At 45.5% G+C, this 144179-nt stretch overlaps 1 protein-coding gene and 1 non-coding gene across 7 annotated transcripts; one reads left to right on the forward strand and one right to left on the reverse strand.

The window, feature by feature from the left end:
• Positions 1-1063: 1063 nt before the first annotated feature.
• Positions 1064-109196, forward strand: LOC136625752 (complement component receptor 1-like protein). Of its 6 annotated transcripts, none has more exons than XM_066600219.1 (16): positions 1064-1174; positions 15228-15317; positions 24699-24884; positions 28836-29027; positions 41496-41595; positions 51647-51726; positions 53659-53838; positions 63199-63381; positions 69189-69285; positions 71515-71594; positions 75463-75639; positions 87827-88012; positions 91409-91444; positions 94470-94542; positions 95959-96022; positions 101274-109196. In XM_066600219.1, exons 2-15 carry the CDS (start codon positions 15239-15241, stop codon positions 95978-95980), a joined length of 1671 nt encoding a protein of 556 aa, XP_066456316.1. In that variant the 5' UTR covers positions 1064-1174; positions 15228-15238; the 3' UTR covers positions 95981-96022; positions 101274-109196. The 6 variants fall into 6 exon arrangements, with proteins under 6 accessions (XP_066456316.1, XP_066456315.1, XP_066456312.1 ...); XM_066600218.1 differs by having other exon boundaries at positions 95959-95980; XM_066600215.1 differs by lacking the exon at positions 95959-96022 and adding an exon at positions 97611-97691.
• LOC136626812 (U6 spliceosomal RNA) lies at positions 46040-46146 on the reverse strand. Its single transcript, XR_010792666.1, has one exon. It is a non-coding gene; the product is annotated as a U6 spliceosomal RNA (small nuclear RNA).
• Positions 109197-144179: the final 34983 nt, after the last annotated feature.

Consider the following 144179-nt stretch of genomic DNA (forward strand, 5'->3'; position numbering starts at 1 on the left):
GATGTTACTATTACTACTGGGGGCCGCTGTGGGGTGTCACTATTACTAGTGGGGCCACTGTGGGATGTTACTATTACTACTGGGGGCCGCTGTGGGGTGTCACTATTACCACTGGGACCGCTGTGGGATGTCACTATTACCACTGGGGCCTCTGTGGGATATCACTATTACTACAGCGGCGCTGTGGGGTGTCACTATTACTACAGGGGCCGATGTGGGGTGTCACTGTTACCACTGGGGCCACTGTGGAATATCATTATTACTACTGGGGCCACTGTGGGATGTCACTATTACTAAAGGGGCTGATGTGGGGTGTCACTATTACTACTGGGGCCTCTGTGGGATGTTACTATTACTAGTGGGGCTGCTGTGGGATGTTACTATTACTAGTGGGGCTGCTGTGGGGTGTCACTATTACCACTGGGGCCTCTGTGGGATGTCACTTTTACTACAGGGGCCGATGTGGGATGTCACTATTACCGCTGTGGGCTGTTACAGTTACCACTGGGGCTGCTGTGGAGGGGGGGGGGGGGGGGGGGTCACTGTTACCGCTGAAGCCGCTATGAGGGGGGGGGGGGTTACTGTTACCGCTGGGGCTGCCGTGGTGGGGTCACTACTACCGTTGGGGCCGCTGTGGAAAAGGGGTCACTGTTATCGCTCGGGCCGCTGTGGAAGGGGGTCACTATTACCGCTGGGGTATGTTTACATGTGGCAGACATGCTGCAGAATGTCCTCAGCAAAAATTTTCGAGGCAAATTCTGCAGCATTTCTGCATCCAAAAGCAGTCACAATCTGCTTGCTGCCTATTTTGAAGCGTCCGTGTCCTTTTATAACGACAGAGGTAAAAGCATGTTGTGATAAGCCCCGCCCCCTGACGTGTTGGCACCTTGTGATAAATAAGTGGTTTTAGGTTGCAGTTTGGCACTCAGTCTCTGCATCCACCACACAGTGCTGTACACCAGCATCCCCTCACCATCTCTTCCCGCCAGTAACGGCTCTGCACACTCCTCCGTCTTGGAGTTTTCTCAGTGTTTCCTGTCAGGCTCGTCAGCCAATCCGGTGTGAGAAGGAGCAGTGGGCGGGGCCGGGCGGTGTGAGGCAGTGACAGCGGTGTTCAGCGCAGCTCCGGTCACAGCGGTACAGACGGCGGGTGGACGGTAGTTGGCTCCGGGTGGTGAGTCGGGTAGTGTTAGCGGAGCTATTACCGGAGCCGGTAGTAGTATCCAGGACTGTATGTAGAGCAGACGGCCGCTGTGTGCTGCGGGCACGCCCTTCTATCATGCAGGACGTTGTGTGGAGATAAAGCGCCGCTGTGTTAGGGAGCAGTGTCCTGCAGGTTACACCGCACCCGGGTCTCCGGGCAGTAGGGGTCCGTCAGGGGGTCCCGCGGCCGGCGGCTGTCGGCTGTCAGTGATCAGGATGCCGATGTCTGATGCAGAATATTTGCAATACAAATTAGTGTGTCTTCAGCGGGTCCTTCCTGGTTCTCCGTCGCCAACCAGCAGGGGGCGGTTTGTGCACCTGCTGTAGCAGTATGGGGGGGGGGCAGGCAGACAGACAGACGCCCCCATGTCACCAGGTGGGGGAACTACTTATCTGTCACTTTCTTTCCTTGTTGCTGTGAGTCCTGCCGAGGGAGGTAGGTGGCGCCACTCGCTGTTTCCAGCCAGCTGTGGGCTCATTCATACGACAGTGATTTCGTCACATATTACGCCCGCAGTGCACCACGGGTGGCAGCACGGGCCGCGTCCTGGTCAGTGTTGGCGTCGCCGGGCGCCAGCACGTGCCGCGTCCTGGGCACAGAGGGCTCATTCACACGGCTGGGATTTCACCGCATGTTATGTGCTGTGCGCCCGCGTAGTAGGAGATGGAGTCACTAAAAGTACATGGATTTTCACGGATCCATTCACATTAGCGTACATAAGTGTAACTGTGCATGACAAAGATGGCAGCAGGTTTTGTTTCACCGCGTTTTGCGCATGAACAGCTCTATTGTTCTCTATGTGTAGTTTATGCAACACCGCTATGGGACTGAGCTGGGAATATAAAAACACCACCATACTGCGTGCAGGAGATACGCTGCTATACACAGCAATATCCGGCTCACTGCCGTCTCCCTGGTGGTAAAGCACTGCGTGACCCACACAGGGGCCCTTTAGGCCGCCACAGCTTAGTAAATAAGGGGAGGGGAGGGGGTCTGTGGCTGCTGGTCGCCAAGTTGTTCAGTGGGACTGGCAAACTGCTGGGTGTTGGAAGAGGAAGGGAGCAAAGCAGGTGTGCGGGCAGGGACCCCCGTCACCCACCCCCGTAATGTACAAGCTCCGGTTACCTTGGTCTGCCCCGTGGCATGGATATTGGGTCTCCCTAGTGAGAGATGGTCTAGAACGGATGGGCCGGCCTGGTAACGTATTAACCCCCGACAAACCGACTGTCCATACAGACCCCGGGGATCTTTGCTTCGTCACTTTTTTGTTTCTTGGCAGAAGTTCCTATAGACAAATGTACAAATGTGAACTTGATCCGGGTCATAAGACAGTGCAAGATCACCGTATAATGCACATCAACTCCCGCCCTGCCGAGGGCACTACCCCAGGCCTGCCATCTGAACCAGCACAGGCCCACTTTCTGCGTGTTCAATGTGAAATATGTTAACTCTTTGATAATCTGCCGTCTTTTCCCAGTTTTGTTCTAAGAAGTAAAATGTGTGTAGGAAAAGCAGTTTTCAACAGCATGTTATAGGCCAGGGGTCCCCAACTCCAGTCCTCAGGGACCACCAACAGGTCATGTTTTCAGTGTATCCTATAGTAAGAACACCTGTGGCAATGTCTGAGGCACCAATGATAATTACATCACCTGTGTAACACTGAGGAAATCCTGAAAACATGACCTGCTGGCGGTCCCTGAGGAGTGGAGTTGGGGCACACTGGTGTAGGCGGTATTAGCTGTGGAATCTGGGGGCGGACGCCTGCTCCTGATTCTGCAATGCAAGTATACCCGTGTGCAGCCGGCCTAACTCTTAGGCCTCATGTCCACGGGCAAAAGAAGAATTAAAATCCGCAGCGGATTTTAACTCTTCTCCTGCACGCGGATCCGCACCCCATAGGGATGCATTGACCACCCGCAAGTAGATAAATACCCGCGGATGGTCAATAAAAGTGATTTAAAAAAAAAAAGTAGCATGAAAAATCTGGACCATGCTCCATTTTCGTGCGGGGCTCCCGCGGGCTTCTATGGAAGCCTATGGAAGCCGTCCGGATCCGCGGGAGACAAAAATCGGGATTTACTCGGAGCGGGCCTGATTTTCCTCGTGGACATGAGGCCTTAGTCCGGCTGCACACGGGCATATTTGCATTGCGGAATCCGGAGTGGGCGTCCGCCTCTGGATTCCACAGAAAGTACTGCCCATAGACATGCTATGGAAAGTTGCTTTTCCATGTCCACCAGCGGTATAATTGAGATTTTCTACTCGTGAAGGGAAAATCGCAGCATGTCCTATTCCAGTGCGTATTCCACGTGGACGACTTCTGTTGAAGTCAATGGAAGCTGCCCTGACAATGACATTGTGAAAGGGTCATGGATTCCGCGTCATTGATGAGCGACGGCACAGCATTTTCTGTACTGCGCATGTGCACTTCCCAGAACATCTGCAATACACAAAAGACGACTGTGGACAGGTACGCAGGGGTCACCAGCCAAACACGGGGTCGGATTCCACTGCGGGGGTCCAACATGCGGAATCAGACCTGGCCGTGTGCTTTCAGGGCTCATGCCCACGACCGTTGCGGAATACGCCCGCAGGTTTACGCCACAGGAGTACTGCAGTGATAAACAAAACGCGCCCTCTGGTGAGCGTGGAAAAACGTGCGTTTTTCCACGCTCTCCATTAATATATTAATGAAGACCTCCCGCGGCATAAATCTGCAGAAAATAGAACATGCCACAATTTATTTCCTGCTGCGGAAATCCGCAGTAAAATTCTGCATGTCGACATTGGCTGTCCTTCAATAGAACCTAATAGCTGCGGAATTCCGCCGCGGGAACCACGGTACAAATCCATTCGTGGGCAATTGGCCTTATGCGGAATACACACGGGCAGAGATTTTGTGCAGAATTTCTGCCGTGGTGCGTTACCATATATACTCAAGTATAAGCCTAGTTTTTCAGCACATTTTTTTTGTGCTGAAAAAGCCCCCCTCGGCTTATACTCAAGTCAGGGAAGGGTTAAAAAAAAAACCCAAAACCTCCATACTCACCTCCCAGCCGTCTGTGTCCTCGGCAGTGAAGCGGCAAGCTGCTTGAATTCCTGCGTTTCCGACAGCAGTGCGGCAAGCTGCTGGAAATCTCCCCACTGTCATCCCCCACCGTCCTCTCTGCTCGGCTCTGTCATCCCCCCACCATCAATGCTGTGATTGGATCGAGCGCCAGCCAATCACATCCAGAACTCGATCATTCACAGCCAATCGCAAGTTGCTTTAGAATTCTTCCCTCTGTCATCCCCCTGCTCGGCTTTCAAATCCCCCGCTGTCAGCGCTGTGTAAGTAAGCGCTGTGATTGGATCGAGTTCCGGCTGTGATTGGCTGGCACTTAAAGGGGTTCTCCCGCGAAAGCAAGTGGGGGTAAGCACTTCCGTATGGCCATATTAATGCACTTTGTAATATACATTGTGCATTAAATATGAGCCATACAGAAGTTATTCAATTACTTACCTCCGTCCTCGCGCTGTCACTGTGTCCCTGTTGCCATGGTGCCGTCTAATTTCTGCCACACCAGTCCATTTTAGACGCGCTTGCGCAGTCTCTTCTCTTCCCTCTGTGTACGAGCCTCTCCAGCGTGCCCGCGCGATACAGCTAGTCTGCGCATGCGCAGACGAGCTATCACTGCAGGGGAGCGCGCAGGGGCGGCTATTCAGCTCCCGGCGTCCCTTTAAACGGGTGAAGGAGCAGTCTTGCCTTTCACCCCGAATCAGCAGCAGCCAGCCGGGACCATCCAGGAGCAGCCAGCCGGGACAACCGACCAGCAGCCAGCCGGGACGATCAGCAGCCGGGAGCTACACGGGACCAGCAGCCGCCAGGGTAAGTGAGGTGTCTGTGGTGCTGTGGGCGCTGGGGGGGGGGGGGGGTGAGGTGTCTGTGGTGCTGGGGGGGGGGTGAGGTGTCTGTGGTGCTGGGGGGGGGGTGAGGTGTCTGTGGTGCTGGGGGGGGGTGAGATGTCTGTGGTGCTGGGGGGGGGGTGAGATGTCTGTGGTGCTGGGGGGGGTGAGATGTCTGTGGTGCTGGGGGGGGGTGAGATGTCTGTGGTGCTGGGGGGGGGTGAGATGTCTGTGGTGCTGGGGGGGGGTGAGATGTCTGTGGTGCTGGGGGGGGGGTGAGATGTCTGTGGTGCTGGGGGGGGGTGAGATGTCTGTGGTGCTGGGGGGGGGTGAGATGTCTGTGGTGCTGGGGGGGGGTGAGATGTCTGTGGTGCTGGGGGGGGGGTGAGATGTCTGTGGTGCTGGGGGGGGGTGAGATGTCTGTGGTGCTGGGGGGGGGTGAGATGTCTGTGGTGCTGGGGGGGGGTGAGATGTCTGTGGTGCTGGGGGGGGGTGAGATGTCTGTGGTGCTGGGGGGGGGTGAGATGTCTGTGGTGCTGGGGGGGGGTGAGATGTCTGTGGTGCTGGGGGGGGGTGAGATGTCTGTGGTGCTGGGGGGGGGTGAGATGTCTGTGGTGCTGGGGGGGGGTGAGATGTCTGTGGTGCTGGGGGGGGGTGAGATGTCTGTGGTGCTGGGGGGGGTGAGATGTCTGTGGTGCTGGGGGGGGTGAGATGTCTGTGGTGCTGGGGGGGGTGAGATGTCTGTGGTGCTGGGGGGGGGTGAGATGTCTGGGGGGGGGAGATGTCTGGGGGGGGGGGAGATGTCGGGGGGGGGGGAGATGTCTGGGGGGGGGGGAGATGTCTGGGGGGGGGGAGATGTCTGGGGGGGGGGAGATGTCTGGGGGGGGGGAGATGTCTGGGGGGGGGGAGATGTCTGGGGGGGGGGAGATGTCTGGGGGGGGGGAGATGTCTGGGGGGGGGGAGATGTCTGGGGGGGGGGGAGATGTCTGGGGGGGGGGAGATGTCTGGGGGGGGGGAGATGTCTGGGGGGGGGGGAGATGTCTGGGGGGGGGGAGATGTCTGGGGGGGGGGAGATGTCTGGGGGGGGGGGAGATGTCTGGGGGGGGGGGAGATGTCTGGGGGGGGGGGAGATGTCTGGGGGGGGGGAGATGTCTGGGGGGGGGGAGATGTCTGGGGGGGGGGGAGATGTCTGGGGGGGGGGGAGATGTCTGGGGGGGGGGAGATGTCTGGGGGGGGGGAGATGTCTGGGGGGGGGGAGATGTCTGGGGGGGGGGAGATGTCTGGGGGGGGGGAGATGTCTGGGGGGGGGGAGATGTCTGGGGGGGGGGAGATGTCTGGGGGGGGGGAGATGTCTGGGGGGGGGAGATGTCTGGGGGGGGGGGGAGATGTCTGGGGGGGGGGGGAGATGTCTGTGGTGCTGGGGGGGGGGGTGGTGAGGTACCGCATAAACGTGCACTTACCTGCGCTTCTGTGTGGTCAAGAGATGGGAGAAACAGCTGTTTGCTGTTTTCTCCGGTAGACTCCACCTCCCGCTGTGACGCTTTCTGCCGACCAGCCAATGAGGCGGCTGGATCGGCGTTCCATTCATTTGCAAGTGCACGCCTCCACCGATGACGTCAGTCACCTGCTCACGTGACCGGCGTCTCGGGAGCGCGCATGAAGGCCTCCAGGAAGCGAGCGGTGCACCGTGGAACGCATCCAGGGAAACCGCAGGCGCCATCTTAGAGGGAGAAGTTTTAAAAGTCATTATTTCTGCGAACCGGTAAGTACAATGCGGTTTATAACCGCTCAAAAGGGCTGGTTTATGACGGGGGTGACAGGGGGAATGGGCTAATATAAAATTTTGCGTTTCTGCCTCGGGACAACCCCTTTAATATAATCACAGCGCTTACTTACACAGCGCTGACAGAACTGCACAGACACAGATGCCGGCTGGGAGGGGAGTATGGAGGTTTTTTTTTACCTAGTATATACTCGAGTCAATACGTTTTCCCAGTTTTCTGTGGTAAAACATATTGACTCGGCTTATACTCGGGTCGGCTAATACTCCAGTATATACGGTAGTTCATCTTGCGATATAAATGACATGTTAGTAGGGTTATCCACATCCTAACCATTGATGGCCCATACGCAGGTTAGGTCACCAATAGTTGATTGGTGAGGGTCCTCCACTTGGGACCCTTGACATTTAGCTGTTTGCTGGACTGCTGTCAGTGTGTACAGGGCTGGAAGCTGATGGCTCCATACACAACACAGTGGTCCGGTTTGGTATTGCAGCCACTCTTACTCTTCCCATTGAATTCGGTGGCTTCAATATGAGTCCGGGCTGCTGCAGTCTGTACAGAGCCGGAACTCTTCACGAATGATCATGAATACAAAGATATAAACTTCAAGAAAACTGCAATGCAAGTTACCTGAAGACAACCCGTCACTAAGAGTGGCTGCACATGGGCGGATTTGAGCACGCAAAATCTGTGCGCGGAATACGCAGCGAATGGAACGCAGGGATTTCAATGGGTTCCTTGATACAGGCTTTTGTTTGTGCAAGCGAAAACAAGCGGCATGCTCTATTTCGGTGCGCAATTGCGCACCAAATGGCCCTGCCTGCTACCACGCACTGAACTGTGCTATTTTGCACACAAAATCTATAACACCTCGGACTAAGTAGGCTGAACAGCTTACTCAAACATGGCGCTGCCGGGACCATGCCAATGTGAGCGGGCCTGGCAGCGCCAAAAAGTATATTAAAAAGTACTGATAGCGCTGCGCTAGCAGGTGATGGCGCTCCCTGCACATCACATATACGTCACACTATAGCGAACGTACATGCGTTTTCAGAGCGTCCCGATCATACTATTGTAGAATGATTTAGCATCGGCGCTCTTCAATCGGCCTGTAGATGAGCAGGAAGTGGCTGCCGTTATGAAATGCGTCCCTTTCAGATGATTAGTAATGTTGTTGGGAAATGTCTACAATGTGTTTCACAGATTATGAAATGTTTGTGTTTGGTAATACAATGGTATAGTTGCTATGTGCTGACAGAAGGGCAGCCGGGCATGTAAAGCTTCCTGAGTGACTCCCCATCTGATGGCTGTCTGAAGACATTCTGCACTTTGTTTAACCCTTTACAGGACGTCGCCCGCTGCAAAATGTAGTCATTAAATTGATGCCTTTGTATGTGGTTCATGTATTACAGTGAATGTTACATAGGTTTGCTTGTCTTTTCCTAGGGGCACAGATTAGGCTTACTTTTGGTTCTGTATATTATTACATATGTTTTAACCTCTTGTTTTTCTAGCTAAAAAGAAATCTAGAAAAACTGTTTGGACAGAAAAGTCTGACTGCTGTTATAGCGACTATCGCTGCTCTGCTCTTACAGAAGTTAGTTATTGGAGGCGTAGTGATCAGAGATCTCTTCTGGCCACCTGCCTCTATTCACAGTAAGGCCCCTTGCACACAGGCAGAAATTTTGCGGCGGGATTTCCCGCAGAATTTCCGCCCGTGCCCGCTGCATTAGATAACGCAATCCTAGGCAGACGGCCGTGATGTGTCTGCGTAAAAACACATTGCGGCGTGTCCTATTTCTGTGCGGTCTCGCAGACGGCCACACAGAAATGTCAATGGTGATAAGCCAGCTCCTCTCTGCGCATGTGCCGGCTGGGCGGCAGCCAGCAAGCAGCACAGAGAGGAGACGCTGGGAGCTGGTGAGCCGCAGGGCTGTGCAGGGGCACGGGACCGCATCCCGCTACGAGAATTCTCGCAGCGGGATCCGACCCGGCCGTCTGCAGGCCACCTAAACCGGAGTCATTCAAAGATTGAGCAAGTCCTACTGACACGAGCCAGAAGCTGCGCAATAGTCATTATCTTTCAGTGAGCCGATACGGAATGGCTAGCGACGTCTCGCTGAGTGCCCTGTTGTTGGATGATTATTCGGGCAACTATCGGCCCATGTAGGGATGGTTTTATTTATAGCTTTGTGTATCATATTTTACCTTATTTGATAATAGTAAATCCCACAGCATTTCCGCATGAAAATCCGCACCTTGTTGTGGATTTTGACCAGGAATCGGCTGCATATTGATTTTAGTAGCTATATTGCTCAGCCGCCAGTGACTGCTGAGCTGCTTTTCAGGTGATGCGGAAGTGGAAACACCTGACTAGCGGCTCGGCACTCGCTAGAGACTGCCGGGGAACCTGTGCTCGGGTGCGCTGACGGCACCATGTATTCCAAGGGGAGGAGGAGCGATATTGCTACTAAACTAGGCTGCTGGTTTGTAGCTGATTCCTATTCTAAATCCACAACTGCGGTGCGGAGTTTGACGTGGGTCTTTATGCTGATTTGCTGCGGTGTTTCTGCCCCGTGTGATTATATCCTGAAGGTGTATCTCATGCATATTTGCAGGCAAACCCTTCAGTAGCCAAGGACATGGGCAACACTTCCATGGTACTAAAGCATCCACTCAGGCTAGATCAGGTAATTTGTAGTTACAAATTAAGATCACAGATCAAATTTTAGGCTAATTTAACACACCGAATAAAGTTGCTAGTATATTTACCCGGACAGCAATATATGTGTTATACAATATTGGTATATTTACCTCAACAGCTATTGTATGTGCAGCACTGTAGGTGGCATGCTTCAGGTATAGTTGTGACAGAGCTGTGTTGGAGGATGATGACGTAACCTAAATGTATATTCTTTAACTGTGTACTTTGGTATTTGTAACAGCTACTGTCATGGCCCGTGCAGGGAATGCCCTGCAACCGGTCATGTGCTAGGGGGAGCCTGTGCATGTTTGATTCAATCAAATGACACGTTGCTCAACACGTAGCGGGGATGTAAGACGTGTAAAAGATGGCGTATTGCATGCATGTTGTTATTGATCATTGTGGCAGCAGAGTTGAAGGGGTTTTCCAGGTTAATAGTAGTGATGACCTATCATCGGGATAGGTCATCAATAGTTGATCGGCTGGGGTCCGTCACTCAGGACCCTGACTGTTCAGCTGAGCGGGTGCATGCTGTCACCGCCGCAAATACAGAGTTCAGAGCGGAAGCCTTTGCACTGACCTTCGTTTAGTGGCCTGTGCTTGTAACTGCAGGCACAGCTGGCGCAGATTTTAATAAGAGCCATGCCTGCAGTTACAAGTGTCGGTCACTACAAGGAGGTTGGCGCAGAGGCTTCCTCTTCAACCTCAGTGTTATTGTGGCGCTGACAACTTGCGCCCGCTCAGCTGATCGGTTGGGGATCCGAGCGACAGTCCCCAGCTGATCAACTATTGATGACCTATCCTGAGTATAGGTAATCAGTGGTATTTCCCTGGAAAACCCTTTTAACCCCTTAATGACATGGCCTATTTTGGCGTTGAGGACCAAAGAATTTTTGGTATTTTTTCATCTCCATATTTCAATATCCATAACTTTTATTATTTTTTCGTCGCTGCGGACGTATAAGGGCTTGTTTTTTGCGTGGCGAACTGTAGTTTTTATTGGTACCATTTTGGGGTACATAGGCTATATTGCAAACCTTTTATAATTTTTTTTATGATCGTAGGGAGAGAAAACGCACCAATTCTGCCCTAGAGTTTTGTATTTTTTTTTTTTTAGAGCGTTAATTATGCAGCATAAATGACACTACATTTTTTCTGCGGGCCGGTATGGTTACAACGACACCAAAATTGTTATTTTTTTTAGGTTTTTCCACAATAAAAGGCCTTTTTTTGGAAATTATTTTTTCTAAAATCAACTGCATTCAAAGTCCTGTAACTTTTTTATTTTTCCATGGACAACGCTCTGTGAGGGCTTATTTTTTGTGAGACGAGCTGTAGTTTTTATTGGTACCATTTTGAGGTACATACGGCTTTTTATCACTTTTATTGCGTTTTTTGTGATGCAAAATGCTAAAAATTAGCATTGTGCCTCAGCTTTTTAGTGTTTTTTTTTTAAACGCTTTTTGCAGTGCAGGATAAAAAGCATGTTCATTGTATTGTACGCGTCGTTACCAATTATGTGTTGTTTTTTTTTAAACTGATAAAAAAAAAGCATTAAAAAAAGGGTTTAACCTCTTTTTTTTTTTTTACATTTTTATTTTTTGAACTTTATTTTTCTTTTTTTTTTTTAAATTTTTTTTACACCATCTATGTCCCTCTGAGGAACATATACTTCAGCACTGCAGATCGCTACGATAAGGCATGGCAGGACTTCTCCCCTGCCATGCCATATCGCTTACTATAGCGATCTTAGGCTATGGCAATACAGGACTCCGGTACCTGGCATCCTGTTGCCACAGCAACCAGCCGGGCTTTCGCGATGTTATCGTGAGAGACAGCTGGAGTCACAGAGGGAGCGCGCTCCCTCTGTGAACCCTTTCCCTGCCGTGATCTACTTAGATCGGGGCAGGGAAGGGGTTAACGGCAGGTGAACGCAACTCTGATGCCCCCCCACTGTCGTAGCGGGACGCCGGCTATCACTGACAGCCGGCTCCCGCTGCGGGATAGCGCGAGATCTGCTATGATCTGGCGCTATCCCTATGACGTAAGGGTACGTCATTTTGCGGGAAGTACCCCGCTCCCATGACGTACCCTTACCTCATGGGGCGGGAAGGGGTTAATGTTGTGCTGCTACTGTAGTCAAGCGCACAAGGAAGTGTTTGCAGGCATGTTGACCGGTATGAGAGGTGGAGAGCACAGTTGGTGAGCTGTGAAAGAGTCCCTGCATCCTCCTATTCAGACTGGGGTTCTGGACAATCGGCTGAGGGGCTCTAGTCTTCTGCTGCTACATTATATACAGAGCGAGAGAAATATCCATCACAAAGACTGAGTCGTGAAAACACAGAGCATTGTGTTGACTGGCGATGGGGCCGTAAGTGTGCTGGCAGTAGAGAGGCTGTGCCTGAAGAAGTTTGCAGCATAACTGACTAAGATTTTTAGATACACTTTAACACATTAGATGAGGTTTGGGAATTTTTAAATTTACAATTTTTATTGGGTTTTCCATCAATTCCCAATTTGGGAATGCAATTACAGAATAAACACTTACTGCAGTGGTGAAACTCAAAGGGATTATTTTATTAAAGCCAGATGGATAAACCTTTTCCATATTTCTAGTCTGTTTTTATTTTCTGATTTGTATAAAAATTTTTTTGTATATACAGGACTCTGGGGGCGGCCATCTTTCCTGAGCTACATTTAACAGCATTTAGAGATGGGCTTTACAGCAGCTTCATGGGCCATTCACACAATGCACAAGAGGGGACCCATGGACTTGTATGTAAAACCATTCTAGGCATATTTTGTGATCTGTGGAGGTAATTGTGCAGGAATGGGAGTAGATCACCAGTTATCACCTATAATGAATGGTGGATCCTGTGTTATCTACAGGGCATGTAGTGTTATCTACATATAGGTGTCACCTCTGTCTAATCCTGCCTGTGATATTAGTGAGAGGACGGCTGTAAAGCTTCCTCTGCCGAACAGGAATTATCAGACTATTATTGGGCTCTGTGGTCAGGGTGACAAATGCAGAATTTTAGGATTTAAAAAAAAATATAGATTGTGACTGAAAATTTAAAAACCTACAATTCCAGCACTGCAAGGCAGCAGACCTAATGGGCGGTACTGTTATATCTTGTCTCCACCGGATGTGATGGGTGGAGGCAAGGGTTAGGCTGCTTGACAGCCAGGTGACGCCCCCCAGTTCCTGATTGGCTGCAGGAGGTTCTCACTGTAGCCAATGGGTTGCCATGCAGCTGCACTACGTACTCCTCACTCACTCCTTTGCCGCTGTGCTTTCCATTGTGGCCCCGATCCTCCTGCCCCTCGCGGCTTCTGTTAGTCACCTCGACGGTCTTCTAGTCTCCTCTCACGGCTCCTGGCACTTTTGGACCCTTGCTATAGCATTACGTCATACTGTAGGAGCGATCAAAGCATCCCATGTTGTAGCTCCCCCAGGGGGACTTAAAAGAAAAGTGAAAACTAGATCAATACAATTTTAATAATAGTGTAAAAAAATAAATAATAAAAGTTTAAATCATCCCCTTTAGCCATATCTGTAATAAAAAAAATCAATCCTAAAAGAAAAATTCATATTTGATATCATCCGTAAAAGTCCGATCTATTAAAGTAGTGTATTATTTACCCCACACAGGGAACGTCGTCCGAAAAAAAAAATTAAGAACACCTGAAATGCACTTTTTTAGTTACCCTGTCTCCCAGAAAAAGCGCAATAAAAAGCAATCAAAAAGTAGTATGTATTCCGAATTGGTACTTGTGTAAACTACAGGACAAAAAATGAGCCCTCGCACAACTACGTTCACAGAAAAGTAAAATAGTTATTGCTTAAAGAAGATAGCGGCAGAAAATAATTTAAAAAAATTAAATGTCTTTGAAAAAAAATAGTGCAGTAAAAAAAAACTATATAAGTTTGGCATCGTAGTAATCGTACTGACCCATAGAATAAAGTTATCATGTCATTTTTGTTGCAGTTTGTGCGCCGTAGAGAGAAGACGCACTGAAAGATGGTGAAATGTCTTTTTTTTGTCACATTACTTCACTTCGAATTTTTAAAAATTTTATAGTACATTATATGGTACATTAAATAGCACCATTGAGAAATACAACTCGTCCCGTAAGAAACAAGCCCTCATACAGCGACGTCGATGGATAAATAAAGGAGTTACGATTTTTTTTAAAGGGGGGATGAAAAACGAAAATGGAAATAAAAAAGCGGCTGTGTCATGAAGGGGTTAAAGCAAGAAGCAGCGTACTGAGCTAATCTAAATGTATACAATGTTCCCTCATTATACAATATTATTTGGTTTTGGGGCTATAATATTGTATGATCAAACCATAACTCAGTGGAAAACTAGTAATTGCCCCAAAGCCCACAAAATGTTAACCAAAAGCAATGTAGATTAAAGATAATTAAGCACAAATCTAATACATAAGTCCTTTCATATAAAAGTCAGAGCTGCTTTTAAAGCGATTCTCTGGTTTTGGGCGAAGGTTTGCCTTTGTAGGGGATGTATTACCTACAGATGGGCTTCTCCGTCATCTGTCTGTTCAGTCTAGGGCAGTTTTTGCACAGCCAGGATGTTCAGTCTGGGGCCGTTTTCTAGCTATACTGTGCACTGCTCTTTGATTGGCTGGTGATGATGACTTAGGTAGCACTGACCAATGACAGAACAGGTATAGAATGCATTGCTAGTCCAAACACTCCCAATGTCCTGTGTTTGATTAGGTAGTCTAAAGATGGCGGCAGACCTCTCGGCCGCCCAAAAACATCACCTGAACCAGTGGAATGGCGAGACCACTGAAAAGATGATCTACAGGTACATTTTGGCCTGAAATTGAAGGGCCACCTCAAGATGTAAACATGTTTAGGAGAGAAGTATCTTCAGGGTTATTGTATACCGGTATTACAGTGTGCAGAATAACAGGAGCCGGCCTCACCTGGTGTCAGAGAGACACAGGTAAGGAGCGTTGCAGGGCATGTAGTTCCACACTGTACTGTAGGGAGGCGCTACTAGACAGACTATCAGTGCAGGCCCTTCAGTAATACAGGGGATGTACTGACTATGGTGATTGGCTGGACTCTCCAGTAAAGCGCACGTGCCGACAAGTGGTACTCTGAGACTTTGAATCCAATTTAAAGAAACCAATGTGTGTGACAATACTGTACATAATACATGGGAGGGAATAACAACCTAGTCCTAAGTGGAGTGGCTGTAGAGCACTTCTGGGTGAGGGGCTGACTCCAGCGCAGTTTTTGGAGTGGCGAATGCTGGAAGCAAAGTGTTTTTCTTTATTTAGTTTTTTGTTTCCTTCTTCCACTGGTGCTGTCACTACACGTACCGAAAATGTATGCTCATAACACAGCCCGCTGCACCTACCTAGTGCTGCCTGCAGTTTTGCAGGGTCAATAACTGCTTTAGGTAATTTCTTTTGGAAACATTGTTTTTTAATGTGTAAAATGTGTTTATTTAGGAAGAAAGTTTTATTGAATATAAATAATTGTGTGTACGTTACACAATGTGCAGGGGTTTTTTTGTTTTCGTTTTATGTCTTTCTTTTTTTGGCAGATGTGCAGCATTCTCATATAAAGTAAAAAAAAATAGTTATTAACGTGTATTTCCCTTTCCAGGCTTCGTTACAATGTCACCTGTATGCAGTACAATCAGAAAATCCTGGCTACTCCTCCTGATTTTCCAGTCTCAGCTGCTTTGCATTAGAGGTAGGTTATGTTTTCTTTTCACCATGATTTGGTTTTGATATAAATATTTTTTCCTTACTTTTATACACCTCTTTGATTTATACCTGTTGTTTTATACTTTTTGTTTGTATACAATTTTATCTTTTGTAAACATGTGTGTGTGTGTGTGTATATATATATATATGTGTGTGTGTATATTAATATATATATATATGTGTGTGTGTATATTAATATATATATATATGTGTGTGTGTGTGTGTATATATATATATATATATATATATATATATATATATATATATATATATATATATATACTGTTTCCCCAAAAATAAGACACTGTATATATATTTATTTTTGCCCCAAAAGAGGCAGTGTCTTATTTTCTCGGGGGGTGTTATACTCACCTGGTCCGCAGCGTCCTGATGGTCCCCAGCGGCAAACTTCAGAGTCCTCCCCATCTGCCATTTCAGCTTTGCTGGTGATGGGGCTTTGAATACCCTGCCTCCAGCAAAGCAAGCGCTGTGATTGGCTAATAAAGCGCCAGCAGGCAATCACAGCCGGCGCTCGATGAGCCAATCACAGCCACTCAGTGGAAATGAGAATGACATCTGAAAGTCTGTCCTTGCAAAAACCCTCCAAATTTTGAAGAAGGGAAATAAATCTGAAAGGATTCCTCCTTGTTGGATTTTTTTAACATGGCTAAAACCTGGCCTTGTGTGGGAGATATCCTGTATGTATTTTCTGTATTTTTGTCAACTGTGAAGATGCTATGTTGTGTTTCCGGTCTGAACCTCTGGGGGAAGGGAACATCGCCCCCCCCACCTCCACAAGAATTTAAGGAGCAGTGCCTATTGTCCCAATACTGGTCAAACCGGTTCTAACTGGCAAAAACCTATCTAGGATTGTCTTTATCTTGGTCAAGCAGAGAGGAGAAACAGGATGTTCTTCTCATGAGACCGAATTCAAGAATGAACTGAGCGTGCTCACCGAAGTTCCTCCCAGATGGATGACATCACAAGCTACCTCACAAATACCTCCCTCTGAAAACGACCAATCAGCACACTAAATGATGTAACTGTATACTTCCTGTGTTGAAACTTATTTAAGTTTTACCCGCGCTTAATAAAGCTAGAGATTCTTTTGGGACACATGATGTAAGCCGTGTGGTCTTTAACCCCTTAATGACACGGCCTATTTTGGCGTTGAGGACCAAGCGATTTTTTTGGTATTTTTCCATCTCCATTTTTCAAAAGCCGTAACTTTTTTATTTTTCCGTGGACGCGGCCGTATAAGGGCTTGTTTTTTGCGTGGCGATCTGTAGTTTTTATCGGTGCCACTTTTGGGTACATAGACAATATCGTAAAATTTATAATTTTTTTTTTTTTAAATAACAGGGAGAGAAAACACATCAATTCTGCCATAGATTTTTTTTTTTTTTTTTTTTTTTTTTTTTTACAGCGTTAATCATGCAGCATAAATGACACACACAATTTTTTCTGCGGGTCGATACGGTAACAACGATACCAAAATTGTTATATTTTCTTTTTAGGTTTTTACACTTTTTTGCAATAAAACCCCCTTTTTTTTGGAAATCTTTTTTTTTTTTCTCTATAGCTGCATTCAAAGTCCTGTAACTTTTTTATTTTTCTATGTACGGAGCTCTTTAAGGGCTTATTTTTTGCGAGACGAGCTGTAGTTTTTATTGGTACCATTTTGGGAAATGTACGGCTTTTTTGATCACTTTTATTGCATTTTTTGTGAGGCAAAATGCTAAAAATTAACATTTTGCCTCTGTTTTTTAGCGTTTTTTTTTTTAACGCTTTCTGTCGTACAAAATAAAAAGCATGTTCAACTTTTTGTACACGTCGTTACGGACGCGTCAATATCCAATATTTGGGGTTTTAGTTTTTTTTTCCCTTTTTTTTATGCTAATATTAGAAAAAGCATAAAGGGTTTTTTTTACATTTTTCTTTTTTTTACACTTTTCTTTTTTTTATACTATTTGAGTCCCTCTGAGGGACTTACATCACTTTGCCTATGATCGCTGTCATAAGGCATGGCAGAGCTACTGCTCTCCCATGCCTTATCGCTTGTACAGCGATTATAGGCACAGGCAATACAGGACGCCAGTGTCTGGCGTCCTGTTGCCATGGTGACAGGCCGGGCTCTCGCGATGTCATCGCGAGAGCCGGCCGGAGACACGGGGGATCGCGATCCCTCTGTGAACTCTTTCCCTGCCACGATCTACTTAGTGAGATCCGGCTGACAGCCGGCTCCCGCTGCGGGATTTCGCGGGATCATATGTCATCCCCGGGAAGTACCGGGCTCCTGAGACGTACCGGTACGTCCTGGAGCGGGAAGGGGTTAAAGGCTCTCCAGGTCTGTACACACATTATTTAAAGGAGATGTCCCGCGCCGAAACGGGTTTTTTTTTTTTAAACCCCCCCCCCCCCGTTCGGCGCGAGACAACCCCGATGCAGGGGTTAAAAAACCCACCCGCACAGCGCTTACCTGAATCCCGGCGGTCCGGCGTCTTCATACTCACCTGCTGAAGATGGCCGCCGGGATCCTCTGTCTTCATGGACCGCAGGGCTTCTGTGCGGTCCATTGCCGATTCCAGCCTCCTGATTGGCTGGAATCGGCACGTGACGGGGCGGAGCTACACGGAGCTACACGGAGCCCCATAGAGAAGAGGAGAAGACCCGGACTGCGCAAGCGCGGCTAATTTGGCCATCGGAGGGCGAAAATTAGTCGGCACCATGGAGATGAGGACGCCAGCAACGGAGCAGGTAAGTATAAAACTTTTTATAACTTCTGTATGGCTCATAATTAATGCACAATGTACATTACAAAGTGCATTAATATGGCCATACAGAAGTGTATAGACCCACTTGCTGCCTCGGGACAACCCCTTTAATTTGGAACCGCACAGTATATCGAATAGCGAATTTTGCGCTAACAAAATTTGGAGGCACCGCTGGGATAATGAAGATACAGACATATGAAGATATTTCATCGTTATCCGGACACAAGGGGACTTCGAAGCAGAGACGGACAGATAATGAGCTCAAACAAGGTAATAAGCTATTCTTATACCTATACCATCTCTCCCTCTCTGCTATGATCTGCCCCAGGCCGGGTGAGTTGAAATATGATAAGTCTGTATCAAAAGAACAATGAAATAGATATACTGTGTGGTTTTTATGTTTGTGAAGTAATGTCCTGAGTGTAAGAAGGTGTGAGCTATGGGGGTTTATATTGTCTCTGTAGTAGTGAATGGTGTGAACAGACTGTGCAGGTTAATAAGGAACAAAGAAAGTAAAGAGGAAAGTTGATGTAAGCAATTTTAGCTGAAGGTTATAGTGATTAAAGTTGCGGGCTATAAACAGAGTAGTGTGTCCATGTGGTGAACAACATGTGGCTGAAGAGGTCTCCCTTTGTTATGTGGGGGGAGGGGTGCACATGGAATGCTTTCGTTTGCCATGTTGGCATACATCAACTCAAAGGATTTTGGTTTGGAATAATTGGTACCAGACAGCAGAGAGGCCTGTCTGATGGAAGAGTGAGCCGGCCGAGATACCTATCCAATTGTAGTGGGCCCAACGAATTTTTTGAGGACTAGTGCCAAAAGTAAAAGTTTGTGCTACGAGTTGTGGGATGAGAGAATCTCAATAATAGGATTTTTCTAATTACGACATAAAAGAGCAGGGTCGAAACTGTAAGTGCTTATTAGTGAGATAAGCCAAACCTGCGTCGTGAGGTGTGGGGAAAAATCAAGCAAATTCAATGAGATGATGTTTGTAAACACAACTGGACACACAAAAGTGGGTGAAGGAAAAAGCAAGTCAATGAGTTAAGGAAAGGTAGAAGGTTTAACAATGAACGGTGATAATAGTTGCTATCTGGAGTGGTGAATATAAGTATGTGGGTGGAAATGGGCATAAGTTGTATTGTGTTTGTCATTGGATAGCCTATTCTGAACAAAATATGTAAAAACCGCGGTACATAAGAGTTTTTCTTATATATATATATATATATATATATATATATATATATATATATATATATATATATATATATACTTCAATATGGGAAGTTCTATGTACAGTAAATACAATCCCAGTTTCTACTTCACATGAGATACTTATCAGTCTGTATATGAGTGAGTGAAAACCCCAGTGTGTGTGAATTTGTGTGTATAAATGAAGGGCCCGTATGAGAGTTAGATTGTGTTATATGGTGTGTATAATGTCCCGTGGCTAGAAACTAAATGAGGCAAGAATGAGCAAACGCTGAGCCAGACCACATGGGGTGGAGCTAGGTGATGTAAGGAGATGGGAGGGAAGAACAATAGGAAGAGGTCTTGCTCCACCCTCAACACAGACCAGCCTAGGAGAGAAGTGTGTCTCCATTTAAGTGAATGTTGGTATATATATATATATGTATATTGTGGTAATGTATAGAAGGAAGGTCACTCTTAGACTCCATGTTAAGTCTCTCACTTGAACAAATGTAGGTGACCAAAGGAGGGGCATCTAATTTTATTCCTGAGGGTAGTTGTGTGAGAAAAATAATCCAGGATTGCCACTGTGTGTGTGTGTGTGTGTGTGTGTGTGTGTGTGTGTGTGTGTGTGTGTGTGTGTGTGTGTGTGTGTGTGTGTGTGTGTGTGTGTGTGTATCTATATATATAATATATATAATGTTCTTGGAGTATGTGGAGAATTAAAAAATATTGAGTTGTGTTAATTTGAATATTATTGAATTGAGATACTAAAATGAGATAATTGTGTACTTGAGACATCTGATAAGTACTTTAGTCAAATTAGTAACAAAAGTTCTATTCTAGAGTGTATCTCATTTTCAATTAACAGTATTTTACGTGAAGATTGTTACATTTGGAAAAAAAAAGTACATTTTTGATACCAGTAATTGAGTATATCCCAAATGGTATCAGGGATACCAGTCCCTTAGTAAACCAGTAGTTAACCATCATTTATGCAGTTGTTATGGTTGTAGTTTGTAATAACAATATTTCCCCTCCTGTTTGCAGTATGTTTTCGTACAGGTACCAGAGATGGTGTGGGGCCCCATAACGTCATGCTCCCTTAAGGGGCCATAAAATACTGCATAGAGCGCAAATTAAACATCTTTCAGCTTCCAGACTAGCTAAGTATGAGACTGCCCTGCTAGCACCCTCACATATCGCAATCAAGTCAGAAGGTTAAGAGGAAGGGGCAGCAGGCGCAGACCATGACATTAAATAGCAAGCACATGATTGTAAGATTGTAGAAACACAAATGAAAAGAGAAACTAGGGGTCCTAACAATAATGTTGTAACTGCCATGGTTAATGTAAATCTTGAGTTTTACCCATAGATGGTTCCAAATATCGGCGAAATGGACAAGCAAAACAGGCTAGGTAACCGACAGGAAGAGGTAATTGTACAAAAACCACTCTTTTCCTCCTGAGACACTCAGTTACTTAGGAAATAGAGATGATGGCGCTCACTGAAATATGTAAGCTGGCTGCAGTAAGACTGTTAATGTCTGCACCAACTTAAGGTACACATTGGGAATCGTACACGATTTCACATCCTTCGTGGCACAGTGGAAGTTTCATGGGGTCCTTGAGTAAGCCAATCCAGAATGCAGAAGCAGTGTTTTTGTTCTACAAGGTTTCAGCTCTTTCCGCACAGGTGACTTATCATCAGAGTCCAGGCTTATGCCAAAGAGACAACTACTGAGGCTGGAAGGAACCAGACAGCAGGCATCGCAGTAGCCTGGCTTCCCTTAAATGAGGTAACGGCTGGTAACCTGCTTGCACCTGAAACAGGTGTAGATATTTCTCTGTTGCTTGAATTACAGGAACAGGCCTCAAAAGAAGAAAAAGGAGGAGTGGAAAAGCGAGCGGAATGCTACTGGGGTCTGGCAGAAAGGTAAATGCCTGTGCCTCCCCTGCACGCTGTACTCCATGATGTCACACCTGATCCCTGAGCTAACCCATTCATCCAAGGAGGTAACGTGTGGTATGGTGTCTTCTGCTTGGCTTACCCCAGGGTTCAACACTGCTGCAATAGGGTTTGTACAGGGGTGCATGATATGCGCCCATTACAATCCAGGCCAATTGGTCAAGGTACCTTCTCGGTGCGAGCCAGACTATCTGTATCAGTGACTGCAGAATGATAGCATACATCTACCAAAGGTAGGTGTTTGGAGTTGTTGGTTTGCATAGACCTTTTTTTTCATGTTATTTGGAGGCGTGGCTTGAGAAATAAAATTATTTTTATTTTATTTTTTTTTTAACACGCTAAAAATATGACCTAAGAATATGTTTTATGAAAGTAATTTTGAATATTTGGATACACCAGAAGTAGTAATAAATAATGGAGGTAAACATTTTAATAGTCATCTACTCGGTTAGAACCACGCCTAAATGTAAGACTAAGTTGAGTCCCTATGAAGGTTTTGTTTGGTAATGCTGCTGTAATAGGCCTACGCTTATTCCAGGCCAAAAAGGAGGGCCTCACCTCCCATGTGAGTGCCTTATATCAGGAGTTATATCAACTGTCACTTATAAATGTGTATTTCCCTTGTTTCCAGATCAAGAGTCGTATAGTTTGCTTTCAGGTGGTTGGGTTGTCCTAAAAAGACGCAAAGAGCAGCTTGAAATCAAGATACAATGAACCCTTTCAAGTGCTGTTAACCACTTGAAGAAAGCTAATTTGGGTTCATGTCAGACATTGAATAAAAATTATCAAGGGAGGAGACAAATATGGCCCATATCCTTCGTTATATGTAGGACCCTTGCGGTCATTGGGCTGTCATTTCTCTTCTTCCTCATAGGGGTAACAGGAGACGTACATCCTATGAAGAGGGTTATACTGTTTCATATGTAATGTGTAGAGGCGTAACTTGAAGCTCCCGGGCTCCGATGAAAAACTTGGAACCGGACCCTGAACTATAATGCTTTACTCATAGTACTGGGTTCCCTATATGAAGAAGAGAGGCCTTATGGGCTCCTAAAAGGCTCCTGAGCCCGGGTGCAACCGCATCCTCTGTATCCTCTATAGTTACACCCCTGGTAATGTGTCAAAGATCAGAAAAATGTCAACAGATGCAATAAGGTAGCAGTAAGTGTACCAATGTTTCAGCCATATTGTGTAATCAGACCAATGTTAACATGTAACAAACAATATAACCTGAAATCACACCTTGGAAAGCCAGTCACATTCAACATGTTGTATCATCTAAACTATGAACAAGGTGGCTTATGCAGAAAACGTGAAATAAAGATCAATCTTTCAGGAGCCATCTACCTAGAATACCGTTGGGAAACTGTAACGTGTTGTGTGGTATTTTCCTTATCCTGGATATCACCCAGCAGTAGGAAGGGATAAGGCAGGAGGCATTTCCCATGGCGGAGGTGACAGCTAGGGTCCCCTGTAGGCGGTAGGGAAAGAGAACACAAATAGGAAGGAAAAACCATCCAGGAGAATGAAAATACGCACAACAAAGGAGGGAATTGTGGGAGATATCCTATATGTATTTTCTGTATTTTTGTCAACTGTGAAGATGCTATGTTGTGTTTCCGGTCTGAACCTCTGGGGGAAGGGAACATCGCCCCCCCACCTCCACAAGAATTTAAGGAGCAGTGCCTCTTGTCCCAATACTGGTCAAACCGGTTCTAACTGGCAAAAACCTATCTAGGATTGTCTTTATCTTGGTCAAGCAGAGGGGAGAAACAGGATGTTCTTCTCATGAGACCAAATTCAAGAATGAACTGAGCGTGCTCACCGAAGTTCCTCCCAGATGGATGACATCACAAGCTACCTCACAAATACCTCCCTCTGAAAACGACCAATCAGCACACTAAATGATGTAACTGTATACTTCCTGTGTTGAAACTTATTTAAGTTTTACCCGCGCTTAATAAAGCTAGAGATTCTTTTGGGACACATGATGTAAGCCGTGTGGTCTTTAAAGGCTCTCCAGGCCTGTACACATATTATTTAATTTGAAACCGCACAGTGTATCGAATAGCGAATTTTGCGCTAACACTTGTAATAGGGGTGTGTAGGCTTTTTATGTTCACTGTAGCCCCCGTTCATCGTTCTGGAGTCGGGAAGGAATTTGTTCCCCCGAAATGGGGTAAATTGGCTTCTGCCTCATTGGTTTTTTTTTTTTTTTGCCTTCCTCTGGATCAACCGTGCGGAGGAAGGAACAGGCTGAACTGGATGGACTTTTGTCTCTTTTTCAGCCTTGCATACTATGTTAAGTTTATGAAAACTGGATGACTGGTCATGTAAACAGGCAGTTGTTCACTTATGAAAGACTGCCTGTTTGTTTGTTAATAGAGGTGGGCGTCCAGAATGATCCCCGGCCCACTCCATCTCTATTCACTGAGCGATGCTTGTTCCTAGACTATGGGCTATCTCGTGCATAATACGTCACAATTCCTACACATAATCAGAACTACATAAGGCAATGTGTTTGATTGCGAATTATTGCTTATCACATTCAGCGCACGTGTAATACGCGATAATCTTGCAATCGAGTGAGCCCGGCTGAAATCTCATCCACTTTGCTGCAACTACATCGTGCTGTGAATTGTCTCCCCACAAACCTGCAATGCTTCAGTTATACGTAGACAAAGCACTTATCCTGACAAAGTTTCTACGCGATGTGAATACCATAATAGTAAGTCCAATAATGGAAGCGCTCTCCCATAGCTGATCGTCTCTAACGTCACAACGTGCTTTGCTTTTTTTTTTTTCATCTTTAAGGGTCCATTTACACGGGACGACTGTCGGGCAAACGATGCCTGACACTCATTCCTGTGTTTCTGCGCTCCTGTGCGGCCAGCAGGGAAGCATTGCAGTGCAGGAAATTTCTCTCCCCTCGCTCCCTCGCCCCTCTCCAATGACCTAACACAGCGGGCGTTCACTACTGAACAGCCGCTATTTAAACTGAACGATGAGCAATGAGCTCATGGTCCATTGTTTATGCAGCATAAATGATGAGCTTATCGCTCATTGTTCAGTTTAAATAGCGGCCATTCAGTAGTGAACGCCCGCTGTGTTATGTCAATGGAGAGGGGCGGGGGAGCAAGAGGAGAGAAATCTCCTGCACTGCCCTGCCCCCCTGCTGGCCGCTCCGGGAGCGAGCCAGCTCTGCTAGCTCTCGTGTGACAGCACGGCAGCGTGGACACTGAGGGACGAATGTTGAGCATCATTTGCCCGACAGGCGTCCCGTGTAAATGGACCTTAAAGGACTGGTAACAATAAGTTTATTAGCAATAGAAAAACAAAAAATAGTCTTCCTTTCAGGTACCTTCAATTATGACAGTAAATTATCAGTCAGATCAGTTCTTTGGGATGATTGTATAATTTGTTATTTGCAGGTGCTTGTGGGCCCCCTCCAGTGATGGCGAACACTCTGCAGCCTGAAGAGACCTCGGGAGTCGCAGGTGATACTGTTGTATATAGGTGTAATCGTACTGCTGGCTATTATGAGAGTCCTGGCAAAAGCAATACCATCACATGTCAAGGTGACGACACGTGGTCAACCCTACCGGAGTTCTGTGAAAGTGAGTGATGGAACAAGTTCATCTAATGTCTGTGCCCAATTCAAATGGGCTTCTAGAATATAATGACTTTCTTGTGCTGGAAATGGCTAACTAATTTACATGTTGGTAAAGGTGTGGGCCGTATTACTGCTGGTCTCACAACTATCTTTGTAGTAGGATGGTGAGCTGCTAATCACCAAGCCGGTGGAAATGCTGTAGCTGGTCAACCCACAGTCTATATAAACTCTATAGGGAACTTGTACTCAATCATTTTTATTTCAACAACCACAAATAGTATTTGGCTTCTAAATTTTTATGCTTGAAAAACAAAGATAATGTTATATTTCTGTTATTTAACCTGCAGTCCTGGATTGGAGGACGGTAGGCTATGCAAAAACAATATAAAGAGTAATGGGTAGCTCTGGGCGCCGAAACGTCTCTTCTCATTATACAATCAGTAGGAGATAAAACTGAAGTTAAAGGGAATGTATTTTTTTAACTAATTGAATCCAAATGTTGCCAGTTTCTATTTTTCTAGGGTTTTTTATTTTCTGATTTGTAGTATTTTTTTTTCTGTTGTCTGTACATAACTATGGGGACGGTCATCTTGCCTGTGTTGCATTTAACCGCTTTTTGAGAGAATCTTCACATCAGCCTCAGGGGCTATTCACAGAATGAACAGGAGGGGACCCAACATTGATGCTGACGTCTTTTGGTGGGGGAATAGAATAGAAGTGTTCAGCTTTCATTGTAAATCCTGTCTTGTTGATGAGATAAGTGCTGCAAAGTTTTCTGTACAGATCAGGAAGTATCAAACTATTAACTCTTTCCAATCCACTGTCTGATGTCTAAAGATATTCCGATTGAAGGCTGTACAGTTCCAATGTCGGAAGACGTCCGGCAGGGTATTCTTACTGTATATTACTGGCTGCTCTGTTGTCTGGGGCCTCTCCTGCATGTCCCATACTGCAGTACTGGCTCTAGCCAGCAGATGGCGCTATTGTATAATGGCAGAAACACCCTAGAAACCCTGAATCCAAAATTGGATTGCAAAGGGTTCAACTTTCCAATAGCACAAAATAACAAACGAGCTCATGCTCACCTCTCCCGACTCTATAACTGCAGCAACTAGTGCTGTCCTGTACACGGGCTGCTGCAGCCTGTAAACAATGTATCAGAGCTGAGTCCTGGGGCTGTTGGCGGGGAGCCGGGAGAGGGAGAGTATGAGCTCATTTGTTGTTTTGTGCCATGGTGAAGTTGATTTTATGGGGAAAAATAGAAGTTGCACAACCCCTTTATCTATAGACAATACATTGCGTGGACAATCCCCTTTTACACATGAGTGACTGGTATGTTTGCACGTTAATGACTAAGCATTGTTTTGTTTGTTTTTCTTTTTTGCCCCTTTGTCACATTCCAAGCAGCTCAGTTCTCCTCTGCTTTGTTGCTGCTGGCACCCAGTTTAAGCGCTATCCTTTCAGTTTCCCATGCTGCATAGCCCTGCTCCAATCAGTTGCAAGGCAGCATCTGAATGCCTGCTCCTCTGTGGCATGTAGTGACCAGCAATGTCCCCATGTCCCTTTCTTACTAGATAAGCGGAATGACTGGCAGTTGTATGGAAATGTTCTGAAAGAGACCCCTAGTGGCCAGAACTTTAAACTTTGATTTTCAGTGGTAAAACAGAACTGAGGATACACACAGGCTGTTTGAGCATATTATTATTTTTTTTACGTCTGCCATTATACACACCCTTCTTCAGTATGCTTGTGTACACACACCCCTATGTCTCATATATGGGTTTGTCCACATAAGTGGTCGAGTTCAGAACCTCCGTCACTGATTTCCGTTAGACAAAAGCAGTTTTATCTCGTCCTGTAAATTCCAGCAGAATGCCGGACAGAAATCGAACAGACCCACATGATAGTCAATGAAGAGCCGTTTGGATTTTGTCATAGGACTGAACTATTCGGAATCCCCTAATGCTGATGTGAATGAGCCCCATACGGTACACATGCTTACAGTGCATATACACACAATACTGCAGAATGTACAGTGGATACACAGAGCGCTGCTGCACACAGCTTTGCTAAAGACATCTTATTGATTTTCCTAGTAAGTATAATATACCTGCACATTAGAGTTCGGTATAAAAACGGTTCCGCTGGAAGACCTTCCTCTCCTTTAGCGTTTATTCTGCCAGTGAGTACAATTGCAGCCCTAAAAAAATGTACGTATTGTGTTTTACACTTGTTTTGCACAATAGCACAGAATTATTTTCTTCTTTATTTGTCACATTGCAGGACTTGTAAAAAAAAAAAATTTCAGCTGACTGAGCTGTGTTTGGGTTTTCTGTAGTTTGTAATATCATTTTGGGGGTACATCTGATTCATTTTTTTTCTTCCCCTTTTTATTTATTTATTGCGTTTTCTGGATGTGAATGAATAAAAAACAGCAATTCTGGCGTTTTTTGTTTTTTTTTCAGTCTTGTACGTTCTCTAGGCTGGGTTCACACGGGGCGTAATTGCCGCTTAATTTCTGTGTAGACTTTCTGCACGGAAATTCCGCCTGCATCTTTTTATCCTGGGATTAGCCAGCAAAGTGGACAAGATTTGGAAAAGCCACTTGCAGCCAAGCCACACTGAAATTGACATGCCACGTGGAATTCTATGGGGATAGCCGGCCCCTCGGAATGCAGGCGGAAACCCACAGCCTTGCATTTTTCTGGCGGAAATCTCACAGTATTTCTGTGCGGTCATTCCACGAGACTTCCGTGGGTTTTCAGTCCCATATGAACCCAGCCTTACTGTGCAGGATAAATAATGTGTCTATAGTCTGGGTTGTTGGAGGACTATTACTGTATTTTTTACTTTATAAGGCCTCATGTCCACGGGCATAGTTTATTTAGCAAATCCGCACGTGAAATCTACCCATCAATTTTTCCATAGGGAATCATTGACCATCCGAGGTTAATTTAACAGCATCGGATGTGATTGATTTTGATTTGCAGATTTTACGCAGGAAAAAAAAGCTGCATACACACTCTCTCTCTCTTTGGGGGGAAAAATATGGTATATATATTTTGTAGTAATAATTTATAATATATTCTGCAAGCAAAGGAAAAATCACAACATGCACCATTTTTGTGCGGATTCCGCACTGACCTCTTCCATTGAAATCAATGGAAGCTGTCCGATCCTTGGCCCTTCTGCTATCGCGTTGTGGAGAGGTCTTGGATTCTGCGGCATCATTAGGTGATGGCGCGGGAAAAGCAAGACCTCAAAGACAAAATCTGTACTGCACAAGTTCGACAGCTCGCTGTGCGGACCATCTGCAGCACAGATCAAAATTAAAGCGATCAGGTACACGCGGACACCACTGCTGGCAGAGCCACATTCTGCATGCAGAATCTGTCTCTGCCGTGTCCAGGGTACCGAAGGCCTGGGTCACACGAGCGTAAGTTTACCACATTATGCGCAATGTATGCGCGTGTGATGTGTGGTAATTTGCAGCCAATCAAATACATTGCCTTATGCTGTTTCGCTCACATTTGCGTGTGTAGGCATTGTGTAATATGCGAACGCAAAAAAAAAAAATCAGAGCATGTTCTATTTTGCCTCGTATTACGCACGAGAGCCCATTGCTCTCTATGGGCACGTGATCAATGCTGCTCATATGCAATTACATTGCGAAGCAACAGCGCCGGAAATTTAAACAAAAAAGAAAACAGGAAGACTGAACAGGACAGCCTGCATGAGATACGTTGTCATGCGCCGTAGAATATCGCTGTGATAGGCCGGCTGCACAGCGATAAAAGCCTGCGTGACTCTCACAGGGTTTTACGCATACATTCGTATGACCATGGCCTAAGGTTTTATAATGTTTCCAGGAGATTTATTTTCCTAAAATGTTGTTTTTTTTCAGTTAAGTGTTTGATTGATTAATTTGTATTTTCCTGTGTGTATTTGTTACAAGGAGCTTGTGGTGTTCCGGAAGGACTGCCTTTCGCAACGGTGAAACCCGAGGATCTCGAAAAAGATATTTTTCTTCCTGGTACAAATGTCAGCTATAATTGTAGACTGGGTTACATCCGTGCGCCCGGTACAAGCATTAGAATCACCTGCCTTGCCGACTATACATGGTCTACACCAAGTCAATTCTGCGTCCGTAAGTAACTACTTTTGCTTTATTTGGTTGTTGTCATTTGATTGTTTAAAAGGTTAACCCTTGGTGTGCTGCTATTTCTTGCTGCACAACATAAGATATTGGAAATGGGGAAAACCTGGGTCACATGGACATATCGCAGCAAATGTGAAATCAGGAACCCCCACCCCTCCCCAAAACCACTTACCACTTTGGGCTTATAAACACTCAATGGCCGTCCTTGTATGTACAGCTTTATATTTGCTCATTACCTTCCAACCACAACAGTGATGTTAAAATTGGAAAAACCTCCCAAAAACTTCACTTTTTGTAAATTTTAAATTTGTCTTATGTAAATTATATTTGGTGCTAAACTTAGTCACCTTAAGTGCATTTTTAACCCCTTAGTGACATAACTAATTTTAGTCTTAGACAGTAAATAGTGTCCCCTTTTGTGTTCCAACGGTCATAATTTTTAATTTTTTTTTCATCAGTGAAGCTGCATGACAACTTGTATTTTGTGGGACAAGTTCTAGTTTTTATAGAAACCAATATTGGGTACATGTAATGCAAATTTCTCGCTCGTGTCATTGGGGTGCACAGCAAAGACCGTGGGATATAGCCTCTGCCACTAGGAGGCGACATTAAGCACAAAAAAGTTAGCTCCGCCCTCTGGCTATATCCCTCCTGCCGACAGCAGGCTAATTAGTTTTTAGCTTAGTGTCTCGTAGGAGGATGGTCGTGCCCGTTAGGCTGGTTTAAGGGCCACGGTTAGACGGGGAGGCAGGATGCTCCCCATCAAACCTGAACGGAGAGGAGGGCGAACAACCTCGGGTTTGTCCAGGTTGCTTCTTGCCCGGCCCGCCTCAGAAGAAAAGGTGGCACATCCGGATCATATATATCTGCATGTGGCCCGCCAACGAGAGCCCCCACCCCCCATGTTTGGTGCAGAGGTTCGCATCCCCTTCCCATGGGGTATAGGGGTAGGCTGCTCGAACTGGGGAGCCGCTTTTTCTTCCAGCAAGGACGCAGGAGGTAAGTATGCGCTTGCGACCCCCCCCCCCCCCCTCCCTCCCCCCTTCCTGGCTCTCCCAGTATGTCGCTTTTTGCATGCGTACCTTGTGGGCTGCAGCGAGGCGCGGGGATAGGCGCAGGCGGACAGGCTCCTTTTCGTCGGGAGTAGTATACGCTATGTATGGCTGTGGCAGAGGAGGGCATTATTCACTGGGGCATTCCTGCATTTTGCTCCCCTTGAGTTCGCAGGCGGGGTGGGGGAGGGTAGATGAGTTCACCATGGAGGTATGGGCTCACCAGACATTCAGGGCGCTGGTTCCAGGCACAAGCCGGTGGGGGTGGGGGGTGGGGGGGGGTGGCCTCAGTGGTACCTCAGGCGGCGGCAGCAACAACTTTCAGTATGCCCTGGTCTTCTGGCTCCCAGCAGGAGTTCCTGCGATGTGGGGGCTCAATTGAGGGGGCTGGAATCGGAGGGGCGTGGCCTCGGCGTGTTACCACGCCCCTGTGTGGTGTGGGGGCGTGGCTTCGCGGCAATACCTCTGTGGATGGGTGTGGCCACGCCCTCTGCCCTCATTGACTCCATGCAGGGGGCGTGGCCTCATCGGCAATGCATGCCGCCCTGCCCCTCCCCCTTCCTCCCTCAGCACAGGTGAAGGGGGATGACATCAGAGAAGCAGCCTATTGGGGACAGCGCGGCAGGACTTGAAAACCGCCCTGCTGCTCCACTCCTTGCTGCCCTTTTCTGCTCAGCTTATACGCTGTACAGCTCAAGCTCCAGGAAAGAAAGCCCTTCAGCACCTGCAGTCTCCTGACCCAGCGGCTTCCCGGACCTCTTCGGACCTCGTCAAGGACCTGGGTAAGCTCTGCCTGGCGGCTAGCTCCCCTCTTTCGCTGCGTATCCCTCCTGCCGGCGGTTGGCATGGCAGAGGATAGCTCGCAGTTTTCTTTGCCGGTGAAATCCCAGCACCATGTCTGACCCAGGAGCCCTGGAGGCAGGAGCAGGGACAGCAAGAGTAACGCACTTTGCTTGCTCACGTTGTAACCTAAAGTTCGCATGCGGACAGGCTGAGCCCTTTTGTAGCGATTGTTCCCCTGCGAAACAGGCGGCTGTGCAGGGCACCCATCCCCCCGTTCAGCCCCCAGCTATGGCCGAGCCGGAGTGGGCCGGCTCCTTGTCACTGGCGGTGTCTGACCTCTCTCGGGCATCTGGCGCAATTTTGGAAAAATTAGCGCAGGACGCCTCCGGTTCACGTGAGGAGCGCGGCCGTAGACGAAAATGGGTCAGGCCTTCGGACTCCCGGCGGCCCTCCCGGTCACCATCCTCCTTGTCGCTTTTGCGCTCTTCTGGTACTAGGTCGCGGCGCTTGTTGGCAGAAGAGGATGGTTCGGACAAGGAATGGTCTGAATCCTCCTCAGACTCTGTCGTGGAGGAGGATCAGGTCCCAAAATTTTCGGCAATGGTGGAGAGCTTATTGGTTGTGGTGCGTGACACTTTTCAGCTCACTGAACAGGAACCACAGGCATCTGGGATATCGTTTTCTTTCAGGCAGCCTAGACGCTCTCCGAAAACCTTTCCTCATAAGGACTTTGACAAGGTCCTATCTAAGGAGTGGAAGGCACCGAATAAGCGTTTTTCCAAGATGGGTTACTTGATGGGAAATACCCCTTCCCGCAGGACTTAGTGGAGAAGTGGACGGTCCCACCGCTAGTGGATCCACCCATTTCGCGCCTGGCTAAGCATACCGTGCTACCCACGGCAGAGTCCTCCTCCCTCAGGGATCCCAAGGATCGAGGAGTCGAGGCCTTGGCAAAGACCGTTTTTGAGGCGGCAGGGTCAGCTTTTAGGCCTGTGTTTGCCTCGTCCTGGGTCAGTAAGGCTGTTACTGACTGGGCAAAGCGGTTACGGGAAGGAATCCTCGAAGGGGCGGCGACCAAGGATCTGGTGGGCATTACACACCAGAGTGAACAAGCAGGTAGGTTTCTCTGTGAGGCCTCTATGGATACAGGCAGACTGGCGGCCCGAGCCTCCGTGGCATCGGTGGTGACTTGCCGGACCCTATGGTTAAAATCGTGGGATGCGGATGCTTCCTCCAAGGGGTCGTTAATCAGTATGCCCTTTGTAGGATCTCGTCTGTTCGGCGCCAAGCTAGACGAGCTCATCTCAGAGGCTATGGGTGGAAAGAACTCGCTTTTGCCACAGAACCGTCCAAAGCGGTCACCTCCGCAGCACAGACGTTTTCGTTCCTATCGCCAGACGAGTCCTCATAGGGTGGAGAGAGAGGGTCCACAGGAGCGGGAACAAAAGAAGGTTCCTTCCTTTAAACCAAGCTCCTCTTGGCGGGGGCCCCTGCCCACAAAGGATACCGAAGGCAAGCCCCCCGCATGAGGGACTGCCCCCACCTGTTTCGGACAAGGTGGGGGGATGGCTTCTCCAATTCAGCCAGGTCTGGTCGTCTCAGGTCACAGACACCTGGGTACAGGAGGTCATGTCCAGGGGCTATGCGATGGAGTTCCACTCACAACCGCACGACCGCTTCGTTCGGTCCAGAACCCCAAAAAAGGACGGCTCCGTCCGTCCGGTTCTGGACCTAAAGAAGCTGAACAAGTTCGTAGCGGTCCATCATTTTCGCTTGGAGTCGGTACGAGCGGTCATCTCATCCTTGGAGGCTGGGGAGTTCCTGTCCTCGATAGACATCCAGGATACATATTTACATATCCCCATTTGTCAGGCGCACCAGCGCTTCCTCCGGTTCGCGGGGGTGATACTCTCAAGGTGGGACAGGTTAGCGCGATCCCTCGAGGGGAAGATAAGGTTTCCACCAGGAGTTCAGCTGTCACTCCAGTGGAGGTTGGACTCGCCACGCATCCAGCAGGGCAGATCGTTCCTGCCCCTGCAGTGGCAGGTGCTGGCTACAGTCGCCAGCATGACGGGCTGGGGGTGCACCAATTCCTCTCTTTCCTCGGATGCTCAGGAGGATCAGGAAGGAAGGGCTACCAATGATTCTCATAGCCCAGATTGGCCGCGAAGAACGTGGAACGCTGAGCTCATGGACATGGTAGCAGACGCGCCCTGACGATTACCCCTACGAAAGGATCTACTCTCTCAGGGTCCCCTCTACCACCAAAGTTTGGCTGCACTGCGTTTGACGGCATGGCAGTTGAGACCGCGGTACTAAGAGCAAAGGGCTTCTCAGACCCTATTTATCCAGACAATGATTAGGGCTAGGAAGCCGTCGTCATTGAAAGTATGTCCCCGGGTGTAGAGAACATTCGTTGGTGCGAACAGAAAGGGACACACCCGATGCTTTTTTCGTTGGCACGTCTCCTGTCGTTTCTCCAAGACGGGTTGGACTTGGGCCTGAACCTCAGCTCCCTTAAGGGACAGGTTTCGGCTTTGTCAGTTTTGTTTCAGCGACCTTTGGCTTCAAGGTCGGTGGTGCGCACCTTTTTACAGGGAGTTGCTCATACGGCACCCCCTTTCCGGTCTCCGGTGCCACCTTGGGACCTTAACGTGGTTCTGGACGCCTTGCAGGCCCATCCGTTTGAACCATTAGCGGAAGTACTGTGGTGCTTGCTGTTCTGGAAGGTCGCTTTCCTGGTGGCGCTGTCGGCAAAACCACCCTTTACGGTTTTTTCACCAGGATAAGGTGGTGTTGCGACCGGTGCGGTCTTTTCTCCCAAAGGTGGTGTCTACCTTCCACATTTATGAGGACATTGTACTGCCATCATTTTGTCCAAGGGCGGTTCAACCTAGGGAACGGGCTCTGCACACCTTAGACCAAGTCCGCTGAGGACATATTTGGACCAGACCGCGTCTTTCCGGCGCTCGGATTCCCTATTCGTGATACCGGATGGTCCGAGACGTGGCCTTGCGGCATCAAAGGTGACAATTGCTCGCTGGATCCGTTCAGCAGTGGTGGAGGCCTACTGGGCTAAGGGTGAGACACCGCCGTTCCAGGTGAAGGCACATTCCGCTAGAACGGTGGTGGCTTCATGGGTGGACAATCACAGTGCCTCAGTATCACAGTTGTGTAGAGCGGCTACCTGGGCATCCCTGCACATCTTTTCTAAATCTTATCAGATATATATACGTTTGCGTCAGCCGACGCTGCGCTGGGTCGAAAGGTTTTACAGACGGCTGTAAACTGACCACATGCGCTTATGATTTATTTGTACCCACCCTCGGGGACGGCTGTGGGACGTCCCACGGTCTTTGCTGTGTACCCCAATGACACGAGCGAGAAAAGAGGATTTTTTACTCACCGTAAAATCTCGTTCTCGTCTCGTCATTGGGGGACACAGCACCCACCCCTCTTTCTTTATATGACACAGTGGTGGTCCTGGTCGGACTCCGGATTCTGTAAGTCGCACATGGTGCTGCGTGTTTTTTCATTACAGTGAAATTTTTTGTTAACGTGTCATATAACTAACTATTGTCTCTGTTCCCGCATGGCTACTCCAACTCCTGGCATGACAAACTAATTAGCCTGCTGTTGGCAGGAGGGATATAGACAGAGGGCGGAGCTAACTTTTTTTGTGCTTAGTGTCGCCTCCTAGTGGCAGAAGCTATATCCCACGGTCTTTGCTGTGTCCCCCAATGACGAGACGAGAAAGATTTCACGGTGAGTAAAAAATCCTCTTTTTTGTACTGGGGGCAATGGGAAAAAAGCAGTTTTACCATTTGTTTTTTTGCGATTTATTTTTATGGAGTTTTTACCATGTGGTATAAATATTATGTTACCTTTATTATACAGGTCATTGCAACACCAAATGTTTCACCACTTTTGTACAATACAAACCTTTTGCTGTGGGGCAATCAGTAATTTGTATTGATACCAATTTGGGGAACACATGGCCTTATTGATTTTATTCATTTTTTTTTTCTTGGACACTAAGTGATCAAAGAAGCGCAATTCTGCCATTGCTTTTTTTTTTTTCAACTAGTGTGCTGGACGGCTGCACTGACTGCTGAGCATCTACTGGGCTGTTTGGACTCGGCCCCACGGGGTGATATTGCTGGTCCCTAATCTTTGATTCTGGCTCAGATTTGCCCAAACCCAACAAACCATTTCTCAGTGGTACTAGAAAAGCTACTTGGTGAGAAAGTTCTCCTGGACAAACTAAATGAAAATACGGAGATGTAGGCAAACCAATATCTCAACACCTACTGGAGGAAGTGTTATTAATGCTGTAGCTGTCAAAAGCCCTCATCGACCCATCCCGTCAGCAGTAAGACCACAAAGAGGCCAGATTTTTTTTTTTATTTTTTTAATTCTTTAACATTTTCATTTTGGTTTCCACACATAAAGCAATCTGTCAAGTGATTCCTTCTGAATACAAGAATATTTAGATAACTTTGATACATATTACTTGTAATTACTCTAACCGGTCAGAATTATGTCTGTTTGATGTTCCTGAAAGTTTTGGTTTTCTTGGACCGTACCTGTCAGAACTGTTGGATTTCAAATAAACTATGCTGTATATAACTTCTTAGGGTGTAACCTTAATGAGAACTTACATTTATTAGGGAGGAAGGTGGGGCGGAAAGATTGGGAAGGAGCAAATGGGGTACCACACATGTCTGTGTATAGTCTCAAAGTTGAGTGAACTCTTCCGTGTTCTGGATACCAAGTCTTCCTAAATTTGTTTTGCGTACCTCTCAATGTGGCCGTGAGGTCCTCCATCTCCATCGTCCAGTTTACAGAATTTAACCACATCCTTATAGTGGGGGGGGTTCTGTCTGTCTCCATAGTCTGGGGACGCAGGATCTCGCTGCGTTAATCAGGTGGCGGACCACTGAATTCTTGTAAGTAGAGATGGGGACGTCGCAGTGGTGCAGGAGGAAGAGGGCTGGTGTTTTGTTTAGGGTATATGTAGTGAACTTGGATGTGATTCTCCACACTTTCGACCAGTAGCTCATTAACACCGGGCAGTCCCAGAAGATATTTAGTAGCGTCCCCTGTTCTGATCCGCATCTTCAGCATAATGGGAAGACCGAGGGGAACATCTTATGTAGATGGGAGGGCACCCTGTACCAGTGTGATAGGATCTTATATCCTGATTCCTGTATCTGACTTGATAGGGAGGTTGTGTGCGTCAGTGTGAATATTCTCTCCCTTTCCTCTGAACTGAATGTTGTGTTAAGGTCCTTCTCCCACTGCTGTATATATCTTGGGGGTGAATTTTCCTCTTGTCTGGTTAGGATGCTATACATCCTTGACAGTGTGTCTGGAGGGGCCTTCTTCGCTACACGCAGTCTCGAATTGTGTCTTGGGGCGTGAGTATAGATTGGGGTGGGGGAGGGATCGGAGGAAATGTCTTAGTTGAATACTTTGCCAGAATGTGAGCCTACCCTGGTCCGTCTCGTTTCCCGGGACCTCACCCGTCCACCCCTGGCCCTCTCTGAGGAAGTGGCTTGCCCTGAATTTCCCTCCCGTGAGCCTTTCTTGGTATATTTTACTCTCGTTGCCCGGTGGAAAATCCGGGTTGCCAAGTATCGGGTACATGGGGGAGGGTCTAGAGAAAACTCCCGCTTCCTCCGTGATCTGTGCTAGACTTGTCAGCGTGGGGCCGATAGTTGGGTGATTTGTCAGCTCTGTTGTGGCCTGGTTTTTAATCCATGAGAGTACTACCAGAGGTACCGGTGTAGCCGTCTGTTCTAGGTCAATCCATTGTTTGGCTCCCCTGTGTCTATGCCAGTCTATTATACGTGCGGGATGGACCGATTGGTAATATCGGGGGAAGTTCCGTAGACCCATCCCACATTTCTTTTTTGTTCTAGTCAAGATGTTACGGGATACTCGGGTTGGTTTAGATGCCCAGATAAATTTAGACATGAGGGAGAGTAATTGCTGGAAGAATTGCTTAGGTGCGTGTATCGGTAATGCCTGGAATAGGTATAGCACTCTTGGTAAGATGTTCATCTTGAATATGGCCCCCCTCCCAAACCACGAGAAGAGTCCCTTTGTCAATGAGTTTAGGTCTAGGCGGATCTTGTTTATTAAATTAGGATAGTTTGCGAGAAACAGCTCTGTGACCTTGGGCGTAAGGTAAATCCCTAGATAGAGGATTTTGTCCCTCCTCCAGGGAAATGGGAATGCTTCTTTGAGCTCTTCCGAGAGGGTCTGTGGGAGTGAAATATTCATTGCCGCGGATTTCTGGTAATTGATCTTAAAATTTGACAATTTCGTGTATCTGTCGATTACTGCTACTAGGTTGGGTAGGGATATTCGAGGTTTAGTAATGAAGAATAGAAGGTCATCCGCGTAGGCTGCAATTTTATATTCTGTGTCTTTTAGGACTAGCCCCCCTATGTCTTGGTTGGACGGGATGTGACTTAGGAGAGGTTCAAGGCATATGACGAAGATCAGTGGCGATAGTGGACAGCCCTGTCTTGCTTGTGATGGGGAAGGATGACGAGAGCTGGCCATTTACTCTGATCTCTGCTGTTGGGCTAGAATACAGACTCGCTAGGCACTGTGTCATGTGGGGTCCCGTCCCGAGTTGTGACAGGGTGGCAAATAGGAAGTCCCAGTCCACCCCATCAAATGCTTTTTCTGCATCTGTTGACAGTATGCACATTGGGTTAGATAGTTTTCCCGCGTAATGGATCAGATTTATGGCTTTTATGGTGTTATCTCTGGCTTCTCTCTGTGGGACGAAGCCCACTTGGTCTTTGTGTATCAATTGCTGTAGGTATGGGGATATTCGGTTTGCTAGTATCTTGGAGAAAAAATTTTAAATCTACATTTAAAAGGGAGATGGGCCTATAGCTCTGACATTGTGCAGGGTCTTTCCCCTCCTTTGGGATCACAGTTATGTGGGCCCTTAATGAATCTCTGGGCATATTGTGCCCTAGTGTCAATGAGTTATATGCCCTTAAGAAATGGGGTGATAGGATTCCCATGAATTTTTTGTAATATGGTAGGGTTAGTCTGTCTGGACCTGCTGCTTTCCCAGAGGGAGCTTCTGATAGGACTTTGGATAATTCGTTCTGCGTTATTGGGGCGTCCATTACTTCTATTGCTCCCTGTGTGAATTTACCTAATTGCGCTTGTTGGATGTACTCCCATATCCGTTTTTTGCGTGATTCTCTGTCCTGCTCTCATTGGGGGGGGGGGGGGGGGGGGGAGATTGTATAACGTTTGATAATCCCTAAATGCCTCCGAGATCTGTTTAGGTATGTGCAGAGTCTTCCCTTTAGAGTTTGTGATTTGTGGGACGTATGTTCTCTCTCTGGCGTTGCGTAATGCCCGCGCCAGCGTCCGGCTAGGTTTATTGCCAAATTCAAAGAAGTGTCTTCTGCACTTTAATAGGTTCATATTTGCCTGGTCTAGACTTATTTTACGCACTTTGTCCCTCAGTTGTGCTAGTTCCGTGCCCTGTGTTCTATCTAAGGAGGATAAAATTTATGGGCCAATTCTAGGGTTTGTATGCATTTTAGCAGCTCTTGGAGCTGCGCTCCTCTTTGTTTTTTGATATGAGCCCCTAAGCTGATGAGACCCCCGTATAACGCACTTATGTGCTTCCCATACCGTCAGGGGGTTTACTTCTGGGGTATTGTTTTGTTCAAAGTAATTTTGTAAAGTTAGGCTTAACTTCTCTAGTGCTGTCGGGTCTTTGAGCAGAGATTCGTTTAGTCTCCAATTCCACTCTCTTTTATGTATAGTGGGGAGTGATAGTGTGAGGGTGATTAGAGCATGATCCGAGAATGTGATGCTGTCTATTTCAGCCGATATGAGCTGAGCCAAGGAGGAGTGATGTACCAGAAAAAAATCGATTCTGGAGTACACGTTGTGTGGTGGGGAGAAGAAGGTATAATCTTTAGTGGTCGGGTGTAAGATTCTCCATGCATCAATCAGCTGGTGTTTGTGTAGGATCTTTTTGAACCTGCGGTGTGCGGATGTCGGTAGGGAGCTGCTTCCTCTTGAAGTATCTACCTGTGGGTCTAGTGGCATGTTGAAATCCCCCCGAAGTATCAGGGTGCCCTCCTTGAATTCACCCAGGGCCCTTTCCAGGAAGGTCGCCTGGTTGGAGTTGGGGAGATACAAGGACGCCAGTGTGACTTGTGTGTTTGCGAGCTTACCCTTGACGTATAAAAATCTTCCTCCTGGATCGCTGCGCGTCTCCCCATGCTCCCACAGGATGGTATTGGAGATTAGGATTGACACTCCCTTCGCTTTGACCTCCGCGTTTGTGCTGTGGTATGCTTTCGGGAATCTCGCGTTCCCAAACCTCGGGACAGCGTCTGTGCGGAAGTGGGTTTCTTGTATGAAGGCTATATTTGCCCTTTTCTTCCAGAGGAGATGGAGGATGGAGGACCTCTTTTCAGGAATGTTGAGCCCCTGCGCGTTAATAGAAATAACCGAGAGGTAAGCGTGGTCTGTAGACATGATCAATTGCCTAGAAACCTTGAAAGTCAGACACAGTTGTTAATGGCTTGTGGTTAGAAACTTGGGTAGGTATGTGGTGGGGCAGAGGGGGAGGGGAAAGGGGGTGTGTAGTGGACGTAAGGCTTGACAAACACCGGAAAAATAGAATAATAATCACTCTATACTTCAAGTTTATTCGGAGGCCTGGGCCCCTGCCAAAGGGAAGGCTGAGCCGAGGTCTCCGGAACCCTATTTGGGGGTACGAAGAAAGACTCTGGTCGAGACAAAGGCCGCTGGTCCGCTCTCCGTGATATGTCTCAGAGGTGTGGTCTTCACGGACTCACGTTAACGAAAGGTGGATAATTCGTTCTGTTATGGGTGTGAGCTGCTCCGCCGCAGCTTGTCTGTCCGTGTCTGTATGGGACCGACCGTTTAAATAGAAAGTCACTTAGTTCGCAGGTGGTGGGGCTTGAGATGATGGGGATTCCTTCTGTGGGGCCGTTTTGTGTCCTTTGAGGGGCTATAAGGGTGGGTTTTGTTGTAGCTTCTCTCTTTGCGCCCGCTCGGAGATAGAGCAGGATCCTGCGCTTCGGTGTGAGTTAACCATGTTAAAGTTCTTTTTCTTAGGGTTTTTGCGTTGAGGGCAGTGATGGTACTCGGACGTTGTGGCTGGTATCGGCTTTGACGTTGTGTTTTTCTTTTCCTGATAGTGGAAGGGACCACCTCCTTAATTGGATGTCATGGGGGGGTCTATAGGTAGTGTCCAGTCTGGGATAGGGACTGGGGGCTCTTCCAGGAATGCGAACGCCCCTTCTAGGTCAGATGGTGTTTTGACCGTGTATAAGCGGCCTCTTTTGCGCAGGATCAGGTGGAAGGGGTGTCCCCATTTGTAGGTTGCGTCCGCTCTACGTGCTGCGTCTAATAGGGGACAGATCAATCTCCGGCTGTTTAAAGTTAATCTGGATACGTCTGGTAGGATGGTGATCTCATTTCCCCTGAATCTGACCGAGCCTTGTTCCCATGCCAGGCGTAATATCTTCTCTTTCTGTCGATAAAAATGTACCCGGCATATGACATCTCTGGGGGAATTCGCGTTTCGTGCTCTCCCTCCAAGTAGACAGTGGACCCTGTCGAGCTCTATTGCCCTGTCTTCTGGTCAGTGTAGGAGTTTGTTGAAGACTGCCGTGACGCAGTCGTGTAGCGCTTCTGAGTGTGGGGCTGCTGTGAGGATGGAGGGGGTAGTGGTTGCTTCATTTACATTCCCCTCTATAAGTGTCAGTTGTTGTGAGCACTCTGGGGCTTCTTGGCTGGACTGTCCTCTGCAGCTGAGTCCCTGTCTCTGCTGCTCTTGGGTAAGTACCTCTGCTTGCTGGGCTGCTGCCTTCATAGGGGTGCTCTGAATGCCCTCCTTCTGCTGTGTTGGGCTGCCCCTGGGAGACCCTCCCGGTACCTGTGAGGTTGTGGAGCTTCCTCTGCCTGGCGATGGTGACCGGCTCTCCCTAATGTCTTCTCCCGCCATTCGTTGGGCGCCCTCATGTGTGGGGATGCCTGGGGGGACCTCCGCTGTCAGCGCTCCGCTTTTTTTTTTTACTGTCCCCTCTCTGGGTCTGCGGCGCGGTCCGCGCCGGCGGCAGGGCTTTCTCAGCAGAGCACGGGGAGTGCAGCTCCACGTGTCTGCCCAGTGCCATGTTCCCTGTCTTGTGGCCGGTCTCTGCGGCTCCCGCTCCTTGCAGGTACCTGCTCAGCGGCATGCTTGTGGTTGGTGGAGGGTCTCCCCTGCATCTTCCTCCTCTCATTTGCCCTGAATTCGCCTGTATGGTGTCAGGATTTCGTTTTTCTGTTGTCCGCGGCAGAGGAGCTCTTTCCCTTGCGGCCTCACTCCTTCATGCCTAAGCAACGCCCCCCAAGGGGCATGATTTTAACTTGACATTAATTTTGTGGCAGAAGTTATAGATGAACTGGGATTTTAGCCTTTTAGGAATATCTGTCACCAAGCTGTTCTTTTGGACCATTCGTTATTGAATTGCGATAAATTATGTTCTGCACTATATGTTTGTCATTTTCTTTCATTAATTTACACTATAGTTTTTTTCCCTTTTGCTTCCAGTCAGACCTTGCCCGCATCCTGGAGAGCCGGTAAATGGAGAAATTGATGAGGCAAAAGACTTTTTGTTTGGTTCCCAAGTGACCTATAAGTGTAATGATGGGTGAGTTTAAAATGCTTGAATTTGGATAAAGTGTGGTGTGGTGCATCTGTATGATGCTAGTCTTCACACAGATGCTGCATTTTGCCCTAAACATTATAAAAACTTATTTATCAAAACTAAGAAAAAAAACTGCCTTTGTTGCCCCAATTAAACTAATCAGAGAGCAGCTTTCTGTCCTAAACTGCTCTGGTAAAATCAAAGCTGCTGTTTTCTTTTAGGTTGTCTTGACAAAGGTCCCCATAGAAGTCAATGGTGGATTGTGCAAATGCACGCACAATACTCGATGAGATGTGATATGCTGCGTAATTCTGCTGGAAAAAGAACACATCTAGAACTCATTTGACTAATTAGCTATTTCAAATTAGCATTCTTGGCCAATTCAAAAAGTACAGTAACCTACACCAATGAGTTCGCACAAAAACATCGGTCATTCTGCGCGCTAAATGCCGTGCTCATGCGCGTGCAAAAACGTGTACGCTCGTGTGAGGGAGGCCTTACACTTGATCCTCCTAGAGATACAAACTAATGCAGGATGTTTGTGCGCACGAACCCCTCTGCTAGCCGGTCACTTCCCTATGTGAACAGCAGAGTACAATCCCCTCCACAGACTTGCACAGGATGTGCTGCTCACTGAGGGGGTAGATAAGATTGTGTTTACCAGCAGTGGTTCAATATTTCTGCCCCACAGAGCCCCGCTGCAGTACAATAATCTGTCTGCTTACATATCTCTCTGCTTGCCGAAGAGCGATGAGAAGTTACATCTAAGCTCTCAATAGTAGTGCAGGATAGAGAATAGCATTTGGCATATGATCCAAATACCAACATTAACCTTTTCCTGCACTAGCTCTTTTTTTTTTTTCCCTTTTTTCCTTATTTTCTCTTCCTCCGCAGATTCAAACAGCAACAACTTTTTATCTTTCTTGTTGTTGAGCTACATGAGGGCTTGTGTTTGGTGAGACAAGCTGTATTCTTCAATTGTATCATTTAACGTACTATGTAATGTACTGGAAAACTCCTAAAAATTTATTGTGGGGAGAAATAAGAAAAAGAAATGCAGCGGTGTAATTTTTGGTAAGCGTTTTTGAGTTTGCGGCATTCATGATTACAGCGATACCAAATATATATAGTTAAAAGGTTGGTTAGGACAGGGCCTCTGTGGGTAGAGCCAGATTGATTGCAGCCGGTACCACAAGTGGAAAAGCCTACAGGAATTGTTTACGTAGTTGCTAGAGTGTGCATGTAGACAAAGTGCTGGTGGTGGGTGACATCCTGTCCTGAGGTACATCCATGGAGAGCTGATGCAAGGAGAGATTCTAGTCCTTCCCCTCTCACGGGGAGAGCACTGATGGCTGCTCCCTAGCCTGCTCGATACATAAACACACTGCATGTGCCGTACATACAAGATGCACATCATGTCATATAGGGCGTTTGTATTTCGTACCTCCCAAAGGTCACATGTGGGCCTTAAAACCAGGGAATAAAATGCAGCCTATTGAGATCAAGAAAGCCGAAATAAGGGGTAGGCAAGAATAAAACTTTTCAAAAACCTTGTGAATATATTTAATTTCTCGTCTGTATCATTGGTGGACTTAGCAAAGACCTTGGGTATAGCTTCTGCTACTAGGAGGCGACACTAAACAGAAGTGTTAACTCCTCCTACTAGTTATACATCCCTGCAAGCAACATGCTAGCTCAGTTTTTAGCTTAGTGTTTTAGGAGGCAGACTGTCTCTCCTACAGACACAATTTTTTTCACCTTTTATTTTTTACTTCAATTTTTCTGGAAGACCAGGGATAACGGGGAGGCAGAACTCTCCCTGTTTAGCCGCCGAGGTTGGCGAACAGAATGGAGCTGACCTTCTGTTGTCTGCCCGGTCCCTCAGATGATAAGGAGGCACATTCAGGCCCTAACCTGGATGTGACCCGCCAGCCATAAAGCCCCCCCTGTCTTATAGTCCGGCATCCCCTCCCTTCCTAAAGGCAGGCGATGGTAGGGAGAAGCTCTGCTGGAGCTGGGAAGCCACCCTACCTCGGTCAAAAGGTAAGTGTGGTTTTATTTTGTTAGTCCGCCGCCATGCGGACCGAACTGGGTGCCCCCATGTGTCGTGTGCTTATTTTGTGGCTTGTATTGGTGGTGCCGCCTGCAGCTGGTAGTGTTCCGCCATGTAGCTGGTGTGGTGCCGCTTATGTCTGCCATGCGGCTTCTGGTCGTACTGCCATGCAGCTAACAGTAGGTGCCGCCCGCGGCTTGTGTTGTGGAGTCGCGGACATTCCTGCCCCATTTGTACTATGCCGTCTGGTTTGCCGCCCCTCGGCGGGTGGAATGAGCCGCTATGCGGCTCAGGTGTTTGGGCGGCTGCACGGGGGAATGGTCCGCCGCGCTCCCTTCCTGCTATTCAACTCCTTGGTACTGCATAATGTCACCGCGCAGACATTTGACTTTGCGCCGCGTGGCATTGTGCACCCAATTCCTTCCCCGCCGCACTGCTTTTGCCCACTTGTGCCTCTCACTGCATGGGTTGGCACCATATTCAAACGGTCGCGTGACTGGCCTCGGCGTGGCCGCGTGACTGGCCTCGGCATGGCCGCGTGACTGGCCTCGGCGTGGCCATTCGTATTTCCTGCCACACGGCCTCGTGTCGCGGCACAATTAGGTGTCTTTGTCGCTGCGTGTTCATGGTTTTTAGCTGCTGCGCGGGCTTATGCTTTTGCTGCACTGATACGATTCTGCCGCCATGCGGCCATTTGATTTCAGGCACACGGCTATGTCTCATAACCGCTGCGCGGCCTCTGTTTTTAGACGCTGCATAGTTGGCATCATCCTCTGCAGCGCCTCTGGGGCATGTGTCCTGTGTACGTCGCCCCAAGACAAGATAGGCCGGCGTATGACCCATATGTGTTTGCTGGTTGGCTTGGAGTGCAGGGGTGCCAGGTGTGTTTTCGGTGTTATGCCGCTGAACAGCTTACGTAGCTAGCCACGTACAGCTTGTGCTTATGACCGCCATAGGCTGGTGTATATTGCTGTGGTGTGGCCCGTTGCGCCGGCATGCAACGGTTGTTCATGGCTATGCTGATCACTCCATATGCGCCTAGCACCTCCCAACCCAGACTTCTCCCATCTAGGGTTGCTGAGACCTGTAGTACCTTCCATACGGACAGAGTGCTCGCAATGGGAGTCTCAAGTCATTGCTTCCCATGTCTGCTCCAGACCAGGTTGAGGCTTGCCTATCGGTAGTTCCCCTGTTGCCCCTCCTGCAGTTCCCTGCAGCCAGCCGTACCGCGGTGTTGGAGCCCAGGATGACACGCAGACATGGAGCCGGCCAGAGCCACACACTGTGCGCATCTCACTACAGTACGAGATTGCATCCAGCAGGGAACATCTCGTTTTATGGACAAAGTGTGCAAACTCTTGTCAGTGTTATTCCGGGCTTGCTGAGACCTGTGGTAACTTCCATATTGGAAAGAGTACTTTGCACAGGGATTCTCTAGACTCCTCGCCCCTAATTTCCGCTCCGGAACGGGTTGAGCCTTGCCTATCGGTAACTCCCCTGTTGCCCCTACTACAGTGCCCTGCAGCCAGACGTACTGCAGGGTCCATGTCCAGAATGGCACACGGACGGGCCGGCCAGAGCCACAAACCAAGTGTTCTCTCGCTACGGTATGAGATTGCATTCAGCAGAGAAGATCTCGTCTTACAGAGAACAGTATGCGATCTCTTGTCAGTACTCGCACATGGATTCTCTGGACTCGTCGCTCCTCAAGTCTGCTCCGCACCATGGTGAGCCTCGCCCGTTGGTAGCTCCTCTGCTGCCCTCCTGCATTTCCCTGCAGCCAGGTGTACTGCAGTGACACGCAGACAGGGGCAGCCAGAGCCACATGCTATGTGCGCTCTCGCTACACTGAGATTTACATCCAGCCGGAGAATATCTCATTTTACGGACAACAGGTTCAAGCTGATTGTCGGTAGTACTCCAGGCTTGCTGAGACCTGTTGTACCTTCCATGGCTGAAGGAGCACATGCACTGCTCCGGACTGGGTTGAGCTTTCCCCTCAGTAGCTCCCTGTTGCTCCTCCTGCAGTTCCCTGCATGCAGCCTTCTGCAGTGTCCGAGGCCAGGATGACCCGCAAACAGGGACCGGCTAGAACCACGTACGGTGTGTGGTCTCGGTACGACACGAGATTTACATCCACACAGAGTAAGTCGTCCTATGAACAATATTGTCGAACTGCCTGTTAGCTTTTCTCTGGCTTTGCTGAGACCTGAGGTACCTTCCAGATGAAAAGAGTACTATCACAGGAATTCTGCGAACCTCTGCTCTGCAGCAGGTGAGCTTGCGCTCCGGACCTTTTCTTAAAGGCTACTTCCCTGGGATGAGCACCTGCAGTTCCCTGCAGGCAACTTTAAAGCAATCTCCGAGTTCAGGATAGCCACATATTTTTTTTTTTTAAATATGGAACGCTTCACGAATTTGCGTGTCATCCTTGCGCAGGGGCCATGCTAATCTTCTCTGTATCGTTCCAATTTTAGTATATGTGCTGCGGAAGCGAGCACGATAGCCACATACTTGTGCGCTCCCACCACAGACGAGAGTGACGGCCAGTCAGAGCATCACCTCTTCCACACAGCCCAGTCCTGTTTACATATTGTGGTGATTCTGTGTCACAACTCTGACAGGAACTGGGGGGCTATAGATACATGTTTGGGCCCCCCCTCGGGTCAGCTCTTTGTCATGCCAATCCACTGTGAGTCCACTCCCTTTCGGGGGTCTCGGAACTACAAGGCATCTTGTGCTTTCTAGAAACGCTGACTGTTAGTTCTATCAGCCATGTTCTACAGATGTGGATAGCTCAGGTCGTTTGGACTACAGGAGACAGGTCAACTGCTGACCCTGAAAGGTGCAGAATAGGTCACGTTTTTTCCTATATTATGGATGGAGAGATGGTGGGCATAAAGAAGGGAGTATTCTGTATTTCAGAGCAGTCTCTAATTTCAGATCAGGTGTAGGGCAAAACTAGTTCATCCTATTCCCTTGTGAGATGAATCATATAGGGGAGTTAACACGTTCAGCGGAGTTAAGGCAGACGGACCCAGAAGCTGCGATCCTCCTGCATTGTTCTCCCTCGAAAATATTGCTTGCAGGAGACTGTGAAAAAAGTCTATACCTGTACTGTCTGAAATTCTTAGGTTTTGTCCCTCTCTACTGCGGAGAGCCTCGTACTGGTGTACCCTTGCTGTGCAAACCCACCTTTTATTGTACTTAGTGGATTCACTCGGTTGCAATGAATCCCAGTATAGGGCCAGCCCTAGTTGACTATCCAGTCAGTTGCCATTCCAAAAGGCTAAACGTTTTTGGAAGCTCATGGTGTCATGCAGAAAGTGGATGCTGTGGGCATTGTCTCAGGATCACGGGGCCGAAGGATCTCGTGGGGCCTCGTGTGTTATGGAGTCCTAAACTTCCACTCACGACCTGAAAGTGGCGAGTTCAATCCCTGCATGGTTCAGGTAGCACCCAGCTTGCTGGGGGGGGGGGGGGGTTGTAAATTACCTGAAAGTGCTGTGCTATGCAAGCCCTTTTTACTCTACAGCTAATCAGACAGCCGATGTCATGGACGGGGATTGTCAGGATACGCAGCATCAAGGTTATGCTCCGCTTCAGTTATGCATGATTTCTGACCTGGGATTCCTGGGTGTCAGTCATCTGCGTATACGACGTCTTCAATATAATCGAACTAGGAAGCCGCAAGCTTTACAGCCTTGGTTAACATGGGGAATTGCAACGAGTTGTTTCTTCATTGGCGTCTGGAATCGACCCGCGTTCTCTCTCATGGCAGGACGGTGATGATATTCACAGCCTGGAGGTATATGGAAGCTGATGTACAACTAGGTCGACTGTTGGAAGGTCCCCAACTCTCTGAAGTTTTGGCACTGATGGCTCCAGCTTGGTTTTGGATGCCTATTTTGTACCGAAGGTTGTCATCAGGAGACGGTCGTTATCGACTGGTTGTACATTCTCCCACTACCAGTGCTATTGGGATCCACTTTGGTTAAGTATTTGGTAGGCACCTTTCTCAGTAGTGCCTCGTCTCAAGGAACTCTCCGGTTGCAAGTGGGCTTGGTCTGACTACTCAAGAGTACCTCTCTAAGGTAACATTCTTCAAACGCGCCGGCTCGCTGCTCTTAATCCTGGCACTCTGAGTGGATTCCTGTCCTTGCACTGGCTCTACTTCGTGGCAGTACAGGTTGACCGTGCAAGTGAAGTTATATTCTCAGGGCGTGTTACATCTCATATTACTCGGACAGTGGGTGCCTTGTCGAAAGCTCCTTATGAAGAGATTTTTCCACCAGAGGGTAGATGGGACCGTTACTTAGGCCCCTGATGTTCCACGAGCATGCTGGATGTCTAGACCTCTATTAACTCCAGTCACAGTTAGAGTGTATTTGCTTCTTTACACATGTGGCGGCTTATATTGTCCCACCTCCTTGGGTACTGCTCTAGAGCGTCCCAAGGTCTTTGCTGTGTCCCCCAATGGTACAGACGAGAAAACTAGATTTTTGTAAGAATTTACCGTAAAATCTCTCTCCTTGTTCATTGGGGGACACGGCCCCGTCCCTGTCTGGTATTAGGACTGTAACGTATATGTCTCTTGTTTGTAAGGTTCTTAGTGCAGTCGCGCTTGGTGTTGGAATCAGTTACAGTTCCTGAGTATTGTTATTGTCTTATCTTACTGGCTGCTCCTACTGCTTGCATACAAACTGAGCTAGCATGTTAGTGGGAGGAGTTAACACTTTTATGCCTGGTGTCACCTCCTAGTGGCAGAAGCTATACCCAAGGTCTTTGCTGTGTCCCCCAATGAGCAGGAGGAGACAGAGCAAATCTAGTTTTTAAGGTACTGAGTAGGCATATTTCTTATACGCAAGCTGAGAAAAGCATTTTGAGATAAGCTGTTTGTTTTTCACACTTTGTTACCACTTCAGAAATAAACTGGTCATTTTCTTTTCCCATTGAGTTTGATGGGTTTTCAAAAGACTGAATGCTTTGTTTGCTTTTTGTTCCAGTCTGCATTTTTGTTTTTTTCTTTTTTTTTTTTAACTAAATGCTTTCAGCTTGCTTTACCTACCATCAAGGCCAGAGGTACTGCTATTTTTTTATTTGTGTTCTCCAGCGGGAGGGGGGTTCACTCTATATCTTTAACGAAGAGGCAGGACTGACTCTTGCTAGTAGCATCAACGGCGGTTGTGCAGTCCATTAGGGATCGTCCTAAGGCTTTTGTTTAAGCTGCAAAGCTACTAATACCCCCTTAGCCCCGTGTTGCTTTGGGCCCCCAATTGGGGAACCCATCTGTGCAATCTGACACGCTACGGGATGGATACTATATAGGAGGGTGACGTCATTTATTCGTCTCCAGTTCTATATTCCCTTACACACAACTTTTCCTCTCAATTTACAATACATATTCGATTGATATTTAATTCAGTCTGTCAGCCTCATCTAGGCTCCCGTATCTCCTAAAGATCTGCCATATTAGCGGTGAAACTCGTAGAGCTAGAGGAGCAACACAATTATTTGGCAGAGTTAGCAATGGACACTATGAGCTAGAGGAGCTGCAACAAGTTGGCAGCGTTAGTAATCGAAATGATCCGATCAGTACTATATTCTCGGTGTCTCCATAGGTAGGCACCTTGAGTCTATCAGGGTTCTCACCTCTCTATCCGAGCTGAGAGCTGTCGCTCTCCCCTTTATGTGTGTCTGAGGTTTTTTGTATTTTGTCTGTCTTGTCGCTGGAGTGTTGCATTTTTCCTATTATGTCTGGAGCCCCCACCCCAGCTGTCTAGCCCTAGTGTGTGTGTTTTTAGCAAGTTCTAATAAAGAGTATCAATAGTGATCTATTGTCTAATCTGTGAAGGGCTTTCAGCTTGCTTTAGTTCAGTTTTGCTTCAGATTTTTTGAAAACCCATTGAAATGAATGGGGAAAAAGTACTGATCAGTTTATTTCAGTTTTATATCAGTTTCTCTCCTCCAAAACCTGAGCGAGAGACGGAAACACTGAACTTACCTGAACGCAGGTGTAGATTCACCCATAGATCTATTTTCTAAGGCATGGTCAGATTTCTTTTTCATGAGCTATGGATATAATCTAATAGAATTTCTGACTTTTCCTAAAAAAAAAGTAACTGTTTCATCTTCTCATCGTCAAGAAGCTGTGGAGATTTGAAGTATATTCTCCTCCTCTTAAAGGGGTTGTGCCAAGATTTGGAATATATCTAATATAATAAACTAGGCAAAACTATGACACTTTTCCATTCTAATATCTTGTTCAAAAATGCACCTTTTTATTTGTTTCTTGTGCTCCAGTGATGTCTCTTCCCCGTGAAAATGGCTTATCATTGCTTATGGCACCTCCTTTTGTAGCTCCATGAGAACCGGTGGAGCATGCGCAGCAGTACCTCTATCCAGTCCATGCTGTTCCTCTTCTTCCTCTGCAGTGACAGAGTGCATGCACATTAGTGCCAGTCTCGCTGCCCAGGTCCGTGTGTCTTCAGTTCAGTTATGGCAACCACCACTGCTTGGCAGCGGAGACTTGGTTGCATATGCCTCGAAACAAACTAAAATAGTACATGTTGAAAGTTATTTCATACAGGTTTTCGGCCCGTGTAAAAATAAATAAATTCCTGTGCGAATAGCCAATTTTTCTATAATTGGTCTGTGCTAAATACAAACTGGAAATACACCCATGTCAACACATAGCTGATTTTGTGAGGATCTACAGCTGATTTTTGATGCAGATTCTTACTCTGCGGATCTGCTGCCCCATGTGAACGTGCCGTTAGAGTGCTATTGAATTATGATATTTGTCTTTTTTTTTTTTTTTTTACGGTGTTCAGTGGGCAAAATAAATGTGATAACATTCTTAGGAGCAGTACGATTTCGGCCCCACAAAGTTTTCATATAGATTTCTCATGTTTTGTTATTTTAAAACTTAAAAGAAAGCTTTAAAGAGGTAAAAAAAAACTTTTATATCACTGCATTCATAGACCCCTAACAGCATCTTTTTTTTTTTTCTGTCAATGTGTTTTTGCGGGCTGAGTTCTACTTTATAATGGTACAACTTGTTGATCTACCTGCCATTGTGATCACTTTGTATTCCGGTTTTTGTAAGACCCAATGTCCATGGGCAAATTTTAATTTGTGTAATCCACGAGGGGCACCTGCGACTCAAGCCACCCATAGAGCCGGATGGGCGTCTGCAAATAGAGTAAAACATGCAGATTTGATTTGCAGACCTTTGGGTCCACAAAACAAATTGCGGCATGCTCTATTTTTGGGTGGCTTCCACACTGACTGCTTCCATTAAAGTCAATGGAAGCTGTCCGATGCATGGCACACTTGCAGCTACCACTGCGAACGTGTTGCGGATCTGGGGAAAGCAGTAGATTGGGAAAAAAAACAAAAAACTGTACTGTCCATGGCCGACGGCGAGCCATAAGCACCACGCACAGTACAACTAAGTCCCTCCGGAAGTGGAGGGATCTGTGCGGATGCCGCTGCCGGGGAACGCAGGTAAGCAGGGCTCACTGGCCGTGGCAGTGTTGGAGTCTGTGCAGAATTCACTGCAGAGGATCAGCGCGTGCCATGGACATGAGGCCTAAGGCAGATGGCAAATTTTGCCCATTTTCGCCATGTGTTTTCTTTCCTTAACGTACCCTGTGTGGGTTAAATGATGTACTAAGTCCTGTCTCTGGGTCACTACAAACGCAGCAATACCACATGTGATAGGTTAAATTGGACTGAGAATTCGGCCAGACGAAAAGTACCTTAAGGCCCCACTAGAGAATTACATCTGAAAAGAGACTCCATGTAAGATCAGAACAAAATACAATAGTTTCCTCATTCTGTAGAATAGTTCTTTATTTTATATAAAATATAAAGCTCTATTATTTAGCCTCATTTAATTGCTACTTCACTGGATGTAAAGATCTTACTGAAGGCAGTGTCACTCTTGTTACAGAAACTGACAGTCCTCATGTGCCTTATTTGTTTTTATATCTTTAGTTATCACTTGGTGGGCAGAAGACCTTATAGAGATTGCCAAGCAGATGGAACATGGAGTAATCAGGTCCCTCAATGTGAAGGTAATCTGTAGTGAAATGAATGGGCCCTCCTTATTCTGCTATTATATGAAGTGTTGAAGACCTTGTCACAGCTTCTCCGAATACACTGCTGGTTTTATTGAAGCTTTTGTCTGCTGTAGAAAAACCTTTTCCGCCTGCCGTGTTTTGAGCATGTGGCTGCGTAAGGGACCTTTTTTACACACGCGGAATAATTCCTCGAGCAGCAGCAGAATTAATGCAACCAAATCCACAGGGTTAACTGCAGATTTTTATGCAGAATTGCAGGCTGCGTATCTAATTTCAGCGCTCCCCTCACCTTGGAATACTTTGTCCTGGCAGCGCCCCCTGTCGCCCAGCAGCTGCTACTGAGCGCCACTGGTCAGATGATGTCACTGCCACATCACCTGATACGCAGCACTCGCTAGCAGGTAATGGGGGCGCTGCCAGCGTTGTGCTCTTGATACTGACAGCACAAAGTATTCCGAGGTCAGGAGAGTGCTGTAGATTCTGTAGATCCGCTGTGGATCCGTAACTGATTACTAGTCAATATCCACACCAATAGTGCAGATTTTGAAGTGTTTTTTTGATGCGGAAATGCTGCGGATTTTGTCATGGAATTTTCCGCTACGTGTGAACATGTCATAAGGGTATGTTCACAGAGCGGAATCATAAGTGGCATTTTTCAAATGTATTCGGTCTATAAAGACCGCGGCAGAAATTGGCAGCTAAGCCACGAATTTCTGGCATTGATTCACACGCAGATTGAGACTTGTGAATTGGCAAAATCCACATGCAGAATTTCCGCGGCAATTCCATGCTGATCCACGTTAGACGTGACATGTCACTTCATAGCGCAGAATCGCGTTGGAAATTCCCTACACTGACTTTGCCCATTAACGGCTAAATCCGCTGTAGAAACTTGCAGCCAAGCCACAGATATCTACCACGTTTTTCAGAATCGTAATTCTTGCAGAAAAATGTGTGTCTGATTCCGCTGTATGAGCATGGCCCTAGAGCTTGGCTTACAAATATTGATTTGGAGCATAGCCCTAGGGCTCACAAAGAGCTTGGCTTACAAATACTGATTTGATTTTCATCTGGGGGATGAGAAAACTAAAGGAAAGGCAGTTTGTTCTTTGGCCCCCAAGGTATCCACTCTCAATGTTTTAATGAGTTTTGGTATCACAACTTATGGAATTACATCATTTTTAGCAGATTTGCCTGCTGGTCATCCCTGATGTATAGGCTGCACATTTGCCATTACCTGTGTAGCAGGAAACATACTTGTGTTTGATGATGGCTCCTTCTGTCAGGCCATAGGAAATAAATTGCTTAAAGGGGTTGTCCCGCGAAAGCAAGTGGGGGTATACACTTCTGTATGGCCATATTAATGCACTTTGTAATATACATCGTGCATTAATTATGAGCCATACAGAAGTTATTCACTTACCTGCTCCGTTGCTGGCGTCCCCGTCTCCATGGTGCCGTCTAATTTCAGCGTCTAATCTCCCGATTAGACGCGCTTGCGCAGTCCGGTCTTCTCCGTTCTCTTGGGTCTCGGCACGAGCGGAGTTCTGACTCTGCCCCTTCTACGCGTCATCACGTAGCTCCGCCCCGTCACGTGTGCCGATTCCAGCCAATCAGGAGGCTGGAATCGGCAATGGAACGCACAGAGCCCACGGTGCACCATGGGAGAAGACCTGCGGTCCACCGTGGGTGAAGATCCCGGCGGCCATCTTCGCAAGGTAAGTAAGAAGTCACCGGAGCGTGGGGATTCGGGTAAGTACTATCCGGTTGTTTTTTAAAACCCCTGCATCGGGTTTGTCTCGCGCCGAATGGGGGGGCTATTGAAAAAAATAAAAACCCGTTTCGGCGCGGGACAACCCCTTTAAGATTTCAGTCCAATAGCTGCTGAGAAGGATTCTTACACACCTTTTATTCTTTTGTTTACAGTTACTATCTGCGCTGCACCAGAACAACCAGCTAATGGAGCGTATGACCCAGTGAAGGATGAATACAATTACTTAGATGCTGTGAGCTTTAGGTGCAATAAAGACTTTCATGTGATTGGTGTATCTACTGTATCATGCACTAGTAATGGATCGTGGAGCGCTGACTCCCCAACTTGTAAAGGTCGGAATTCCATTTTCTGCCATATTTCCTTTCAGTTATCAAAGAAAAACTGCTTCTTGTGCCTTAAAATTGTTTAGAGTATGTTCACACCAAGAGGAATTGTTGTAGATTTTCTACAGCGGGGAGATCCGGATCAAAATAATACAAAACCACACCTTTAGTGTGTATATTGACGCAGGTGAGCAGCAGAATTCAGCCCTTCAATTGAAAAGATGAAATCTTGTGCAGATCCATGTCAAAATCTGCACCAAATAGTCACCACCAAAACCTATAGCAAAAAATCTGCTACATGTGAATGTCTCCTTAAGTGTATCAATTTAACAGAAATTGTTTGTCTTTTGTTGGCTTACAATTTTTGCTACATTTTGAAATTGATACTGTGATTGCTGTCAAATGCTTATCTGTAAAGCAAAGCAGATGCTTTTGTGTCACAGGAAATATAATAGATGGTCATTGGGTGCTCCAGAAATGTCATGTCACATTAGTACATCTATATATATAAAATTGAATGTATGTCTGTGTGTCTGTTTGTCCTTTATGCGCTACTACACCATTCATCCGATCGCCATGAAACTTTGGGAAGTTGTTGAGCACACTCCTGGGAAGATTATAGGCATAGTACATTTATGCTACGATAAATGGCGCGCGCGTGCATGCGTCGTCGACAGTTACGCCCCCTCCCACGTAGATCGTTCGATTTCCATCACTGCCACTAATTTTCTCACTTCCCGATGTTGTAGAAACATGAAATTTGGCAGGAGCATTGATTATGTCATAAATAGGAAAAGGTAATGGGTCCCATCTCGATTATTCAATTGTAAGCGCCAAAGAATTAGCGTCCAAATTTTACGTACGGAATCTAATTCTCTCACTTCCTGATATATATAAATAAATGTATGTCTGTCTGTCCTTTATGCATTACTGCACCATTCATCTAATTGCCATGAGACTTTGGGAAGTTGCTGAGTACACTCCTGGGAAGATTACTGGCATAGTACAACTATCCTACGATAGGTGGGGTGTGTGCGATCATCGCCGACAGTTATGCCCCCCAGACAAAGATCGTTTGATTTCCATCTCAAGCACGAAAGCAAAAGGCATTACGAGCAATGGGGTGAGTGTTCAACCAGAAAATGATGCACCGCCGAACGTTTCGCAAGACAATTGCTGGATATTGAGAATGCTGAGGTAAAATGAAAGCTGTGCTGTGATTGGTTGCTATTTCTTATACTGCTGAGGTAACATGAAAGCTGTGCTGTGATTGGTGGCTGCTTCTTATACTACTGAGGTTGCATGAAAGCTGTGCTGCGATTCGTTGTTATATATTATACCACTGAGGTAACATGAAAGCTGCGCTGTGATTGGTTGCTATATATAATACCGCAAAGGTAAAATGAATGCTGCGCTGTGATTGGCTGCTATTTTTTATAGTGCTGAGGAAGAATAAAAGTTGCGCTGTGATTGGTTATTTCTCTTACTGTTGAGGTAACATGAAAGCTGCGCTGTGATTGGTTGTTATATTTTATACTGCTAAGGTAACATGAAAGCTGCGCTGTGATTGGGTGTTATATATTATACCACTGAGGTAACATGAAAGCTGCGCTGTGATTGGTTGTTATCTAGATATATAAAAACGAATGAATGTATGTCTGTCTTCGCAGCAACGCGCGACGGGTAAGCTAGTTATTATATAAATCTTTATATTTTTTGTTTTTTGAATTTGGCTGGTAAATTGTAAGTATTGGAAGCCAGCTATCAGGCCCTCCTTCAGATCAAGATCCTTGCACAAGGAGAGAGAAATATCCTCCAGTTCATCCGGGTTACAGGTTATCTAACCTTTCTTTGAACAAAATTAAAATCCACTCCAACATCCATAAAAGCAGCACCGCCTGCACATTGCACACTATTGGCAAAAGCAAAACAAAAAATGAATTCCTGCACTCACTGGGTTCCTCATGATGAGTCTGGAGTAAAGTTTAAACAACGGGCACTTATTTGAAGGAGGGTCTGATTTCTGAGGCGCTGTCCTCCTTTTAACGACTTGTCCTGCAAATTTTAGATGCTCGGATGTTCTTCATCTTTGCAACTGTAGCATATAACCCGCCACCCATTTTAACAGCATACCACCAATCAAATCTTAGAATGAAGGTCACGTGCCTAATGTCATTGGGAAATGCACACATGTAATGAATATTCATTAGCCAACAATTACCTTGTCAATGGATTCTTCATGACATGAAGTTTGCGTTAAATAGATGGCGAGCACATGAAAAGTCTAACAGATGCAGCAGTTCATGCAAACTGCTGAAAGCACCTCATCAGCCAACTTAACATACAAATAACTTAGAGGGGTTTTCTCAAAAGTTAAAATTGCCTCACAGCCACTCTGTACTTCCTGGTTGCTACTGAGCAGGACATGTGACTGCTGCAGCCAATCATTGGCTATAAAAGGCCATTGCTGTGGCCATTAATTGACGGCACCAGTCACATGCCCTGGTGAGCAGCAACCGGGAAGCACAGATTGATTGATTGTGAAGCAATTTTAAGTAATTGGAAAACCCCTTTAACCCCTTCCCTCCCCATGACGTACCGGCACGTCATGGAAGGCGGGTACTTCCCGCAACATGACGTACCCGTACGTCATCGGGATAGCGCGAGATCATGACTGACCTTGCGCTATCCCGCAGCGGGAGCAGGCTGTCAGTCATAGCCGGTGTCCCGCTGCAACAGCGGGGGGACATCAGAGATGCGCGCCCCCCCCCCCCCCCCGCGCTGTTAACCCCTTCCCTGCCGCGAACTAAGTAGATTGCGGCAGGGAAAGAGTTCACAGAGGGAGCGCGCTACCGGCGTCCTGTGCTGCCATAGCCTATGATCGCTGTATAAGGCATGGCAGAGCAGTAGCTTTGCCATGCCTTATCACAACGATCATAGGTAAAGTGTTGTAAGTCCCTTAGAGTCCCTAAAGTAAAAGAAAGATTTTAAAAAATGTAAAAAAAACCCTTTTTTTTGTGCTTTTTAAAATATTAGCATAAAAAAGGTAAAACCCCACATATTTGGTATTGACGCGTCCGTAACGACGTGCACAAAAAGTTGAACACTCTTTATTTTGTACGGCAAAAAGCGTAAAAAAAACCAAAACGCTAAAAAACAGAGGCAAAATGCTAATTTTCAGCGTTTTGCCTCCCAAAAAATGCAATAAAAGGGATCAAAAAAACCGTACATTCCACAAAATGGTACCAATAAAAACTACAACTCGTGTCGCAAAAAATAAGCCCTCATAGAGCTCCGTACATAGAAAAATAAAAAAGTTACAGGACTTTGAATACAGCTATAGAGAAAAAAAAATTTCCCCCCCAAAAAAGGGGGGCAGCTAAAAGCATGCAGTGGAATTCGTGCGTGCAAGTGCACATGAGACCTAAGTTCCATCATAAATTTAAAACTATCGGGAATAAGGAGACAGCCTAGCAGTTACAAAGAATGAAACCTTATATTATTTCTCATATTTAAGCAGTCAGGAAACATATGTTCAAAATAAATATCCAACTGACTTCCCTATCGAGGCAAGAATTCATATCACCCCCTCGTGGGAACGTAATGATTCTCTATAGTCCTGTTATTTTAAAAGCGTTAATGTGTTAATATTGTTTTGTTTTTTTTTGCGTTTGACAATGTCGTTTAGATGTAAACTGTGATTTATTTATTTTTAATTCTCTAGAAGTACATCCCATTTACAATTTGCAGCATGTAGTACATAATCTATTTTAAACTACGAACGACCACTTGTCTGTATGTATGTGTGAGCATGCTTCTCATGCTCCGCCCCTGCTGATGTCATTGCTCCGCTCCCTGGTGACATCATCGAAGGTCCCTGACAGAAGAGCAACACAGTTAGGGCTCTTGGAAGGGGAGGACAAAAATAGCACACTGAGAATACAACTATGCCGTTATCTCAGAGACAACTCAGCAGTCCTGGCAGAACACACTGACCTACCACCACCACAGAGATCCAGTGGGCTGAAGGACCTGTGGTGGTGATACTGCTGTGGGAGGAACCAAGGTGTGCGTGCGTGTGTGCGCGTGCGTGCGAGAGATGTGTGGGCTGTAGCAGAGCTGTGTGGCGCATTGCGCCACCAGAAACACTGGTACTATAATTTCCTATAACTCAGCAGTCCTGAAAGAACACATTGACCTACCACAGAGATCCAGTGGGCTGAAGGACCTGTGGTGATGTCACAGCTATGGGAGGAGCCAAGGTGTGTTTGTCTTTTGTGGTAATCAAGCTACTGTGAGTGTTATGTGCCATCAGAAACACTGCTACTATAATTATTAGTGTGTGTATGTATGTATGTATGTATATATATATGTATGTATGTATATGTATGTATGTATATGTATGTATGTATATGTATGTATGTATGTATGTATATGTATGTATGTATGTATATGTATGTATGTATATGTATGTATGTATGTATATGTATGTATGTATGTATATATATATGTGTATATATATATATATATATATAATAAAAAAATATGGTGTATGTGTATATATATAAAAAATATGGTGTATGTGTATATATATAAAAAATATGGTGTATGTATATGTGTGCCACCATAACTCATGAATGCCTGGTACATATATAACTCATCCAATGGGGACAAATTTGGGGATAGATAAAGACAGACCTACTACGCCTAGGGTGGAGGGGGGGAATATGGAATTGCACTTGAGCAGATGGTTTTTATCTCACATTCTTATCTAATACAGGTTACCACCTCCTCATCATACACTAATCTATTACACAGACGACCACCTCCTCAAATACTAATATATTACACAGACCTCTTGCTCCTCAGATAATATCTTGCACAGACAACCTCCTCCTCTGCTCCAACTACCACACAGCTTCCCACCAGCACTAAGCCACTATGTACCACACAGAAATGAGCCCAGCACCCACTCTTATGAAAGCTGTCCAAAAGGAAATCTGTGTTGCCCATAGCAACCAATCACAACGCAGCTTTCATTTTACCTCAGCAGTATAACAAGTGAAAGCTGAGTTGTGATTGGTTGCTATTGGCAACAAAAATTACAGGGGAAGTCAGTGAGTTTTGGATTTTTAATTACGCCAGTATTACACAGACCTCCTGCTCCTCAGATAATATCTTACACAGACAGCTTCCTCCTCCTCAAATACTAATATTACACACATAACCTCCTCATTTACTAATATATTACACAGATGACCATACATTTATGTCCTGCAGCGTCAGGGTTTGTATGAAGAGAGATCGCGTGGTGATCTCCCTTCATACGACGCGGGCGCCAGCTGTTTCTTACAGCTGACACCTGGTGGCAACAGCTCCAATAAGCTGGGAGACATGCGGGTGTCATGGCAGCAAGGGGCCTTCTGAAGGGCCCCAGTGCTGTCTTGACTGCCTGCCCGATTTACAGTATGATGTAATGCTATGGCATTACATCATACTGCAGGAGCAATCAAAGCATTGCAAATTGTTGTTCCCCTTGGGACTAAAAAAATAAGAACAATAAAGTTTTACTAATTATTTTAATAAAAACAAAAATACATATGAGGCTCAGCCAGTGGGTGAACTTCTTCATAGGCTTTCTGTTTAAGTTTTGCAGTGTAGTATAAGATTGATATAAGATGATCTTATTCAAGTTCCCTTGTAGGCCAAAAGGGAATTGGGTGCATTGGGTTTTTGGCTGGATGAGAGAATTATTATGTGGTTTGGGGGGGGTACGGACTCTCTCTAAGGAGAATACAAGGTAGGCATAATGAGACTTCTAGGCCATATATTGCTCCCCTGTGAAAATTGGTGTGCAAATGAAAGATGTTACAATGTGTCTGTAATGCCACCAATTGGACAGTAGCTTTTCTATTTTACAAAATTCACAGAGGAGTATTGCATGGCCTACAAGTCTCCTCATGCCTACTTGGTGCTCTCCTCCAGATAAAAACCGTACCCCTCCCCACCAAAGCATCTGATGAAGCATGTACACAAAAGAGCAGAGACCCGGTATAATTGCCATTTAAAGAACAGAAAAAAAATAACCAAATTAGGTTGGAGAGTAAATCTGTAATTTAGTCAACTAATAAGATTGTGAGTTTTAATGTCTGTAAATTGATGATAGTTCAGGGATCGGGTTGCCTTGACGATCTCTGGAGTAGATTCCTCCGATATTGCCATCTGCTATAAATCCTTGGACCATATCCAGTCATATGTTTAGTGTATCAAAGATGGTCGTACATTTATATCCTCACTCTCTTGTCTTTGTGATTTGAAGTTACCTTTCAATATAACCCCTTATATTTAGATTGTGTGGCAATGAGACCTCCTCCTTGCTTTAAAGCCGGACTCTCACTAGTGTATTCTGTCAGCGTGCAGGCCAAGAGATATACGCGAGCCATGCGCAGTGACATTGCATACTGGCTGCGTGCTGCCCATAGCCAGGTACTATCTTGGCATGTATGCGGGTGTAATTCGTGCCAAGACACAGCTGTGAGTTTTCATGCGCTCATATTTTGGGGAAGTCTTGTGAGCTGCAACATGGCCACCTATGGCAGACACAAGACCTGCATGCAGAATACGCTGTACTGATGCGCTCATGTGAGCCTGGCCTAAGTTTTTGTCCAGTTTCTCTAACAAAAAGCTCTAGTGGAAGTGCAGTGGATTTTCCGTCCAAAATCTGCATCATTTCCACTAAAGACAGAGTCAAAATCTGCTGCGGCCTCTAGGGAGTGCAGCACCGCTGGTCAAGTGATGTGGAAGTGATCTATGGAGCTGCGCTCATTAGAGGCCGCTGAATGCCCAGTGATGGAAGCAGTGAGAGTGCAAAGACTTCGAAGGTGAGAGGGAGCGTGGTATCTTCTGAAGGCGGCTGCGGATTTTTGGTCAAAATCCACACTGAAGGCTTTTTTTTTTTTTTGCGGGATGAGTTGTATTTTTCAATGGTAGTATGTAATGTACCATCTAATGTACTGAAAAACTTTCAAAAAATTCTAAGTGGAGTGAAATGGAAAATAACAAAATTCTGCCATTTTGGGTGCATCTTGTTTCTGCTTTGTACATACAACAACAAAAATGACCTGATAACTTCATTCTCTGGTTCAGTACGATTTACTACAATCCCATATTTTATAGTTTTGGGTTTTTTTTGTTTCATTTTCCTTTTACTGTACGGCCTATTTTTTTTTTTTTCAAGGAGATTTAACATTTTAAAATTATTTTCTGCTGCCATCTTCTGACATAACTTTTTTTTTTCTTCCTATTTTCCTTCGACATAGTTTTGCAAGGGCTCATTTTTCGCAAGATGTCCTGTAGTTTCTATTACGACTTTTGATCACTTTTTCATGGAGATGGGGTGACCAAAAAAAGCACAATTCCGGCATTCTTTGTATATTCTTTCTGATTATGTTCACTGTGTGGGGTAAATAATGCCTTACTTTGATAGATTGGATTTTTACGGATGCAGCAATACCAAATATGTTTTTGTTTAATTAGATTCTTTTATTATAAATATGCCGAGGAGGGTGGGGAGGACTGTTATTACCTCTTTGGTTTTTTTTTTAAATAATTAGTAAAACTTTTTTTAACTTCTATTCACTTATCGCTCCTGCAGTATGATGTGATGCCATAGCATTAAGGGCTCATGTCCACGGGGAAAATATGATTTAGGATCTGCAGCGGATTACCTGCACGCGGATCCGCACCCCATAGGGATGCATTGACCACCCGCGGGTACATAAATACCCGCGGATCGTCAATAAAAGGGATTTTTAAAAAAATGGAGCATGAAAAAAGCTGGACCATGCTCCATTTTCGTGCGGGTCTCCCGCGGGCTTCTATTGAAGCCTATGGAAGCCGTCCGGATCCGCGGGAGACCTAAAATAGGAATTAAAAGCATTTACTCACCCGCAGCGGGCCGGGAAGCTCTTCTCTTCCTCACGGCCGCATCTCCCTTGCTTCGGCTCGGCGGATGTGCCCGGCGCATGCGCGCGGCACGTCGGCGACGTGCCGGCGACGTGCCGCCGGCGTCAGGAATTCATCTGCCGGCCGAAAAAGAAGATCCGGCCGTGAGGAAGAGCAGAGCTTCGCCGCCCGCTACGGATAGGTAAATTCTTATTTATTCGTATTTTCAGCGCTCATGTCCGCGGGGCAGGAGGGACCCGCTGCAGATTCTACATGTAGAATCCGTAGCGGGCCTGATTTTCCCCGTGGACATGAGGCCTTAATCATATTGTGTTTTGACAGGCATTCTAACAAGCCACGCCACAGGAGCTTATTGGAGCTTTTGTGGGCAGGTGTCTACTGTAAGAAACATCCGACACCCGCATTGTATATAGCGAGATCGTCCTACGATCCTCCCTTCATATATACCCCAAACCTGCAGGACGTAACTGTACATCCTATAGCGTTAAGTGGCTAAACATTCGTCCCTGTCTATTGGACTGGAACAGATACTGGTACATCTGATGGCCTGGCTGTAGACAATGGCCTTTTTGATATGTTTAGGATGGAAACTGTCCCATCTGAGGTATATGGGCCGATCAATCTGTTTTCAGTAAAGGGATGTCTGTATTGAGTTGTTTTGAAGTTTTGTGTTAGTGTCCAGATAGTTAGTTTCCATATATATTAGTTCAGGTTTATGACTGGGTGAAATCCATTGAACCTTTCATGAAATGCATGAGTTTCTGTTCCGAGTCAGTCCAGGTGATTACCGTATTTTTCGCTTTATAGGACGCACTTTTCCCCCCTCCAAAGCGGGGATGAGGGGGAAAGTTGCTGCGTCTTATGCCAAAAATGTGTTCTGATCGCCATTTTAGCGCGATAGCGAATTTAACGCGTGAACGCGATTTAGTTAGCGCGATTGCGTGTTAAACTCGTGATCGCACGAACAAATGTGCGACCAGTCTCCTCCACACTGCCGCCCATACATACCTGTGATTGGTCGTGAGCGCCGGCGGGTACTACTGCTGCTCCCCGCCTCCACCAAACGGCTTCCTTCCTTCCTCCTACTTCATAGACGCGCCGCTGTGATATGGAGCGCCGTTTTTTCGGACCTCTGCCCCGTCACCCGGCATTAACCCTGCACTGTCTCTGGGTGAGTTCAATTTTTTTCCCCCCTATTTTCCCGCTCTAAAACGGGGGTGCCTCCTATAGACCAGTGCATCTTATAAAGCGAAAAATACAGTACAATGTGATCTGGGCCCATGCTCCATCAAACCTATAGCGATTCTCCTCAGGTGACCAGCGTTTATTTCCAGAGAAACAGAATAATAATCTACTGTGCTATCTGTTGTATGTGATGGGAATCTCTTCTTCTCCACACTTTAGGTGTTAGCTGTCCGGATCCAGGACCACTGATGAATGGAAGGAGGGAGTCTGGGTTTGTTGGCCCGTACACGTTGAATTCTGCTGTGACATTTCAGTGTAATGACAACTTTATCATGAATGGTTCCCGTTCAATCGTCTGTAATGTGAACAGTCAGTGGGAACCTGAAATCCCCAAATGTCTGAGTAAGTATTCTTCATTGCTTGCAATATACATACCATATGCGCAACCTGTAGTTACACGTAGTCCCAGTAAGTAACACTTTCATCTATTAAAACCTTTTGTGCTGCTCACTCTCAAGTCAGCATAAGGGACTATATAGCTGATTGCCTTGATACAGTACCTCCATTTTTATGTATTTGTGAAGTAGTTTGTCAGAAACTTTCATTGTATGCGTAGCAGCACATACAGAGGACTACGGGAAGTAGTCCTCGATATTAGCTGCAAGTTGGCCCCACTTAACTTTTGCTTCCAGCAACTGATTGACAGCTGTCTGCCCTGGCCTGAGGGATGGGTGGTTGGCTCTAGCCTGCAGCTCATGAATATTGGAGACTGTTTCCTGTAGTTCTCTTTGTATCCATTGCTACTGATATAAAATGTAAGTTTATAACAAACGACTTCACAGATAAATATAGCCAATGCAGTGCTGGAATCAGCATGCCAGTCTTCACCTTGTGCTGCCCTCAGAGTGAGTGGCATAAAAATGGTGATATTCCTTTTTAAAGCAGCTTCTTAATGTGGATATGCTTGCATCTAAGGGACTTTGTTAAAGGAGTTGTGCCAGGATCACAATTTACCCCATCCTGTGTATTGGAGATAGCTTGCTGATCGGTGGGGGTCTGACCATTGAGACCCTCACCAATCCTTAGAAAGAGGGCTCCAGTAAACCCTACCCCCCTCGTCATCCTCATTGCATGCTTAGTGAAACCCTGCAATAAAGGGAAACTAAGCTACATTTATTTTCAGTGGGATATACCAGCGGCAAACACTCGGGCATTTTTGTCAGCCCCATTTAAGTGAATGGAGTGTCAGCCAGCGCTGCATTCATTCTGACGTCAGTGTGGAGGGTGATGTGACCCTGCAGTGACAGACGAAGGGGGACACAGGACAGGCTTTCTTATGATCAGTGAGGATCTTGGCCACCAATCAGCGAATTATCCCTCACCCTGTGGATAGGGGATAACTTGTGATCCTGGTACAACCCCTTTAATGAATTCTATGGCTCACAACTGTTGGTGAATTGTAAGAGACATTTGAGGGTGCTCTGTCGGGAGCTGTCTGAAGAGTAAGGGGTCCTACTGTGTTAATGGTTATGCATTTTTGGGGTAATTATGTTTGACAGTATGACCACATCCATGCATTTCAAACAAAGGTGATCAGGTAAGTGAAACACAAGACTTCCCTCTGTATGAAGATTGGGGTTAATTATTTAGAACTTGTCAGTTTTTTTTCAGGGTTATTCACACAGGCAATCCCGTGTTCTGTCCTCAAAATTAGACACAAAAATAATCAGACAGCACATGGACACTGTGAGCTGTCCTGCCTTCATGGATCTCTTGTTGGAATAAACTATTGATGCAACTTTAAACTTTTTTTTTTTTTTGACACCTGGGCTATCAGTCCATCTGGCAATTATGGTCTCATGTGAAGTCCATTGGGCACACGGGCAGCACATGGACATGAATCACACCTGATGCCTGTCTGAGTAATGCCTTATTATGGCATTTTAAGGAATATTAATGAAATACTAGGAAAAATTGGAAAATTGCATCCTGTCATGAAGTGCATTCAGGTGATAATCAAGGGTAAAGTGCTGTATAGAGGGCTAACCTTATGTGGTTCTGTAATGTACACAACATCAAGAGGCAAGAGAACAAAAGTGTGATCCCCTGCTTTCCCGATCCGCCATATTATTGAGGGATATGTGCGTTATGTCAGTGTGGTGGTATATGGAACTACAATCTTGGATGGCTATTCTGTGTTACTGGCAGGAATCACATTTAATGTTTTGGTGGATCGGCGTACATAATACAGCTTGATTTTGTTTCTATTTCTGCCGGCTTAAATAGCGAGGTATACTTCGTGCTCGGCCAAGTTCAGGTAGTCCTCCTCCCTCTAGAAGAGCTGCTATTCTTTCATTTTTTTTTACATTCTGTTTGTTAAAAAAAATGTAGGTACTTTATTATATTAGGGAATATGATAGCAAATATGTAAAATTGCCTAATTCTTTATACAATTTTTGTCACCAGGCTTGTAATATTTTCTGCTCCTCGATCAAATCGTCATATAAAGTAGCATATGACTAGTTTATAGCAGATAAGTCAGGAAGACTATAGATTTCTTGCCAACAAGGGGAGCAGAACCAGGTACAGAACAGCAGGAACACCTTTACTTTTTAGTGAGGTTTTCCTGTGTTTCTAATGTGAAAGAACCCGTTGGAAAGCATGGGCTTCACATACATGTGATTTGTAGCACTGTTACAGTCCGTGTAAAGCACGCGATTTTGTCACCCATGTGAAACTGACTTAAATCTTTGATTGCATGTATTTTTAGTTTTGCAAATGTCATTGAAAATCAAGATTTTGTCATGGAAATTAAAAAAAAACAAACAAAAAAAAAACTGTATGAACCCTGCAATATCCTTGGTCAGATGTCAACCTAGAACTCCAGCACTGCAAGGCAACAGTGCGAAGGACTGAGCCACCATGCTGCTTCTTTCTTCTCTGGAGGAAGAGAACAAGTTGCTTTTGATTAGATTTGAACCTGGGACCCCAGCATTGCAAGACAGCAGTGCTAGCCACTGAGCCACATTCACTGAAGATCCACCAATTGCATTTTTTTTTTTTTTTTTGCCAGTGCAAAAAATGGAATGGAGAAGGAAAATGAAGAAAGTGATTGAAACTAAAGACCTTATGTTTCAATACATTTCTATGGCTTAGGAGATCAAAATGTTTTCTTTATATTTTGCAATTTCCACAGCTGATTGGAAAACTAAAATGAAAACGCTAGTGTGAACTTAGCCTGGGTTTGTGGGTGTGATTTAGGTGGCGCAGCAGTTTAGACCGGACTTATAAAGTGTGCCTTTTTTTTTCTTTAAAGTCTAATAAAAAGCCACACAGCTACTCTAGCGCTGAGGAGACGTATTTTCAAACTTTCACACCACAGAAAAAGAAGGTATCTGTGCCCAATGAGTGAAGCCGGATTGTCTTCAGCAGTATGAGGGACAATGACAGCTCAGCGATATGTTCAGGACATCCTGCAGCCACGTGTGTTCCTCTCATGCCGGCTTTCAAGAGGCAGCAATATAATGCTCCGCCGCACACAAGGGGGGGGGGGTCACAGGTATGTCCCCACAACATTGTCCCTCTTCTGTGGCTGCCCGGTCACCAAATATATCACCAATAGGCATGTATCAGGCCATTTGGGACACCAACTTCCACAGCCTAAGAGTTTGCTTGATCTAGAGGCTCAGTTAAAAGCAAATGTGGATATTTGCATAATTAGAATAGTGCATCTTAATATGTATTAAATAATTATTGTCCACTTACTAATAACCAGGGTTGCTTTCACACAGCTTTGATAGCTTTTTTTTGAGCAAATTCCCGAGGTGCACTTGCAATTTCATCTCCATATTTGTCAGTAAAACAGGAATGTTAGGGGAGGCCTTCAAATCTCGCTCAGATATTTATCCCATTCTTTTGAATAGGGTCATACACATTTGCGATTGTTTTCCTGTTTGGCACCACGATGCGATGCAGGAAAAAAATGCGTCTTCTTTCTTTTTGCGATATCGCCCATTGTTTATCAATAGAACCAGTGCAGCAACACCGCCCCTAATGAAAGCAATGGAAGGACTCAGCGATCCCCTGCTGCGGTTGTGACAGCAGCGACAGGGATTCCCTTCAGCCCCACAGAGATTTGAGGCCGTTTCCAAATTAAAACGCCTCGCATCCAGGGATTTCACATAGATTGTGAGGGCAGTATCAGACTATGAATCACGGCCCGATCTCACCCTCGCCAGTGTGAAGGAGCCTTAACAGACACATCTTGTGGACTAGTAGTCTTCAAAAGAAACTTCTGCTTTTAAATGTCTTGTGAATGGCATTTTTGCTGTTTGTGTAGGTAATAAAATGACGGATGTATTCCGTTTATCTGGTGGTTCCAGTGTTGCAGGATGGATTTACAGGTCTTCAGCAAATTTTGTAGTTTTCACAACGATTTTCCAAAAAACTAAAAAGGTAACTGTTTGTGTGAATAAGCCCTTAGAGAAGTCTTTTGGGGTAATGTATGAGCACAGAATGTATGGTTGCACGCCTTGTATGCAGCGTGTTAATGTGTTAAATATGGCTAGTGTAAGGCTGGTTTCCATCTGACAGTTCTATCAAGTTTCTATACCATATTAATTGCACTCAAATGCGTTGTAAAAACCGCATATGTTGTGCACCGAATTGTCGCGGTTTTCTGATGCAGATTTCTGCAGGCAGGGGACATGGTTTCTTAGTCTCTCTCGGTTATCCTTATGCAGAGCTTGAAGAACTCTTTACAGCATCAAGTACTTTGACAAAATAACTATGCGACTCGTGCAAAACAGGATGCATAAGGGATCCTAATTAACTTAAAGGGAACCTGGGTCAGCTCATTATAGTGTGGAAGTAGCTAAAGTAGATCGATATATAGTTTTGTCCAAAAAGCTTCATTATAACTTGTATTTTCTGGAAATACATCTCGGCTCTGAGTGTAGCCGTCCAATAGGTGGTACTTTAGTGATGGGTGACAATCAGGATCATACAGGAAAGACTGGCAGATTTAATTCTAGAAGTTGCAAGTTACACTAAAACATTTTACACAAAACTACGGTATATATCAGCTTCTCCTGCTTTATAACATGCGACCCGCAGACCGCGCTACAGGCGCAACATGACGGCTTCCCTTTGATCAAAGAACGTGGTCCGGCTGCACACTCCGGTTCATTTAGTAATTTTTGCTGCACTTCGTACTTTTGAAGCTACTGGGTACGATTCTTGTGTGTAAAATAACGAAGTCTATATTAAAGGGGTTGTCCCGCGGCAGCAAGTGGGTCTATACACTTCTGTATGGCCATATTAATGCACTTTGTAATGTACATTGTGCATTAATTATGAGCCATACAGAAGTTATAAGAAGTTTTTCACTTACCTGTTCCGTTGCTAGCGTCCTCGTTTCCATGGAGCCGCCTAATTTTCGGCGTCTAATGGCCAAATTAGACGCGCTTGCGCAGTCCGGGTCTTCTTCTTTTCTCAATGGGGCCGCTCGTGCAGGATGCCGGCTCCGTGTAGCTCCGCCCCGTTACGTGCCGATTCCAGCCAATTAAGAGGCTGGAATCGGCAATGGACCGCACAGAAGCCCTGCGGTCCACCGAGGGTGAAGATCCCGGCGGCCATCTTCAGCAGGTAAGTAAGAAGTCACCGGAGCGCGGGGATTCAGGTAAGCGCGGTGCGGTGTTCTTTTTTAACCCCTGCATCGGGGTTGTCTCGCGCCGAACGGGGGGGGGGGGGGTGTTTGAAAAAAAACAAAAAACCCGTTTCGGCACGGGACAACCCCTTTAAGGGTCAGCTCTATTGGTACGAGACAATAAAACCACGATCACACTTGTATTCCCACCATTTTGCGAGTGAGATGCTTTTTGCAACAAAAAAATATTGAATCGCCGAACATGCCATTTTTCACATCTTTCGTGTGCCTAGAATTCGCATGTTTCTTTATTAAAAATAAAAAGCGCATCACTCTTGCATGAAAAATGACATCTGGATGTGAGTGATGGAATATTTTTTTCCTCCTAAAGGAAATAACTGATGATAAAAAAAAGAGAAAAATTGCCCATGTAAATGGACACAATTTGTAAATAATGGGTTTTATTCTCTGGCGAGTTTTGTGTCTCGCAACTCACAAAACTCGTGTGATAAAATCAGCCAGTAAATACGGCCTAAGATGACAATTTGCATCTTGTTTACAGCCAAATCTTGTGGTGATCCCGGGAATGTAATGCATGCAACTAGGTCGTCTTCAGATTTCAGCATCGGGTCCAGAGTGAGCTACACGTGTCAGGATGGGTACGTTTTCTTTTACTATCCTCAATAAATGTATAAAACTTTTTAAAATGCCGTTTAAAGGATTCTGCCCCCCAAATCCTCACAGAATCTGTGCTCAGTTTGTCCATGCGGATTCAGGCAAAATCACGCCGAAGAGTCCAACATGGATTTTGCCTGTGTGCACAGAAGAAGCGTCTCGTAGATAAGTTTACATGACTTTTGCAGCTATTGCACCTGCTGATTAGTCAAATTAAACTACTATTGGATTTTTTTGCAAATAATATTGATATTGCAGAAGATAGTTTATGTAGATCCTCACTAGGCTCTTCTCTTCTGATAAATTTTCCAATATACCTACAAGCTGAGGAAAGTAAAAGAAAACCACCTACTGTTAGGTGATATTGCCCATATACTGTAAGCCATGACTTGTGTATACTGGTAGCGGTCAGTGAGACATTGCTCTAGTTGAGCGTCTATTTGCATGTAATCTGAGAAACCTTGTGAATACTATGTCAGCAATCTGTCATATGTATATGAGCTGCAGCTTACCCACCGCTGCCCTGTCATGACCGAGCACCTCTGAGTCAGTGCATTCTTGTACATTCAGCTCTTGAATGCTCATCAAAATGCCATCTCTTATTACACTGAGTAGCATTCCAAGTGCTGGGAGTACCTTTCAGCTTTAGGCCTAGCTCAACCGGGCAACAAAGTTGCGTGATTTTGTAGCATTGCTACAATGCTACAAATCGCATGTATGTAAAGCCCACGCTTTCCTTTGGGTAACTTCACACATGCGATATTTGGTAGCATGCGACAACCCGACACAAAAACCTCGTGGGTCCAGCGATATGCACACCACTCGTGAGGTCTTGTAGAAGAAAAAATATATAAATGTAACTTGCCATCTGAATCCTGCTACACGTCTGAGCTCCAGCAATGATCCCCTCCACCTTCAGTGGGTATCACCTGCAGCTTCACCGTCCAGACCCAAACGGCAATACAAACACAGCATGACTATTCTCTTATTCTTCAGAAGAAAATCATGAAGCCGATGTGTGATAAAAAGGACATGCTTTTCTTTATTCAATCCGTGCCATTACATGTCCACATTAAAATACAGCCAGAGGAGCGTATTTGTCTATGGACTTTCATTCTTCCATTCACACCTGGGTTGGAACTCTGAGGGGTCACTGCGTATAAACACAGGAGAAATAAATCGTAGCATGCTCTATTTATCCACATATCATACGGAGCCCTTGAAGGGCTGCATATTGAAACGCTGCCCCTTATCAATGCCTGTGAATGGACAATGCTTAATACGGAGCCTCGCACTGCGAAAAGTGGGGAATTTGGAAAAAAAAAAAAACACACTGCGGTTGTCCGTGATGTCAGAATCCCAGGCAGTGCCGATCTCTGCCGGCAGAGTGTAGGGGCTGCAATAAGTACAACGCTGCAAGTCTCGCAGCGTTGTACTCATACACCCGTGTGAATGAGCCCTTGGTCTGGGTTCACATGGGCTGGAATGTTTCCACTCGGGATCTTGATGCAGTTCTGTAACAAAATAGGGGTAAAATCTGCTGCAAAATTGACACTTGAAAATCTGCAGCAGGCTTTGTTTTCCACGCAGATTTCCCATATATATATATATATATATATATATATATATATATATATATATATATATATATATATATATATATATATATATATATATATATATATATATATATATATATATATATATATATGGATGATGATTTGAGAACTCTGTCTGTAGGTAATCTATAGTAACTTGCTTCCGATTTTGTAGTGTGGAATCTGTACCACAATTGTAGAGCATCTGAGGTCACCTGTAGAACCAGTAGGAGCGTGCAGCATATCGGGGTATTTGCTTCTGCAGCTCAGAACGGAGGGGACTAATCAGAAACTGGTCATTATTTATAATTGGAGGTAACTATAGGAACTAAAATCACAAGATTCCTAAGGGTGGTCTTACACCTGCGCTCGGGGTTCTGCTTTCCTGCTCCGTTTGGAGAGCAGAAAACTGGGAGTCCTGGTGGCCCAACAACTCTGTCTTAGTACAGAACCAAACAGCGTCGAACAGACCTCATTGTCTAGAATGGGATCCGTTCGCTTTCTATTCAGCTGCCCGGCATTTAGACAGAAGAAAAGGTCCTCGCAGCACTTTATTATCAGCGCATTTTCAGAGCTGTTTTTATGAACATTATTAGTACTGTGTTTTTATTACAGGTATTTGCTCACATCATCAATCAGTTATAGGGAATGTCAAGCAGATGGAACCTGGAGCTCTGCTGATATCATCTGTTCAGGTTGTCTTCTGGTATTAATAAACGACTTCGCTTCTGCATTTCTTTGTTGACAAAGATGTAGTCTCTCTGTTGCATGTGCTTTGTATGTGAATTTTTTGTCTGTATAAATCCGTCACATTTTTTGCCTTTTTGTTATATGTAGTTTTTTAAAATTCTTGCTTTATTCAAAAATTTGCAATACAGAAACGAAAAATACCAAATTTACTGTGATAGATATGATGGTCTTATTGGATGCAAGTGAAAATTCATTACAGTCTTGTACCTTTTTATGTAAAGCTATTTATTTAAAGAACATAAGGGACTTTCACACGGGATGGAATTACACCGCAGGACGCAGCCAAAGCTGCAGGTCTGACTGTAGATCTTGATGCAGAATTGCAGGCAGGTTTTAAGCCATTTCCATTTGCAGAACTGACCTGAGCTGGACGCAGGAATGGAGGAGGATAGAAACCACCTCTGTAGACACAAGCGCAGTGCACTGGAGATAAATAGAGAGCACATTGCTGAACAATGCATTTCAAAATGGATTCATTTCTTCCTCAGTCCATATACATAAGTGCACGGACATTGGGCTTACCCCTCAATAACTAAGAGAAATGTTCTTTCTGAAGAAACAGAGGATACTGGTTTCTTAAAGTTCAAAAAGGAACATGCTTTGCTTTAATAAAATTGTGCTATTACATCTTCCAATGAAAACGAACAAGGTACCAGAGGGTAGCAAGGAGCAAATCACTCTTTTTCAATGCGGTCCCTCAATAGCTAATCCTGTTTGTAAAATCAGTTACAGCAGTTTTTTTTCACTGTCTCATTCCTGGAGCTATAACACTCTCTTCCCCCCCCCCCCCCCCCCCCCCCTACATTTCTCATCGACATAGCCATATGAGGACTTGTTTTTTGTGGGTCAAGTTGCATTTTTCAATTATATCATTTTGGGGTCCATATGATATGACTTTTTTTTTTTTTTTTTTTAAGGGTAGATTGGGGGAAAAAATCCTCCATTTTGTTTTTTGGGTTTCATTTTTACGGTGTCCATCATGCAGAATAAATAATGGGATAACACTAGTCTATGGGTGTGCACAATTCCAGCAATACCAAGTTTATGCAGTTTTTTGTTGTTGTTGATTTTGCACTCAAGCTTTTTTTTCTTTTTAACATTTACTTTTGTGTCGTCTCATTCCAAGAGCCATAACATTTTTTTTATCCCCATTGACGTCTCTATGAGGGCTTTTTTTCTTTTTTTTTTTTTTTTGTTGCAGGGTGAATTCTAATCTTCATTTATCCAATATTCACGGACATACAACATTTTGATTGCTTATTATTCCCTTTTTTTTTTTTCCTACAGTGAAGATTAACAAAATCTGCTGTTTTGGCATGTTTTTAATTTTAACCATTTACGATTGTTAACAGTCGATTATGTCAATGCCAAATATGTGCAGCTGTTTTTTTTTTAATTTTCTTAATGTATTTTTTTTAATCGTTGCATTCCAAGAGACGTAATATTTTTTTTCAGCGTTTGTATGAGGAGTTCTACTTTTTAATGGTACCATTTGTTGACCCATACAATGTTATGATCGCTTTCTATTTCGTTTTTTGTAAGGAGAATTTTTTTTTATTCTGGGTCATTATGAACGCCGCTATACCAAATTTATTTTTTATTTTTACATAGTAAAGGGGCAAAGGTGGGTTTTTGAGGTTTTTAATTTGTTTTTAGTTTTGTCCCACTAGAAGGCTTGAACATCACTATATTTTCTTTTTTTTTTCCCCTTTTTTATACACTGCTATACTGAAGTATAGTAATGTTTTATAAAGCCTATCAAGCTCATGCAGAGGCTCAGCTTCATAGGTCACTGTAGCTAGCAGATCTGGAGGCCCTATTAAGCCGCTGGGTACTATAGAAACCCATCGGAATCCTGTGATCACATCGCAGGGGGGTCCAATTGGTAACAGAGGGAGCCTTCTCTCTCTGTCAGCCTTTAGCATGCCACAGCTGCACTGAACGAGGCATCTAAAGGGTTAAACAGCATCAATAGGATTTTTCTTCTGTCTCTGCTGTTTGAGCAGTTGCCAGGTTATCTAGCAGTTGATCACCTGCTCCCCATGGCATGAGGGACCCATGCCAGGCTTCTGAGGCAGCCTATATAGAAAGCTACTCTACTACTAGCTGATGCAGCTTTATGTATAAATAGCTGATATACCCAGCTTCACCTGAGTTAGTTTGATACAAGTGTTTACATAGTGTTCACATGGAAAATTTTATGAAGTCGTGGTTACTTTAGAGGAACCAAGGAATAGAACATGTTTACACATAGAAGAGCGTTAGATTCTCCTCAGGCTACATGTACCGATGTCCCTCTGCAGAATGTGCCACCCCTCCCACTCCTCATTTAGGAGCTAAAGAATGCTTGTGCCAAATTTTACGCTTGTACAACACCGGGAAATTACATTACATAGGGGTGTACGTACTTTTGCAATTCGCGTTCAATAATCGAATTATGAGCCCTTTACTTTTCCTGTTTAGGACCTTACTTTTCTTATTAAAGACCTAAAGAATGGTCGTGCCAAATTTCATTCTTCTGCAATCACAGGAAGTTGCATTGAATAGGAGTGCACTTATTTTTGCAATTAGCCTTGAATAATCTAGTTGCGGCCCCATTACTTTTTCTATTTAGGACCTAAAAAATGGTCATGCCAAATTTTATGTTTGTACGATACCGGGAAGTTAGAGAATTAGATTAGGTACATTACATAGGGGTGCTATACTTTTGCACTTAGCATTGAATAATCAAGTTGTGTCCCCTTTACTTTGCCTATTTAGGACTTAAAGAATGGTTGTGCCAAATTTCATGTTTGTACAATACCAGGAAGTTAGAGAATTAGTAGTCAGTCAGTCCTTGCTTGCTTTCACATAGATAACCTATATACAGGTTATCTATCTATAGGACCTTCTTTACTTGTGTTTGAATTTATTAATTGCTTGTTAGTGTATAATGTCCGATCTTGCTTTTACTTGAACCCTCTGAAATGCCAACATATTCAGCAAAACACTTTACATTCAGCAAAACACTTTACATTATATGAATAAAGTAACTAACAAATGCCCAATCTGGTTGAAGAGGGTCTATTAGATGACCCAAGACCCATCTATTAGGTGATGCACAGGAGCCGCACGGGAGCTATTATCGCTGGCTCACTCACAGAGCGGCCAGCAGGGGAATGGGGAGGCAGCAGGAGATTTCTCTCCTCGCGTACCCCCGCCCTTCTTCATTCACTTAGCAGCTGTTCAGTATTGAACGGCCACTATGTTATTTACACTGAACGATCAGCGTTCAGCTCATTGTCCATCATTTAGGCAGCATAAACGATGGACGATGAGCTGATCACTCAGTGTAAATAGCAGCTGTTCAGTACTGAATGGCCACTGTTAGGTCAATGGAGAGGGGCGGGGGAGAGTGAACAGAGAAATGTCCTCCAGTCTCCCTGCTTTGAGCCAGCGATACTAGCTCCCATGCAGGTGCACGGGAGATACTATGTGCGGGGATAAGTGTCGAGCATTGTTTGCTTGACATTTGTCCCGTCTAAATGGGCCTTAAGGTTGAGTCTACTGATACTTGTTCTTGAGTGAAAAGAATGATGCAATTTAGCAAAATTCTAGGTAGACGTCGGAATAGTGATTATACGTCTAAGAACTGTAAGCAGTTAAGAGAAATGATCTTGATGCTGTAGTAGATTCTCCTGCTAGAATATTTTCCTTTCCCCGCTCTGTCCCCCGGTGTGATTTGGGTCATATCTGAAAGCTTAACTGGAGCAGCTGTTAAATATATTCGGGGTTCCAGGTTATAATAATTATGGAATTTCCTTTCTCTTACAGTTATATGCCCAAATCTGAACGTTGCTAATTCAAGGCTGAAATCTGGCATGAAGAATGTGTATGTACAAGGTGACACTGTGGAATTTGAATGCGAGAGAGATTTTGCTTTGCATGGCTCAGGTTCAATTACATGCAACAATCGGGGTCAGTGGGAGCCTTCCCCACCAACCTGTGATGGTAAGTTAATTTTTCCTGAAACAATTAGAAGATTTCAGTTAGTGATACTTGAAAGGAATTTAATTACCTGAATACCTCTTTAAAGTTTTTGCCCATTAACTGGAATGGTAAAAACCGATAGATCAGTTGGGGGTCGCTTTTGCCCCACTTCCATTCCCTGGAGGACCGGAGCTCCTACAAAGTCTGACCTGAGCAAGGTCGCTTGGCTATTTACGTCTGTCTCCTTTAAATGAATGGAGTGTGTGCTCGCATGCGCAGCGAGCTCCTGTTGAATGTGACTGTGCCTATGTCAGCTCAGGCAGGAGCTGCAGTCCTCCAGTGTTCTCTGGATTAGTGAGGGTCTCAGTGCTTGAGCCCCCACTCATCCATCAGCTTTCACCCATCTGGTGATGGGTGAAAACGTGAAGAAAACATTTTGGTTACCAAAATATCCTTTTTTTTAAAAAAAAAAAAAATATTTTTTTATATATTTTTCTTTCATTATTTAAAACTTGAGTCATAATGCTAATCACAGGGACGGAAAAAGCCTATATAACTACAAGTAAGCCCTTTTCACAGTAACAGACTAAAATATAAATTCTTTATTAGGGGTATATTAAAAAACATAAATGGGCTAACACACAAACAAAAAAAATATATAAACCAAAAAAGTCAGTTATTTTTTGGTATATCACTGGCCTCCACTCAAAGACCGGATATGTGTGTGGGGCCAGATAGCAGATCAGTGCTACAGGTAAGTGATAGAAAGAACTTAGTCACTTCCAAAACTGGTAAAGATCATGCAGCATCAAGATTTGGAGGTAAGATGCTCCTCCAACTTGATATTGAGATGCTGCAGTGATCCACCAGAGTGATTGCTGTCTTAGACAGTATCCAACATAGGGACGTGTCAGTATCTCAAACTCTTTGGCATCAATCACGGGCAAAGAGAAAGAGTTTTCCCTATAATAAGGATTTTTCACAATCGGACACTCATAGTCAGAGTGTTAGAATGAATTGTGCTCGACGCGTTTCCCCACAATGGAAAATTGTGGTTCATCAGGAGCTCAGATGGATTCGACAGGCATTCGTATAGCACTGTTTGTAGTAATGAATTAGCAAACGATTTTTTAAAATGAAGTCAGATGGTACAGATAGTGCAGTGACTTAGAGGCAATCTGTATGATTGCTCAGTATCTCAGATGCATAGAAGCAAAATTGCGTATTCAGGCATCAACTAAAGAAATACACGTGCACTCCCAGCATTAGTATGCAGAGTATGGTCTCTATGCTTGATCTTAGTTGATGGGAGCTTATCAGTAGGAGGTCTGAGAGATATTGGCTCAATATATTATGAAAACTGCAGCCAAAGTATAGGCTCCCTGGGTAACAGAGAGCTATAAAGCTGAAAATCTGGATGGAGCATCAGCTTGGCAGTTTAAATAATAGCCCAGTGTCATCAGGACTGTCTCGTCTAGATGATATAACGGAGATAAGAGGAGGATGTTAGGTATATAGGAAGGTGGTCACCATATGAGTGTGGCCGCCTCTATAACCAAAATAGACTTCAGACCCAGGCTGAAACTATAGGCTTAATTTTAAATAGTATAAAGAGCCTCCCTGCATGCTACCAGATATAGAGCAGCAGCAGGTTTCTCTGATCTACTCCTTCCTACAGAAGATAGCTGTTATGCCTATGCATCAAAAAGTCAAAAAGCACCAAAAATAAATAAATAAAGAGGTAAAGTCTGTGGCTCTGATGGTGAGCCACAGGGGTAATGCAGGAGTGTATGTGTCAGCCTCTCATATACTGATTACTGGACCGCCTTGATGGGAGGAGAGTAATAAGTGAGCCAATCAGCGGCTCACAAAAATAAAGGGGACCCAACTATGCAAATATCCATGCTGCAGCTCTAATCAGAGTGTTTAAGATGAGAATCCACAGTTGCAACATGCTTATCAGCATATTGCCGGCAAGGGGGTTAGATAGACCAGTGCATAGCGGTGTCTGATCGCTCACCGCTATGCCAGATTATTCAGAAATTATGCTAGTAGCTCCTACCAGCATAGGAGGCTACTGCACATGTGTGTGATGTCATCACATGGTCACATGATCGCCAGAATGGTCACATGATCGCCAGAATGGTCACATGACCGCCAGGAAGGTCCTGGTGGCAACAGAGATGGAATGCAAGCCCTATATGAACCGGAGGGCAACCACAGCGACCTGAGCCAGTATTAAAAATTTAGAGCTGCTGAATAAAGGTGTATTTGCAATGTCTGTACTTTCCTTTATATATTGTTTGTAAAGGACAATTATAGATGGTACCCATTATGAAGATGTTCTTTCAGGTAAATATACACATCCAGTAGTATATAATGGTACTCAAATGCAGAATAAATATGATGCCACACAAATAAATGTTTAGATGATCTAATATCAAATATGTACACCATAATAGGAAATACAGGCTGAAGGAGAACATGGAACGGTCTATTCGGAGGAGAACATATTAATAGATCTTATCCGGGGAAAAAAAGCACAAATGCTGTTTGAATTAAACCAGGAAACAATTAAAGCATAGACTTTCATTGAGGCCAAGTGGATTCAGACTGTTCATACGAAAAATCCATGCCGCTTCTTTTTGTAACAGCCGCTGGTCCACATTGCCCCTTCTCCCATGTGTGCGTAACAATTCTATGCCTTGAAATTTTAGCGTATTTGCATCACCATTATGCGTTGACCAAATATGGTCCACTAAAGGTGTAGATTCTCGTCTTTCTATGTTTCCTATGTGGCCAAGTATCCTGCGCCGGAACTGCTGTATCGTCTTCCCTATGTAGTTTTTTGGGCAGGGGCACGTGGCCATGCCAGCTGATAAAGGCGGCAATATTGTGATTCTTAATAGATCACAATATATTGACATGTGCCGCCGACTTTTGAATGATCCCTCCACCTATGGTACTCTCTCATATGACCCAACAAATTCATTTTTGGTCCTACTGCGTGATCTTTTACAACGGGAACTGGCTGCTGGGAATATTGATACTAATGAATACCGCTTCATGTACCCTCCAACTCCAACCATCGCTACGTTTTATGCACTGCCAAAGGTGCATAAGGGTACTAACCCTATCAAGGGACGTCCTATCGTATCGGGGGTAAACAATCTCACCCAGAATGTTAGCATTTACATTGATAAGATCTTGCGCCCATACGTTCTCTCATTGAGATCGTATGTTAGAGATACGATGGACGTCCTGCGTATTCTTGATGGCATTACAATCGAACCCGATGTCATCTTAGCATCACTAGACATCGAAGCATTGTACAGCTCCATCCCTCATGACGGCGGTTTGACAGCAGTGTCTTCCTTTCTCCAACAAAGGGGTGCACATTACAATAGCCACAACCAGTGTGTCGTTGACCTACTGGAATTCATCTTGAAGCACAATTATTTTGTGTTTGACTCCGAGTACTTCCACCAGCTCAGGGGTACAGCGATGGGGACGCCATGTGCCCCATCTTATGCTAATCTGTACCTGGGCTGGTGGGAGGAAAGGGTCATTTACAATAATTCACTCTGGTCCGACAATATCATCCTCTGGTTACGCTATATAGACGACATCCTCGTTCTATGGAAGGGGACTCCCTCATCCTTGGAGACCTTCGTGGATGCACTAAATGTGAACACTTTAAACCTACGTGTCACTAGTGACATCCACCCGACATCATTACCCTTCCTTGATCTTCGGATCTCTAAGAACGAGGATGGCACCATCTCGTCAACTTTGCACCGGAAGCAGACTGCTACCAATAGTCTATTGGGCTGGCAGAGTTACCATCCTACACCCTTGAAACGCGGTATTCCTAAGGGCCAGTTCCTTCGTCTACGCCGTAATTGTTCAGATGAAGCTTCCTTCTTCCAAGAAAGTAAAAAACTAATGAAACGCTTTACAACAAGGGGGTACCCTGAGGACGTAGTCATGAAAGCCTATCAATATGCATCTCAACAGCCTCGCACTACATTACTAACACCACGAGTACGGGCTGTTGAACATTCTCCACGAGTGATAGGCACCTTTGATACAGCTTCGGTGCAGATACGAGAGATTTTATCTCATTATTGGGACATTCTCAAAAATGATCCGGATATCAGAGATCACATACCTATGAAACCATGCATTACTTACAGACGAGGCCACAATTTAAAAGATCATCTCGTCAAAAGTCATTTACATCCTGACGAATCCAGACTGACCTGGTTAGGTCAAAATAGACCAGTAGGCACTTTTCCATGCCATACCTGTGCCGCTTGCCCCTTCATTCTAAAAGCTAATTCTTTCACGTGTGCTGTTTCCAACCAGACTTTCCAGTGCCAAGACTTTATTAACTGCAAGACTCGTAATATCATTTACATGGCCACCTGCCCCTGCCCAAAAAACTACATAGGGAAGACGATACAGCAGTTCCGGCGCAGGATACTTGGCCACATAGGAAACATAGAAAGACGAGAATCTACACCTTTAGCGGACCATATTTGGTCAACGCATAATGGTGATGCAAATACGCTAAAATTTCAAGGCATAGAATTGTTACGCACACATGGGAGAAGGGGCAATGTGGACCAGCGGCTGTTACAAAAAGAAGCGGCATGGATTTTTCGTATGAACAGTCTGAATCCACTTGGCCTCAATGAAAGTCTATGCTTTAATTGTTTCCTGGTTTAATTCAAACAGCATTTGTGCTTTTTTCCCCGGATAAGATCTATTAATATGTTCTCCTCCGAATAGACCGTTCCATGTTCTCCTTCAGCCTGTATTTCCTATTATGGTGTACATATTTGATATTAGATCTAAACATTTATTTGTGTGGCATCATATTTATTCTGCATTTGAGTACCATTATATACTACTGGATGTGTATATTTACCTGAAAGAACATCTTCATAATGGGTACCATCTATAATTGTCCTTTACAAACAATATATAAAGGAAAGTACAGACATTGCAAATACACCTTTATTCAGCAGCTCTAAATTTTTAATACTGGCTCAGGTCGCTGTGGTTGCCCTCCGGTTCATATAGGGCTTGCATTCCATCTCTGTTGCCACCAGGACCTTCCTGGCGGTCATGTGACCATTCTGGCGATCATGTGACCATTCTGGCGATCATGTGACCATGTGATGACATCACACACATGTGCAGTAGCCTCCTATGCTGGTAGGAGCTACTAGCATAATTTCTGAATAATCTGGCATAGCGGTGAGCGATCAGACACCGCTATGCACTGGTCTATCTAACCCCCTTGCCGGCAATATGCTGATAAGCATGTTGCAACTGTGGATTCTCATCTTAAACACTCTGATTAGAGCTGCAGCATGGATATTTGCATAGTTGGGTCCCCTTTATTTTTGTGAGCCGCTGATTGGCTCACTTATTACTCTCCTCCCATCAAGGCGGTCCAGTAATCAGTATATGAGAGGCTGACACATACACTCCTGCATTACCCCTGTGGCTCACCATCAGAGCCACAGGCTTTACCTCTTTATTTATTTATTTTTGGTGCTTTTTGACTTTTTGATGCATAGGCATAACAGCTATCTTCTGTAGGAAGGAGTAGATCAGAGAAACCTGCTGCTGCTCTATATCTGGTAGCATGCAGGGAGGCTCTTTATACTATTTAAAATTAAGCCTATAGTTTCAGCCTGGGTCTGAAGTCTATTTTGGTTATAGAGGCGGCCACACTCATATGGTGACCACCTTCCTATATACCTAACATCCTCCTCTTATCTCCGTTATATCATCTAGACGAGACAGTCCTGATGACACTGGGCTATTATTTAAACTGCCAAGCTGATGCTCCATCCAGATTTTCAGCTTTATAGCTCTCTGTTACCCAGGGAGCCTATACTTTGGCTGCAGTTTTCATAATATATTGAGCCAATATCTCTCAGACCTCCTACTGATAAGCTCCCATCAACTAAGATCAAGCATAGAGACCATACTCTGCATACTAATGCTGGGAGTGCACGTGTATTTCTTTAGTTGATGCCTGAATACGCAATTTTGCTTCTATGCATCTGAGATACTGAGCAATCATACAGATTGCCTCTAAGTCACTGCACTATCTGTACCATCTGACTTCATTTTAAAAAATCGTTTGCTAATTCATTACTACAAACAGTGCTATACGAATGCCTGTCGAATCCATCTGAGCTCCTGATGAACCACAATTTTCCATTGTGGGGAAACGCGTCGAGCACAATTCATTCTAACACTCTGACTATGAGTGTCCGATTGTGAAAAATCCTTATTATAGGGAAAACTCTTTCTCTTTGCCCGTGATTGATGCCAAAGAGTTTGAGATACTGACACGTCCCTATGTTGGATACTGTCTAAGACAGCAATCACTCTGGTGGATCACTGCAGCATCTCAATATCAAGTTGGAGGAGCATCTTACCTCCAAATCTTGATGCTGCATGATCTTTACCAGTTTTGGAAGTGACTAAGTTCTTTCTATCACTTACCTGTAGCACTGATCTGCTATCTGGCCCCACACACATATCCGGTCTTTGAGTGGAGGCCAGTGATATACCAAAAAATAACTGACTTTTTTGGTTTATATATTTTTTTTGTTTGTGTGTTAGCCCATTTATGTTTTTTAATATACCCCTAATAAAGAATTTATATTTGAGTCATAATGCAAAGCAAGTTTTAAGAATTCATTTTCAATTCTGCATCAAATATGAATTATATGCAATATATCCTTAAGCAGATATCCCATATACAGAGGGCATACAGACATGCACATTGAACACTCTCATATTTTCAAATGTCTGACCTAAATGGCAAGCTGAATACTTAACTGACAGCTGCTTCCTCCAGCTAAATCAGCTGGCAGTTAGGGGTGCTGAAAGCAGGACCGCGGGTGCACACCCCAGCAGCAACATTTTGAGAGGTCTCTGATAACTTCATTCAGCCCCTTGTCGGCTAACAATGTACAAGTATGTTACAGCCACTCAGGCAATAGTGGGAGCCGCTTTTGTACACCATGTGCTTGTGCTATGCAGGCTTAGGATCGGAGCCTGCTATTTCCTCAGTAGACGCTAGCTGAAACGGACAGTGAGGCGCCTCAAGAGTTTGGAGAGGCAGAGGGCTCCCTTTATTACACCACTGATCCACTTGACGTGATCGTAGTAAGCTGTTGGTTGCTTAACAGCAAATTTGTGGGGGAAAAATGCAAGCAAAACAAAAACCTCCTGAAAAATTGGTAGCATTAGCAGCAGCCTACACTATAAAAGTGTTATTTATCCTGCACAGTGACCATATTTAACCCCCTGATGCTTTTGGGAGCCCTCTGGCATCATGGTTTTTAATAGAGTGGGATTAGGAGTCAATCCCCAGGGCTGCCAGGTTCTTATTCCTATTAGGATGGGCCAATGCCGTCAGAAATGCCATGTATTGTCATACTGAAGTATTGCAGTATATCAAACAATCACAATTTCTAAGAGAACTAAAAAAAAGATGGGAAAGTGAGGATAATTATTTTAACATAGTTTAAAAAACAACAAAAAAAACCCACCCCTTTTTCTGTAATTCGTAATTTAAAAAATCAAAACCAAAAAACAAAGCATTTGGTACTGCAGTGTTTGTAAAATTCTGATCTACCAAAATAATTAATTGCTTGCTGTACACAGTGAATGTTGACAGAAGAAAATGCACAAACACCGGAATTGCATTTTTTTTGTTCACCCTGTTTTCAAGAAATAATAAGTGATCTAAGCTGTATATATTCCAAAATGCTATCAATAGAAACCACTTGTTGTCCAGCAAAGGCCATGTCCTCACACAGGCCTGCCGAAGGAAAGAAGAAAAGTTATGGCCGTCAGAAGATGTTGGCATAAGATATTTATATTAAAAAAAAAAAAATTATATAAAGCAATACACCAAAACAAACTAAAATTTGATATTGTAATTGTACTGACCCACAGAATAAAGTTATGTCACTTTTGCCGCAGTGTGTATGCTGTACAGACATACCACCATAAGGGTGCATTCAGACGACCGTATATTGGCTGGGTTTTCACGCCCAGCCAATATACGGTGTCTCTCTCTGCAGGCGGAGGAGGCTGGAAGAGCCAGGAGCAGTGCTCTGAGCTCCCATCCCCTCTCTGCCTCCTCTCCACCCCTCTGCACTATTTGCAGTGAGAGGAGGCTTTGACTTTATTTAACTTTTTACTTTTGTGTGTGATCGGGGATCCCTCACTGCGGCCTCCCATAACAGCTCCAGGCTCTCGGCTACCTCCGGCAGCCAATAGCAGGGAACTGTCACATGCAGAGATTCCAGGACTTGAATCCCCAGAGCCGTAAAAAGGCACTCACCCTGTATATTAAAGCCCACAAACCCAGGATATAAAAACACGTATGGGTGGTCACTAAGGGGTTTACTTGTCATTTTATACTGCTTGGTGAATCTCATAAACTGCAACAGAGTGGCTGTTGTTGTTTTTCTTTCTCACCAATTCCCCAAAATAGGGTCACCTCTTGAGAGTGATGCATCAAAGATTGTGCAAATGCAAAATAGCGCCAGAAAACTAATCCAGTAAAATCTGTGCTCCAAATGGTGCTTCTCCCCTTCTGAACCCTGCAGTGTGCCAAGCAGCAGTTTATGTCCACCTACTGTATGTGTCAGTGCTGTATCTGGGAGACCCTGCTTAAAGGGGTTGTCCCGCGGCAGCAAGTGGGTCTATACACTTCTGTATGGCCATATTAATGCACTTTGTAATGTACATTGTGCATTAATTATGAGCCATACAGAAGTTATAAGAAGTTAATCACTTACCTGTTCCGTTGCTAGCGTCCTCGTTTCCATGGAGCCGCCTAATTTTCGGCGTCTAATGGCCAAATTAGACGCGCTTGCGCAGTCCGGGTCTTCTTCTTTTCTCAATGGGGCTGCTCGTGCAGGATGCCGTCTCCGTGTAGCTCCGCCCCATCACGTGCCGATTCCAGCCAATCAGGAGGCTGGAATCGGCAATGGACCGCACAGAAGCCCTGCGGTCCACCGAGGGTGAAGATCCCGGCGGCCATCTTCAGCAGGTAAGTAAGAAGTCACCGGAGCGCGGGGATTCAGGTAAGCACTGTGCGGTGTTCTTTTTTTAACCCCTGCATCGGGGCTGTCTCGCGCACCTTCCACCTGTAGGGTCAAAATGTTCACTCTACCCCTTGATAAATTCCTTGAGGGATGTGGTGTTGCTAAAATCCGTTCACTTTCTGATAACTTTCATCGGAGCCTCTGCAGTTATCAGCCAGTACTGTGTAAATCACTAAATGAGGCCTCAAATGTGCATTGTGCTTTTTCACTTTTACACCCTGTTGTACTTACAGGCAAAAGATTAGGGCCACAAATGGGGCGTTTCTAGGATTAGGAAAAATGGCATACGTACTGGCACTGAAATAGCACATCTATAGACCAGTGGTCCCCAACCTTTTTGGCACCAGGGACCGGCTTCAAGCAAGACCATTTTTACAAGGCCCGGCAGGGTTGGGCGGGACATGGGCGGGGCTTTGGTTATAGGGGGCGGGGTTATGAAGGGGGTTGGAGTTTAGTGCATTCTTATTTAGTTATGACATTAGAATGTCCTGGCAGTACACACATAGGGTAGTGTATAATCCCCCCCCCCCCCCCAGAACACACATAGGGCAGCATATAATTTATCTCCCCCCCCCCCCCCCCCAGTAATAGACAGCCCCCATCCCTCAGTAATAGACAGCCCCCACCTCTCAGTAATTAGCAGCCCCTCCCCCTGTAATAAGCAGGTTCCCCCCCCAGTAATAAGCAGGTCCCCTCCCAGTAATAAGCAGGTCCCCCCCCCAGTAATAAGCAGGTCCCCCCCCAGTAATAGGCAGCGCCCCACCCCCAGTAATAGGCAGCGCCCCCCCCAAGTAATAGGCAGCGCCCCCCCCCCAAGTAATAGGCAGCCTCCCCAGTAATAGGCAGCCCCTTCCCCTGTAATAAGTAGTCCCCACCCCAGTAATAAGCAGCCCCCCCCAGTAAGCAATCCCCCCCAGTAATACGCAGGTCCCCCCCCCCAGTAATAACCAGCCCCCACAGTAATAAGCAACCCCATTCCCCTGTAATACGAACACCCCCCCCCCCCCAGTAATAAGCAGGTTCCCCCCAGTAATAAGCAGCCCCCCCCCCCAGTAATAGGCAGCCCCTTCCCCTGTAATAAGTAGCCCCCCCCCCCCCCCAGTAATAAGCAGCCCCCCCAGTAAGCAACCCCTCCAGTAATAAGCAGGTCCCCCCCCCCCCAGTAATAGGCAGCCCCCCAGTAATAGGCAGCCCCTTCCCCTGTAATAAGTAGCCCCCCCCCCCCCCAGTAATAACCAGCCCCCCCCCAGTAATAAGCAGCCCCTTCCCCTGTAATAAGTAGCCCTCCCCCCAGTAATAAGCACACCCCCTCCCCCCTCCCCAGTAAGCAACCCCCCAGTAATAAGCAGGTCCCCCAGTAGTAAGTAGCCCCCCCAGTAATAGGCAGCCCCTTCCCCTGTAATAAGTAGCCCCCACCCCCCAGTAATAACCAGCCCCCCAGTAATAAGTAGCCCCCAGTAATAACCAGCCCCCCCCCCCCCCCCCAGTAATAGGCAGCCCCTTCCCCTGTAATAAGTAGCCCCCAGTAATAACCAGCCCTCCCAGTAATTGGCAGCCCCTTCCCCTGTAATAAGTAGCCCCCCAACCCATAGACTTACCTCCTCCCTGCTGTCGCTCTCTGTCTGCTTGCCCTGACGTCAGCCCGGAACGCTTCCTCCCCGAGTCCTCTCCTGCGGAACTAATGAGCAGGGGACTCGGGGAAGAGTATCCTGGCTGCACAGACGTCAGTGTGCGCCGGCATCAGCGCGATTACCAGCGGGGAGCTGCGGCGCCCTCGCTGGTAATCGCTTCGGTGGTCAGCGGCGTCGGCACGCCGCGGGCCACATAGCACAAGGCAGCGGGCCGGATTCGGCCCGCGGGCCTTGTGTTTAGAGTAAAAGTTCCCGGCGGTGCCGCGGACCGGCGCTAAGCACCCAACGGCCCGGCCCCGGGCCGCGGCCCGGCGGTTGGGGACCCCTGCTATAGACAAATTCCAGTTTTTACATTGCATCAATTTACTCAAAGTATTCCTGGAAAGCACCTGTGGGGTCAAATTGCTCACTACACCCCTAGCTGAATTCCTTCCCGTCTGAGCTCTGCCGCATGCCCAAACAGCAGTTGACATCTACATATGGGCATTTTGAACACAGAAGAAATGGCTTAAAAAATTATGGAGTACTTTTTACCCTTTTGCCCCTCGTGTAAATGAAACCTCTAGGGCTAAACCTACAGTATGTATCAATAGAAAAATGTTAATTTTTCACTTTCATGACCAAATGTTAAATTTTATTTAAAAAAACTTCAGGGTCAGAACTTTCTTAGGTAGATTCCTTTAGGGGTCTATTTTCCAGACTTGGATCTTTTTTTTTGGGGGGGGGGGGGGGGGGGGCTGGGGGTTATGTATTGGTACCTCCACTCCTAATGAAAGGGAGACCCTAACATCCAAAATACTTCATTTTAAGACCTATGTTTGAGCCATGTTGCACTGTGGGGCCACATGTGGGATATTTCTAAACTGCAGAATCAGGGTAGTAAATATACATATTTTTTTGTTCTCAACTCAACCCCTGCTGTGTTAGAAAAATGGTTTAAAAGTGAAAGACTGCAAAGAAAATCCATTTTTAAATTTTCCCTCCACTTTTGCATTAATTCCTGTGGAAGGCCGCGGCCATACTGAATTGGTCACTATAAAAAAGATTTTGGAAGTTTTTCTTGAAAATTAAACAAGAGAATGCTGCTAAACGTCTTAATCCTTTAACATGCTGAAAAAAAAATAAAAGGACATTTAAAAAATGCTGACAACATAAAGTAGTGGTAAATGTTATCTATTAACTACTGTATGTTGTAGGATGTTACTGTCTCACAAGCAAAACTTTTTACATTTTGAACTGTTAATATTTCCCAATATTTTAAAATTTCTGATTATAAGAAAAAAAAAAGTGTCAATCAAAATTTACCAGTAACGTAACATATATTGTGTCCCAGAAGAAGTATAATTTATATTCTCCTGAGAGCATTGAATTAAATTTTGTCTATTGTACTATTTTGTTACAATATTTTTTGTTCTTGACTAGCTACATCAGTTACCTGCCAAAACCCAGAGGTTGCCAATTCACACGTGAAGTCGGGCTCAAAAAGCGAATATGTGCCACATGATGTGTTGGAATTTGAATGTGAGGAAGGTTATGATTTGACTGGCTCCAGTAATATCACATGCAGCAGCCGAGGACTATGGGAGCCGTCTCCACCAGAATGTGAAAGTAAGTAAATTATTGCTCAAAAAATCTGTATAGTCTGCTAGAAGTTAGTGTAAAGGAAAAACTTAACCTGGAAGTAAATAATAAAAATAAATCCTACAAACTGGCAGCGTAGGAAGTTGATATTGTTTTCTATGTTTTATAGAAATCTTGTAAAGCACTTGGGTATTAATTTTCTACTTTTCTTTATCGTTTTTGGGTGGAAGACCAATAATAAGTCTTGATCGAGGTGGAGTTTATTCTTGCGTCGCCTTCTGCAAATAACATTAATGTGCAGGGGCTCCTTCAACTGCCACTTGTCTTAAATTTGGTTCATTGCTGTGGTAATGCATGGAGCTTGATGTGTGCCGGAATGCTACTGAAAAAACAGTTTCCTGTGTGTCTCTGTTTTACAGCCGTTCTGGCAAACAGTTGCTCAGCGAGTGTGTTAAACACTCAGTTATGTGCTATTTAAAGGGTTTTTCCACTAAAATACTATTGATGACCTATCATCAGGATAGGTCATCAATAGTTAATCGGCCAGGGTCTGTCGCTCGGGACCCCGAATGATCAGATGAACGGGCGCATGCTGTCAGTGCCACAATAACAGAGGTCGGAGTGGAAGCCTCCGCACCAACGTCTCGACACTTGTAACTGCAGGCACAGCTCTCATTGTAATCAATGGGAGCCATGCCTGCAGATACAAGCTCCAGCCACTACATGGGAGATTGTCGTGGAGGCTTCCGCGCCAACCTCTGTGTATTTGGAGCCGAAGTCTTCACGCCAACCTCCCATGTAGTGGCCGGTTCGTGTAACTGCAGGTACGGCTCCCATTGATTTTAATGAGTCGTGCCTGCAGTTACAAGCGCCGGCCACTACACAGAGGCTGGCACTGGCAGCATGCGCCTGTTCAGCTGATCGGACAGAGTCCTGAGCGATAGATCCCGGCTAATCAACTATTGAAGACCTTTCAGTGGAAAACCCCCTTTAACCCTTTGCAATCCACTGTCTAACGTCTTAAGACATTATGATTTAAGGCTGTACAGCTCCGATGTTGGAAGACATCCGTCGGGGTTCTCTTACTGTATATTGCCAGCCGCTCTGCTGTCGGAGCCTATCCAACGTGTCACCTCATGCAGTACTGGCTTTAGCCAGCATATAGCGCCGTTGTATAACGGCAGAAAAAGTGTAAGCCCCCTAGGAAAACCGGGATACAAATTGGATTGGAAAGGGTTAATAGTGTAAACCTGGAAGACCCCTTTAACGCTAAACCTAGGAATGAATGAAGACTGTGAATAGGAGATTTACTTGCACTCAATATTTATCAGTCTGCAGCATTTTCTGGGATGATCTTGAAACAAACACAATTGCAGAACCCTTGTATAGAGCAGAGTTAATCTGATCTGATCTATTTTCGGCTGGTGGCCTACTAAGGGTCCTTTTACATGGGATGACTGTCAAGCACTTAAGCACCCTACAGTCATTGCAAAGATTATTGTTCCTGTGCTTTCACAGAGGAGCAATAATTTCTCACCAGATGGAGACTAAGTGCGACAGAGATCTCTTCCAGCTGCCTGCCTCCATTAAGAGTAAATGGCCAGTTGTTCATAGGTGAACAACTGCCTGATTACACGGGCAATTTATTGTCGGCATGATATCCGCATAAGATGAATGATGAACAAGCAAACTGGTTATTGATTGTTCAATTGTTGGGCGTATTTGCACTGAACAATTCTCATTTATTTTCTCCTGAGCCAACAATTATGTGAACGATAATTGTTTCCCTCCTAAGGGGGCAATACCTAAAGTAACCCTCTGGTCCTGGACAAACAGAGATGGCTGCAATTAGCTTCTCTGATTATCTGTGCACGCTGTTTATTGCTGTGCATCATTAGTGTAAAACACTATACCTGCTTTAATTAAACAGTGCTGTCCACATGAGCAACACTAGCCAGTCAGAATAGTATAGTACGGTCATCGGGTCCAACCCCCAGCCCAATGCGGGATTCACTAAATCATCCCAAAGAGATGTCTGCCAAGCTTCTGTCTAAAGACTTCCATTAAAGGTGAACTCACCACCTCCTGTGGCAACCTGTTCTACTCATTGATCACCCTCACTAATATCTAACCTGTGTCTCCTCCCTATCAGTTTCATTCAGTTTTCTGTAACCTGCTGGGATGAAACCATTTGTTTTTAGAATGTTTTTTTTTTTTTATTCCCTATACATAAAGGAAATGGCAGGTTCTGATCTCCATAACATGCACATAAATAACATATAGGACATTATACTTACGCTGCGCAGTGTAGATGTGATTCCAGTAGCTGTAACACAACAAATCGTCATTAACTCTAGCAGCACCTCTGTGGTGTTCTCTCACTCATTCATCCTTCCTGTCACTAAAGGCTTCTTCTAAATGAGTCATCACCCTCCTCTACTTTTTGTTGTACTTCCTGTTCTCTGTTACTATAGTCACTTGGGTACTGGTGTATCTTGACGCCACCAGGAAGTCCTGGTGGAGACAAGAGTGACAGCTAGGTGCCCCCCCCCCCCATACCTCATTGGCTGCTTGAATTGCTCCCCTGCAGGTCCTGCCTGAAGCTCCCTCCTGTGGTGCGTTCCGGCTCCATCCTGCGTGCTGTCCCATGACCCTTCTCCCCTGCAGCTGATCCCGGCTCCCTCCTGCGGATCGGCCCCTCCGCTGCTGATTCGGCCTCCGTCATGCGGCGTGTCCCCGGTGTGGCGCGTGCTGGGCTGCCACTGCTGCTCCATTGTCTGGACCGTCTTCGCTGTTCCCGCTGTGTGCGCCGGTGTTCTGGCTCCCTGCTGGCACAGTTAGCGCTGTCCCGCCTCCCTCCTGTGCCGCGTCCCTAGCCGCCGCTGCAGATGTGACACTCCATGAGCCTTTCACGGTGTGAAAGGATAAGAATTCCCTAACCCTAACCATCCACGGCAGCCTAATCCCTATACACAGTGTGCTGCTGGGACCTTTTACACTTCAGCCTATCGGGAGCTAGGGGTGTGACAGGGGCGTTCCTGCATCCAAGCCCTGTCAAACCCCTAGCTTTCCGGTGGTGTCAAGATACACCAGTACTAGTCACTTGAGATCAGGCGGTGAACAGCAAATTAGTGGGAAGGAAAGAATACCCCCAGTGGGGAGTACTTTTTAGAGTTATTTTTCTTCAAAAAAAACTTAAATTTATGTGACTAAAATGATTTACACTCTTGCTAGTTATGACATTAGCTACCACAGAAGCACAGGAGGATGTTTCCAAAATGGTCACTAACTTTCAAAAGTTAGTGACCATTTAAAGTAGCCGCAAACTATTACATACTGCTTTGAATCCTTTTTTATATTTTTTTCTTTCTAATGCATTACTATAGTATATATGCTAAACACATTTTTCCATTTACCTTTTAGAGCGTGACCAAGGTCTCAGCTCTGGTGCTATTGCAGGTAAGTGGTCAAAGGTATACTTGTTAAGATTTTTGTTTCTTAATTGCGTTTTTAATTTCCATAATTCAAGATAACCAATTCCCCCAACCTAAACTTGTCAAATAAAATTACATAAATATGTGCTTCTCAGACCAATGTCCATAGAAATATAAAGTCCCAACAGAAATACTTACATGTGGCTGTGCGTATGCTGTTTCTATGTCAGAGAGAATGCTGAATGTATAAAGCTATTTCTCACAGAGGTAGAGAATCCAGCATTTAACCAGAAATATCTACCTCCAGTCAGTACCTGCACCAGACATGATGTGACACAACACAGCTTGAGAAAGATCCTGTGTAGGCCAAAACATCATATAAATGTTAAAATGTTTGGATGGATTTTTAATAGAGATGAGCGAGCATACTCGTCCGAGCTTGATACTCGTTCGAGTATTAGGGTGTTCGAGATGCTCGTTACTCGTGACGAGTACCACGCGATGTTCGAGTTACTTTCATTTTCTTCCCTGAGAAATTTGCACGCTTTTCTGGCCAATAGAAAGACAGGGAAGGCACTACAACTTCCCCCTGCGACGTTCAAGCCCTATACCACCCCCCTGCAGTGAGTGGCTGGCGAGATTAGGTGTCACCCGAGTATTAAAATCTGCCGGCCCGCGGCTCGCCACAGATGCATTCTGACATAGTTCAGGGAAAGGGCTGTTGATGCCAGAGCTGCTATAGGGAGAGTGTTAGGAGTGATTTTAGGCTTCAAGAACCCCAAGGGTCCTTCTTCCTTTCTATATGCGCTCAATGGGGCCGGCGGCAGCAGCGCCGACCCCATTGAGAACATATAGAAGACAAATCATTCTTCTCTGCCAAGAACGATGTTTGCCCATTGAATTCAATGGAGCCGGCAATACAGCCGACTCCATTGAAAGCAATGGGCTGCCGGCGTGCGCGGGATGAATTGTCGGGAAGGGCTTAAATATATAAGCCCTTCCCTGCAATTCATCCAGAAATGTGTTACAATAAAAATCATTACTCACTTCTCCTGGCGTTCTGCGGTGCTCCTGCAGGCTGTCGCTCCCTCCTGGTCCCCGGCAGAGCATTGCTTTCTCTACGAAGGGCTTGAAATCCCCGCCTCCAGAAACACACGTGCCTTCAGCCAATCACAGTCATTCAATGACATCAGAGTGTGACTGGCGAAAACAAGCAATCAGGTGAGGCGGGCAGGGATGGAAAAATCAAAGTGGCCTTTTAACCATTTTTGCACTATATTTATTGGCCTATTTGTAAGCAGGCACAACAGTACTTTGTTGGGTTTTTCATGTGTTGAATTTTATTTTCTTTAACCTAGCTGTCACTGTCTCTTTTGAGAAAATAGAATGCTAGTGGGTAGGTAATGGCTGGTAGTGTGGTGCAGCGGGGGAAATCTGGTGGCCTACCTAAGGAATGTGCCCCTACATAAGGGCTGTGCTTAGATGAAATGATATATAGTACGGTAAAATAGATCATATGATGTAATGTGACGGAGTGTGTGACACAGTTGAAAATAAAACAACAGCGAAGTTCAGAGAGCGAGCATCCATGAAAGAGAGCGTGTGGATTGTGAGTGAAGCATGTATTATGGTTTATTTTTCTAGAATTACTTTTTTTTTCCCCTTCGGATTTTCTTCTAATAATCCTTCCTGGCTGTGGCTGCTGTATGGAGAAGTAATCCCTATATTGCAGAGCTTCTCCTCACATGTTGCTCTCCACACCAAGACCTGATGCACCGTGGCAGTGCTTGGGCGCATTAGTTGTCTTCGTATTACACCTGATGCACCATTACTCTGACACAGTGCATTGGGTCTTGGCGAGGAGTAGGAGCTCTGTGTATGGGAATGTCGTTGTCTTGAGTGAATGTGGATGTGTAAAAAAAATCGTATAAAAAGGATGTATCACTACACCAGTGCCAAGTCCCCTTCACTCTTGGGATCAATAGGGGACAGGCCCCTGCAGCTTATGAGTAATGGCACATCCTAGCACTATGCTATCAATTAATAAGATGGGAAAAACTCCTTTAAGTTGTCTTTTTTATTGCCCTAGACATGATAATCAGAGTTGCTGAAAATGTAAGAGTTCAGATTTAACAAGTTTGTAAACCCGAAGGCTTTCTATGGTACCTTTCAGGAGCTCTTCTGCTCCCACGGTCCTGCAGGAGTACCACACATTTACAGTGATCTTGTCAGACTACATGACCTTGGTACCGAACATACTGAGTAGGAAGGGGGTTTTCAAGGCCGAAAAGTTGTCTCTTTTTGCTATTCTGCTTGAATATACAGTACATTTTAGAATACATCTACTGCCTTGTTATTTCTATGGAATCATGGTTGAACGGTCACAATCGGATCCTGCAGATCTCCTGGTTGTGTTTTATCCTGGTTCACAATGAACTAACATTTCTTTGAAGTTTCAGCTCAGAGGTGTTAATAAACTGGAATCGATGACAGACTCTTTCTTGAGTGCACTGACAAATTTTAAGTCCGGAAGGACGTAAGGCAGCTTCACATAGGCGTATGCGCAATTGCACATGCCTCAGCGCAACATATTTGTGCTGTGAACAAAGGGTTTTTTTGCATGTATTGGTGTATTTCACTGTACTTTTTGCGGCCGCAGGGCATGTTCATTTGCGCGCGGCAGACTAAGGCCCCAATTTACATGGCTGTTTAGGTCCAGATGTGTACTTTTTCCAGAGGAACCGTGCAGCATATCTCCTTGCATATTGCGCACATATTTGCACAAACCCATAGACTTCTTTAGGGAACTTTTGGTGTGCAAATACATAGAAAGATAGAGCATGTTCTATCTATTATTTTTTTTTAATGCGTGGCTGAAATCAATGGGTCCTATTTACTATGTATTGCGCAAAAATATGTCTATGTGAAGCTGCCGTTATTTTTTTCATCCGGCAACCAACATGTCTGTGTTACTGTTCCCAAGCTACAAGTATGATTGTTTAGTGTTTTATGTCCTCTGGTTATTAATAACATGTTTTTTTCCTCTTCAGGAATTATTATAGGAGCTCTTGCTGTAGTCACTGGTGCTGTCCTCCTCTGGTGCTGCTTAAACCAAAAATCAGGGTAAGGATTCTTCTTCAATGGGACCATCTTTTCCGTCTGTTTTCAAAATCTAGAAACCATGTTCACTTTTAATTTTTTTTTTTTTTCTTTTCTTTTTTACTTTTTCTAATTCAAACTTTCCCTGCTTTGTGATATACTTTGCTATGTATGATGATCTGCAAGTTTTTTTTTCCCCAATTGTAGAAATGTACTTTTAACTTGCATTAGTGCTTGTTCATTTATGTTGTCTTTTCCTGTTGAGCCAAATAACGATAATAAAGAGGAGCCAGGTCAGCATATGCCAGATCCATTTGGCACCAGACAGAACCCAAAGACTATATTTGGTTCCTTCTGGCATTGTTATACATTCCGACATGCAGCACTTTTTTGTCCTGTGTTTTCATGGAAATCTGTGACAGAGGCTCCGAATAGAGGTGCATAAAGCCTGACCCTAGAGCATGCAGAATGAAGTTATTTAACTTTTGGATGATTCCTGGCTGTAGATCAGTATAGTTTTACATTGTTGCATGCATTAAGTTCGTACTCCAGGGAATTGCAACAATGGGAACCAGATTATGTCTTACACTCTTCTATGTTGGGCTTTGTTCTCTCCATCTGGCAAACGCAATGAACAATTCTCATTATGTATACCTCAAACATGTCCATAGTCTATAATGGGCCAATCATATATGAATGTACTCACAGAGTATATTTGACCATAAGCATCTTAATTGATCTTAGAATAAAAGTATATTGTAGGTTTTTGGCTTTTTTTGTTTTGTTTTTACAATAGTTGTCAATGGGTGCTATATGCAACATTATGGCACACAATTGTTTATATTAAGGCTTTTCATTCAACATACATGCAGAGAAGTTTTCTTGGTCAAACCTCTCCACAGACTTGGGGTGAAGGGAGCCTTTTCCAAGAATGTTTGTCACTTTTTATTTCACAAAAGTGTATTTTTCTTTTGCAGCTGTGATGAATGCATCAATCGTTTTTATCAATTTTCATGTAAACACATATGGGTATCTTCACATGGCGGAAATTTTGAAATGAAATCTGCAACCTATCTGCGCCCCATTACTTTCTGTAGGAATCCATGCCATAGTCTGTATGGCGTGGATTTCTTCAGCATGCACATTTGAACTTTGTGTGCAGGAAAAGTGACATTTCACTTTTTGATGTGGATTCTGTGCTGAATAAATGTGGGATCCGAATTGGGAATTCTGCACATAGATTTGCTCATTGAAGAGGGCTAAACCCACATTTTACATCCGCAGATATGCATAGCCATAGATTTCTGACAGTCTCTAGAGACAGAATCTGCATGGAAAAATCCTGATGCGCATACCACCGTGTGAACATATCTTTAGTTGTTACCTGGAGGGCAATGTCTCCTTTTTTCTTAATATTTGTAACATGTCTTTTCGTCATAGCTTCAAGAACACAATTTCATAGGTGATGAGTCCAGATCACTGGGATATATTTTTATGGCAACTGGTGATTCTTCATGTTTAGCATGTTCTCAAACATCTATAATAATAATAATTCCCTTTTTAAACTGAGCCATATTTTCTGCTGTACTGCCATCAAATCTGCTGGTGGGTTCATCCGTTGAGATCATATGATTGTAGACAAACGAGCACTGCAGATTTAATCACTCCAATGACCTCAGTACAAATACTGCAGTAAATAATACAGAACGGTAATTGACAGGAATTCAACAGTGAAAAAGCCGTGGCTATAATGTACCTTTTTACTCCTAATGTGGGGTGCGTATTACATTTTTGTTTCTACAAGGCAAGGTTACTTTATGCAGTATGGAAAGTTAAAAATCTGCACTGTTAGATTAAATACAAAAAACCGAAACCACCTATAAAACCAGTAATGTTCTAAAAACATTTAAGGCCACTTATTCAATTCCATAGGAAAAAAATTCCCCCCTTATTGTAGAAAGCACATATACAAATATGGATGCTTCACAAGATTTTAGTTGTCATTATGTTTAAATGTGTGTGAACACTACAGCAGTAAATACGGCACAGGCTCTTGATTTCTTCTGATTTTGGTTTTTGGTTTTACAATTACCAGTGGGAATTGGTGTGAACTAAGTTTTTTTTTTTTTAATTTTTAAGGAGTTTTTTTCTAATACTTAAAGTAATAACTTTTTATCTGAGGAAGTGAAAATTTGGCAATTATTCTCTAATTCTAGTTGGTTAGGACTTTCATTTAATCTTTCTAGCATTATTCTCATGACTTGGACTAAATATTGATTTGTACCAGTTCATGCAGATGCCGTTAGAAAGGTACGACTCTTTATAAATTACCTCCTTGTTCTAAAAAGTATTGGTTCCATCCACTCCATCATTGTTGTTAATCACGACTATTGGCATGCCTCCATCTTATTACAATTTTAGCAAATGGAAAGCTGGAACAATACTTGTGCAGCGCCACCTATTGGAATGCAGTATTCCTGCAAGTCAATGTCAGACTTTTTAAACAAGCCTTATAACGCCGACTGTAAATTGTGAGACATAGGCCGCCTGCAGACGAGCGGGGTCGGATCCGGCAGCGAGAATTCTCGCCGCGCGATCCGACCCGAGCGCCTGCAGGGACGAGCGCGTACTCACCCGCACCTGGCGGCCCCGACTCTTTCATGTGCCGGCTGCCGCACAGCCGGCACATGCGCAGACCGGAGCCGGCGGCCGGGTGAGTGCGTGCCCCGCAGAAAATTAGAACATGCCGCGGTTTGCCGCGCGAGATTTTGCGCGGCCAAACCGCGGCCGTCTGCATAGGAGTGCGTATTTTAATGCACTCCTATGCAAACTTTCAGCGGCGGAAATCCCGCGGCGGGATTTCCGCTCGTGTGCAGGCGGCCATAGCAAGAATAATTTCCCAGAGGAGCATTGATGGCCTTAAGCCCCATCTAGTTGCTCTCCTTAAGGAGAAACGATACCCTTCCTGAAAGAATTTTTTTACATGGTAATACCTTGGTTTTTTTTCGATTGTGTTAGCAAAAAACTCCTTAGGATGTACTGTGATTTCTTTCTTTTTTGAGCCATATTAGTATTATCTCTTCTTTATCCAGTGTATATATATGTGAAAACAAAAATGACAAGTTCAAGCAGACTGTAGAACAGGAGCTCAATGAATCAAACAATGCAAAAAGGTATCTCCATTCTTACAGATGTGCCCATTTAATGCCTTTGAATAGGTTTTCCTTGGGCTAAAACATTAGAGGCCTATTCTTGGCATAGGCCATCGGTGTGTGATTGGTGAAGGTCCAAATTTTGCCTATAAGAATGGAGGCAGAAGCACCCTGGCCTATACAGGGTTATTACAAATGATCTTATTTAATGTGAGTTATAATAGTTGCACATTAAGGACACTCAGAAACATAAATTTCATATCACTAGAAAGAAACTCACTTCTGACTTCATTGTGATAATGGGGGAGGGGTTCTGTCTGGTTGGAAGATGAAACCTGGGATTTCCTGTTCTGTCTGCGGCAAAAGCCATATCTGTAGCGTCCGGGTACGAACCCCCTGGGATCGTTTTCTCAAGGAATGGGGGGGCGGGGGCGCGCTCCTTCCTACAGATTATAATGCAAAACACGCCACACTGGGCGAGTCGCTCATCTGCACCACATAGACAGGTGGGTTTCTTTCCCCACATTCTGACACTTCGTTTGTTACCTGAAAGGTAGAAGGCGGCTTAATCACTAAACACTAAAGACTCCACACAATTAGCGCTTTCCATTAAAGTTCCAAACTAACCGTAAGACGTCCTTGTTGCCCATAGCAACCCATCACAGTGCAGCTCTTATTTTACCTCAGCAGTTTGAGAAATGAAAGCTGTGCTGTGATTGATTTCTATGGGCCACAAGGGCCTGTTTATGGTAGAAAGCTTTGCTAAGCGAAAATTTTTGAGTTTCTGTTCCTACAGATACCGAAATTTTGTACCAAGGTGTCATTAAACGGAGTTATGAGGGTCTCACATCAGGAAGATCCTTTGTTATAATATTGTTTATCTACGCACAGCAGGTCCTCGGTGTGTCTCAGCTGGTACTGAAGCTCAGACCTCCACTGATCATACATTGATTGTCAATGTTTTAGTCTTGGAAAACCCCTTTACGGACTTTGTGTAAGCTTTTTAGCAGTGTCCATGTCTCATTGTACTGCTTGCTGTCTTGTTGCATACTAACAATATGTAAAAACAAGAATCTAACAAAAGCAGAAAAAAATTCTTTACAGAAGATGTGGCTGATTTTTCTCCTAATAGGGTTAGAAAAGGGTAAACACAAATTTGAAGCAAAGTTTAAGTAGTTATCACATGATACTAAATTCTATATACCTATGATTATCATTTAGATTGTAGAGGAAACCAACACTAATTCATATATACCTCATAATGGGTCCTAAGCAATTTATCCCACAGTACAATAATTTCCTCCTCCTGTGCGGAAACTCCAAAGTCGGTCTAAAAGTTAGTATTCCTTATGGAGCGAACAGTCTTTTGAACTCTTTATTTCATATTTTACATTTCTTTACCCCAAGGTAGCTCTAAACATTTGTCCCCAGTACACGGATTCCCTCATTCTGCACTTCAACATATAATCATTTTTTTAAGTCTCTAAAAATGCATTTATTTTCCTCATGGGGTTAACAGTCTTTTGAGCTTGTATTTTATCTTACATGTCTTTTGCAGAAATGAAGTGATTTGAATTTTATACTAAATTTTAATAATTTTTTGTAGTAATTTGAAACAAAGGGATAAAGAAGAAATTGCTTATACTTGGTGTTGGTGTTTCCTAAAGTCTATTTATACCAAAAGAGGTTCTCCATTTTAAATGTACTTTTAAGAACAATGTGATTACTAAAACTGTCTGAGAAAATGACTGGCGTGGATCGACTACTGCAGAGTCATTCCATTCTCAGTACAGTGCCAATCCAACTTTGAGCTGGATGGCTGGATCACGTGTTAGACTGGTTCCTACAGATACACTGACTAATAACCATAGTCCACTCCAGTGGTCCTTTACCCGTGCCAATTTGCAACAGCAAGAGTCACAGGTTGGAGACGTCTCATCTGTTTGGACTGGATTGTCCAGCAGTCTGTCCCTAGTGACCAGTCTGGGTTAGATTACGCGGGTCCGCACAATGCAGAATTGGCAGTGCACGGAGGACGGGGGGGGGGGGGGGGGGGGGGAAGAAGAGGCTTGGTTGAAATTAAACCACATCTTTCTACAGTATTAATGATCTAAAATAAATAACAGTGAAGAACCTCTTTTATCAGAGTTCTAATGAAATCGATGCTACATTTGTAAAGTGTAGCAAACTAAAACGTAATAAGGGTACATGTGGTTTTCCTTTCTAGTACAGGCGCACACTAGAGAGGTTTGGGCCGACTTGCATCGGACATGTGTTCCTGTGCTGTCTGATACACAGACTACCCGCACGCTAACATACATTTGCATGTCCTAATTCTCATCTGTGATACGGACAAGAATAGGACATGCAAGGATTTTTTTCACATAGTCCGTGTCTGCATGAAAAAATTGCGTAGTATGTTCTGTCCCATTCAATATTATGGGTCTGTATGCTAGTCATGTCGTCCATTTTTTTTTTTTCATGTCTGACACACACAAAAAGAAAATGCTAGTGTGTTGCAAGCCTAACATGTATCAGCATTGTCTATTGCACCATCAGCTATTTCTTATTAATAGTCCCTTCTTATTTGAGTCACTTTATATGCATTGTACGGTATATAATTGTATCAGTTTTTGTCTGATTATTTCCACATAACATTCACTGCTTGCCAGCTGCCGATGACCATCACCGCCATGTTTGTTTCTAACCATGTTGTCTTAAGGCTGGATTCACACAAGCGTATGCATATTTGCGCCACGTTTTTGCGATACTTCTTGCTTGCGCAGAAAACATGCAGCCACGGTTCTGTGCATTTGAAATGGCTCACTAGCCTAATTTTAGTTTCATGTGTTCTATTTTCCCACAGAAATGTCCAGGAAAATGGAGCATGCTGCGTATTTTATTTTTTTCCATGGCGCAGTTGCGCACACCAAATACACACTTGTGAATGAACCCATTTACATCAATGGGTTTTATTCACTATGTATTGTGCGCGCAAATACGGTCGTGTGAAGCTAGCCTGAGTATGTATTTGTTTAATCACAGTTGTGTTTCTGTGCAACCAGATTTCAGTGTTTTGTCTCCTCGAGATGCTGTGACACATATGCAAGTGTCTCATGAGGATGCTACTTGTTTTGCAAAATAATTTCCGACTGTTCACTTTATCGGATTTTATGCATTCTCTTATTCTTTCATTAGCAGGAATTGGGAAGTTTCAGTCCTCAAATATTATACCAAGCTCCATCTCCAGAGAGTGAGATTCCATCATGACAATATGACTTATTACATGCATATTAGTGCGTTGCATGAGTGCCGGGATCCACCTTTAGATTACTCAAATGGGGGACAAATTGTGATGTAAAACTAAAAGAATGTTTTAGAACATATGAAAAAGCGGTTTCTTTTGTATCCATTTTTGTTGGATTTTGAGGACTGAAGCTACTATTCCTATCTTCATTGTATGTATTCTATACGTTTTCTTAATCTTCCATCCTTTCACTATTACATTTGCTGCTCACTGTATCTCTACAACTTTCTTTCCGCCTTGGAGTTGTCTTTTGCACAACCTACATATAATAACATTTTTGTAAATTCACCTTTTAGGAAACCCAAATATGAAACTCCCAATGTGCAGTACACCGCTTGCAACAATGCATAAATACCTCTGAGGAAGAGAAGATCTCTATGCAAACCTCTGACTTCCTGAGCACTGGACTTTTTTGTAAAGCTTTATGACTGGCACCCTGGAGAGCCGGCCAAACTATAGTTTTAAAGAATGTTATTTCTTGATGTAGCTTCAAGCGGCCTCACCTGTTTAATCAAAGATAGGTGTCTCACATGTGCCTATATGATCTTTTCCTGATCTCTGGCTTGGGTAAAGTGATGCTGCGGAGAATGATATGTATTACATAGCCAGTAGACACTCTCATAGGTCATTTAAAAAATGATATATATAGTTCTAACTCAGTCCTTAGTAAAACCCTGAGGTACTGAAGAACGAGAGAAAAATGTTCTGTTTATACAGGCAGATGCAATGTTGACTCATTCCAACGAGAAATCATTCAGTCGTTCTCATTCACTTATACTCCGACTGTGAACAACTGAACGATCAGTATTTCATTGAAGCATAAGACCTCATGTCCACAGGCGGGTTTGATTTGCGGAACCCGTGCTGGAGATCCACAAATCAGGCCGCCTATAGGGAATCATGGGTACCCGCAAAATAATTTTAAGCATGTGGATTTGTTTTGCGAACCTCTTGGTCCGGAAAACAAATCGCAGCATGCTCCATTTTTATGTGGATCCCGTACTGACTGCTTCCATTGAAGTCAATGGAAGCCGTCCGATCGCGGCACACCAGCAGCTGACACTGCAGAAGTGCCGTGGATTCCGCGGGGAAAGCAGTGGTTTGAATAAAAAAAAAAACCCCACCTACTGCGCAAGTGCACCGGCGCCCCAAAACACATCCGCCGTGCAGAAAAAAAGATCCGGCCGGGACACAGGAGACCCGCACAGACCGAGAACAGGTAAAAGAATGTTCTCTGCAGCGGGCAGGGTGGGATTCCGCTGTGGGCTCCTGCCCACGGAATTCGACCCGCCCGTGGACATGGGGCCTTAGTGAACGAGCCAATGAGGATAATGCCTGCATGAAATGAAGGATGAACAAAAAGTGAACAATTTGTCATTGGCTGCATTATCGTTTAATTTCATCGTTTGACCGTTTCGTTTTTTTTTTGTCAATGATAATCGGCCCGTCTAAAAGAGCCTTAACTACAGGCTGAACAGAATATCACTTGTAAAAGATGAAATGTAGATCTTGGTAAATATTCGATTGTAGGTATAGTGGGAGAGATGATCACTGGTGTGCTGAGATTTCTGAATTTGGGTCAGCACAGATTGTGCCAGATGCCGTACATCATTATCCTAATGGCGCATATGGCTTAATATATTTTGCGCAACGTATAGGCATTTTAGTTGTAATAAATTCGTACCAGTGCACTGGTGCATTTTGCACTTTCCCAATGTCTACAGATAATTACAACTTGCTTGTGTCTATCTAGATATCTTCATATGTGTTAGCAGCTTTAAAGGGTCACTCCAGCAAAAACCTTTTTCCATACCTGCTCCCTTCACCTGATTGCCTGTCAGACTCTGTAGATCTCCTATCTGTATTGCAGCCACTTCCATGTTTTGTATTCCCGTCTGATGCTTATCAGGCACCATCTTGATGGTGAAATTTTTTTTTTTACTTTCAGTTTCACATCAATCCCATGATGCATCAGCACAGCATTAGCTGAGTCTATACCATTTCTGCCTGCTTTGGGACAAAGCATTACCTTCCATATTCACCTTAAGCTACAGCCCATTGGTATACAATCAGGAGGATGAGTTATCTCCTCCATTATACCTGTGTGGCAGCAGCTGTGTCCTCATCAGTAACTGTGACAGGAATGTCTTTGCCCCCCCCCCCCCTCTAGGCAGTTTATATGGTAGGTGCATGTTACAGCATCACACACACTGTGAAGCTGACTTCATTTGAGAACACATAAATCTAAGGCCGCTTTCACACGGCTGAGAAAATCACGTGAGATTTGTGCGTTGTGGGACACACAGATCTTGCATGAATATGAACCCCAATCTTTTAAATGAGGATATATACATGAGTTTTTTTTTTGTTTTCCCCCGCATCTAGAAAAATTGTGACATGTTCTATCTTTGGACGTTCCCTCAGAACACCTTGCCCATTTGTTTTCAATGGGGTCGGCAAAGCACCGTACAGCGTGCAAGGTGCACATGAGTGCTATGCGAGGTTTCCCATCCAAAACAATGGGGAAACACTCTGTGATCCGCCGCCGCAGCTAAAAGCTGCTTACCTGAAGTGATGTGAGACGGTTTTAGAACAAAAACGCCTTGCATCTGCGGGAACATCGCATGTTGGCTAGTGCAATATCGAGCCATGTTTCACGGCCCGACATCGCACTCACCTGTGTGAAATTAGCCTCAAGGCACCCCCACAGGTCATGTTTTCAGGATTTCCTCAGTGTTGCACAGGTGATGTAATTATTGTCGGTGCCTCAGACATTGCCACAGGTGTTCTTACTATAGGATAGCCTGTAAACATGACCTGTTGGGGTGCCTTGAGGACCGGAGTTGGGAAACACTGACCTAAGCAGATCTGAGCTGGACAGAACAGAGATCACATGACCATCTGGGGAAAAAGAGGGGGGAGATTCAGACAGAAATAATTAACCAAGGCAACACTAGCCGACTTGTATATACTGGGGGATAGCTACATAATAAATGAATCAAAATCCCCGGAGTGGCCCTTTAACATTTGTCACTAACTGCCTGACATTTCTGATCTGTGCTCTCCACTTCACAGGGCAGTTACAAATATACAGTAATGTCATGAATGAAAGATCATTTATCTTCTTTTTTGCCTTCAATGAAAAATAGGATTTATATTAATTTGTCCAAAGTAAGTGACTCCAGCTCATGTATTTGTGCCAAGTTGTCTGTGATGCTTTAGAAGAAAAACTATTGAGTTATGTTATATTTTACCTTTATTTTTTCCTGAGTCTGATGCTGTATGCTGTTTAAGTAGATGTGTTTTTTTTTTTTACATAATAAGAATATTCTAGACCTTGGAAACATGGCCACATTTTATTTTCTTGACTCCGCAGTGCTCACTGCAGCGTTTAACCCTGCATATCAATGCCTGCTTTTCAGTTTATCATAAAAGTTTTTGTTTGAGGCTGTTTCGTTTCATCAGAAGGATGCTGTTATGTCCAGAATAACTTGGACTTTGTTACATTATAACATGATAATTACATGAAAGTGTAACAGAGCTTTGGCATTCAGTGGACTTTCAGGCTAGGGTCCCACATTATGGTAAACCACATGTGGCACAAACTGTGCCCACCCACTGTGGCACATGACCGGAAGATCTCACCAGTAATTTTGGCCTTTTACCAGCAAAATCTTCTGGCTGCCGTGAGTGGGATTGGTTTCTGCTACAGACGGTTACAGCTGCATGGGGCGCTATCCTCAAAATACCCATTAAGTTATGGCCTACTGCAGTCTTCTACAGCCTGCTGACATTTACATTTCTTTGCACTCCTTGCCAACTATTTAGTTATATCAGAAGCCTCTATGTATACGAAAGAGCAAAAAAGTTTTCAAGTGTCAGTACAAATCTAAGCAAAGTTCTTATATTTGTTCAGCAGGGTTATGATAGTATAATTATTTGATACCTCTTCTTTTATCCGTCCAATGATTGTCATGCTTGCCTTCGGACAGCACTAGCTTATATATGTTAAGGCTGAGGTTGTGAGGCATTGATAATGTTATGCTTTATATGGTTGTCTAGATCAGCATTTAATTATCAACAGTAATTTGTATATTTAATGATGAACTTCAGCAAATTATTGCTTTTTATTTTGTTGCATACTAGTAGATATTGTTAGGAAACAGAATGAAGTAAAGTACCTGCAGCTAGGTCAATCGTATGCCTTCACTTTGAGCTTGGATGTTTGTAGTCAGTAAACACTGGGAATCTTTGGGGAAAGCGTTACAAGAGCAATTTTTTTTAGAGACTGTATGACTTATAACTAAGCTTCTGGGGTCAAAGTAGCTGACATGCAGACTCCAGGGATGTACGTTTTGTGCTTACCTTTCCTTCTGTTCCCCCTACTGTCAGCCCTCAAACCTGCTGCCGCAGTACATGATCCGCGCCAGGTACTCCTCTTATTCTTTGCAAGTGCCTGTGTAGTTCACTGAAAGGGTTCAGTGCTGGGTTTGACAACTGACACCAAGGGAATGGCTGGGAAGGTAAGTATAAAACTTACCACCTCTGACTCGGTGTCAGCTAATTTCAGCCCATAAGCTTAGCTTATAGGGCTCAAAGTAGGTGACTGATCTCCTTTAAAGGGGTTTTCCCATTACCTAAAATTGCTCCACAGCCACTCTACACTATCTGGTTGTTGCTGGGTAGGACATGTGACTGTTACAGCCAATCACATTTCCTGGTCAGCAGGAAGTACAGAATGGTTGTGGAGCATTTAAGGTAGTGAGAAAATCCTTTTAATATCTGAAAACCTGTATTTGTATTTTGATGCAAACAATGTAAATACTACAGAAATCAACTAAATTTACTTTTTGGGTTTTTTTTAAATTAAGGAGGACTTGTGGGGTCTTCTGACTATTTAATAAGTATTATATTCCTCACAGTTCTAGAGCATCTCTTATAGAAGTCTGCATTATGCTGTTCCTCTGTTCCAGAAAATGTATGAATTGGCAACACCCAGTTAGCATTCTCCTTGACATTGAGGAGTACCCATACACATACTGATCCTGTCCAGTCAGTGCCATCAGGATCAAAGTGTGCAGACCCATCCAGGGCCATATATACCACTATGCACTGGGGGTTCATTGTGTGCCGTAAATTTGTGTATCTATTATGCAAATGTAGAAAAATCTAGTTCCTTTAAAAGTTTTTTGGGGAAACAAATTATATAAAGAAAAAAACTTTCATGATATTTCTTGGATAGTATAAATTAAAGTGACCACACAACAGACGGATCCTGCTAACATGTTTTTGGGGCACAGCCGCACCCTCAGTCATAGCCTACAACTAAGTGGGTGACTGTGCCCCAAAAACACGTTGGAAAGGTTTGATAGTAACTTAATAGTGACCGAGAGATCGGTCAATCTTTCTGTGGTGAGAATTGGCTAAATGATTGGATACAATTGCCAGGAGAGGAGATGATGGTGTCTTGTTGACCAGCTGGATGTACAGCCCCATCCCTGACATAGCTCATTGGGATTACATTGTGCTGGAGCCAACAGTATTACACATCTTGTTTGGTTCCTCTTCCTCCGTTATATATGACTTCTAGAAGTTTGCTGTAATTGTGGGTCCGCTCTGTGGTGTACATATAGCAGTGCATGTGTATTTGTATGAAGGGAGTATATGTGAAGCGTGTGCATACACTCTCTAGTAAGTGTGCATATACATGTCTGCATGTAGTGAAGGTCACACCTATGAATGTGTAGTGAGTCTCTGTATGTATGGCATATACACTACATAATGTGTGTGTCTGAGTGACTGTGCTCACGTCTGTGTCCTTGTAGTACGTGAATGTATACATGTGTTTTGTGCCTGCATTTAGTTAGGATGTAGATCTGTGCATTCTGAGTATGTAGTAAGTGCAGGTGTGGTCCTTTTATTTCTATAAATTTTATAATTTTAATCATTTTAAAAATGATTATAAAATTGATGCCCTTTTTGCCGACACCAATGAAAACATGGCTTTTATGGGGAAAAGTTACAGCAAGTTAACCAGGTGCCTTCAGTCTTGGTGCTGAGGGCAGTCTAAGCTGTAAATATGGCCCTGGACGCATCCTATTGACAAGGGAAATTGTATCACCTAGCTATCTATTTACTCATACATTTCCGCATCCGAGGAGCAGTACAATGCAGCGTTCTTAAACCAGATGTCCCATGATTGTTAATTTATGATTAGCACTATTATTTTCTAAAACCTTTATGTTAGTAGACTTATCCCAACTGGATAACGTCTGTCCATATGGATGCCATGAAGGGGACGCGCTTCTTCTCCATTAGCCTTTTGGTTCTTTCACGCTGCATTTGCAGTGTATGTTTGACATGTGTCTGAAAATATTCTTAATGGATGCCTCAGACACTTGTAGCTGTATAGTATATAGTAATTGTGAGGGAAGATGGAGTAAATATTCTTCATCCCAGCACAAAGTGTCTTATGCCAGAATCGCACAATATCTTCCCAAGGATAAAGGCACCACTGTTTAAAATAAATCACCAATTGCTCATTGTTCACAAAGTGCAAATGAAGTACAAAAAGTATTGTAGTCAGGCAGTGTATACTAATAATCCAATATCTGTGCCTATCAGAAGAAAACAATGGTAATGTGGTCCAAAGAGGAATTGGTATCAGCAGTGTGTCACGTAGAACCCAAAATATCTGAGTTCCAGGTGACACAATGCTCTTACAGTATTGACTCAACTATATTATTTGCATCGCACTTGCACTTTGGAACCACTTTTTTGATGACCAATTGTATATATTTTGGCAATATGTGATTGTTGTATTGTGCACTTTACACTGCATCTTCTCTGTTGTCAGACTTCATTATTTTGTCAATTTATTTTTAATTATCAATAAAGCTGAGATGAAGCAACTGAAAAAAGATTGTCAATACTTTTGTCATTGTAGGATCTGTAATTTGTATCTTCCTGCATGTTTGCTGAATTACACCCGTATAGGTTGCACACTACAGCGCCTTAATTTCAGTACACTACCCAAACTGCCATTTTTGTTTGTTTTGGAAACCAAAGAAGCTAGTTTGTGATAAATGTGGACTTATTTAGTCATTTGAGCAAATACTGTGATCGCTGAAAAGGGTGGACACTTTGTTTACAAATGAATTGAGCCTTGATTTCTTTACAGTTTTCTCTCTCAATGTGTGAGAACAAAGCATGTTTACTTGCCCTATTTGTGGTGTATTGAAATGAATGGGCTGTCATGTATGGCATACAGTTGCATGCCTGGCTATGAACTCCCAAAAGAAAGGTTTCCTGCACAGTATACTTTTATTTTATTTATTTGAAAGAATAGTAAATGCTATTCAATACAAAAGCACCTTGAAAACAGTCGACAGAAAGGAGTGCCAGCACATACCGCTCCGGCATGTAACACGAAGGCACACTTCTAGCATACATCAGGGCTCTACGGACACATTCAGGGTATACATCAGGAACATTACCTGGTACGTACACCCACCATTCTGTACATAGAGCATGCCGTGTAAATAGAATCGTAACGGAGAGCTACTGTAAATGGCCTTTTTTAGCAAGTATATGTATGAAAGTAATGTGAGAAGGTGCTGTCTAATACTACATTTCCCCTCTAGCCTGTACTTGTGGCCAATAAAATGCAGAGTAACTACAGATATACTTATGATAGCAGCTTCATTAGCAAAGAGGGTGCCAGTTGGGAGAACGCCTCTAATCAGAGAAGTCAGCGGATATTGGCCGCGGGTTGCTGCACTTTATACATATTGGTATGGCTGGAAAAGCATTTGTTGGAAACAGCGGTCTATTTTTTTTTCATCACTTCGTTATATTTTGTTTTGTTCCATTAGGATTTACATTTAATTATGAATGAGAAGCAATTGTGGTGTTATTGGATAAGCGAAAGAATGAAATCTCACTTAGGTAAAGGCAAATGACACAGAATGTGTTGTGATTTTTATGTCCTCTATATTCTGTGTTTCCCCCAGTGCTGAGGAGGGTTTCACATAACCTATTCATAGTAGGAATCACAAGCTGAAACTTAGTAAGAACATCACAAATCCTCCTGGCCAATCCCATTATTTGAGGGGTCGGCAGCGTGACTAGTGGTCTATCTGCCTACATTGATCGCCACTTGCAGAGGTATGTTGTTACTCTTCCTACTTACCTCAAATATACAAGTCCCTTACTTCGCCTTCTCCGAGATGCAATCGCATCTCCCAATCAGAGTCCCGCACCTCCGAAGACAAGTCTCTCTCCCACCCCTTGGTGTAATGAGGAAGACCCTGTGTGAGCCTCCCTAATATAATGTTGTATATCTTTGAGAGGACTCGAGTGGGGGGGCTGGTTTGTAAGAATAGTTTTTCAATCGGTTCGGCGGGATCCCCGAAGCGATTTGACCCCATCCGGGCCCTCCAGAAGGAGGACGATTGGAGGTACTCCAACCACTGTAGTTTCAGATCTGGTCGGGACGCCTGTAAGTCGTTGAATGATGGGAGGCCCGCTGGACCCGTTATCTGACAGCACCTTGTGTCGTCCTCCTCTCTCCAGCCAAGGAAGCTCTGCTTCTCCTGTCCCGGTGGGAATGCGGGGTTGTGGAATATGGGGGTCAGTGCCCCCCTGCGGATTGCAACGTCACCTCTAGCCGTCAGCCTATCCCACACGTCGAGGCAGTTTATGGTCAGGGGTGTATGGGGAAGAGCCTCGGGCCTATCCCCCAAGGAGATCCACGGTAGTATGTGTATTTGCGGCCACACCAACGCCTTTTCTAGGTCCACCCACTGTTTCGAGCCGGCATGATGGTGCCAGTCCAAAAGCCTTGTGAGGATCGCGGCTGAATAGTAGATTTTGAGGTCGGGCAAACCCACCCCTCCCCTCGACTTTGTACGGGACATGATCTGGTAGCTGATGCGGTTATTCCGGCCTCCCCACACGAATCTACGTAACGCCCGCTGGACCAGTTTAAAAAACTGCATAGGGAGTTTAATTGGCAATGTCTGGAAAAGGTATAGAAACTTGGGGGTCACATCCATTTTTAAGACGTTTACTCGTCCAAACCAGCTCAATTGTTTGGCGGCGTACCCATCCAGTTCACGAGTCACTTTCTCAAGTAGGGGAACATAATTCAGATGGTATAAGGAAGAGATGTCCGCTGCAATATGTGCCCCTAGGTATTTGATGGAGGTTGCCTGCCATTTGAATTGAAATTGATCTGCTAGATGGGCCACCTCCGCCGCCGGGAGGGATATATTCATAGCTTCGGACTTGTGAAGGTTTACTTTAAAATTGCTTAAACGCCCAAATTTAGAAAACTCCTGAAGAATCGCTGGGAACGAAATCCGCGGCTGGGAGACAAATAATAAAAGATCATCTGCATATAGGGCCGCCTTGCAGGTCTGTGCCCCGATCTGCAAGCCACGTACGTTGGGATTGTCTCGCAGTGCCACAGCCAAATGCTCCATGACAATGGCGTAGAGAAGAGGGGACAGTGGGCATCCCTGTCTTGTCCCGTTCCTAATAGGTACTGGGTCGGACAGTAAGCCGTTCACGCGGATCCTCGCCGATGGGTTCCCATACAGTGCGAAGACCCAGTTCAGGAACCTAGGCCCCAAACCCAACCTCGTCAGGGAGGAACGCAGAAAGTCCCAGCTAACCCGATCAAAGGCCTTCTCTGCGTCCACTGAGAGGAGACAAAATGGCTGCGACAATTGCTTAGCCTGACTAATCAACAAGAGAGTCTTGTTGGTATTGTCTCTAGCTTCTCGTCCTTTTATAAAACCCACTTGGTCGTTGTGTATGTGGGCTGGCAAGATGGGGGTTAGCCTATTTGCTAGAATTTTGGAGAACAACTTGATGTCTAGGTTGATGAGCGAGATAGGGCGATAGCTGGGGCATAGCCCCGGATCCTTGCCCGGCTTGGGGAGCACCGTAATGTGGGCCATGAGTGCCTGAGAGGGGAATGGGGTCAATGGCGAGATTTGGTTGAACGTGTCTCTCAGAATGGGTGTCAGAATTTCCCGGAACTGCTTGAAGAAAACGGAAGTAAACCCGTCCGGACCAGGGGCCTTTCCCGACGGCGAAGCCTTAATCGCTTCACTAACCTCTTCCGCAGTGAAATCCATCTCCAGGGTTTCTCTGTCCTCTCCTATTATGCTTGGGAGGGCCGTCTCCGCAGTATATTCGTCGATCTTGTTTTCCCGGGCATTGTGAGCCATGTCAGCCAAGTGGCCTCTTATATTATAGAGCCCGTGATAGTAATCGCGAAATGCTTCAGCGATACCTTTCGGGTCATGTCTCTTGTGGCCTGCACTGTCCAGTATATGGGGAACGTACGTGAGGTTTGCCCTACTGCGGAGATAGCGTGCCAGGGAGCGTCCACATTTGTTGGCATGTTCATATGAATACCGCTTCAAACTATCGCGGTAACGCAAGTATTTCTGGTCGAGGATGTGTCTCAGTTCTTCTCTGGTATTCAACAGCTCGTTTTGGGTGGCTGCAGCGTTTGAACGGCGAAATAGCGTCTCCAGGGACTCGATCTTGGCTAACAGAGAGACAACCTTGGCAGCCTTTTCTCGCTTGAGGCGTGCTCCATGTTTAATGAGAACCCCCCTCAAGACACACTTTAGGGCCTCCCACTGGACTGGTTTAGGTGTGGGGTCCCCAGAGTGGTCATTGAGGAAATTGTCAATGGTGCTGCGCAACTCGGCACAGCACACAACGTCCTTCAGAAGGTTGTCGTTTAGTTTCCAAGACCCCTGCCTCTCCAGAGCCCCTGGGACGGATACTGTGAGGAGAACCGGAGCATGATCTGACCATATTGCCGATCCAATGGAGGCAACCGGGCTCCACATTAAGGCGTGGTGGCTAGTAAGGATCAAGTCAATGCGGCTATGTGTGCGGTGCGCAGGGGAGAAGTAAGAGTAGTCCCGGTCTGCTGGATGGGTCACTCTCCAGACATCTACCAATTGTAACTGCCTTAGAGCTTTATGGAACCTGCGAAGCTGTGTGGCCGAGACTGCCGCCCGACCTGAGGTGCTATCCTTTTCGGGGTCTAAGGGGAAATTGAAGTCGCCCCCTATCACTACCACTCCCTCTGCAAAATCCGCCAACCTGCCCAGTAAGGTGCCACCCATCTGCGCAGGACTCTGATTAGGGAGGTACCACGCCGCTAGGGTGAAGAGTTTACCCCACATTCTGACCTTTATAAAAACGTAGCGCCCCTCTGGGTCCGTCACCGAGTCCAGAAACTCGTGGGGTACCATTTTGTGTATGGCGATCGACACCCCCTTTGATTTAGTTGTCGGATTTGTGCTGTGGAACCATGCCGCATAATGCCTATCTCTCATGGCCGGGACGTGTCCTGCCCGGAAGTGTGTCTCCTGGAGAAATAGGACGTGAGATTTCAATTTGTGCATTTGATATAGCACCTGGCTCCTCTTTTGCGCCACATTAAGACCCCGCACATTAAGAGAACAAAAAGTTACTTTAGACATGATGGATGGGGGCGACGCAGCACAGCGGATACCCTAGGAACCTTGAGGGGAGGGGAAGATGGGAGTCTAGGTGAAGGGAAGAGACTAACTGGAAAAAGAGGAAAGAAAAAAGAGGAAAGAGAGAAAGAAAGAAGAAGAGAGAGAGAAGAAAAAAAAAAAAGAAAGAAAAAAAAAGGGGAAGGGGGGCGGAGCACACAAAACAAAGGAAGAGCAATAAAAAGGGAAGAGAGGAGAGAAAGGAAAAAGAGAAGAGAAAAAAAAGGGGGGGGGAGGGAAATAGAAGAAGAAGAAAAAGGGAAAGAAAAAGAAAAAAAAAAAAGGGGACAGAGAAAAAACGACCACTAACAGGAATACACAACAATTAATGCAATCAACAAACAGTTGCTTAAATGTATCCAACACTCAGGTAGCGAAGGTTAGCCACAAGAGGCCAGAGTCGCCACCTATCCTGGGCGCACCCGCCCCCCCCCCAAAGTGTGAGGGGGACGCCTGCGCCCCAAAGAAGTGGTGGGGGTAGTTAATTAACCACAAAAACTGCCCGTGGGATGACCAAAAAGCCAGGCCCAGGCCCCCCCGGTCTGGGACGCACTTTCCGACGGCGGAGTGTCTCCTCCCGGATTGCACCCCCGAGCCCGCCACATATCAACAGCAGTTACTTTATGCAATCAGCCAAAAAACAACCAAAACCAAAAAAAAGCCCATCAATAAATATGGTATACGTAATATCAATACTGGCAACATAACAAGCATTAAAGAGGAATAAAGCAGCAGAGTTCCTCAAACCTGGACCGGTCAGTCACGCGGAGAGTCTGGTGGGGTCCTTGCAGCACCTCTGGCCTCCCGGCGGCGACGTCTTCTTCTGATCCCTCTGCGTGGCAGCTGGGTGGGGTCGTTGATGGGTAGGATAGGCAAGGTGGGCCAGTCAGTGATGCCGACCACAGGTATGCCCAGCGCGTCACAAAAGTCTGAAGCCTCACCCGGATGTCGCAGCTCCCTCAGGAACCCCCCGTGGCGAACCTGTAGCCGAAAAGGGAATCCCCAACTGTAGGCCATGTTCCGTCGGCGGAGCTCCTCTAGCAACGGGCGAAGCGCCCTCCTCTTGGCCAGGGTGAGTCTGGAAAGGTCCGGTAAGATCTGCAGCTGAGATCCTTTGTATTGTACTGCTCGCAATTCTCGGGCTCCCCTCATGATGGCTTCTTTCAGCTTGAACCGATGGACCCTGCAGATAACATCGCGTGGGCGCTCAGGGTCTCTGGATCGAGGGCCAAGGGCCCTATGGCATCTATCAAGTTCCAAGGGAGCATCTGGCGCGGCCCCCTGCAGGTCGTTGAAGATATGTCGCACGGTTTCTTCTAGCTGGGAGAGTTCGATATCCTCAGTCAGACCTCTGATGCGGACATTATTCCTGCGCCCCCTATTTTCCACGTCGTCATTGGAGTCTATTAGGTACTGTAACTGGCGGGACACCGTGACTAGGGCGGTTTCATGGCGGTCGACTTTATCAGCGAGGGACGAGACAGCACCCTCAGTCGCCACGGTCCTTTCCCCAAGGAGGTGAACATCCTGGCGGACGGAGCAGATTTCGGTCCTATAGGCAGATTCCAGGCGTGAGATGTATGCCTCCATATCCTCCCTGGTAGGCATAGATTGCAGCTGCGCCCGCAGCTCTTGGAACTCCGACATTGTGCGATTTTGACCCTCATACTGGAATGTTGGGGGGAGAGAGTCTGCTGTTCTGTTTGGTGGCTGTGTCTCTCTTTGCCGTGGCGCTGGTCCCTGATCACCTGGCTTAGCGGCTTCGGTATGGGAGGTGGCTCCGCGTGGGGGCTGCCTCCCCCACGGTTGATTTGGGGTGCCTGGAGCTGCTTCTAGAGAGGTTAAGACTTGCCCCCGGTTTGGCCGGGCTGCCTGCGTGAGAGCTGCTGGGGTATCCTCGAGTGCGCCTTGTGAGATATGGGGCGTTGGGGGTGTCAGCCCTTTTGGGCTGGATGCTGCCTGCGCTTCAGGCCAGAGCTGGAGGGGCGATGCTCTATGGCCAAGGTGGACCCCTCTATAGGGTGACAGTGGGGGGGTTCCCTCATAAGCCCCCATATGCTCATCTGGGTTCCCCTGCCTGGGGGGTGCCTGGGCACCCTCTGCCAGACCCTTTGGTGTGGCTGAGTTAACTGCAGATGTGCCTGAGGCACCTGCAGTGATGTCTGCTTGCTGGCTGCCCTCCCCACTGCCCCCAGTGTCTTCCATGGGTGCAGCGGCTGAGGGGTGAGGGGGGCTCTGAGCTCCAGCCCGTTGCTCCGTGCTGTTTTCCAGCGGGGACCCCTCTTCACCGCTGCTACTGTCAGAGCGCTGCCTGCTGCAGGAGGGAACAACCAGCTCCTCACCGTCTCCTGCAGCTCCGAGGGTGAGCGGTTGGGGGGGGCTGTGCGCTGTGGCTCGCTCCTCTCTACCTTCTGCCGGTCTCATCGGCTCCTGCTCGCTGCCGGCGCCATCTTTCTCCTCCTTACCGGCGGAACGGGGCTGCTGTGCATTGCGGGGGGGAGTCCTGGGCTCCCTGGTGTCCTCCGGTCCAGCAGCGGTGAGTTGCTTCGGGGAGCTGCGCTCTGTCTCCCTCTGCTCTGCCGCGGGGGTGTCTATTGGCTTCCTCTGCCTGCTGCCGGCGCCATCTTTCTCCTCTCCTCGGCCGGGACGCAGCCGCTGCCCACCGAGGAGGAAACTATCGATCCCCCGGCTGTTAGGAGCTCCCGATCGGGCTCCCGAGCGCCGCTGCGTGCGGCTCTTCTTGTTGCTGCCCATGTTGGGCTTTTTGGCTGAAAGTGGCCTTGTGTGGCGGGCTAAAGGCACTCCAGGTTCGGGAGCTCACTTAAAAGCGTGCTCACTCCGCCATGGCCAGGTCACGCCCCCTGCCTTCCAGTTTTTAACACTCACTTCCTCCCTCAGCCTATCACAACTTTCCTACTCACAGAGACGGAAACACTCTAGAGCTAATCTTCCTTCATCTCTGCTGTGCCTCCCACTTTACTAATTCCGCCCTCCCACTCTCAGACCACAACCTCCTTTCATTTTTCATTTTCTCTCTTACAACTCACTCCTGGACCTCCTCCAGTCCAGTTTCCGCTCCCTCCACTCGACTAAAACCGCCCTCACAAACGTGTCAATTGACCAGATGACGGCCAAGTCGAGGGGTGACTACTCACTACTAATCTTCCTCGACCTCTCTTCTGCGTTCGACACTGTTGACCACAACCTCCTGCTTGCTATGCTTTGCTCTCTCGGCCTGAAGGACACTGCTCTCTCCTGGTGCTCCTATCTCGCAAACCGCTCTTTTAGCGTCCCTTTTCCTGGCTTTACTCCTCTCCACTTCCTCTCACTGTCAGAGTCCCTTAGGGCTTGTTTCTTGCCGCCCCCCCCCTTCTCTATCTATACAGCCGAAATCGGGCTAACCATTCACAGATTTGGCCTCCAATATCACCTCTACGCCAATGACACCCAGCTATACACCATCTTTTCTCCAAAACCTCTACGATTTGTCTGTCCAAACTCTGTCTCAAACTTAGCCTTTCAAAAACTGACCTCATTTTCCCACCCTCTACCATTTCCCCCCCCCCCAACATCTCCATAGCAGTAGCTGGCATCACCATATCCCTAAGACAGCACACCCGCTACCTCGGGGTCACACTGGACTCTGACCTCTCCTTCACCACCCACATCCACTCACTTGCCCGAACATGCCATTTGCAAAAATCCGTCCGTTCCTGACTGCAGACATGCTTAACCCTTTCCAATCCAATTTCTATCCTGGTTTTCCTAGGGGGCTTACTGTTTTTCTGCTGTTATACAACAACGCTATATGCTGGCTAAAGCCATTCCTCCATGAGGTAACACGTTGGATAGGCTCGACAGCAGAGAGGCTGGCAATATACAGTAAGAGAACCCCGGTGGATATCTTCCAGCATTGGAGCTATACAGCCTTAAAGGGGTTGTCCCACGCCGAAACTGTTTTTTTTTTTTTAACCCCCTCCCCCCCCCCCCCCCCCCCGTTCGGCGCGACACAACCCCGATGCAGGGGTTAAAAAAACAAACCGGAGAGTGCTTACCTGAATCCCGGCGGTCTGGCGTCTTCATACTCACCTGCTGAAGATGGCCGCCGGGGTCTGCTCCCTCCGTGGACCGCAGCTCTTCTGTGCGGTCCATTACCGATTCCAGCCTCCTGATTGGCTGGAATCAGCATGTGACGGGGCGGAGCTACACGGAGCCGGCATTCTGCACGAGCGGCCCCATTGAAGACAGCAGAAGACCCGGACTGCGCAAGCGCGGCTAATTTGGCCATCGGAGGGTGAAAATTAGTCGGCACCATGGAGACGAGGACGCCAGCAACGGAGCAGGTAAGTATAAAACTTTTGATAACTTCTGTATGGCTCATAATTAATGCACAATGTACATTACAAAGTGCATTAATATGACCATACAGAAGTGTATAGACCCACTTGCTGCCGCGGGACAACCCCTTTAAATCATAATGTCTTCAGAGGTCAGACAGTGGATTGGAAATGGTTAAAACATTCGTAGCCCCCATACAGTTCTGACTTGATTATTGTAACTCACTGATTATTGGCCTTCCCAGCAAAAGACTCTCCAATCCATATTAAACGTGGCAGCTAGACTCCTTGTCCTGTCCAGCCCTTTCTCAAATGCCTCAGCGCTGTGCCAGTCACTGCACTGGCTGCCCACACATTACAGAACTCAATTTAAACTTCTCACCCTCACCCACAGAGCTCTTCACGGCGCCGCACCACCATACATTACTTCCCTCCTGTCCATACAGCACCCATCCTACGCACTCTACTCTGCCAACATGTTCTGACTCGACGCCTCCTTGATACAAATCTCACATGCTCGCCTCCAGGACTTCACCAGAGCATCACTGACCCTATGGAATGCTCTCTCCCAAGACATTTGGACAATCCTTGATGGATGGAATTTCAGACAAGCCGTGAAGACACTCCTCTTCAAAGAAGGATACCAACTCCCCTGCTCTAGTGCCCCGTCCTCAATTTATGCCCATTATGTACCTTTCCTGTCCCCATACCTCCTGTACCACACCAACCCCTGCTGATTGAGCTCCCCGTGCATCAAATGCGCTGCAGATTAAGTTGGCGCTATACAATTGAAGATTTTTTATTAGTATTATTAAATCAACATGATTAAAGGGTTATTCACCTGGAAATATATATTCTAGCAGGATGCGGCAGGCACAGGACGACGTCGAGAAAACCCGGGAGGATGAGTGAGTTAGTAATCGGTGACCTAGACTGGAGAACGGGAAGTCTAAATCTCTAGGGTACATTTTCCTTAAAATGTAGATATCGTTGTTCATAGTGTCAGGTTACTTTACACTAGAAAGCAATGAGATGATGTACTGCGCTTCACAAGATGATCCACACATCCATTTGAGAAATATCTATTATAGAAATTATAGAATTTACAATAGGAATTATGGGTAATTTAATTTTGTCACTTTCTGTTTCACTTTCAAAGTCTTCACACATGGCATAGAAAGATTGGAGCCAAGTTCATATCCTGCCACAGGGCATTATCATATATGATACAAAGTGCATTGAAGTGTTTACATAGATTAGTATGGGGCTCCTATGCTTGTGGTGCCCCTGGGCAAGTGCTCATCAGCTCCATGCGTCAAGATGGCACTGCCACTAATACGCTTTCCTTAATATCTTGTATAGATAACCTCTGTCTAAAAGCTATAGTCTAAGATCGTCTACTTTGTGCACAAACTCTTTTGTTGCGCCATCATGAGGCAATAAAACATATTGAACAAATGCGATAAAACATTTAGTCTCCAAGTCACCATTGTCTTTTGGCGATTCTAACATCCAAGTAAGGTAGGAAAGTTAATTCAATCTCTCAGGTACACATAGGACCATTTAATGTACATGGCTGGCAAAGGACAAGAAACACTCCATCGACCCGTTCCAGGTGACAAAGATGTCTTCAATGTACGGCACTCCTAGTTCCACATGTCATTTCCTTTGGTGGAGTTCTCTATAGAGGCTGCATCTTCTCTGGTTGCTTGGTCCTGCACACTGCTCTGTTCTAAAGTTTTGAGCATTTTGAAAAGCAAAGTTAAGTTATCGAATACTTCATAAATTGTTAATTTCTAATTCTGCTTTTATATAGTAACGTAGTATTCACAGCTGTGGAGGAGGTCTGTCTATACAGGTGGTTATTTAGTTTTTCAATTTATATGTCCACTGTAGTTATGAAGAAGGACCCTAATGGGTATGAAATGCACATGTGAGATAACACTACTTGAATATTGTTGGAGGGCTACTACACAGTTAAAAAAAACTGTTGGACTAAGATCTGTTATCACTTTGTTCAAAACGTTTAGGCCAGATGACAACGAAAAGCCTTTCGTAAACAATCAGAGGTGGGATGATAATATATGTAAGATGTGAATTGTAAAATGGATTTTGCAGATGATTATATTGCAATGAGGGGACCATTCCTGCAGTTGGTATTGGAATACTGAACTTGAGTGGTGATAATATACTATTTATGTAGTTCCCTAATATATTAGGCTGGTATCAGACAAACGTATTACAGCTGCAGTAGTGTGTCCCTAATACTGGCGTGTGTCCTTGCCCAAGAGCAGGGTTTACTGACCTGAACTCAGAGCTGCATAGTGTAGTGACCCAGAGTTAGCGGGCCCCCTCCATAGTAATATGTATTTGTTTTGTGCAATTGTATTGTCAGTGTCTTCTATGTAGTGTGCATTTGCTATGTGTATTGCACCTCTGCAGCACTGAGTGGGTTAATGTCTGGGTTATGTCTGAGAAATGTATCTTGTTGTATGCCATGTGACTGTGTTTTATAAATGTGTTTGCAAGGTGGATGCAAGTTGGTGTTCTTGCAAAGAGAGAGTCAGTTGTTGGAGTCTGCTTCCAAGTCTGCAAATGAGTGAACCCCACGGACACTGATCGATCTGTGCGTGGAGAATGGAAGAAGCTGAGCGATATCCTTCAGCTTGGCCTGGGGCTACTCTACCTAGGATGTGCCGATGCTACCGCTGAAACAGCAAGAGGGTGGGAGGGAGAGAGGAAAGCCCCTGAAGTTTGAGGCTTGACCAGTAAAGGATTGGAGGAAAAGCGAGTCGCCAGGAGTGGGATCACACAGATATCTGGGACTGTGGATTGTCCAGATTACCCTAAGAAAGCCTCCCTGTCACACCACCTTCTAGTAGTGTAATTGGTGCCAAATAGAGATGAGCGAACGTACTCGTCCGAGCTTGATACTCACTTGCTGCCCTCACCGCTAGTAGAAAGTGGACAACCCCTTTAAGCTTCGTTCCATGTCCAATTCCTACCACTCCACTTCAATACCAATGTTCTCCACAGGATCTCTATGAGGCAATTTTCACACATTGAAGATTCTGTCAAGATTTAGGTAAAGATTCTTAACTAGAGATGAGCGAACGTACTCGTCCGAGCTTGATACTCGTTCGAGTATTAGCGTGTTCGAGATGCTCGTTACTCGAGACGAGTACCACGCGATGTTCGAGTTACTTTCACTTTCATCTCTGAGACGTTAGTGCACTTTTCTGGCCAATAGAAAGACAGGGAAGGCATTACAACTCCCCCCTGCGACGTTCAAGCCCTATACCACCCCCCTGCAGTGGGTGGCTGGCGAGATCAGGTGTCACCCGAGTATATAAATCTGCCCCTCCCGCGACTCGCCACAGATGCATTCTGACAGAGATCAGGGAAAGTGCTGCTGGTGCCGGAGCTGCTATAGGGAGAGCGTTAGGAGTTATTTTAGGCTTCAAGAACCTCAACGGTCCTTCTTAGGGCCACATCTGACTATGTGCAGTACTGTTGAGGCTGCTTTTAGCAGTGTTGCACAAATTTTTTTTTTGTATATCGGCCGTGCAAAGCATTGCGTCCGCAGTCTGCAGTCATTGTACAGAGTATAGGGCCAGTACTGGGGAGGCAGGGAAAGAGATATTCAGGCTATATAGGCAGTGGGCTTTTTCCAAAAAATTGGGGAAAAATACTATATTTGGGCTGCCTGTGACCGTCTTCAGTTTACTGCGTGTCTGCTGGGGTAGTAGTCCTAATTAATACACAGCTAAGCGTTTCAGCAGGCTTGCGCAAAATTGTTTCCTGGATCTGCTGTCTCTGTTACATCAGCGCCGTCCTCCCGCCAGAGGGAAACCGTAATATACATAATATTATACACTGCCTACAGTATCTATCTGCTGGGGGTAGTAGTCCTAATTAATACGCAGCTAAGCGTTACAGCAGGCTTGCGCAAAATTGTTTCCTGGATCTGCTGTCTCTGTTACATGATCGCCGTCATCCCGCCAGAGGGAAAGAGTATACATAATATTATACGCTGCCTACAGTATCTGTCTGCTGTATCAGCTCAGCATTTAAAAAAAATAGAAGCAAAATACTTAAGGCCTACTACTGGCCTTTGGCCACTTGACTGCTTCTGCGCTGTGAATTCCACTAGCTCAGTCATACGCACCTACGTCTCACTACAGGCGTGCGCAAAATTGTTTCCTGGCTCTGCTGTGCGTTCCGTAAGGGAAGTCAGCCTCCAACCACAGGCCAATAAGCGGCACATTTAATTACAGCGTTCTGTTTCTGCACTACTGGTAATACAGCATGCTGAGGGGTAGGGGTAGGCCTAGAGGACGTGGACGCGGGCGAGGACGCGGAGGCCCAAGTCAGGGTGTGGGCACAGGCCGAGCTCCTGATCCAGGTGTATCGCAGCCGACTGCTGCGGGATTAGGAGAGAGGCATGTTTCTGACGTCCCCACATTCATCTCGCAATTAATGGGTCCACGCGGTAGAACTTTATTAGAAAATGAGCAGTGTGAGCAGGTCCTGTCGTGGATGGCAGAAAGTGCATCCAGCAATCTATCGACCACCCAGAATTCTGCACCATCCACTGCTGCAACTCTGAATCCTCTGGCTGCTGCTGCTCCTTCCTCCCAGCCTCCTCACTCCATTACAATGACACATTCTGAGGAGCAGGCAGACTCCCAGGAACTGTTCTCGGGCCCCTGCCAAGATTGGGCAGCAATGGTTCCTCTCCCACCGGAGGAGTTTGTCGTGACCGATGCCCAACCTTTGGAAAGTTCCCGGGGTCCGGGGGATGAGGCTGGGGACTTCCGGCAACTGTCTCAAGAGCTTTCAGTGGGTGAGGAGGACGATGACGATGAGACACAGTTGTCTATCACTCAGGTAGTAGTAATTGGAGTAAGTCCGAGGGAGGAGCGCACAGAGGATTCGGAGGAAGAGCAGCAGGACGATGAGGTGACTGACCCCACTTGGTTTGCTACGCCTACTGAGGACAGGTCTTCAGAGGGGGAGGCAAGTGCAGCAGCAGGGCAGGTTGGAAGAGGCAGTGCGGTGGCCAGGGGTAGAGGCAGGGGCAGACCGAATAATCCACCAACTGTTTCCCAAAGCGCCCCCTCGTGCCATGCCACCCTGCAGAGGCCGAGGTGCTCAAAGGTCTTGCAGTTTTTCACTGAGAGTGCAGACGACCGACGAACAGTGGTGTGCAACCTTTGTCGCGCAAAGCTCAGCCGGGGAGCCACCACCACCAGCCTCACCACCACCAGCATGCACAGACATATGATGGCCAAGCACCCCACAAGGTGGGACGAAGGCTGTTCACCGCCTCCGGTTTGAACCGCTGCCTTTCCCCCTGTGCCCCAACCTGCCACTGAGATCCGACCCCCCTCTCAGGACACAGGCACTACCGTCTCCTGGCCTGCACCCACACCCTCACCTCCGCTGTGCTCGGCCCCATCCACCAATGTCTCTCAGCGCACCGTCCAGCCGCCGCTAGCGAAAGTGTTGGAGCGCAAGCGCAAGTACGCCGCCACGCACCTGCACGTCCAAGCGTTAAACATGCACATAGCCAAATTTATCAGCCTGGAGATGCTGCCGTATAGGGTTGTGGAAACGGAGGCTTTCAAAGGTATGATGGCGGCGGCGGCCCCGCGCTACTCAGTTCCCAGTCACCACTACTTTTCCCGATGTGCCGTCCCAGCCCTGCACGACCACGTCTCCCGCAACATTGTACGCGCCCTCACCAACGCGGTTACTGGCAAGGTCCACTTAACAACGGACACGTGGACAAGCACAGGCGGGCAGGGCCACTATATCTCCCTGACGGCACATTGGGTGAATTTAGTGGAGGCTGGGACAGAGTCAGAGCCTGGGACCGCTCACGTCCTACCCACCCCCAGAATTGCGGGCCCCAGCTCGGTGGTGGTATTTGCGACGGTGTATGCTTCCTCCACTCAACCACCCTCCTCCTCCTCCTATGCAACCTCTGTCTCGCAATCAAGATGTGTCAGCAGCAGCACGTCGCCAGCAGACCGTGTCGCGCGTCGTGGCAGCACAGCGGTGGGCAAGCGTCAGCAGGCCGTGCTGAAACTACTCAGCTTAGGAGAGAAGAGGCACACGGCCCACGAACTGCTGCAGGGTCTGACTGATCAGACCGACTGCTGGCTTGCGCCGCTGAGCCTCCAACCGGGCATGGTCGTGTGTGACAACGGCCGTAATGTGGTGGCGGCTCGGCAGACTCACGCACGTGCCATGCCTGGCCCACGTCTTTAATTTGGTGGTTCAGCACTTTCTGAAAAGCTACCCACGCTTGTCAGACCTGCTCGGAAAGGTGCGCCGGCTCTGTGCACATTTCCGCAAGTCCCACACGGACGCTGCCACCCTGCGCACCCTGCAACATCGGTTTCATCTGCCAGTGCACCGACTGCTGTGCGACGTGCCCACACGGTGGAACTCTACGCTCCACATGTTGACCAGGCTCTATGAGCAGCGTAGAGCTATAGTGGAATACCAACTCCAACATGGGCGGCGCAGTGGGAGTCAGCCTCCTCAATTCTTTACAGAAGAGTGGGCCTGGTTGGCAGACATCTGCCAGGTCCTTGGAAACTTTGAGGAGTCTACCCAGATGGTGAGCGGCGATGCTGCAATCATTAGCATCACCATTCCTCTGCTATGCCTCTTGAGAAGTTCCCTGCAAAGCATAAAGGCAGACGCTTTGCACTCGGAAACAGAGACGGGGGAAGACAGTATGTCGCTGGATAGTCAGAGCACCCTCCTGTCTATATCTCAGCGCGTTGAGGAGGAGGAGGGGGAAGAGACAGCTTGGCCCACTGCTGAGGGTACCCATGCTGCTTGCCTGTCATCCTTTCAGCGTGTATGGCCTGAGGAGGAGGAGGATCCTGAAAGTGATCTTCCTAGTGAGGACAGCCATGTGTTGCGTACAGGTACCCTGGCACACATGGCTGACTTCATGTTAGGATGCCTTTCTCATGACCCTCGCGTTACACGCATTCTTGCCACTACGGATTACTGGGTGTACACACTGCTCGACCCACGGTATAAGGAGAACCTTTCCACTCTCATACCCGAAGAGGAAAGGGGTTCGAGAGTGATGCTATACCACAGGACCCTGGCGGACAAACTGATGGTAAAATTTCCATCTGACAGCGCTAGTGGCCGAAGGCGCAGTTCCGAGGGCCAGGTAGCAGGGGAGGCGCAGAGATCAGGCAGCATGTACAGCACAGGAAGGGGAACACTCTCTAAGGCCTTTGACAGCTTTCTGGCTCCCAGCAAGACTGTGTCACCGCTCCCCAGTCAAGGCTGAGTCGGCGGGAGCACTGTAAAAGGATGGTGAGGGAGTACGTAGCCGATCGCACGACCGTCCTCCGTGACGCCTCTGCCCCCTACAACTACTGGGTGTCGAAGCTGGACACGTGGCCTGAATTCGCGCTGTATGCCCTGGAGGTGCTTGCTTGTCCTGCGGCTAGCGTCTTGTCAGAGAGGGTGTTCAGTGCGGCTGGGGGAATCATCACAGATAAGCGTACCCGCCTGTCAACCGACAGTCTTACACTCATCAAGATGAACAAAGCCTGGATTTCCCCAGACTTCTCTTCTCCACCAGGGGACAGCAGCGATACCTAAACAATACGTAGGCTGCACCCGCGGATGGAAGCATTGTTCTCTATCACCATCAAAAACGTGGACCTTTTAGCTTCATCAATCTGTGTATAATATTTATCCTCCTCCTCCTGCTCCTCCTCCTGAAACCTGACGTAATGACGCTGAATGGGCAATTTTTCTTAGGCCCACAAGGCTCAGTCATATAATTTTTGTAAACAATTTTTATACGTTTCAATGCTCATTAAAGCGTTGAAACTTGCACCTGAACCAATTTTTATTTTAACTGGGCTGCCTCCAGGCCTAGTTACAAATTAAGCCACATTAACCAAAGCGATTAATGAGTTTCACCTGCCCTCTTGGTTGGGCATGGGCAATTTTTCTGACGTACATTAGTACTGTTGGTACACCAATTTTTTGGGGCCCTCGCCTACAGTGTAATCCAATTAATTTTTGCCCACCTGCATTAAAGCTGACGTTACATCAGCTGTGCTGGGCACTGCAATGGGATATATTTACGTACCGCCGGTGGGTTCCAGGGAGCCACCCATGCTGTGGGTCCACAGGGAGTTGTAACTGCATGTGTCCACTTCTAAAGAACCCCAGTCTGACTGGGGCATGCAGTGCGGGCCGAAGCCCACCTGCATTAAACATGACATTACCTCAGCTGTGATGGGCAATGCAATGGGATATATTTATGTACCGCCGGTGGCTTCCTGGCACCCACCCATGCTGTCGGTCCACACGGAGTTGTAACTGCATGTGTCCACTTCTAAAGAACCCCAGTCTGACTAGGGCATGCAGTGGGGGCCGAAGCCCACCTGCATTTAATCGGACGTTACCTCAGCTGTGATGGGCACTGCAATGGGATACATTTATGTACCGCCGGTGGGTTCCAGGGAGCCACCCATGCTGTGGGTGCACACAGAATTCCCATTGCGGAGTTGTACCTGCCTGTGACTATTTATAAAAAACCGCGGTCTGACTGGGGCATGCAGACACCTTGACAGAATGAATAGTGTGTGGCACATAGGTTCCCCATTACTATGCCCATGTGTGCAGCTCCTGATGGTGGTGGCACAGGATTATATTTCTCATTGCTTCTGTACAGCATTGTGGGCTATCGCCCCGCCCCTTTTAAAGAGGGTCGCTGCCTAGCCGTGCCAACCCTCTGCAGTGTGTGCCTGCGGTTCCTCCTCATGGCAGACGCACTTATAAATAGACATGAGGGTGGCGTGGCATGAGTGCAGCTGAAGGCTGCGCAGGGACACTTTGGTGTGCGCTGTGGACACTGCGTCGTGCAGGGGGGGGGGGGGGTTGGGCAGCATGTAACCCAGGAGAAGTGGCAGCGGAGTGTCATGCAGGCAGTGATTGTGCTTTGTTGGAGGTAGTGTGGTGCTTAGCTAAGGTATGCATTGCTAATGAGGGCTTTTCAGAAGTAAAAGTTGTTGGGAGGGGGGGGCCCACTCTTGCCGCTATTGTGGCTTAATAGTGGGAGCTGGGAACTTAAGATGCAGCCCAACATGTAGCCCCTCGCCTGCCCTATCCGTTGCTGTGTCGTTCCCATCACTTTCTTGAATTGCCCAGATTTTCACAAATGGAAACCTTAGCGAGCATAGGCGATATACAAAAATGCTCGAGTCGCCCATTGACTTCAATGGGGTTCGTTACTCGAAACGAACCCTCGAGCATCGCGAAAATTTCGTCCCGAGTAACGAGCACCCGAGCATTTTGGTGCTCGCTCATCTCTAGTGCCAAACTACAGTTATTTGTTTGAACTGGGTTGGAGTTACAGTAAACGGACATTACAGACCATTCCTGGTTTGTCCAGAAAGTTATCCCTTTGTGTGAACTCTTTATTACAACTTCAGGATTCATTGCAGAGGACGAAACGGTGGCGTCACGAGTGACAACGAACCTTATGGTAACTGCTAGTAATTTTTTCCGGTGACCTCCCCCAGCAGTAACTTGGTCGGGTCCCAAACTACCCTCAGGGGAGGAGATGGTAGAACCACCGTAACACAATTATCCTTATCTACCCCGCAGTCTCCTCGGCTGTGGGCCCGCTCCTCGGACATTGCAATGAGGGCCCACAATATTCAGAGTTTAGACCAGTAAACCCCATGGTCGGGCCAGGATACACCCCTGTTATAGATGCAGAAATGCATCTGTAATATGCTTGTTTGAAATTGGCCTTAGGCAGGGCATACACAGGTACAAGCACAATTCGGCTGTGTGTTTGCCTGACCGAAATGTGCTTGCTTTCTCTCCCATGTGTTTGTGCACACAGGATAATATGCAAAAAAACACATCCATTTTATGCATATATGCACGATTTCTGTTTAGGTTGTGCGCGTTTACGCAAACCATTGCTTTTAAAGGGCCCATCGAAATACATTCAGCTGCACCTCCCATGGACCAAATAAAAAACCTATGCCAAATGGGAACTTGGGGCGGTCTTCAGTATAATGTATGCCATATTACATTATAGTAAAATTGACAGGCCATGCGCCCCAAAACCAGACCCCACCTACTTTTTGAAGTAAATATGTTCTACTACATTTTTATGAAAAAAAACAAGTTTTTTGTGGCATTTTTATGTCACTTTTTCATGTGTTTTTGATTTGTTTGTTTTGTTTTCTTAGATTTCTGTGGTGCATTATAAAACACATTTTAAACAATGTATTTTGTGGTTTTCTGTTTTATTTTCTGTGTTACAGTGGGAATTGATACTGGACATAAGTCTGCCAGTGTGATCTGTCCCCATATAAGGGCTTGCTCACACAGGCACAGTTATAGTCCATGTATTTTTAGAGGAAAACTGGAATAGATCCAATCAGATAATAGAAAACGAACCTTTACTTTGGGACATGTGATTGATCACAAAAATCTTCTATTATAATCCGAACAATGGTCTGATTAGGTTTTGTACACACAGATATTTTGCAGTTAGCACCATTTTGCTATCTGATTGCTCCAAAAAGCACTATTTCTAGTTTTTAATCCCTCACTAGGGACATTTTGGATGTTTGTTATTGAGCACTGATACTGCTGTATTGTCTTTACTTTTTTATTGCAGTATTAGGATTAGGGATACCCCCTCCTACCCCCCCCCCCCCCCCCCCCGCCACTATATTGCCTCATCAACACCAAAATGTTTACTGCTCTTTCTCTCTCCCTGAAGCCTCCTGTGAAGTTCAGAGCACCAAGGAATGCTTTCTAATGGAACCAACTGGACATGGAGGGAGATTGGAAGTCTCTCAGAAGCTGCTCCAGACTACTGCACAGCCATAAACCCTTCCTGCACTCCCCTGATGCCTAGCAAAAGACAGAAACACTATAAGATGCACTAACATTTTAGAAGTGCATCTTAGACTGGTTTCATATAAGCGTATTCTAACACCTTTATGATATGGATCCATATTACGGACATCTAACAGATGACTTACAACTGCATGTCATCAGTATTTGCCTCCATGTATTTTATTTTCTACTGGACTATACTGATCTGTATTGGCCCAATAGAAAAGAATAGTAATACCGAGGTAAATACGAGTAAAATAGGTTATGTTACGTTTTTAATATGTGAAAAATACATCCATGTGAATACATACATAGACTTACATTAAGGTCTGTAAAACAGGGACAAAATACGGAGCTCAAATACGCTTGTTTGAGCGTAGCCTTATAGTCCTAAAAATCATTGGACACATTGGCTTATTGATGAAGGATCATCAGAGTGCAAATAAGTGGAGATTACACGTCAGCGGCACATTGTTGTTTTTTCTTCACTTGTAGCTATGAACTGTAGTTTGATCAACCACTAGATGGCAGCTGGTCATTCTGAAATAATAATGGTGCATTTCAGAGTTTTAGTTTTATATTTTAAAAAATCATCCTGTCTGATGCAAAATGGCACAAAGATATACTACTGTGACTTTAACTATTTCTGTACCGGAAACACAGGCACAACTCCCATCATGTCTTAAAGCTAGATGAAGTCTCATTTACCTTATAGGTGCTCTCCTTAAAGGGGTTGTCCTGCGGAAGCAAGTGGGGTTATACACTTCTGTATGGCCATATTAATGCACTTTGTAATATACATCATGCATTAAATATGAGCCATACAGAAGTTATACACTTACCTGCTCCGGTGCTGGCGTCCTCGTCTCCATGGCGCCGACTAACGCGGTCTTCTCCTTCCTTTAGATGTGCTTGCGCTGTGCGGTCTTCTGCTATCTTCAATGGAGCCGCTCCGGCGTGCTCGCGCCGAAGAGCTGGTCTGCGCATGCGCAGAAGACATGTGCGGCGCGAGCACGCCGGAGCGGCTCCATTGAAGACAGCAGAAGACCGCACAGCGCAAGCGCGTCTAAAGGAAGGAGAAGACCGCGTTAGTCGGTGCCATGGAGACGAGGACGCCAGCATCGGAGCAGGTAAGTGTATAACTTCTGTATGGCTCATATTTAATGCATGATGTATATTACAAAGTGCATTAATATGGCCATACAGAAGTGTATAACCCCACTTGCTTCCGCGGGACAACCCCTTTAAGGAAAGATAATAACCTTCCTGACCCACATCTATAGGTGCCTCACTAGACAAGCCAAAAACCTGCTGCACACTGATGAAGGGCAAAATCTCAGAAACAGCTGTATATAGTATTCTGGCTTGGTTTACAATTCCCAGACATTTTTATAAGCCGTGTCGAAAAGGTCTGACCTTGTCTTGCAGAAATGCTGCCTTCCAATAGGTGGAGCAGCAGAGGTATTGTTCCATCTTCCTTATTTCCATATTTCCCAGAGGAACAGGCAGGTCTTATAAGTCTCCTCAGTGAACTTCTAGGTGCTCTCCTTGAGGGTGAAGTCACACGAACGTATATCAGCTCGGTTTTTACGCCGAGCCGATATATGTTGTCCTCCTGTGCAGGGGGGGGGGGGGGGAGGATGGAAGAGCCAGGAGCAGGAACTGAGCTCCCGCCCCCCTCTCTGCCTCCTCTCCGCCCCTCTGCACTATTTGCAATGGGAAGAGGTAGGGTGGGGGCGGGGCTAAGTTCCGAGAATTAGCCCCGCCCCATCTCACCTCTCCCCATTGCAAATAGTGCAGAGGGGCGGAGAGGAGGCAGAGAGGGGGGGCAGGAGCTCAGTTCCTGCACTTGGCTCTTCCATCCCCCCCCCCCCCCTGCACACTAGGACAATGTATAGCGGCTCGGCGTGAAAAGCGAGCCGATATACGTTCGTGTGACTTCACCCTAAGGAAAAACAATACCCTTACTGACCAAAGAGGACAAATTACTACCCACTAAGACCAGTCATCTTTCCTGTATCATGCTGTATAGGGAGGCATTAATAATCTCACACTAAAATCTGGGGTGCTTTTGATTACACCAAGTCTTTATGTGCCAAGCATGGCATTTTATGGCCTTTCTTATTAGTAAACCATCTACTGGCTTTGCACAGAGAATGCAATAATTTACTTAACATTGGAATTTCCCACACCAGGTGATTCATATCTGCAAATTGTGGTCAAAGGTCAGGAATAAACAATAAGTAGTTATTTGGAAATTTCAGAGACAGGAAATTTCAAAAGGTAAACAATTGTGGGGAAGCCACATCATAATTTACATAAATCTGACAAAACATCACTTATGTACATCTGTCTCCTCGCTTATCAAAATTAATTGTTACATGATCTGAGAAAATACTATTCTCACAGTTTATCAGGTGTATTCTGATCTATGCCTGGGATTTTTTAATAGCCTATGTTTAATGAAAAGTAGATCGCGTGAGTCCAACAAAGCATTGAGCAGGTGTTTGTTAGCAAGCTCTGAGAACTCCAAGGTCACTCATAGTAGTCTTAAAATGCAATATTTTCAAGAACATGGTATTGATCAGAATGACACACAGTTACAGAATACAAGTATTGATAAAATTAAGAAACAGATCATAATGACAAACATGTACTCCTTTATAAAGGCATAAAGAAAAACAATATTTTTTAAAAACTCTGTAGATTTGCTGTGGAAATTTTCCACTCCATGTGATTTAAAATCTCCCTCACATGACTCGTACTATAAAGACTGTAAATGCCACTGAATTTCCTTCGCAAAATCCGCTGCAGAGATTCCGCAGCATTTCTAGCATGTGTGCAGCCAGCCTTAAAAGGATGGTCCACTTGTGAGCTATTGATGGCCTATCCTCAGTATACATCCCTATATGCACCTTTGATGCACCCTATATCCTCTATACCAGGGTTCCCCAACTCCAGTCCTCAGGGACCGCCAACTGGTCATGTTTTCAGGATTTCCTCAGTGTTGCACAGGTGATGTAATTATTGTCGGTGCCTCAGACATTGCCACAGGTGTTCTTACTATAGGAGATCCTGAAAATATGACCTGTTGGTGGTCCCTGAGGACTGGAGTTGGGGACCCCTGCTCTATACCATACATGCATACATGCATACATACATACACATATATATATACTGTGCAATTTTAAAATATATATAGTATGTTAGGCTGAAAAAAGACATATGTTAATCCAGTTCAGCCTATTTCTCGCCAATGTTGATCCAGAGGGAGCGGTCTCACCCATTCTGATATGGAGTTATACAGATATTTTCCTTGAGCTGCTCCAGGAAATCATCGCTTAGAAACCCTTAAAACATTTTACGCACAATAGAAATAAGACTTACCGGCCTGTAGTTTCCAGCTTCACTTTTTCGACCCCTTTTTGAATTTTGGCTCCATACTGGCTAAGCACCAATTCAGTGGAACAGACTCCGTCATTATAGAGTCCTTAAATATAAGAAACAAGGGTCTGTGTATCACATTATTTAATTCCCTTAGAACCTGGGGGTTTGTCTGCACTCCTTCCTGGGTTAGACTGGTGACATTTAGTGTAGAGTTTGCATTATCACTCTGCCTCTCATCTGACATTTCATTTTCCTTTGTGAATACACTGGAGGAAAAACTATTTAATAGATTTGCTTTCTCCTTCTCGGCTTCTTAAATTTTTACTACATTATTTATTAAGGGACCAACACTTTCAGTTTTAATTTTTTTTTTACTATTTATCAATCATAAGCAGGTCAGGTTGTCAAATGTTAGTCACAGCTGATAACCCAGAGGAGGAGGAGGGAGAAGTGGTATTTAACCCGCTTTCTTCCTTTAGTACACAGTGCTCAATTAATGCGAACAGGCAGTCATGTGACGGCTGGGATCCCCTGACACAGCAGAGGTACAGGGTCCTGGCAGACCCTGATCAGCTCTGCCAGTGACTATTGTCACTACAGGGGGTGTTTTTTCCTGTAACTGGGCTCCTATTAATGCCCCAGCTACAGTGAAAAAATGTAAAAAAAAGACCATGTGAATGTCCCCCAGAAGTCTTATATGACGTCCTTAAGGTACAAAACACTCTGATCCTAAAGCGGTTAAACATGATGCATTGTCAGTTGAAATTAATGGGGAGCATTTTCAATGCTATGGAAAACATGGTAGAATGCTGTGTACAGCGTTTTAATGCATTTTTGAACATAGCGTTCTTGTCTCCGGGAGTGAAAGTGAAAATGGTAATGTCAGCAGCTTGCTTTGGCTGTGTTGTTAATGAACTGAAGGCACAGTAACAACTCAGGCAAACACTCACACTGAGGGTGTGTTCACACGAGCGTGTTTTTGTGCGTACAGATGTCTGCACCTAGGTACGAGCAAAAACGCGTGAACACAGCTGCATGCTTGTTGTCAATGGAGCGGTGGCTGCTGCCGGCGGCTCCATTGAAAACAATGCTCTGCCGGCCCTCTGCATTCTTTTTCAGGGAAGGGCTTTACATATAAGCCCTTCCCTGAAGCAGAAACATTTTAGTGCAAAACAAAAAAAAATACAAAAAACTTACCTCTCTGCCGCGGCCGTGACCCCTGCGGGCATGAAGAACACATCTGCCGCATGCGGCAGATGTTTCCTTCACCCCCGCTAGTTAAAAGAATTCCCTGCTGCTACATCTGCCACATCTGTGGCAGATGCAGCAAAGGGAATTCTTCAATTCTCAACCGCAGCTGTCACACATGACAGCTGCGGTAGAGAATCCTGCTGCCGGCATCCCGTCAATGGCTTTTCAGGGAAGGGCTTCATAAGCCGGGGAGATTCGGGGAGATCTGCCTGTGATTTTTCTGATTTCATGCAAGAGGAAAATTAGCTCTCAGTCGAATCCCTAGCCAATGTCATAGATCCAGCCCCCATTTCAACGTGGCAAATTCTTCTACTCCAACATTTCTTTACATCCCTCCCCCAACCCGAGGTTTCATCCGCCCAAAGACACAGTTTGAGCAGTTCTGTCTGGGAAAAGACCCATCTAGACATACACTTTCGCATATTTATAATCTTTTAAATGCTGAGCCTGACTCGCTAGCCCCCTCATTCATAAGGAACTGGGAAAGAGAACTATCAATTACACTCACAGAAGAGCAGAGACATAGAAGATTTATGTGTGAAGGTATAAATCCTATCTCTAGCAAAGTCCCGGAATCTGGATTCAAGATCCTTACACGCTGGTACAGGGTGCCATCTCGCTTGCACATGATGTTCCCTTCCATTTCCCCTGAGTGTTGGAGGTGTGGAGGAGAACAAGGTACAATGCTACACATATTTTGGGAATGCCCAATGTTGGCCAGTTTCTGGTCCGAAGTATGGCGGATTACCTCCAAATTCACATGCTTCATTCTACCCAAATCACCCGCGCTGTTCTTGCTGCTTCTCAATGACATACCTGTGTCCACATACAAAAAGTCAGTGGTATGCAATCTGGTTAACGCAGCAAGAGCATGTATTCCTAGGCTATGGCGGCAGAATGTGTCTCCCTCAAATAAGATGTGGTTTAGAATGGTTAGAGAGATAATAGAGAATAAGGATTTGACAGCTTCAGTAAAAGGTACACAAGATAAGTTTCAGTAAACCTGGTTTTATTGGATCGAATTCCAGGATTCTTTGGAATTCCGTAACAAATACAACTCATAAGAGCACATGAGAGCAGAATTACGCCCTTAGTATAGTTCAGAAAGTGATGCTGCAGTACACCAAGGTCCTGCCAAATATTACGGGGACAAATGCAAGGCTATGCATTATGATGTACTCTTCCTTCCTTCTATTCCGTTCCTTTTTAGATTTTGTTTTCCCTTTTTTCTTTTCCTTTTTTTTCTATGGTTCGTTTTGCCGTCTTATGCTGTTCTAATGTTACGCCACAGTCAGCGGTTTAAAATTAGGGAGTTATCCTTCACTATCACAAGGATCGAGAAATAGAGAGGGTGGGGTGGGGATTGGACAGAGGTGTGGGAAGGAATGGGTCGGAGATTGACCTTTAATGAGGGTCTTCTTCCTCCTTCACAGGAGTTGCAAAATTCGGGACCAAGCATAATTGCAGTTCACGCTTGCAATACCATAGGTAGTACCTGAATGGGCCTACTTTCAAGGGTTTATTGTATGGTACGGGCTTTAAGGTCTAGCACTTTGTCTTAATCCAGTTGGGGAATTTTATACCACTGCTTAGGTTGCAGGTTGTCGATTTCTTTGCATTACTTAACAGTGATTTAATTTGTTGTTTTGGAAAAATGGAAAATTTATAAATAAAGAATTTATAAAAAAAAGTAGTCCAACACCAGAAGAATATATTTTGGAACAAAACCGGGAACGCTCAAGCTTGCCCATTAACTTAAATGTTGAGTAAAATCAATAACATCAGCTTATAAGTATAACATCTCGGTGGAGATCATGGAGTATTTGTACAATCCACAGTCCAAGTTATCTGCAGGTTTCTTTACTCCCTCTCTCTCTCCATCGGCAAACACACTTTTTCTTCTTCTCGCTATGAAGTAGTTTTTCCTTCTCCCCACACTCAGCAGAAGCACCGAGGATTCGTGGGTTGAACAGGCCCAAGCTGAGCATAAGAAAGTTGCTAGGCCTCCTCCATGCTCTTCACACGTGGACTGATCCGATAGCCTCCCTGAAGTGTCCATGTGGCTCACTCACTGACTGACAGACTGCTAGACTCCTAGACTGACTTGCATGGCATTCTTTCAAACACGTATACATAGCATGATCACATGACCACAAACGATACATTTTCCACACAGGACAGTTCATAGCAGAGAATAACTCTTTCAGTACTGCAAGCATCCAATACACCTACCTTGATGCACTCAACAAACAAGACACTGACAAGACATTGACATGAGACAGACACAGAACATTATGGAGGGGCCCCACTAGCTCTGGGCCACTACACGCTCACAGAAATTATGTAAGATGTTTACAAACATTTCCTATTTGTTATCTGTACTCTGACATTACCTGAAGACATTATCCCAGTCAATAAGGTTAAGGGCGTCTCTGATCTGATCAAAGTTTGACTTTCTAAAGTCATCCCCTGCCGCCCCCCCGAGCCTGCTCGGACGAGAATGCAGTTACTCGAGAAGAGCGATGCTCGCTCGAGTAACTGCCTTATCCGAGCGTGCTCGCTCATCTCTAGTAATTATTTTTAGTTATTGACAGAAACTTATTACCTTTATGAGACACGCAGGTTTTAGCTTCCCAGTTTACATACAGATAGTTAAAGTCACCCATAATAATTACCTCATTGTGATTTGCTGCTTCATCTATTTGCCTCAGTGATAGATTTTTAGTGGCTTCAATTATATTTGGTGGTCTATAGAAAACCCCTATGAAGATTTTATTGTTGTTTTTCCCTCCATGTATCTCTAACCATAGAAACTCCACATGTTCATCTCCCTCCTATACATCTTCCCGTAGTATGGGCTTTAAACAGGGCTTTAAATAAAGACAAACATCTCCCTCTTTCCAGTTTTTACTGTCCCTTCTGAACAAACTGTAACCCTTTGGGTTCATCGCCGAGTAACAGCTTTCATCCAACCAGGTCTCAGTTATTCCACCTATGTCGTAGTTTTCCTCAGACATTATTATTTCCAGTTTGTCACGTCTATTGGTCAGACTAGCATTAATCACCATACAGTGTAGAAGGTTTTTTTTAAAAAATTTTTTATATTACATGTATCCCTATTAACTATTCTGCCAGTTCTAACTGCACTAACCCCTCCCACCATTCCACCCATTGTCTCATCACTTAGTCCCAGGTCACTGTCAACACTGTCTTCCTCTCTACCTCTCTGGTTGCACTTCCCCCTCCCCCAGCCCCTAGTTTAAACACTCCTTCAACCTTCTAGCCATCTTCTCCCCTAGCAGAGCTGCCCCTTCCCCATTGAGATAAAGGCTAGAGCCTGTAGCCAACAGCAAATTCAGCCAAGTTCTCCAGGAACCCAAACTTCTTCTTACTACACCACTTGTTTACTTCTCTAATCTCCTGCTCTGCTACCTTTCTAGTGTTGCACGAGATACAGGTAGTACTTTAGAAAAAAATACTTTGGAGGTCCTTGCCCTAAACTAACATCCTAGTTCTCTGAAATTGCTTTTATGGACCTTCCAACTACTTCTAACTTTGTCACTGGTACCAATTTGTACCATGACTGCTGGATCCTTACCAGCCTCTCACAGCAATCTGTCAACCTAATCGAGGATGTAATATAAACAATGTGTTGTTAGAAAAAATGTCGTGAGAGAATAGATCTGTCCAGAAGGTGAAATTATCGAATTATACCTCCGTGGACCCGAGTGTATCTTCCTTTGACGTTGGAGTCGACACTTCAAGGAGGGGGCTTCTGAGCATCATACCCGCCTCCTGTCTAGTAAGTGTTGTTCCCCTGCCGTTTCTTTCCCCTTCTGGAGAGATCTATTCTCTCACCACAGTACCATGTAGCGCAGGGACATTTTTTTCTAACACATTGTTTATATTTCTTCCCTTTGGGGGGCTCTCTGATTAAAAGAAGCTCTCTACATGTCCTGCAGCTCTCCCTAAGTCCAGGGGATTGGATATATGTGGCAAAGAATCCGAAGACGAACCTTGTGGCGCATTCCTATTGTTTTTCCTATTCCAATCGAGGATGTGCCATACTGGAGTGCCAGGAAGACAACACATCATTTGATGATCCTGGTCTTTGTGTCAGATTGCCCTGTCTGTCCCCTAATCATTGAGTTTCCCATTACCAGAACCTGTCTAGCCTGCCTTGTGCTTCTATTCCTCTTCTTACTGGAGCAGACACCCCCCTTGTGGTCAGAGGGCATATCATGCTGAAGCAGTGCTAATCCTGTAATGGCATCCCCCTCATCTGCCAACTTTGCAAATTTGTTGGGGTGTGTCAGTTCAGGACTTGCCTCCCTGGATCTCTTCCCTCTATCCCTCCTCCTGTCACGCAGCTAGCTGCCTGCTCTTCCTGTTCTCCCTGCTCTCCCGCACTACCGTCCACCACAACATCTACCCCAGCCAGTGCTCAGTGAGCAGCAAACTCCTTTACATGTTGTCATTGAAGCTCATTTAGATCCAGGCTCTGGGCTTCCAAATGCACAACACGCTCACATCTCATACAGCAGCATGTACCCAGGTGTTCAAGGGCTGTATACATGGCACAAAGTCTTCACTGGACAGCATTGTCAGTCATTAGGCTAAATGGGGATCATATATATATATATATATCTCCCTCACAATATAGATTCTGCCCTCTTTGATAGTATGCTGACTTCTCCACTCTCATGCACTCTAGCTCTCCCCATCCCATGACAACACTTACCCACCCCTTTGGTCGGCTCCCTCTCCTTCTTCAGAAAAGAAGCCTAAGATAAAAGATATCTTTTTTTCTTCACTTAAATGATGGGATCATCTGTATGTGCTGTACAAATATCACACGTAATGTGAAAGAAGTAAAATTGAGTATTACTACGGAAACTTTTAGGTAGAAATAATTACATTTTTGAACAGGTCCTCTTTTTTCATCTGTCGTATCCAGTGCAAATATTGTGGTCTCTAATATGTAGATAGTACCACCCACACAGACCTTGAGAGCAAGGCTGAATAAACATTGTTCCAGTACTAATAAGTCCTTTTTAAAGCACAGTAGGAAATATTTCTGAAAGTATATAGCAGACTCTATGTTGCTTATAGCAGCCAATCAGGGCACAGTTTTTATTTAGTTTTCTGCTCCTCAAAAATAAAAGCCGCACTGTGATTGCTTGCTATTGATCACAAATAGAGATGAGCGAATATACTCGTTTTGAGTAATTACTCGATCGAGCACCGCGATTTTCGAGTACTTCCGTACTCGGGTGAAAAGATTCGGGGGGTGTCGGGGGGCGGGGGGAGGCGTGGCGGAGCGGGGGTAGCAGCGGGGAACAGGGGGAGCCCTCTCTCTCACCCTCTTCCCCCCCACTCCCCGCTGCAACCCCCCACTCACCCACGGCACCCCCCGAATCTTTTCACCCGAGTACGGAAGTACTCAAAAATCGCGGCCCTCGGGCGAAAAAGGGGCGTGGCCGAGTAGGTTCGCTCTTCTCTAATCACAAAGAAAGTTTTTCTTGTAAACAGTTTTTTGCTGCCCTACAGTGTTTAAGCGCCTTACTGCGCATCATAGGAATAATTTCAAATGTTTCAAGATTACTACTTTTGACAGATCCTCGTTGACGTACAGAATTGTTTTCAGAGATTACAAACCCAGGAGAGTTCCTGGATTTATAAATCTATACTCTTAGTTCCTGACAGTTTAAACAAAATGATTAAAAATATTCAGTAGCCCAGTTAGAATCATAGAATGATAGAGTTGGAAGGGACCTCTAGGGTCATCGGGTTCACCCCTCAGCTCAATGTTGGATTCACTAAAGGACCACTTATATGGGACAATTAGCACATAAGATTTGTTAGAAGGAAAATGAGCAATAATCGTTATGCCTAAATGGGAAGCCATCGGGCACTATTCGTTTACTTTTTGTTTGTCGCTTACTTTCAATCAGCATAAAAGTCATCATTGCTTTGCTCACTTTTCGCTGCATCAAATCGCTCCCCACTCAGTGTTTCGCATAGAATGTGAAGGGCTGAGTGAGAAGTCAGCTAGAAGTGAGTGATGCTGAGTGGTGATCTGCCTGTCTAAACATTCTGCATGAGCGCTAACAACTAACGGTGATGTAACCTGCTTGTGCAGAATGTTTAGGCCTCATGTCCACGGGGAAAATCAGGCCCGCCGCGGATTCTTCATGGAGAATCTGTAGCGGGTCCCTCCTGCCCCGCGGACATGAGGCCTAAAAATCAGAATAAACTCACCTGCTCCGGACGATGCGGATCTTCCTTCCCCTGCGGATGGATCTTCTTTCGTCGGCCCGGCGGATGTGCTCGGCACGTCGGCGGTATGCTGCCCGCATGCACCGGGCACATCCGCGGGGCCGAAGAAAGAAGATCCGGCCGCGAAGAAGGGAAGAACCGCATAGTCCGGAGCAGGTGAGTTTAATCCTGGTACAGGTCTCCCGCAGATGCGGACGGCTTCCATAGGCTTCAACAGAAGCCAGCGGGAGCCGTCCCTACGGGAGACCCGCACTAAAATGGAGCACGCGGATCCGCGCCTGACAGGAAAAGTGACATCTGCAGGTTTTTAACTACCTGTGGGTGTCCAATGCATCCCTATGGGGCGCGGATCCGCGTGCGGGAGAAACGCTGTGGATTTAAAGCCCGTGGACATGAGGCCTTAGCCAACATTAATAAATGCTTAATCATCCTAAACAGATGTCTGTCCGGCCTCTGAAGGCTTCCATTGAAGCAGAATTCACCACCTCCTGTGGCAACCTGTTCCACTCATTGATCCCCCTCACTGTCTAATATCTATTTTGTGTCTCCTTCCTTTCAGTTTCATCCCATTATTTTATAGTCTTTCCTTGTGCAAATGAGAATAGGGCTGATCCCTCTGCACTGTGACAGATAGTTGTAGACTGCTACTAAGTCTCCTGTCAGCCTTCTTTTTTGCAAGCTAAACATTCCCAGATCCTTTAACCGTTCCTCATAGGACATGATTTGCAGACCGCTCACCATCTTGGTAACTCTTTTCTGAAACTGCACCCGTTTGTCAATGTCTTTCTTAAATTGGAGTACCCAGAACTGGACACAGTATTCCAGGTGAGGTCTGACTAAGGAAGAGTAGAGGGAGATAATTACCTCATGTGATCTAGACTCTATACTTCTCTTAATACATCCCAGAATTGTGTTTGCCTTTTTTTGCTGCTGTGTCACACTGTTGACTCATCTTTAGTCTGTGATCTATTAGTATACCCAAGTCTTTTTAACATGTGCTGCTGCTTAGCTCAATTCTTCCCATTTGCTATGTACTTTTTCATTTTTCTTTGTCACCTAAGTAAGCAGTGTGAATCTTCTAGGGAGTTGCTGGTGCTCAATGGCCTCAATAATCTGATTTTCTATTGGTATTATCGAACCTATGGAGAAAATTTATGAAACGGCTTTAAAGAAAATCTGTTTTTGTTGCCCATAGCAACCAATCACAGCACAGCTTTCATCTTTCAAGAACACTATGAAGAATGAAAGCTCAGCTGTGATTGGTTGCTTTTGGGCAACAAAGACAGATTATCCTTTAGACGTTTCATAACTTTGGCTCTATATTTACACTGTTTCAGTCAAGTATAACGAATCATCTTCAAACTGTCTTACTGAGATCTATACATGGCTTTATGGTAAAAATAGAAGTATTAATAATAGTGAAGTTTAGTTACACTGGTTACTATTCTAACCCAGTTTTTGGATGACCTGAATTACTGTACATCACTGGGCATGTGTTGAATATACTTTTATTGGATATCTTTGTTTCATTGCCCAATAGGTTAGTTACTCATGCAATTTTTTATGCGCTAATGTAGTTTTTTCCATGTTTTAATATTTTAGTATTTATATGGTATATTTCTTGTAATATCTTGATTTGTTGTTTAGGTAGAAGAGGTGATAAACAACCATGAACTATGCAATCAAAGCAGACGCATAACCAGGAGCCCTTGGGCACTGATGCAAAATCTGTAACAAGGCCCCCTCTCTACCATGTGCCATTTATAATACTGGTGTCTTGGTATGTAACAGGGGGGTCTTTGGGCCCCATGAGGCTCCTGGGCCTAGTAGCGACTGCTACCTCTGCACCCCCTATAGTTACACCCCTGAAAAGGTATTCTGAGAACATTCTTTTTTATTCTCATTGTTTTTTACTTAATGGTAGATCATTAAAAATTCCACTACTCATGAACTAAAATGTAACTTTCGTGGTGCCACCTTCATTTAGAACATCATTATCAAAAAAGAGCTTCTTCTAGAATAATGATTTTATTCTTTGTTGCTGTAATGAAACATTGTTCATTTCTGGTTGAACTATGTGACCAATTTACAGTCAAATATTGTAAGGGTTACACGGCCATTAGTCAGAATATTGGTTGTTATCGAAGCCTCTATCCTTCTACATCTAGAACAAGTAGAGTTAGATCTCATGTCCACGGGGAAAATCAGGCCCGCACGGATTTCTGCTGCGGATGCACTATAATTGTCTTTTTTTTTATGCGGGAGATCAATTAAAATACAGCTCCCGCACGTGTGATCCGCGTTAAAATGGAGCATGCCGTGTTTTTTCCCTGCATGTTAAATACGCAAATCACTTAAAATACCATCCGCGGCTATTTAATTAACCGCGGATGGTCAATGCACTCCTATGGGATGCGGATTTGCGTTTTTTCTCCCACACGGATTTCCTAAATATAATTTCCCCATGGACATGAGGCCTAAGAGGGACGGTGCATTTAATGGCTCCTCTTTGGTAAATTTTAAAGGCATTTTCAACTCTTAATATTTAAAGGGGTTGTCCCGTGCCGAAACGGGTTTTTTTTTTTTTCAATAGCCCCCCCGTTCGGCGCGAGACAAACCCGATGCAGGGATCAAAAAAACAACCAGATACTACTTACCCGAATCCCCGCGGTCCGGCGTCTTCATACTTACCTTGTGAAGATGGCCGCCGGGATCTTCACCCTCGGTGGACCGCAGGGCTTCTGTGCGGTCCATTGCCGATTCCAGCCTGCTGATTGGCTGGAATCGGCACACGTGACGGGGCGGAGCTACGAGGAGCCGCTCTCCGGCACGAGCGGCCCCATTCAGCAAAGGAGAAGACCGGACTGCGCAAGCGCGTCTAATCGGGCGATTAGACGCTGAAGATTAGACGGCACCATGGAGACGGGGACGCTAGCAACGGAACAGGTAAGTGAATAACTTCTGTATGGCTCATAATTAATGCACAATGTACATTACAAAGTGCATTAATATGGCCATACAGAAGTGCTTACCCCCACTTTGTTTCGCGGGACAACCCCTTTAACGATCTGTCCACAGTATAGGTCCTCAGTAGCTGAACTGCACGGGTTTGTTTCCCTTGAATCCCGAACCATCAGTTGTTTACCAGGCCAGCTGTCACGCTGCATGAAGCAGGAAGTAAACATGAATGATAAGCCGTTTGCCTATTGTTATTCATTTCATGCAAACATGAAAATCATTGTTGGTTCGTTCACTAATCATTCGTTTAAATACCGATTCAGTCGTATTCATTCGGTGGTACGAACGATAAATCGCTGCGTTGAAAAGCACCCTAACCTCACTGCCTGTTCCAGAATATGCTGATTAGCTTTGTCTAATCCCTATTAGAAAGAATACAGAATTGCGGAGCCACCTACAAACTGGACAGATTTATGGTTAGATGACTCAGGATCCAAGAATTAAAGGGGTTTTCCAGGGAGAATACTATTGATGACCTATCCTCAGGATAGGTCATCAATACTTGATCAGCTGGGGTACGTCGCTTGGGACCCCAAACGATCAGCTGATTGCATGCCCGGTGACAGCGCTGCAATTACACAGGGGTCGGAGTGGAAGCAATGGCGCGGGAAGCTGGCCTAATTCTGATTGTCTGCTTGTTCCATGATTAACTCAATAGCAAGTAAATAGGTAGCTCACTGAATTCTTAGACCCCCGAACTTAAACCAAACAACACAAATACCTGTACTCTAGAAATAACTAGATTAATAGGTTTCCAACCAGCACGAATGTTTGATATTAATTTTTTTTCTTTTATTATAGTGAAGGTAAAATTATATTACAAGGTGAAAACTGACATATAAACAACATAATAGAACCAATACAATATACTACATAATATGCATCCTTCTAAATGCTGGGGCCAGAGCACCAACCACTAGTCTAACGACAAGGAGCATTGTTACAAGGTAGCATATATAATATTACATTTCATGAGACTAGAATATTTAACTACATAAACCACTTTGCTACGTGGTCCTTGTAGTTTGCAGTAAGTGGATATCGCATATATGTCTTGATTGGATTTCATAATAGGTAATTAATTGGTGCAAAGAGCTAAATATGATTATTATTTACAATAAGTCTGTGATGTCCGGTGAATTATATTGAGTGAATTCACAACAATCCCCTTTGTAGGGTAGCTTGTAGAGATGAGCGAGCACCAAAATCCTCGGGTGCTCGTTACTCGGGACGAAATTTTCGCGATGCTCGAGGGTTCGTTTCGAGTAACGAACCCCATTGAAGTCAATGGGCGACCCAAGCATTTTTGTATATTGCCGATGCTCGCTAAGGTTTCCATTTGTGAAAATCTGGGCAATTCAAGAAAGTGATGGGAACGACACAGCAACGGATAGGGCAGGCGAGGGGCTACATGTTGGGCTGCATCTCAAGTTCCCAGGTCCCACTATTAAGCCACAATAGCGGCAAGAGTGCCCCGCCCCCCTCCCAACAACTTTTACTTCTGAAAAGCCCTCATTAGCAATGCATACCTTAGCTAAGCACCACACTACCTCCAACAAAGCACAATCACTGCCTGCATGACACTCCGCTGCCACTTCTCCTGGGTTACATGCTGCCCCCCCCCCCCCCGCACGACCCAGTGTCCACAGCGCACACCAAAGTGTCCCTGCGCAGCCTTCAGCTGCCCTCATGCCACACCACCCTTATGTCTATTTATAAGTGTGTCTGCCATGAGGAGGAACCGCAGGCACACACTGCAGAGGGTTGGCACGGCTAGGCAGCGACCCTCTTTAAAAGGGGCGGGGCGATAGCCCACAATGCTGTACAGAAGCAATGAGAAATATAATCCTGTGCCACCGCCATCAGGAACTGCACACGTGGGAAAAGCAATGGGCAACCTATGTGCCACACACTATTCATTCTGTCAAGGTGTCTGCATGCCCCAGTCAGACCGCGGTTTTTTATAAATAGTCACAGGCAGGTACAACTCCGCAATGGGAATTCCGTGTGCACCCACAGCATGGGTGGCTCCCTGGAACCCACCGGCGGTACATAAATGTATCCCATTGCAGTGCCCTGGACAGCAGAGCTAACGTCAGATTAAATGCAGGTGGGCTTCGGCCCACACTGCATGCCCCAACCTGACTGGGGTTTTTAATTCATAGACACAGGCAGGTACAACTCCCTATTGTGAAGTCCCTGTGGACCCACAGCATGGGTGGCTCCCTGGAACCCACCGGCGGTACATAAATATATCCCATTGCAGTGCCCATCACAGCTGAGGTAATGTCATGTTTAATGCAGGTGCCCTTCGGCCAACACTGCATGCCCCAGTCAGACTGGGGTTCTTTAGAAGTGGACACATGCAGTTACAACTCCGTGTGGACCGACAGCATGGGTGGCTCCCTGGAACACACCGACGGTACATAAATATATCCCATTGCAGTGCCCAGCA

Source organism: Eleutherodactylus coqui, chromosome 4 (assembly GCF_035609145.1).
Source record: "Eleutherodactylus coqui strain aEleCoq1 chromosome 4, aEleCoq1.hap1, whole genome shotgun sequence".
NCBI classification, from domain to species: domain Eukaryota; kingdom Metazoa; phylum Chordata; class Amphibia; order Anura; family Eleutherodactylidae; genus Eleutherodactylus; species Eleutherodactylus coqui.

Coding starts and splice junctions, on each gene's coding strand:
- LOC136625752 (XM_066600215.1), top strand. CDS start 15,239: ATGTCACCTGTATGCAGTACAATCAGAAAATCCTGGCTACTCCTCCTG. Junction 24,885..28,835: donor CCTACCGGAGTTCTGTGAAA/GTGAGTGATGGA, acceptor ATTTGTTACAAG/GAGCTTGTGGTGTTCCGGAA. Junction 97,692..101,273: donor GAATCAAACAATGCAAAAAG/GTATCTCCATTC, acceptor TTCACCTTTTAG/GAAACCCAAATATGAAACTC.